This window comes from Miniopterus natalensis, chromosome 9, assembly GCF_054644295.1.
Source record: "Miniopterus natalensis isolate mMinNat1 chromosome 9, mMinNat1.hap1, whole genome shotgun sequence".
Lineage (NCBI taxonomy): Eukaryota > Metazoa > Chordata > Mammalia > Chiroptera > Miniopteridae > Miniopterus > Miniopterus natalensis.
Genome location: NC_142089.1, coordinates 73202176 through 73346354, shown reverse-complemented (window position 1 = coordinate 73346354; position 144179 = coordinate 73202176). Strand labels below are relative to the sequence as shown.

At 40.1% G+C, this 144179-nt stretch overlaps 2 protein-coding genes and 1 pseudogene across 5 annotated transcripts; 1 reads left to right on the top strand and 2 right to left on the bottom strand.

Moving 5' to 3' along the window:
• Nucleotides 1-741, top strand: part of LOC107529114 (non-histone chromosomal protein HMG-17-like) — a 2459-nt pseudogene extending 1718 nt beyond the window's left edge.
• Nucleotides 742-67153: 66412 nt separating this feature from the next.
• On the bottom strand, nt 67154-106606 carry BLOC1S5 (biogenesis of lysosomal organelles complex 1 subunit 5). Its single transcript, XM_016202432.2, has 5 exons — nt 106492-106606; nt 100453-100535; nt 87564-87693; nt 78214-78272; nt 67154-69883 (listed from the first exon to the last, which is right to left on the bottom strand). Exons 1-5 carry the CDS (start codon nt 106604-106606, stop codon nt 69704-69706), a joined length of 567 nt encoding a protein of 188 aa, XP_016057918.1. The 3' UTR covers nt 67154-69703.
• A 4058-nt stretch (nt 106607-110664) lies between these two features.
• EEF1E1 (eukaryotic translation elongation factor 1 epsilon 1) lies at nt 110665-135823 on the bottom strand. 4 transcript variants are annotated; one of them, XM_087820652.1, is made up of 4 exons: nt 134958-135198; nt 134160-134360; nt 128416-128511; nt 110665-110878 (listed from the first exon to the last, which is right to left on the bottom strand). In XM_087820652.1, the coding sequence occupies exons 1-4, from the start codon at nt 135111-135113 to the stop codon at nt 110756-110758; spliced, it is 576 nt and encodes a 191-aa protein (XP_087676778.1). In that variant the 5' UTR covers nt 135114-135198; the 3' UTR covers nt 110665-110755. The 4 variants fall into 4 exon arrangements, with proteins under 4 accessions (XP_087676778.1, XP_016057920.1, XP_087676779.1 ...); XM_016202434.2 differs by lacking the exons at nt 110665-110878; nt 134958-135198 and adding exons at nt 118975-120340; nt 135737-135823; XM_087820653.1 differs by lacking the exon at nt 110665-110878 and adding an exon at nt 118975-120274.
• Between the last annotated feature and the right edge of the window lie 8356 nt (nt 135824-144179).

Genomic DNA, 144179 nt, shown 5'->3' with positions numbered 1-144179 from the left:
AAAGGCAGCAAGAGAAAAGCAATTTGTTACCTACAAAGGAGCTCCCATAAGGCTGTCAAGTGATTTCTCATCAGAAACTCTACAGGCCAGTAGGGAATGGCATGAAGTATTCAAGGTAATGCAAAACAAGGATCTGAATCCGAGACTACTCTATCCAGCAAGGCTATCATTCAAAATAGGTGGTGAAATAAAGAGCTTGCCAGACCAAAAAAAAAAAGGCTAAAAGAGTTTATCACCACCAAACCAGCATTGCAAGAAAGGTTAAAGGGACTGCTGTAATCAGAAGTTGAAATAGAGAGAATGACAAACATAGGCATAAAGAAATAAAAGGGAGCAGTGTGAAGAGGCAAGAACGACCCATGGACCGACCAAAGGCCACGGACTGTTGCATCCCTGCATCCTGCCTGGACATCCCACCACCATCACCATCATGCCCAAGAGAATTAGGCTGAAGGGGATGCTAAAGGAGATAAAGCCAAGGTGAAGGACAAACCACAGAGAAGATCCACCAGGTTATCGGCTAAACCTGCTCCTCCAAAGCCAGAGCTCAAGCCTAAAAAGGCCCCTGCAAACAAGGAATAGAAGGTACCCAGAGAGAAAAAGGGGAATACTGATGCTGGCAAGGATGGGAATAACCCTGCAGAAAATGGAGATGCCAAAACAAACCAGGCACAGAAAGCTGAAGGTGCTGGAGATGCTAAGTGAAATATGTGCATTTTTGATAACTGTGTATTTCTGGTGACTGTATAATATACTATTTTTTTTTATCAAGTTTTATAAAAATGCAGAATTTTGTTTTAATTTTTTTTTAAAGCTATGCTGTTAGCACAGAAAACACTTCATTGTTGTTTTTTGGGGGAAGGACATATAGTACTAATAGAATGTCTCCAAAGCTGGACCAAAGTGGAGGAAAAATAACACCTTTCCCTTCTAGTTTTGAGAGACTTCCTCTTGGCTCCTGGGAGGAGGGATCCCTTGATGTTGACACGCATTAGCCACCTTGGCACAAGCACCTTGTGTTGTGCGAAAACTAAAATTCATTTATATGTCCTTTCCTCCCTTTCCACTTTAAGCATAGACTTTGGCTCCCTAAGCCCAGAGACCTATTGGGACCTGACCCAAAAGAATTGGTTATGTTGGGCAATCTGTACTTTCCAGTGTCACCATTGAGATGGCATCCCTCAAAAGAGCAGCAGTTCCTTTTTTAGATTGTGGACCTACAGGTTGATAATTCTGCCATTTTCATTTCATTTCCTGAAAGTCAAGGTCGGCTTGTGAAAAGTTGTTACACAACATGCTTAATGTGAAATGTCTACCCTCACTCTAAACTTTCTCTGTTCAGAGCATCAGATGAAGACTTCATTGAGTTTTATCGTGGCTTTCTGATTTTGGTAGCTCATTGAAGAAGGGAGTTTGAAAGTTGTTGTATACTGTTAACGATTGTCTGGCCATGCCCTGCCTGAAATACCATGATTGTTTATGAAAAGTATCTTTAATAAAGCTGTATATGGTAAGAAAGAAAAGAAAGGAAGGAGGGAGGGAGGGAAGAAAAGAGGAAAGGAAAGGAAAGGAAAGGAAAGGAAAGGAAAGGAAAGGAAAGGAAAGGAAAGGAAAGGAAAGGAAAGGAAAGGAAAGGAAAGGAAAGGAAAGGAAAGGAAAGGAAAGGAAAGGAAAGGAAAGGAAAGGAAAGGAAAGGAAAGGAAAGGAAAGGAAAGGAAAGGAAAGGAAAGGAAAGGAAAGGAAAGGAAAGGAAAGGAAAGGAAAGGAAAGGAAGAAAGGAAAGGAAAATAAGAAAGAAAGAAAATGGCAATAGATAAGTACCTATCAATAATAACCTTAAATATAAATGGATTAAATGTCCTAGTCAAAAGACATAGGGTAGCTGAATGGATAAGAAAACAAGACTCAAATATATGCTGTCTACAAGAGACCCACCTCAGAACAAAAGACTCGCACAGGCTGGAAAAAAACAAAAAACTTCTGGAGAAGATTTAAAGGAGAGATCAACAGCAGTACAGTCATAGTAGGGGGCTCTAACACCCCACTGACTTTACTGGAGAGGTCTTTCAGACAAAAAATCAACAAGGAAACAATGACTCAATGATACACTAGAACAGATGGATTTAACTGACATTTACAGAATATTTCACCCCAAAGCTGCAGAATAGGCATTCTCCTCAAGTGCACATGGGACATTCTCAAAGAGAGACCACATATTAGGACACAAAAGAAGTCTCTACAAGTTCAAAAATATTGAAATCATATCAAGCATCTTTTTGGACATTTACACAATGGAATATTATGCAGCTATAAAAACAAAGGATCCCTTACCCTTTGAGGCAGCATGGTGGGACCTGGAGAGTATTATGCTAAGCAAAATAAGCCAGTCAGAGAAAGGCAAGTGTCACATAATCTTACTCATATGTGGAATCTAATGAACAAAATAAACCAATGAACAAAATAGATTCAGAGACATAGAAGCATGGAACAGACTGACAAATCTCAGAGGGAAGGTGGGAGTGGGTGAGTAGGTGGGGAGAAATTAACATAAGAATTTATATGCATAACCCATGGACACAGACAATAGTGTGGTGAAGGCCTGGGGGAAAGGTTGCAGGGTGGAGGGGATCAATGGGGAAAAAGGGGACATATGTAATACTTTCAACAATAAAGATAAATTTTAAAAAATGAAACAAATAATAAATAGAATATCTAAGAGTAGAAAGTAGTAAAAAAAAAAAACACAACTAAATTCAAGGCAAGCAGAAGAAATGGAATAATAAAAATGAGAGCAGATATTAATGAAATAGAGAAACAGTAGAAAAAACTTCTAAAACCAAAAATTGGTTCACTATAAAGAACAACTAAACTGAGAAATCTTTAGAAAGACTGTATGGGAGAACATATTTGTTAGTGACATATCTGATGAAGAGTTAATTTCCAAAATATATAAGGAACTCATACAACTTAACAAAAAGACAAACAATCCAATTAAAAAAATGGGCAAAGGACCTCAATAGACACTTCTCCAAAGTGGAAATACAGATGGCGAACAGACATATGAAAAATGCTCAAAGTCACTAATCATCAGAGAGATGGAAATTAAAAACAACAATGAGACATTACCTCACACCTGTCAGAATGGCTACCATCAACAAATCATCAAATGATAAGTGATGGCAAGGATGTGGAGAAAGGGGAACCCTAGTATACTGCTGGTGGGAATGCAGACTGGTGCAGCCACTATGGAATATATATGGAGTTTCCTTAAAAAATTAAAAATGGAACTGCCATTTGACCCAGTGATCCCACTTCTAGGAATATATCCTAAGAAACCCAAAACAAAAAAGGGGACATTTGTAATACTTTCAACAATAAAAATAAATAAATACCCCACAAAACCCAAAACACCAATTAGAAAGAATCTATGCACCCCTATGTTTATAGCAGCACAATTTACAATAGCTAAGATGTGGAAACAGCCCAAGTGCCCATCAGTAGATGAGTGGATAAAAAAGCTGTGGGACATCTGCACACATGGAATATTATGCAGCTGTAAAAAAGAAGGAAGGATCTCTTATCATTTGGGACAGCATGGAGAGACTTGGAGAGTATTATGCTAAGTGAAATAAGTGAGTCAGAGAAAGACAAGTACCACATGATCTCACTTATATCCAGAATCTAAAGAACAAAATAAACTGATCAACAAAATAGATGCAGAGATAGAACCAGGAAGCAGTTGGATGAATTTCAGAGGGAAGGCAGGGGTGGGAAGTGGGGGTGGAGAGATTAATCAAAGAACTTACATGCATATATGTGTGACCTATGGACACAGACTATAGTGTGAAGGCCTGTGGGGGGAGCAGAGTGTGTGTGTGGGGGTATGGGGTGGAAGGAATCATTGGGGGGGAAGGGGACATCCATAATACTTTCAACAATAAAGATAAATTTTTAAAAAAAGACTGATCAAGAAAAACAAGAAGATTCTAATTATTAAATCAGGAATGAAAGAGGAGACATTACTACTGACCTTACAGAAATAAAATGATTATAACAGAATGCTATCAACAATTGTACGCCAAGGTGAAATGTAAAAATTCCTAGGACACAAACTATTGAAACTGACTCAAGAATAAGTTAAAAATCTGAACAGACCTATAACAAGTAAAGATGTTAAATTAGTAATCAAAAACTACCCACAAAGAAAAGCTCAGGATGAGATGCCTTCACCAGTAAATTCTGCAAATCTTTAAAGAAGAATTAACACCAATTCTTTATAAACACTTTCAAAAAACAGAAGATGAGAGAGCACTTCTCAATTCATTCTAAGAGACCAGTATTATCCTGATTTTAAAACCAGAAAAACATACCACAAGAAAACTGCAGACTAATATCTCAAGAAGATACTAGCATACCAAATACAGCAACATAAAGGTCAGATTATATATCATGATAAAGTGAGATTTACTCCAGCAATGAAAGATTATGCAATGTATCAACAGAATAATGAATTAAACCACATGATCACCTCAATAAATCCAGAAAAATCATGTGACAAATTCCAACACCTTTTCATGATAATAACACTGAACAAACTAGGAATAGATTGAAACTTGTTTAAGTCAATAAATGGCATCTATGAAAAACCCACAGCAAACATCACACTTACTAGTGAAAGACTAACCCCCCCCCCCCCCCCAAAGATCAGGAATATGACAAGAATATCTGTTCTCACCACTTGCATTCAATATTGAACTGGAGGTTCTAGTTAGGCCAATTAGGCAAGAACAAGAAATGACAGGAATCCAGGTAGAAAGGTACAAGTATAACTAACTCTATTTGCAGATTACATGATCTTGCATATAGAAAATTCTAAGGAGTTTTTTAAAAAAAACCATTACAACTAATAAACTAGTTTAGCAAGTTTGCAGAATACATGATCAATATACAAAAATCAATCATATTTCAATACACTGGAAAGAACAATCTGAAACTAAAGAAAATGATTATATTTACAATAGGATAAAAATAATAAAATACTTAGGAATACATTTAACAAAAGAGGTACAAGACTTGTACACTAAAAACTACAAAACATTGCTGAAAGAAATTAAAAAAGACAAATGCATGGAAAAACATCTGTGTTCATGGATTGGAAAATGTAATATTAGTAAAATGTAAATACTCCTCAAATTATGTACAGGTTGAATGCAATCCTATTAAAATTGCAGCTGTTTTTTTTGCAAAAATAGACAAACTGGTCCTAAAGTTCATATGCAATTTTGAGGGACCCCAAAGATTCAGGCAACCTTTAAAAAGAAGAAGAAAGTTGAAAGACTAATAGTTCCTGATTATTATAATTTTAAAACTATCACAAAACTGCAGAAATCAAAACTGTGTGGTACTGGCATAAGATCATACATATGGATCAATTGAACAAAATAGAGTCCAAAAATAACCCCTTATATTTAAAGTCAATTGATTTTTGACAAGGGTTCCAAGACAATTCAATACAAAAAGAATAGTTTTTTCAACAAATGGTACCAGGACAGCTGGATTTCCACATACAAAAGAATGAGGTTGGGCCCTTACCTCTCCCTACATAAAAATACGAACTCAAAATGGATCAAATACCTAAATGCATGAACTAAAACAATAAAACCCTTAGAGGAAAGCATAGGCATTAATCTTCGTGACCTTGAATTAGGCAATGGTTCTTAGGTAGGACACCAAGAGCACAAGCAACAAAAGAAAATACAGGTAAATAGGACTTCATCAAAATCACAAACTTCAAAAGACAAGGTCAAGAAGGTGGAAATCTGACACACAGAATGGGAGAAAATATTTTCAAATCACATATTTAATAAGGGATTAGTATCTGGAATATATAAAGAACTCTTACAACTCAATAATAAAAAGACAATCCAATCTAAAAATGGACAAGGTATATGAATAGACGTTTCTCCAAAGAAAATATACAAATGGCCAATAAACACATGTGAAGATGCTGAACATCAGTGGTCATCAGGGAAATTAAATCAAAACCACAAAGAGATACTACTTCACACCCACAAGAATCTCCATAAACAAAAATCAGATAAAATGTGAAGAAATCAGAAACCTCCTAACCTGTTCGTGCAAGTACAAAATGGTGCATCTACTTTGGAAAACCATGTGGGAGTTCCTCAAATGGTTAAACATAGGTTTAGAACATAACTCAGAAATCCTACTCATTGGTGTCTATCCAAGAGAAATGAAAACATATGTCTATAAAAACTTTTACACAAATGCTTATATCAGCATTATTCATAATAGCCAAAAAGGTGGAAATAACCCAAATGTCTATCAGCTAAAGAACAGATAAACAAAATGTGGAAATATTCATACAATGGAATGTTATTTGGCCAAAAAAGGAACGAAGTACTGATACATGCTACAACATGAATGACCCTTGAAAACATTACGCTAAAGAAAAAAGTCAGTAACAAAAGGCTGCATGTTACATGATATAATTTATATAAAATTCCAAAATAGGAAAATCTATAGATACAGAAAGTAGATTAATGGTTGCTTAGAGATGGGGGACATGAACGGATAGGGGGTGACAGCTAAGGGGTGTGGGGTTTCTTTCTGAGGTGATGAAAATGTTCTAAGATTATTGTGGTGATGGTTGCACATATCCGTAAATATACCAAAAAACCTTAATGGAGTTGAGTCATTATGGTATGTGAATTATATTCAATAAAACTGTTACTTCAGAAAATAGTCTGGCTGACCTTGCCACAAATTATAAGCCTTGAGGAAATGGACTGAGAAAAATAACCCATGCTTCTCATAAATGATGGCAGCTCTACCATATTTGGAAGAAGATAGGCCAAAATATCACCCCTACCCCACTGGCTGAAACCTGGAATAGAAATGTAGCCTCTAAAAACTGGCAGAAACTCTATGGTTATCTGACTTCAGACACTCAGAAAGGAGTCTCCCATTCTCAACCCACTGCTGTCTTTTTACAATCCTTCAGAGACAATAACAGCTGGAAGAAAACACCCAGAGCTGGAATTGGTGGTGGGTGGGGGTGACACAGTGTAGCAAAATTTTTGAATTACAAGAATAAAAAAAAAAAAATCTCACATGAATTCCAGATAGGAAAAATATATTTCCCAGAAAGATTTTGAAATGTGATTTTTTATTTTTATTTTTTTTTTAAGCTCTGTAAGTCTTTCCCATGTGAAAGCGACAGATGAATATACTCAGAGAATAATGACTGAGAATCAGATCCAGGCTTTGTAGAGTCTAAAATTAAAACAATTGGGGGAACTCCTTTAAAATGTGTAGTGTTAGGAATTCAACTTTAGGAACGCGGTATTGGGAGGGCACTACAAGTGAGAAGACTTGAAGCTTAAACTTATAAGTGTCATGGTAAAGCTACCTCTGATTTAATCAGGCACTGGACTCACTCTCTCTTGAAAAAATTACTTAGGAGGTATAGTCTATTTAGTTGACTAAGAGATGAAACAATCAAGAAAAGATAAAAACTAGAACCAAATGCATTAGCTGTAAGCACCAAGGCAGGGTTAAGGACAGAGTTGTAGAAAACACTGTCACAAATATGGTTGCTAAACTCAAGGCAAATGTGAAACATAGCACTTGAAAATTAACATATACATACCTATAAAAACTATAAAGTAACAATCTCAATTTCAAACTCTTGATTATATGAAGGAAGGTTTGGATTGAGGTGAAGGTACGTAGAGTAATAATAAAGTGAAAATATCTTAAATTTCAGAGCTTACATGGAAGCTGTAGGCAGGAGGGTAGGTCAAAAAGCATCTTTAAAAATCTCAAACTATAGCGTCAGAAAATAGAGACTGGAGGATGATTTTTTGAACATTAAAGGCAAGCCCTAATTTAAAAAAGATTATATACATGCAAACTACTGGCATAGTTAAGATAAAAGAAAGTGGGGGTGAAAAGGAAAAGCCAGGTACACACTACTTATAAGAGATACAACTAAAAAAGATCCACGCATAACTGGGAAAAATAAAAGAATGGAGTAGCTGCTGTGGAGAGTTGGGTAGTTTCTCAAAAAGTTAAACATAGAACTTTATATGTTCCATATGATCCAGCAATTCCTCTTCTAGGCAGACACCCCAAAAACTGAAAGCAGGGACTCAGGCAGATACTCGTGCACTAGTGTTCACAGGAACATCATTCACAATGGCCAGAAGGCGGAGACGGCGCACGTGCACACTGACAGATGAACGGATAAACAAAGCACAAGCACACACACAAGGGAGCATTATTCCTCTATAAAAAGAAATGAAATTTTGATGTATGCTACATCATGGATGACCCCTAAAAGCATTATGCTAAGTGAAATAGGCATAAAAAGACAAGTATTGTATGTTCCACCTGTAAGAGATACCTAGAAGAGGCAAACTCCTGGATGCGGAGAGCAGAAGAAAGGTCCCCGGGCTGGCTGGAGAGAAAGAGCGGCGAGTTGGTGCTTAATGGAGACGGAGGTTCTGTTTGGGAACATGGAAAGCTCTGGACATGGTCGGTGCTGACTGATAGCTGCACACAATGTGAATGTGCTTAATACCAATGACTTACACATTTAAAAAAGGTTAAACTGGTGCATTTTATGTTTTGCATATCTTAACCACAATAGAAAAATAAAACAAAACAATAGGGAATGATATTCCAGGTGTACTAAGACCAAAAGGAAACAGGGTCAATGACAGTAATTTGACACCCGGTAAAATTCAAAATGCACCAAACAACAAAAAGTGCCATTGACAAAACGCATAATACACAAAGAAGATGTAATCACTACTATTAAATGTGCACTTTCCCCTTTACATAAATTATTTTGTTTAATTCTCCAACAAATACTACAGAAAAGTGAACTTTACCACCCTAGGTTACAAAAGAGGGAACTGAAGCTCAGGAAATTCAAGCAATTTGCCACATGGTCACATAGGTAGAAGACAGTGGAATGAATTTTTATACATGACTAACACAGTTTCAAAACATACATAGAAAATTTTGTTTTAAAAAATACACAGAAACCCTGGCCAGTGTGGCTCAGTTGGTTGCTGGTTTGTTTCCGGGTCAGGGCATGTATCCGGGTTGCCTGCTCAATCCCCGGTGGGGAGCACACAGGAGACAGCCAATCCATATTCTGCTCTCACATTGATGTTTCTCCTTCTCACTCCCTCTCCCTTTCTCTCTCTCTTTCTAAAAATCAATAGCCTGGCCAGGTGTGGCTCAGCAGTTGAGCGTCGACCTAGGATCCAGAAGATTGAGGTTCGATTCCCGGTCAGGGCACAAGCCTGGCCTGTGGCTCGATGCCCAGTCGAGGGCGTGCAAGAGGCAGCCGATCAATGACTCTCATCATTGATGTTTCTCTCCCTCTCTCTTCTTCTCCCTTCCTCTTCTGAAATCAATAAAGATATATTTTAAAAAATAATTAAATTAAATAAAAATCAATAAAAATTTTTTTTAACTAAAGAATTTATAATGCGAATGATCAATGACCATGTGACCCAAATCTGTAATTAGCATGACATCATTTTACAATGAGACATGCCAGTCCAATTTATTGTTAATATTTGAATACTCACTTAATGAAACTTAGATAAAACTTTTTATATACTTTCTGGGTTGAAATTCTATCAGTCAGTTAAAATATAAATGTTTATTTGCTTTGCAAGAGTAAAATACTGTAATTAATAATGTGTGAAAACTATTAATTTATGTACAATGATTTAAAAACTCTCAAGTAGTTAAATACATAGAGAACAAGCCTGGCAGTTGAAACAATTGTATAAGAGAGTGTATTATGTATGTAACTTGAAGAAAAACATGAATTCATTTTTGTCCAACTCGTTTTATAAAAATTTTAAATAAGGCAGAATAATTTAGATTAGATCATAAGCCTTTTATATGTAGAATTCTTTGTTGCAATAGTATTTATATATTTAAATTTTATTTATTTTATTTATTTATCATTCATTCATTCATTCATTCATTTTCAATTCTATTTAGACCATAAATCAAGAGAAAATCTTACTTAGCCACTCTTTTCATTTTATGAAGATGAATTAAAAGAATGCTCACTGTGTTGCCTCAGGATTTCACAAGAAGGAAAGACACCTAGTTAGATGTAGTAAAGAATATAAAAAATGAAGAAACAAAGACAGAGTTAGGGCAAAATGATGCATCCCCTGAAATCTCTATCCCTTTTCTGGAATCATTTGAAAGTGAGTGTCCATTCTGTTTCACGATTGTGTGTGACAGTGACTGGTGGGCAAACCAGCAGCTGACAGGGCTGAGAAATGATTGTGCTTCCTCTATAATGTCATCATTAAACACTCAAAGGTATAAAAAAGTTTTACTACTTGAAAATATTAAAATAAAATATACAATTCAGTAATTCTTATTTTTTCCAATTTATTACTTATACACTCCTTCGATGACTCCCTGCCCCACTCCCAGTATGCCCGTCATGTTCTGTGGCTGTGTCAGGATGCACTGGTCATCTTTTTTTCTCCTTTATCTTTTCTCCAGTGTGGCAGTTGGGCAGGAAACAACTAGCCTATAAGAAAAATCCCAGAGCAGACAGCCTAGGCCAGCTCAGTGCTAGTCACTGGTGCAAACACACTCTGTCTCCCATCTCCTTTTCTTCTGGATCACTCGAGTGGGCCAATGAGACACTTGCTCAGTTCTACTCATTCTCAATTATCTAGAAGACAACCATGCAATCCAGACCCAGCCCAGCCTACTGCATTCTACCCTGCAGTGCCAAGGTGAAGTCCCAAATGAAATTAAAGTTTGCTTTCCATTGTCTCACATTGCTATTGTTCCCTGCTGTTAAATTTCCCTTGGAATTCCTTTAGAAAAGAGGGTTGGCTGAGCCAAGGCCGGATTTGGAGATTTCTGGGTTTCCTGGACAAATAACATATTAAAACAATCATAAAAACCAACTCCCTGGTCTTTCTTGATTCTAAAAATAATCAGAAAAATTCACTAAAGTGGTAAGAAGAGCCTCTATATAACTGCGTGCTTACATGTTCAATAAACTTGAAATAGAAAGCACTGGGCAGGGGGAGGGTGATCCAAACTGATGAAATTTTGAACAAACTAAATATCAAATCAGAAATTTAGAGAGTCATCAAAGAATCCTCCCAATAGGCTCTGATATTTCTACTGGTGAATTTTATACAACTCATAAAGAAAAAAATTCTTTAGTATAGAAAGTGTTCCCAAATATAGAAGAAAGCTATTTATTCATGTCTATAAAGCAAATATAAAATTGTTATTATTGTAAAACAGATAGTAAAAAAACAGACTGAACTGTCTATTGCTAATAAAATTAACTTCAATTTCTATGAAGTTTAGCATTGAGTATTAGTTTAGGTTGTGGGTTCTTTCCCAGATGGTTGTGTTCACCCATATAAATGCTGGTGGTTTTAAGGTACAAAATAAGGCATTGTGGTCCTTAGAAGAACAGCAGCCAGTTGGTTACAGTTGCTTATAAGTAATAGGACCCAACTTTGGGGCCCTAGAGAATCAAAATCTCTCAGCAAGCAGAGGTTTTGACCAACAAGTCATTCTTTCCAGGAAGAAGTTACAATCCTAAGAAAGGTTTATTCTTGGTATCAAAGTCTCTATTTCAGAACGTCATACGAAAGTCTTTTGTAGAAGGCTCATGCAAATGAGAAAGTAAATCACCCAAGAAAGAAGTCATCTCCTCTCAGATGGAAGGACAGAGATAAATTATGGACACTAAAATAGAGTGCAAACAGGAGTCCCCGAACTATAAAAACCTAATGTTCAGCTGTCAGCTGTCTGTTCTCTAGCAAGGGAAACCAGCCACTGCAAAAGGCTTAGAGCAATGGGAGAGGCACTGGTAGTACTGCAGAAGTATCTCTGTGGCCAGAGTCTCAGGTGACTTGTCAGAGCAAGGAGAAACCAGCCTCAAGATCATGATCAAAATATCAAACGCACCAAGAACATAAGAGTAAAAAGTCATGAAATGTCTCCCTCCAGGCTGCTACGGAGTCTGGCCTATGGCACAACTCCTGTTCTCCCTCTCCCTCAAGATGCTGCCTCCCTGAGGTTGAAGGGCAGGAGCCGGGCTTGAAGGACTCTAGTTTATTTCTATAGTCTGGCACTCTAAGATAGTTTATAAAGCCAATTATCTTAAACGGTGAAACACTAAAAAATGTGCCTTAAGTTAAAGTACCTTTTAAGGGCATTACATTAGTCATTCTGCAAGTATTTATTAAGGTATTTGTACATGTTTATTTGTTTAGAGACAAATAAGTAATAGTTGCTATCTGCAGGTGGAAGAGGCAAAATAAGAATGAGCAGACAAGTCTAATTTGCTGTGCTCAGTGCTATGAGAAGAGGAAGAATAGTGGAGAAGAAAAGAGGGCCACGTGATAGGCGTTCCCATAAGTTCTGAAGGAAAACCATGAGTCAGCTAGAAGTGGGTAAGGGAATGTTTGAGGTACAAAATGACAGAATTCACCAAATACCCAAGAACCCAGAGGAGCAAGTACCAGCCTCATTTGCAGTGTGTGTGGCAAAGAAGGTAACACTAAGTGGTATAGTTTGTCTAAAGCACAAAGTGCTTGGCAGTGTGGCAAGAGAAAAGATTGGAGGAACTGACAGAATCAACAAGCCAGGTTATGAGAGGCCACATGTTCTGTGAATGGAAGTTTGAACATCCTCACTAATTATTTTTGTTTTTATAAACACAAAAAGTGATTTCTACCTGTGGCCATAACAGAGTACCTGCTATCAGACTAGCCTTCCCACTATAAACAATTATAAGACTGGGACAAAATCAATGAAGCAAGTGTTTTCTGGCATTGGACACAAGGTAGTACAAGAACGTAGTCCCTGAAAGAAGGGTAATACATGAGAGGTGTCCTTTGATTGCTCTGGCTGTTTTCCAGAGATAATTTCCTGATCATGGTGCAGAGAGCTGGAGCCCAAACAGTGCATGGCAGTTTCCCTGAGCTGAGGAGGCAGAGACCAGAGTTTAGTGCTGTTAAAGTTGCTGGAATCTATGGGGGGAAGGGCACAAAGAAGACTGTTGGGTTGGGTGACATATGTGGGTAATAACCTCTGTGAGAGTTCCCTGCAGGCCCTTTCCCAAAGGCTAGGCTGTATATGTACTGGGTCACACTACATTAAGACTTTCAAGAGAATAACTGTTATATGGTTGAACAACAAAAACTTACTAAAACTGAGTCAAGGAGATGGATTCCAAGGTAACTGTGAAGTAGGTGGAAGCTACACTCACCTCCTCCCAACGACAAACCAGATTTATAGCTAAATTATAGAGCAATCAACCTGAATAACCAACTGAAGTCTCACTGAACAGATTAGAACCAAGGATTTACAAAAGAAGCCACACAGAGACTGGTAGGAAGGGCAGAGACACTGAAAGGGCTGGATCCCACACCCATGTGCAGCTGCTGAGAATTGGAGGAATATCTCACCTACAAGAGTCCCCCTTGAGCAGCATGGGGTCTCAACCTCATACCAGGATCCACAACCCAGAGCACCAGAACCAGGAAGAAGAGCCCACACAGCATCTTGTGGTGAAAGTCAGCAGGGATCCACTATGCCTGGGAAAGAAGGGAGTCTTCTAGGAACCCAGATGCATCTTCCCAGAGTCGAGCACTCCAATTCTTACAGCACCAGCCTGGGGAGTGCACTAGCCTGGTCTTCCAACTACTGGTAGAGGATCAACTTCTGCAGAAAGGCCAGCTGACTGTACCCAACAGGGACGATTGGTGCACTATTTATCTAGAGAAACTCTTGGTGGAAACTCAGACAGTAATTGAGATCTGTAGCTTTGGAACAGGGACCATTCTTTCCCACCTTGTGTGCACAGCCAGCATCTGTTGATTCACTTGGCCTGTCCTTTGACTCGGTGGCCCCACCCTGCTGAGCTCAGTCCCGAAAGGGAATAGGAGTGCCACACCAAGCTGGGATATTAGGAGAGCATCTTCCTGGGAGGCTCTTGTCTGGGACCCTGATCAGCACAGAGTTGTGTGACTAAGGCTGCGGGGTGGGTGTATGTGTGTGTGTGTGTATGTGTGTGTGTGTGTGTGTGTGCAGGGACAGTATTCTTACCCTCTGTGAGCTCAGCCTGAGCCACCCTCCAACAGGAGAATCATTTGACCTGTTGCTGCAACTCTCTGAGGTTGTGCCTGCTGAGCTCCCTCCTGTAGAGGGGACTACTAGCTGCATCCAACATAAATATGTGGTGCGCTCCTTCTGCTGGAGCTGGGAGCAGAAACTTGGGCAGAGACAGAGTGGTATGGTTCTGGAGTAGGGGCCACTTGCCCCCATTGAGTGCCTAACCATGCTGCCCCAAAGCAGGAGACCCACTAGCCCTGTCCTACCAACTCTGGTCACCCCACCTTATGAAGCTCATGCCTTGTGAAAGGTTTGTGGGATGCAGCCAGTCTGAGCCCACTCTATAGTCTTCCTACAGAAGGCTCTTGAGAAGGACCAGGAGACCTCAGGGAATGGCGGAGCAGCTGACAGGTGGAGGGGGACCTCAGGGTGCCTTGGACCTTTTACTGACCTTTCCCCAGCTCAGAGCTGGAGGAAGCTGACCCTGTATACAGCTTTGTCCCTCCCCCACACATCCAGGCCCAGTAGAGGCAGCTACAAACAGTGAATTGCATGGTAGTGCCAGACAGGTAGCTTAAGACTGGTTACAGGCAGCATCTGACATCAACCTGCACCAGAACCCCACTCAAGTGGACCCAGAACCAACACAACCAGTGGTGGGCTTCAGACCACACCAGAGCTTGGCTCAACTAAGCACACAAGTGGCACAACCAAAAGGAGATCCTAGCAGGCACCAGACCCTGATGGGAACAACTCTGCTTTAGGGGGCAGCCCCTGCACAGCAGCTCATATACTGTGATCAAGGTCTATCCTTATAGTCATATAGCCTGAGGGTTAACCCTACCCACGGGCAGACTAACAGCACTCAAGACTCAACTACAACAGGAAGGTGCATAAAACCCACACAAGAGACATTCCTGGAGCTCCTAGCTCAGGTGATCTGACACATTGTGCCAATGAGGCCCACAAGACACCTACAACACAAAACCACCATAACAAGTTAGGGAGTCAGATAAGATCTGCCTAATACACAGAGATAAACACAAAAAGTCAGACAAAATGAGGATACAGAGAAATGTGCCCCAAATGAAAGAACAAGAGAAATCACCAGAAAAAGAATTAAATGAAATGGAAGCAACCAAGATATCAGATGCAGAGTTCAAAACAATGGTTGTAAGGATGCTCAAGTATCTTAGGGGAAGAATGGCTGATCTCAGTGAGAACTTAAACAAAGAGACAGTGAGCATAGAAAAACACACACAGAGAAACTATAAAAAAACAGTCATAAATGAAGCACACAAGATCTGAAATGAAGAATATAGCAGAAAGAATCAACAACAGGTTAGATGAAACAGAAGATCAAATCAGTGATTTAAAGGACAAGGTACAGAACACACCCAAACAGAGCAGGAAAAGAAAGATTTTTTTTTTAAATATATCTTTATTGATTTCAGAGAGAGAAAAGGAGAGGGAGAGAGACAGACAGAAACATCAATGATGAGAGAGTCATTGATCAAGCCCACAACTGGGCATGTGCCCTGACCGGGAACTGAACCCTGATCGCCTGGATCCCAGGTCAATGCTCAACCGCTGAGCCACGCCCGGCTGGGCGAAAAGAAAGATTTTTAAAAAATGAGGGAAGTCTAAGAGAACTCTGAGACAACATCAAGCGTAACAACATCTGCATCATAGGGATGCCAGAAAAAGAAGAGACAGAGCAGAAATTGAGAACCTGTATGAAGAAATAATGGCTGAAAACTTCCCTAATCTGGTGAAGGAAAAATACACACAAGTCCAGTAAGCACTAAGTCCAAAACAAGATGAACCCCCAAAGACCCACATCAAGGCATATCATAATTAAAATGACAAGGTTTAAAGATAAAGGAAGAATCAAGAGTAGCAAGAGAAAGACAGTTACTTACCTACAAGGCAGTTACTATAAGGTTGTCAGCTGATTTCTCAAACAGAAGGGATTGGAATAAAATATTCAAAGTGATGCAAAGCAAGGACCTACAACCAAGACTACTCTACCCAGCAAGGCTATCATTTAAAATTAAAGGAGAAATAAAGAGCTTCCTAGACAACAAAAACAACAACAAAACCTAATGGAGTTAATTACCACCAAACCAGTTTTACAAGAAATGCTAGAGTCTCCATTAAGAAGAAAGAAAAGAGAGAGAGAGCAAAACATAGGTATAAAAAATAAAACGGGCCATTTCTGGTGTGGCTCAGTTGGTTGGAGCATCATCCCATGCACTGGAAGATCATGGGTTCTATCCCTGGTGAGGGCACGAATGGGAGGCAACTGATCAATGTATCTCTCACATCAATGTTTCTCTTTCACTCCCCCCACCCTTCCTCCCTCTCTAAAATCAACTTTAAAAAAATCAAAAAAATCAAAAAATAAAGTGGCAATAAATAAGTACCTATCAATAATTACTTTAAATGTAAGTAGAGCAAATGCACCAATCAAAAGACAGAGAGTAGCTAAATGGATAAGAAAAGAAGATCCATATATATGACAGACAAACCTCTAATCAGACTTGTCAAAAGAAAAAAGAAAAGATAGACGACCCAAATAAATAAAATCAGAAATGAAAGAGGAGAAATAAGAACTGACTCTACAGAAATACAAGGGATTGTAAGAAAATGTTATAAACATCTATATGCCAACAAATAGGACAATTTGGAGGAAATGGATAAATTCCTAGAAACAAACAAAATTCCAAAACTGAATCAGGAAGAATCAGAAAATCAGAATAGACTGATTATAACTAATAAAATCAAAGTAGTAATAAAAAAAAAACAAAAAACAAAAAACAAAAAAAACCCAGCAAATAAAAGTCCTGTACCAGATGGCTTCACAGGCAAATTTTACTAAACTTTCAAAGAAGAACTAACACCTCTCCTTTTCAAACTATTCCAAAAAAATTCAAGAGGAGGGAAGGCTCCCAAGCTGATTTTATGAGAGCAGTATTATCCTAATTCCAAACCAGATAAAGACACTACAAAGAAAGAAAATTATAGGCCAATATCCCTAATGAATATAGATGCTGAAATCCTCAACAAAATATTAGCAAACTGGATCCAGCAATACATTAAAAAGATCATAAAGTCCTGACCAGTTTTGCTAAGTGGTTAGAGCACCAGCCCAGGCACCAAAGGGTCACGGGTTCAATTCCTGGTCAAGGACATGTACCTGGGTTGCAGGTTCAATCTCCAGTCCTGGTCTGGGCATATGTGGGAGGCAACCAACCCATGTGTCTTTCTCACATCAATGTTTCTCTGTCTCTCTCCTCCCTCCCTTCCACTCTCTCTAAAAAAAATCAATGGAAAAAATATCCTTGGTTGAGGAATAACAAAAAAAATAGATCATACACCATTATCAAGTGGGCTTTTTTCCTGGGATGCAAGGTTGGTATGATATCTGCAATTCAATAAATGTAATACACCACATAAACAAAATGAAAGCTAAAAATCACATGATCATATCAATAGGAGCAGAAAAACATTTGATAAAATCCAGCATCATTTATGATAAAAACTCTCAGCAAAATGGGAATGAGGGATCATACCTCGACATAATAAAGGCCATATATGAAAAACGCACAGCCAAATACTCAACTGGCCTTTCCCTTAAGGTCAGGAACAAGACAGGGATCTCTGCTTTCATCACTCTTATTCAACATAGTACTGGAAGTTCTAGACACAACAATCAGACAAGAAACTGAAATAAAAGGCATCCAAATTGGAAAGGAAGAAGTAAAATTCATTATTTGCAGATGACACGATACTATATAAAGAAAACCCTAAAGACTACCAAAAAACTACTAGAACTGATAAATGTATTCAGTAAAGTGGCAGAATACAAAATAAATATCCAGAAAACAGTTGAATTTTTATACACCAATAATGAATACTCAAAAAGGGAAACTAAAAAGAAATCCCATTTACAATTGCGTCAAAAAACAATAAAATATTTTCAAATAAATATAACCAAGGATGTAAAAGACCTGTCCTTGGAAAATTATAAGACACTGAAGAAAGAAATTGAAGAAAATACAAATAAGTGGAAGCATATACCATGTTCATGGATAGGGAGAATTAACATTAAAATGTCCATACTACCCAAAACAATCTATAGATTCAATGCAATTCCTATAAGATACCAATGGTGCATTTCACAGAACTAGAACAAATATTTCAAAAACTTACATGGAACTACAAAAGACCCTGAATATCTTCAGCAATCATGAGAAAGGAGAATAAAGTTGGAGTGATAATGCTAATAGCAAACTATACTACAAGGCCACAGTAATCCAAAAAGCATGATACTGGCATAAAAACAGACATATAGATCAATCGAGCAGAATAGAGAGCCCAGGAGGAAATCCATGCCTATATGATCAATTAATCTATGAAAAAGGAGGCAAGGATATACAATGGGATAAAGACAGTCTGTTCAATAAATGGTGCTGGGGAAATTGGACAGATACATGCAAAAAGAATGAAACTAGACTATCTTCTTACACCATATATACGAATAAATTCAAAATGAATTAAAGACTTAAAAGTAACACATGAAACCATAAAACTCCTGGAAGAAAACATAGGCAGTAAACTTTCCACACATTACGCTCAGTTAAATTTTTTCTGATAGATCTCCTTAAGCAAGGGAAATAGAGAAAAAAATAAACAAATGGGAGTACATCAAACTAAAAAATTTTTCACAGAAAAGGAAACCATCAACAAAACAAAAAGAAAATCTACCAATTGGGAGAAGGTATTTACCAATGATACATCTGATGATGGGTCAATATCCAAAACTTATAAAAATGTCATACAACTTACCACTAAAAAAACAAACAGTCGAATTAAAAAGTGGGCAAAGGACCTCAATAGACACCTCTCCAAAGAGGATAGACAGGTGGCCAATAGACACATGAAAAGATGCTCACTAATGTCACTAATCATCAGAGAGATGCAGATTAAAACCACAGTGATATATCATCTCACACCCATCAGAATGGGTATCATCAATAAATCAATGAACAAGTGTTGGCAAGGATGTGGAGAAAATGGAACCTTGTGTATTTTGAGAGGATTGCAAATTGTAGCAAATAGTATGGAGGTTTCTCAAAAAATTAAAAACAGAATTACCTTATGACCCAGCAATTCCACTTCTGGGTATTTATCCGAAGGAATCCAAAACACTATTTTGAAAAGATATATGCACCCCTATGTTCACTGCAGCATCATTTGTAATATCTAAGAAATGGAAGCAACCTAAGTGCCCATCAATAGATGATCGGGAAAAAGAAGACATGGTACTTACATACAACAGAATATTACTCTGCCATAAAAGAGAATGAAATCTCACCATTTGCAATAACATAAATGGACGTAGAGGGTATTATGCTCAGTGAAATAAGTCAGACAGAGAAAGACAAATACTGTATGATTTCACTTACATGTGGAATCTAAAGAACAAAACAAACAAACAAAATTAAAATGGACTCCTAGACACAGAGAATAAACTGATAGTTGCCAGATGTGAGGGAGGTTGGGTGGTGGGGTGCTGGGTGAAAAAGATGAAGGGATTAAGAAATATAAATTGGTAGTTACAAAATAGTCACAGGATGTAAAAGCACAGCACAGGGAATATAGTTAATAATATTGTAGTAACTGTGTATGGTGCCAGGTAGGTACTAGAATTATAGGAGGATGACTTCATAAATTATGTGAATGTCTAACCACTGTGCTGTATACCTGAAACTAATAAAAAATAATGCTGAATGTCAACTGTAATTGAAAAAAAAATTTTAAAGAAAAAAATAAATCCAGCTTTATCTACAAAATATTAAATAAAAATCAAGTAAAATAGCATAAAAAAACATAGAAATAGGAATAAATTTAACAAAAAATATACAAGACCTCTGCACTAAAATTCACAAAACACTACTAGGAAAAATAAAAGAATTTAAATGAATAAATGAGGTTTGAGTAGAAGAGATATACCATGCTCATGCAATAGTGTTAAGAAATCAATCTTTCCCAAATTCATCTATAGAGTTAACACAATCCCAAACAAAATTTCAGCTGAGTTTCTTTTGAGAAACTAAAGAGCTAATTCTAAAATTTACATAGAAATGAAAGAACAAAGAAGAACTAAGATAATTTTGAAAAAGTTGGCGACCTTAGACTATCTGATTTGAAGACTTAATATGATGCTACAGTAATTAAGACTGCGTGGTATTGCTGTAAGGGTAGACAGGTAGATCAGTGGAATAAAATAGAGTCCAGAAACGAATTCACATATATATGGTCAATTTTTTACAAAGTCACAAAGGTAGTTCAATGGAGAAAAGACAGCATTTTCAACAAATGGTGTCTGAACAACTAGATATCCTTGTAGGGTAAAACAACAATTAATTTAAGTAATTCTGTGACCTAAGCATATAGGCTAAAAATACAAAGTTTCTAAGTGAAACTTTGTATTTAATGTAAGTGAAAAGTTTTGCTCTCTTAGGCAAAAATTTTCACATATTTCTAAAAGGAACATAAAAGTCACTTATAAAAGAAAAATTTGATAAATTAAACTTCAAAATTAAAAAATTTTGCAAATATCTTCTCCCATTTGGTTGGTTGCCTTTTTGTTCTGTTGGTGGTTTCTTTTGCTGTGCAGAAGCTTTTAAATTTGATATAGTTCCATTCATTTATTTTTGCCTTTACTTCCCTCACCTTTGGGGATCAAATTCATAAAATTCTCTGTAAGATCAAGGTCCATAAGTTTAGTACCTATGTTTTCTTCAATATAACTTATTGTTTCAGGTCTTATATTTAGGCCTCTGCTCCATTTTCAGTTCATTTTTATATATGGGAAAAAATAGTAGTCTAGTTTCACTTTTCTGCATGTGGCCTTCCAATTTTCCCAGCACCATTTATAAAACTGAAAGCAACGAATGAACAAACGAAAATTCATAGATAGACACAGACGACAGTATGGTGGTTCCCAGAGGGAAGGGGGTGGGGGAGTAGTAAAGGGTAAAATATATGGTGACAGGGGATTTGACTTTGGGGGGTGGGCACACAAGGGAATATACAGATGATGTAACATAGAACTGTACACTTGAAACCCATATAATTTTATTAACCAATGTCACCACAATAAATTTAATTTAAATAATTTGTTTTTCAAAAGTAACTGTTCTTTTGGGGCTGATGGAAATGTTTACTTTCTTGATTGTGATTATGGTTTCAAAAGTGTATATATGTCAAAACTTATCAGATTGTTCACTTTAAACATATGCAGTTTATTTAATATCAATTATACTTCAGCCCCTATCTTACATCCCACACAAAAATGAACTCAAAATGGACTAGACTTAAATTTAAGATCTGAAACCATAAAACTCCTAGAAGAAAACAGAGAAAAAGCTTCTTGACATTAGCCTTGGCAGCAATTCCTGGAAATGACAGCAAAAGCACAAGCAACAAAAATAAGTGGGACTACGTGAAACTAAAATACTTCTGCACAGCAAAGGAAACAATCAACATAATGAAAAGGCAACCTACTGAATGGGAAAAAATAATGGCAAATCATATTTGATAAGAGGTGAATATCCAAAATATATATAAAGAACTCATACAGCTCAACAGTAAAAATCTAATAACTCAAATACACAATAGGCAGAGGAACTGAATAGAGTTTTCCACAGAAGACATACAAATGTCAACCAGTATATGAAAAGGTGCTTAGCTTCACTGCTCATCAGGGAGACGCAAATCAAGACCACAGGGGTCTGTCTTCCTACACCTATTAGCACGGCTATCCTCAAAAGCCACGAGGCAGCAAGTGCTGGCGAGGGTGTGAGAAGGAAACCCTAGTGCACGGTTGGTGGGGATGCCGGTTGGCACAGCCACTACGGAACACAGGAAGAAGGTTCCTCCAAAAATTAAAAATAGATTGAGACAACAACATGGCGGCGCAGGTAATCACGGTACCCGCCGCCCACAGGAGCATCAAACTACAGCTGAACCACAGAGCCACCATCACTCAGAGCCTCCTGGGATCCGGCTGCACAGAAGCCCCACAACCAGAAAACTGAAGCAGCAAGGAGACTGGGAGGAGGGGCGGGGCTGGATCCCAGAGACCCGGCCGCGCCCACACCCGGTGCCGCGGGGAAACCCGGGAGGGAATCTCAGTGGTGGAGGTTTCCCAGAGGAGTGAGGGGTCCCAGCCCCACAGCAGGCCCCCAGCCCAGGGCTCCAGGGCCAAGAAGAGACGTCCCACAACTCCAGGCTGTGAAACCAGCAGGGGCTGTCGCTGAGGGTCGCGGAGGCCGCGGGAGCCCCAGCAGCTCCTCTTAAGGGCCCGGCACCGACTCACTCGGACGCTCCCTCTGAGCCCAGCGCCCGGAGCAGCCTGAGAGGACCCGGGACACTCGGGGAGGAACTGACCTGCCTGAGATCCCGATGAGAGGTGGGGGGGCGGCTTCCTCCCAGGCAGAAGGGCTGGCGGAGGCCATGGCTCCTTTACCGAGTCCTCCCCGCACAGCCGGCAGGCAGGCGCCATGTTTGAGTCGCCAGCACCTGACCCTCACCCTTGGCCCCGCCCCGTGATTCCCAGAGGCCCCGCCCCCCCCACCTGCAGCTCATCCGGGCCATTTCCAGGGGCTTTTCTGTGCAAGTGGCCTCTCGAGCCTCATGCTTAGGACTTTCCTAAAATCTCTCAAACAAGCAGCAGCTGCCCCATACGGCTTGATAAGTGGCCCAGGCCTGGCACTAGCGGCAGCTGCATTGGCTCATAGCTTGGCCTCTCCTGGGCACCGCCAAGCCCAGCACAAGGAACAGCCAACTACGGTTTGCTGTGTAGCTCATGCTGGGTGGCCCTGGGCAAGGCACTGGCAGAGGCTGACTGTGCACCTCCCCGGAGGCCCCAGAGACAGTGCACCTGGTGGTCAGACTCGACCACACTGGATTACAACCCTGCCACATCCACGAGTGACACACTCAAGGGGCGCACCTGGTGAACACCAAAGCTCCACTGAAGTAAATCCTGCTCCATAGGGGTGTCTCCAGCACAGCAGCTCTTTGGCCGTAGTTGAAACTGGTCCTCACAGCCGATTGTCCTGAGGGTCAATTCCTTCCAGTGACACCACAGCAACCAAGGCTCAACTATAACAGGAGAGTGCACACAGCCCACACAGGGCAGCACCTAGAAGGCCCAGCTCAGGTGACTGGGGAGGCTGAGCCACTGGACCCTACAGGACACCTACTACACAAAGCCACTCTACAAATTCCAGGAGACATAGCAGCTCTGCCTAATACATAGAAACAAACACCTGGAAGCAGCCAAAATGTGGAGGCAAAGAAACATGTGACAAAGGAAAGAAAAGAAGACATCTCCAGAAAAGGAACTAAATGAAATAGAGCCAAGCAAGCTACTAGATACAGAGTTCAGAATAATGGTTATAAGAATGCTCAAGGATCTTAATAAGATTATTAAGCAAACTAGTGAGATCGTCAATGACATAATAAAGTACCAATTTGAAATGAAGGCTACATGAACTGAAATAAATAATTGACAAGGAATCAACAGTAGAGTAGAGGACGCTGAGAATCAAGTCAGCAATTTGGAATATGAGGAAACAAAAAACACAACCAGAAGGGCAAAAAGAAAAAAGAATCCAGAAATGTGAAAATAGTGTAAGGAGCCTCTGGGACAACTTCAAGAGGCCCAACATTTGCATTATGGGGGTATCAGAAAGAGAAGAAAGAAAGCAAGACATTGAAAGCCTATTTGGAAAAATAATGACAGGAAACTTCCCCTACCTGGTGAAAGAAATAGACTTACAAGTCCAGGAAGCACAGAGAGTCCCAAACAAGAGGAACCCAAAGAGGCCCACACCAAGACACATCATAATTAAAATGCCAAAGGTTAAAGACAAAGAGAGAATCTTAAAAGCAGCAAGAGAAAAGCAATTAGTTACCTACAAGGGGGCACCCATACGACTGTCAGCTGATTTCTCAACAGAAACTTTGCAGGCCAGAAGGGAGTGGCAAGAAATATTCAAAGTGATGAAAAGCAAGAACCTACAACCAACATTACTCTACCCAGCAAAGCTATCATTTAGAACTGAAGGTCAGATAAAGAGCTTCACAGATAAGAAAAAGCTAAAGGAGTTCATCACCACCAGACCAGCACTACAGGAAATGTTGAAGGGTCTTCTTTAAGAAGAAGCTAATGAACAAAAGAATCTGACAAACTAAATAGATCCAGAGACATTGACACATGCAACAGACAGTCATATCTCAGAGGGAGAGGGTAGGAGGGTGGGGGTGGGAAAAGATTAACCAAAGAAGTCAAACGCATATATGCATAACCCATGGACACAGACAATAATGAGTTGAAGGCCTGGGGAGGGGGTGGGAATGAGTGAAGGGGGTTAATGGGGGGGGGGTATGGGATATCTGTAATACTTTCAATAAAGATTTAAAAAATTAAAAATAGAACTACAATATGATACAGTAATCCCACTTCTGGGTATATATCCAAAGGAATTGAAATCAGGATCTCATAAGATATCTGCACTCCCGTGTTCAGCGCACCACAGCTCACAATAGCCAGGGTATGGATGACGGGATGTACAATGGAATGTTATTTAGCCACAACAAAGAAGAAAACCCTGCCACTTGCAACTACTCGGATGGACCTTGAGGGCATTATGCTAATTGAAATAAGTCAGACAGAGAAAGACAAACAGTGCATGGTATCAGTTATATAGGGAATCTAAAAAAGACAGACTCAGACAAACAGACTAGAGTGGTGATTAACAAGTGTTGTGGGGTAGGGGCAGTGGAGAGATATTGGGTTAAAGGGTACACATTTCTAGTGTTAAGTTTGGGGTCTAATGTACAGCATAGTGATAGGAGCTAATAATACTGTATCATATACCTGAATGTTGCTAAGAGAGTAGATCTCAAATATTCTCATCACAAAAAAGAAAATGGTTACTGGGTGACGGGATGGAGATGGTAGCTAATACTCCCGTGATAATCATTTCACAATTTATAAATGTATCAAATCAACACGTTTTCTACACTTTAAACGTATGTGTCAATTATATCTCAATAAAGCCTGGGAGGGGGGAACTTTTGAGCTGTTGATTTAGATTTAGGCAGTTTACAGAAAATGCCCATCACATAATCTAACTGGCAGAGTCAATCCTATTCATCAAAAAATAAAATAAATGTCAAATGAGAAAAGATATGACTGCTTTTAAATTCAAATAAAACATGTCAATGCAAAAAAAATGAAATAAAAATACATTGCTGAGAAAATAAAAAGGCAAACCACAAACCAGAAGAAAATATTTGTAACAAATTAATCTGACAAAGGACGTCTAGAATATAAAGAAATCTTACTACTCACTAACGAGGCAAACACCCCACGGAGAGATACTTCCTCCCCGAAAATGACCAAAAATAACATGAAAAGATACTCAACATCATTAGTCATCCGGAAAATGCAACTTAAAACCACAAAGAGATACATTATCCACCCCCTAGAAGGACTGAAAATAAAACATCTACCAATATCAAGTGTTGCCAAAGATGTGGAGCAACTGAAACTCTCATATACTGCTGGTGGGATTATGAAATGATACAGACACTTTGGAAACCAGTTTGGCAGTTAAGCCTACACTTCAAACTTGACCTAGGTTTTTAGAAAAAGGAAATGAAATTAAATGGCCACAAAAGACTTGTCTATGAATATTTTTACAACTTTATTCACACTAGCCAAAAAATAGAAACAACTCAAATGTCTATCTATAATGACTGGATAAACAGTGTGGCACATTCATACAATAAAATGCTACTCAACAATAAAAAGAAATGAACAGGACGACATAAATTGTTCTCAAATCAGTAGGCTGAGTGAAAAAGCCAGTTACAAAAGATCCCATTTATGTATATATGATTCTATTTATGTGATGTTCTCGGGATAGAAATCAGATCTAATGATAAAATTAGATTACTGGTTGCCTTTGGGCGGGGGACCAATTGTAAAAAGCGGCACAAGGCAACTTTAGGATTTAACGGAAATATTCTGTACCTCGATCGGGGTGAGGTTAACATGGATTTATATATTTGTCACGGTCATCAAGTGGTTACATGTACACATTTATTGTATGTAAATTATACCTCAATGAACTTTATTTAAAAAACAAAACACAAAAAGCAGTCACTCTGTTACAGTTCATCTAGGAGGAAAGACATTTATACAATTTTGATGTGTTTGTGATAATTACCCTGCAAACCTTGTTAGGAGAAATAGATCATGGCCTGATGGGGCCAGATCCTCAGGTCTTTACCCAGGGAAACTGACTTCAAAAACTCTTGGAGGGTTTGCTTAAAACTATTCAGGTGGCGTTGGCCAGTTTGCTCAGTGCTTAGAGCATCAGGCTGAGGACTGAGGGGGCCTGGGTCAATTCCAGCCACGGGCGCGTACCTGGGTTGCAGGCTTGATCCCCGGCCCTGGGAGGGCGAGTGCTAGAGGCAACCAAACGATGTCTGTCTGTCTGTCTGTCTCTCTCCCTCCTCTCTCCCTTCCACTCTATCTGAAAATCAATGGAAAAAGTATCCTTGGGTGAAGATTAAAAAAAAAATTAAAACTATTCAGATGATCACTCAAAATGAGCAAAGTTGTTAGGTTAGGTTTTGACTAATTTGATTACTAGTAAATTAATAAGCATTTAGATTAGACACCGTGTCAAAGGGCACGGAGGTGGCCTCAGGATATCGCCGTGGCTATGGAGGGATTCTAGCCTGGCTCTCCCGTAACCGCTGCGGAGCCTCGGGCAAGCTAGTGTCGTGCCTAAGCCTTAGCTCCATCTGCCTTGTATATTTGTGAGGGTTGAGTTACACAAGAATATCCATGTACAGCTTTCAGAGCAGTGACTGCTACCAAAGAGCACTGCATATGAACACATTACGCTATTATTGCAGCACAGGACATGGGTGAGTTCTGCCTGGACGGACACTGTCCCATAGACTGCCATTCCTGGGTATGAAAACACAGGAATTACCGATTACACCAAGAATACGTATTCCAATTTGCACATACGTACGCGTCATCAGTGCTTTTAGGAATACAAGTGGTTGTTTTTATAAAAGGAGTGCGGTCATAATATCACACTTAAAAGGTGGAGGTAACACCTAGTGGATACCATCCCAGTGTTTCATCAGAAGAAAAGGGGCCAGAAGAGTTCACGATGGAAGGGAAGAGGGAGAGTAAAGCCAGAAGCGAGGGGCACTGAAGGAAGAGCTTTAGATCTCCACAGCACAAGAGACAGACAGAAATTAGAAAAAAAATCAGAAGGGGGAAAGGAAAGATTGGTGAGAGGACCGAAAAACACACACCTTCATATGAAAATTATTCTCTTAAATCAATGTGTTTAACCTAAAGATAAACGGAATGGTGTTTTCAACAGAAAGAAAAAAATGGTCCTATTCTGTATGCCCCCCCAACGGACACAGAGCCCTTCCCAGGGGATAGAGAGAAATTTCAGCTCAGTAAAAGAAAGAAGTGTCTAATAGTCAGAGCTGTTCAACACTGGGACAGAGCTTCAGGAGCTAATGAATCCCAGGGGCCTCTGGGTTCTCAGAGGCTGGAGGCCCTGCTGACAGATAGGCCTTGGGAATTACTGGCTTGTTTGTTTGCACTTCTTGCACTGATATTAGCTATTCCTTGAATGTAGTGTGCTCTCTATGGGCCACTTTTAATTTAATTATCCACGAGCAGGCTATTCCTGATAGTTAAGGAAGTCTTTACAAAATCGGCTGTGGTACAGCCAGGGCAGGGTTCTGCTGACTTTCTGTCGTTCTCTGTGATTCACACTGGGGAGAGCCTTCTGCTTAGCAGCAGCTAGCAGGTAAAAGACCTGTAAAGAACCCCAGTTCATCCCTGGGAAACACCAGTGAGAATGCTCTTTTAATTTCTGTTTCTTTCCACTTCTGTTTCTCAGAGAACAGGAGGAGACAGGGAGGAAAGGAGGGACATTCTTACCAGGCCACACAAGGTGATGGCCCAGTGTGGGTCACAACACGGTGAGCGTGAGCTAGGTGGAGGAAAACAAATGGGAAGCCAAACTGAGTTTCCAGACCTTCCAGACACAAGTATGTACAAAAAGTATTTTATAATCTATTACGGTAATTTGGATTAAACATATCATTGTCCTGATGAATCAAAGCAGATGACTGGAAATTGATGTACCTGTATTTCAAATCAGTTACAATTAAGAATTAGAACGAAAGGGTAACTTTTTTTTTTTTTTTAGTATGTCTTTATTGATTTCAGAGAGAGGAAGGGAGAGGGAGAGAGAGGGAGAAACATCAATAATGAAAGTCATTGATTGGCTGCCTCCTGCACGCCCCCTGCTGGGGATCGAGCCCCCAACCTGGGCACGTGCCCTGACCAGGAATGAAACCAAGATCCCCTGGATCCTAGGTTGATGCTCAACTGCTGAGCCACACTGGCTGGGCCAAAAGTGTATCTTTAATCAGGATACGATATTGACTTGAATCTTAAAACAGAGCTACTTATAAAATATTCTGAGAAAGTTGCCTTTGGTGTTGGAAGTTCCCATATTTGGTTTCAGTCCAAAAGTGACTTTTTTCTCCCTGCATGACTTCATAATAAGGCACTCAGTCATCTAGGGCTTGCTGCCTATGAAAAGGCGACATACGCCTGCTGAGCGCTCCCCACCCCAAACATTCTACACATCTCACTGTCACCGCCGAGCCTGTTGGTATTAATCCCAGCGGTGCACTCCCCGCCACGATTCCTGAGCGCAGGCTACCTCAAGGAGGGCCCTTGGGCTGACTGTGAAAACAGAGGCTCGCTCACTACCCTAAATAAACAGAAGGGAGGTTTATTTATGGAGCGAGCGGAGGGAGGAGAGGGAGAGGGAGGGAGCCAGGGAATCTGAAAGAGCAGAAGCAGAGAGGTTCATTCTGAGCTCTCACTTTAGCAGGAAACCAATATGGACCCCTGGAGGCTCTTTAGGGGACACTAAGGGAAGCAATGCAGGAGGACCCAGCAACTCGATCACGTGGTTTTCTCACACTGAACTTCCAGAAAAGGATGCTAGGGCTTTCTCAGAGCAGAGGGTTTCCCTGGCGTGAACTAAGAGCAATCTCAAGCTGAACAAACTTTGGTCCAATTTCTCCGATTTCAGAGTTAAGATCAAATAGTCCTTTGTGGTCGTATTTGTCTCCAAATCCCACGTTCTCAAGGACCACAGACCCCTAGCTTCCATGCAGGGTGACCCTAGAATTCTCTCGTCTCCCTCCCCTTTATATGGGAATAAAGGTGAAACCTCTGGCTGCCTCTGGGCAACAGGAGAGAGACGAAACTTCAATCATTCAGGGTTTGGTTTAAACGCTACTTCCTCAGAGAGGCCTTCTCTGAACACCCAGCCTAAGCTCTACACCCATCACTATCACCTTAGCCTGTGTTAACATTATTTCCCCAGCACTTACACAACCTGAAGTTATCGAGTGTATGTTTACTTACCTGTTGCCCAGGGGCAGGGACTGTGCGGCGCTGAGCACTGCTCCGTCCTGGTGCTGCAACAGGGCCTGGCCCACAGGAGGCGCTCAAGAGGCTGTTGAATGAATGAATTGCATGAAAGGTCAAATGAGCGAATGAATGTGCTAAAGAAGTGGGTCAGGAAATTTTGATTTGCGGGATGTGTAGAATAGGATAGGAAGGGAAAGGAAAGAAAGGGAAAGGGAGATTAGCTTGTTCGCAACCTGCAATCGCCTATCGCCTACCAGCTCTCCCTGCCACACCCAGGCTGCCGGATCCTACCTCAGGTTTAAGTCCCAAAACCTGCTTTGCAAGATATCTGGTGACAGTGTCTTCAAGGGCACAGGGAGCGGGCTCTCTTGAAATACTGATGATCTTGATGCAGAAAAGCTAAGGATGACCAAAATCATATTTGTGATTCGACTAGAAATTCTCCACCACAGGGAACATAGGAGACTCTCTGGGAACAAGAACAAAGTAAAGACGTGTGTGGAGTTTAACCTGGGCTAGAGTTTAACTGCCTTGTTTGCTTTTGATTTTTCAACACTTATTATCAGGAGGCCTGAGTTGAAAAAGGCTGGGAAGGGATCTAAATTATGTGGTCAGACAAGATTTACAGGAAATCTTGGGAACAGGGGAAAGTCAAGGATGGATGTGAAATTTGGAGTTTTAAGTCCAGGAAGAGAGAGACTCGTTTCCCTTAACCATTACGGAGGAGACTTCAGAGCAAGCTAATTTGGGTGAATGAAGCCAAGCATAATTGTGAATTTTCTGAACTGCAGATGGCAGCAAGACATCCCACAGAGACTGCAGCAGCCTGCGAGTAAGCCGGCGGAAAGGCAAGGGTTACACGCACATAAAAAGCTATGTGAGATCTGGATCATCACCCATGGTGTAATGGACAGTGTATATCTGCTCCGTCCCCAGCTCCTGGCACAGAGCTTCAAAAACCATTGGAATTTCCAGAGTGCCGGGTGTCTTTGTTATGCTAATAAGATGACTCAAGGCCTACGCTTACATAGCTTAAGGAGGGGTGCCGCCACCCAAAAGACCAACCACCTGATTAGATGGTTGGAATTTTGGATCAGCCCAAGCTCCAGGGAGGGGCACTGGAGATTGAGTCCAATCATGGGGCCAACGAATTAATCAATCATATGTAGCAATGAAACCTCAGTGAAAACTCTGGACACTGAGGCCCAGTGGAGCTTCCTGGTGGGTGAGCACATTGATGTGCCAGGAGGGGGCTCCCCCAGATTCCACAAAGAAAGGCATGAAGCTCTGTGTCCGCAACCCTCTCAGACCTTGCCCTGTGTGTCTCTTCTATTTGGCTGGTCATGACTTGTATCCATCGTAATAAAATTGTAATCATCAGTATAGCGCTTCCCTGAGTTTTATGAGTTATTCTTGCAAGTTATCAAACCTGAGAAGTCATGGGAACCCTCACACTTATAATTAGTCATCAGAGACGTGGGTGGCCCGAGGCTTTCGGCTGGAGTCTGAGCACCAGCACTCTTGTGAGACTGAGCCCTGAAACCGTGCACTGTGACCCTAGCTCCGGGTGGCTGGTGTCAGAACCAGGTGGCTGGTGTCAGAACTGTGCTGCAGACACCCGCTCGGGGTGGGAATGGGGCGTTTACACATTGTCTGCAGTATGAACACATATTACACTGATTTTATATTTTATTTCAAGTTTTATATTTAATTTCTTACCATTCTGAGTCATTATTGGTAATAATTAAGGAATTCTAAATATCACAATGGGTAATAATATGCTTACATTTTACCCAAGAAACAGAGTAGGAGGAGCACCCTCTAATAGGACACTGCTTTCAGGACAACCACTTAATCAAAGGGAAAAACACTTGATCTTTAAACTTTAATATGGAAAATTACAGGCTGTGGAAATGTGGGAAAATTTATCTCTGCTAATTCTGACCTCTTCGTTTCTGTGGTTCTAAGGTGCCCCTGATTTTTATGATGATGAATTAATATTTTTAGGGGAAGGTGAGGAAGGAAAATAACACTACCACAGTAAATATAGATACACATTATAAGATACTATGCAGTTCAGAAATGGTTACATGTAAGACAATAATTAAGTGCATCTTAATTATTAGGTCAGATTTGAAAAAATATGGTAATATTGTAGTAATTAAGATTGTCTTTGCTTCTCTTTAACTTTCAGATGATTTTCCCTAAATGTGTTCAATAAAATCACTATTTCTTTAACCAGCTTTCTGTTCTAGAATATTACTGTCTCAAGACATAACTGTTTATAATAAAATGTTTAAAATAAATAAATGGGGGTAAAGTGGTTGAGAGAAGAAAAAGACCTATATTATTCCACAGTAAGCATTCTGAAAATCAAAAAATTACTTAATTTCCCCCATTAACTGAATTTTAGAAAATAACACCTCACTATTCCTACACTAATATAGTCTATGTTGACAGCAACCAGCTTTGTCTCATATGTACACATATAAACTGCAGGTTCCCCCCGAGCAAGTAGGGATTGTCCCCACCAGGTCCTGTGCTGCTCCACGGAGCAGACGCAGAAGACAACCCTCGGCTCCTGGGTCACTGTGGCTGCCCACCTGCCTTCCAGATGGCCAGCCCCTGGGAGGCAGAGCCAAGGCTGCAGATTCTATGTTTAGGGCTCAGGGCATTAAAATCCCCTCATAACGAGTAAGTCAATTTTATCCCATTCTGACCTTGACCTTTTTGAGTTCTCTGTATTAAATTAGTGAACTGCTCAGTGCAAGGAACTGGTTACTGTTGAGATCAGATGGCTCATCACCAAAGACTAATGATGAGGGTTGTGGCCCTTACCCAAGCGGAAGCAACCCAGAGCTAAATTTCACCTTCACTTGCCAAAATCTTACTGAGAATATGTTGTATGATAGGTAGTAAAACTGGCTTTTATTGAAGTAAGATTCTCTGATGAGATCCCTCTCTTCAGGGTATTGAAATGACCAACATATAAAAACAAACCTATCCACATAGTAAGAAAAAGAAGTACTGTAAAATCTAGAGGGAGTGGGTTTTTTGTTTGTTTGTTGTGGGTATTTTTAGGCGACCTAGCACAATACCATGATAGATGCCTGGTAAACGCTTCTGGAGATGACACTGATTAGTTCATAATAACTCAGAATGGGAGTAGGCATAGGTGAGGGGGGAAATATACGATATTTACACTGTCATTAAGTCACTTAGCATTGATATGGGAGCATTCATGTCGGCATCTTAAATCACTACGTAAATATCTACTATGTATCAAAATTCCAGTGACTCAGCAAACTGTTACATTTGCTTGGAGTGGCTGTTGATTAAGAACAAGTTCTGTGACTTTGAAAACCGAGGAAACAGCTCGGATCCTGGCCCTCCACCGCCTCAAGCTGACAAAGCTGGCTGACACTAACGTGCTGTGCAGGACCGTGTAACATTCCGTAGTTTAAGTGACTTATAGTGTAGTACTGACTGAACTTGTTACAAAACAATCATTCCTTTGTCATCGTTTTAGTCATTGTTCTAGAAAGTTCTATGAGACAATGAAGGACATTTTCATCACGCATTCACAACGCAAACTGTCGAGATGAGGCCTACCCCGTGCGCCGAATGCCTCAAGCAGTGTGTAGCATCCATGCATCTAAAGGCTCTTCGAGGACCTTTTAATACGAGTTAATGCCGGTGTCAGAGGCTCTTTAGGTGGCTCAGAATAAGCAGGTCAAATCTCTGACATATCTTCACTGTCTCTCTAGGTTACAAAGCCATCCTTTGAGAACGAAGGAGGTGTCGACCATTGAGAAGATAATTTATAAGACTATCGAGCCCTTTCTGGTCGCCACACAGTCATGTGGTTTTTAACTAGAGCAACTGAGAATGAACAGATTCTCTCTTCAAGGTAAGTTGCTTATATAATTATTATCATTATTATTTTTAATCAGACCTTGCCCTGGCCAAGTAGCTCACTTGGTTGGAGCGTGGGCCGGATATGCCACCGTTGTAGGTTCGATCCCCGGTCAGGGCACATACAAGAATCGACCAGTGACTGGGTAATTAAGTGGAGCAACAAGTTGATGTTTCTCTCTCTCTCTCTCTCGCTCTCTCGTTCTCACTTTCTCTCTCCCCCCACCCTTCTTCTCTTTCTCTAAAATTGATAAAAATAAATTAAAAAATAAAAATCACACCTATGAGAGTTCTAAATATAGAACTACCATATGACCCAGCAACCCCACTTCTAGGTATTTATCCAAAGACTTTGAAAACATTAATTCAAAAGATATATGGACATCCATATCCATTGCAGTGTTATTTACAATAATTATTTACAATAATCAAGATATGGAAACAACCTAAGCATCTGCCAATATACAAATGGATAAAGAAGACATGGTACATGTAAAAAAAATGAAATCTTACCATTTGCTACAACATGGATGGACCAAGAAGGTATTAGGCTAAATGAAATAAGTCAGACAGAGAAAGACAAATACCATACGATTTCACTTATAAAGTGGAATCTAAGAAACAAAATAAATGAACAAATGAAATAAAACAGAAACAAACTCATAGATACAGAGAACAAACTAATGGTGACCAGATGGGAGGGGGCAGAGTGGGAGATGGGCAAAAAAGTGAAGGAATTAGGACGCAGGAACTGGCAGCTGTAAATATAGTCACAGGGATGTACGGTACAGCATCGGGAATAGTCAGTGGTATTGTGATAACTGTGTGGTGCCAGGGGGTGCAAGACATACTGGGGTGATCACTTTGTAAGGGATACAAATGTCTAATCACTGTGACATACACCTGAAACTAATATAATATTGTGTGTCAACTATAATTTAAAACATTTTTAAAAAATCACAGCTATGGGTCCTGGCCAGGTGGCTCACCAAAAGGTTGCGGGTTTGATCCCTAGTCAGGGGGCATATGGGGGGCAACTGATGGATGTTCCTCTCTCACACGGATAGTCCTCTCTCTCTCAAAATTAAGAAAAACATATCCTTGGATGAAGATTTAAAAAAATCACAGCTATGGGAACACTTGCCTGGGGTACAGGCCATTAAGTATTCTTTTCACGACCCAGGAATAAAGTGGGTCCTCTGGCTGCCTGAAGAACATTCGGTGTGTTGACAGCGAGGCCTGGCCACCAGGAAACCATGTGCTAATTGGCCGCTTCGTCCCGTTTTCCTCTGCAGCGTCTGCCAGGTAGAGCCCCAACTTCCAGAGTGCGTCTGGCTCTCGGTCGCATCCTGCCTGTTATCTCTGTCTGGCAAACAACCACTCTGCGCTTCCAGAACTTCAGATCCCTCGGGGCGGCGACGATAAGTCACTCGCAGCCCACCCTGCCAAGAGCTGCTGGCCGGCAGGCTGAGGAAGGCCATTGTTGTCGCTGGCCGTTATCTGCGCCTCCGACCGCACTTGGCAGGTGTGCAAGTCCATCTCTCTGGTGTGGAAACGGGCGCTGGACTCCGGATGAGTCAACGCGCTAATAAACAAGAGTCACGGAGGAAATAGCAACCGGTCTTGAAAACAAAAAAAAAAAAGAAACAATTTGAGGTTTATTGGATGCCGAGATGTTTGTCCTGCACAGCGCGCCCCTGCTTTATCTCCCCGCACAGCCTTCCTATCAGCGAGGCGGGGAAGTGGGCAGTTTATCACTGGGAATCAGCCCTAATGTTTACGTATCGCTTACCCAGCATGGAAAGTATTTCTTGGTGCTCGGGGGTACTGTTTTCTTTCATTGCAAATTTATATCTTTGTCATTCATCTCCCCTTTTGTCAGGCTCCCTATTCCAGGAAGTCCCCAGGCTACCAAGACATGTGTCTCCTGAACTTATGCCCATGCCACCAGGGAAACCCTCCTGAGGTGGCCTGGCGGAGCCTGCGGTGACGGACAGACGGACAGACGGCGGGCTTTCCCGCAGACGGGGCGGCAGGATGGAAGCCCTGCGCTGGGAGGTCGTGCGTCTGAAGCAGAAGCGCAGGGAGAGGGGGAGAGCGCGTGGTGCCCCGCACCCCTGTGTCCCCTGCAGACGACAGGGTGCTGCAAACTACATGCTGGCGCAGGGACCCAGTAACTCTCAGCGTCCGCGTGGGTCACCCACGGGCAGGCGCCAGGCTTGGGTGATGCCGGAGGAGCCCGGAGGGCCCAGGCGAGAACTCAGCCTTGAACACGGGGAGGAAGCTGCTCTAGCCCCAGGCCCACCTTCCTCTCAGGGACCTAGCATGCAGGAGTGGGCTGTGTATGCCAGACCCGGCAAGGTCACCCCGGATTGGGATCCCAGGAGAGATGGGACTTCTTAGGGTGACTCAGGACGCCTTGTAATAATACTGTGGTGACCGAGTTATAAGAGAGTGACCGTACCTCCGAGTTTCCTCCAGAAGGCCCTGGGTTTGCCCCGGCACGTGTGTTAATAACACCTTTTCTCATGCTCCAAGCGTCTTCACTTGGATGATGAATGGCCCCCTTGTCAGTCCAAAGATAAGCTCTCCTGAGGCCACAGCTGCACTATGGGGGCCACTCGCCACCTGGGCTTTTACTGAATGTGGTTTCAACAAACATTTGTTCAGCACTCGCGGGGTGTCAGCAATGTGCTCGGCAGAGGGGCCAGCGGGTGCCTGGGAGAGGGACTCATCAGCAGGCACAGGCCTGTGCAGCGCGCCCAGGGGCGCACGCAGGGACCTCGGCTCCCCTGATTTGCGGGTGTCGGGAGCGAGGCTCCCCGCGTGGAGGCTCGTGCAGGGTACGTGCCGCCTGCAAGTGGGTGAGCAGCGGTGGCGTGAGCAGGGCGAGCGGACCGAAAGCCCTGCAGCGGGTGAGCGTCGGAACAGCAGGCCCGAGCAGCAGCTCAGAAGCGCTCACATTTCCCCCTGAAGAGAGGCACCATTTTTAATTCCAGTATTTACTTTTTTATTTTTTATTTTCCTCTTTTTGTTCAAAATATTACAGATGTCCCTTTTTCTCCCCAGTGACCCATTCCACCCCGTCCCGCCCCCATCCCCAGTCCCTGAGAATTTACTTTTATTAGTGCTTGGCTACTACCAAAGATATCATCTGGGGGTGCTCTAAAGAATATCTAAGATCTGAGCATGGAGTTTAAGATTAACAAGTAAAAATTTCTCCCTCGAGTCTATTTTCACTCACACCTCCGGCAGCTTTATCATCAGTTCCAGCACTAATGCAAAATTGAATGAGGATTGGTTTTTCTCACGACGTTTTCAGGGGCTGAGTGAACACGCCTGCCCTTCCAGACTACACTCAGGCTTGCGCACTTTCCACCTAGAACACCCCCAGCCGGCTTCATCGTTTGTTGAAGGGCAAGCATACTTTAAGACCTAATTTTTCAAAACATGTTGACTCCTTAAGGGGAACCAATCCTGACCCTATGAGGCAGGCCTGGTCCTAATCTTGTTCCCTACGCTGACCCGTGATGGCACTTAGCACATTACGATGCCACAGCAACTTGTCTCTAAGTCATTGCCAACTGCTAGACTCCGAATTCTTGGAAGCCAGACACTGTCTCCGATTCACCTTTCCTGTTTCTAGCATTTAGCCTAGAGTTCAGTAAATGATAAGTCCTCATGTGAATACACATAATCGTAGGTTTTTTTTAACCTTTTAAAAAAATGTACAACCCAATGAATCATGTAGAGAGAATGCTCCTATATAACTACCAGAGGTCAAGAATTAGAAAATAACACCCCAGAAGCCCCACCTTGAGACCCTCCCAGTCACTTCAAGGACAACCACTATTTTGACTTTTTATCACCACCAGGTATTAGTTTTACTATTTTGAGCATTGTATAAATGGAATAATATAGAATATATCATTTTTTATCTAGCTTGTTTCACTCAACATTATGTCTGTGAGATTCATCCATTTATTGTATGTAGTTGAGCTAGTTCATTGGAGGAGGGGGCTGCAAAATATTCCATTATATGGACACACCACAATTTATTTATACATTTTGCTGCTGGTGGATATATGTGTTGTTTCCAGTTTGGGGCTCTTATAAATCATGCTCTTATAAATAGTCTTGTATGTGTCTCACGGTACATGTGGGCGCACATTTCTGTTGGGAGTAGCCTCGCTAGGTCTTGGAAAAGTCATGTTCGGCTGTCGTAGATAAGGCCCAACTTTTTCCAAAATGTGTCAGTTTATGTTCCCACCTGCATTATATAAATTTCCATTGCTTCACATCTGACCAACACTTAGTATTGTCAGTCTTTAAAATTGTAGCCATTCTGGTATGTGCGTAATAGTATTGCATTGTGGCTTAATCTGCATTTCCTCATGACTAATGTGATTGGGCACCTTTTCACATGTTGACTGGACAAATGTATATTCTTTTATGAGCTGACTATTCACATTGGTTGCCATCTTTTCTATTGGGCTTTATGACTTTTTCTTATTAATTTGTTTGGCTACAAATCTTTTGTTATAAATGTTATAAATACATTCCCCCGTTCTGTGGCTTACCTTTGCATTTTCTTAATTTTATTGTTTGATAACAAACAGTTACAAATTTTAAAGAAGATCAAAATATTAGTCTTGTTATTTGTGGTCAAAGTTTTGAGTCACCTGTGTAAGAAATCTTTTCCTTTCCAAAGATATGGTCCTAAATTATTTTCTAGAGGCTTTATAATTTTACCTTTCACATTTGAATCTGCAGTCCCCCTAGAATTAATTTTCTGCACGGTATCAAGGAAGGGGCCAACTTTATATTTATCTTGCTGGAGGTTTATAATGATTTTGCAATCTTTGGCTTTATGTCTTTTATCAATTTTGAAAAATTCTCAGCCATTATCTCTTCAAATCGTGCCTCTGTCTCCTTTTCTCTCTCCTTTCCTTCCAGGACTCCAAATGCACGTTATATTTTTCATGACATCCCTGGCTCTCTTCTTGGTTTACTTTTACTTCACTAGTTCTTGCTTCAGCTGTATCTAAGCTGCTACCTTATTTCTTTAAATACTATATTAATCAGTTATTTTAAAGTCCGTGTAAGATAATGCTATTATCTAGATCCCCTGTGAGTCCTTTCTATTATATAGTGTTTCTCTTGGGAATTAATCACATTGTCTTACCTCCCACGGGCAGGATTATATTTGATTGAGTTATGGACATTGTATATGAAAACTTGTAGAGAGAATGTAAGGCCTAGGATGATGTTATATTCCTCCAAAGTGGAATGTAAGTTTGCTCTGTACAGTCATCTAGGGACACTAACAATCTCAATTACCTTAATCCAAGCAGAGACTGAGGTAATTCACAGATGAGTTACAGTGTCTGTGAGAGACGGTCTATTTCTGTCCACACTTACTATGTGGTAGCCTTTCAACTCCAGGTTGTGGGGTACCCCCGCCTGCTGCCCAGGCACACCCCAAACTCAGTTTTTGGCTCCCTCGTCCTATCAACTTGTCAAGAACTGCTCAGCTTTTCAGTCCCTCAGCTACCACTTTCTAAGGAAAAAGTGGGCTCAGATGCTCCCTTCTCGCTAATTCTTCATTTTCCCAGGTCTTGGCACCATAATTATTCATTAACATGTTAGCACTTCACGTATTCAACCAATTAAAAAATTGTTCTCTGAGGAGGGTTGATCTGAATTGACTAGTCTGCCATTAACAGAAGCAAATCTGCACCATAAATGTTTTATTACCATCATATATTAAATATGCATACATTCATGGTAGTGTGCTGAGGGCACAGCAGTGGAGATAGTACATTTTATATAAACTAAGTGTACAATTATTTCTAATTCATCACAGAATGTACCTGCATTATTAATTGACAGCCAGAGAGGATATCATTGTGGGTTTTGACAGGGTAGCAGGAGGCAAATGGTGCGCCTTAATCCCATAGATTTTAGGGTATGGAGGGATCACTTGGGTCACCTCTTTATTTTACAGAGGTCGTAATAACCCCAGGCAGGATGAGTAACTTACTCAAGGTCACAACAACCAGCTAGTGGCACAAGTAAATTTTTAAATGTTATCACACTCCCTAGAGCTCTGAGTTTTCTTCCTTAACACGCTGGTTTTGTTGATTGAGAAAGCTTCTGCATGAGCTGGGATTTCAAGTATGTTTTGATCCTAAGACAGAAATGAGGCTGGGCCTGGCTAGTGTGGCTCAGCTGGAAGAGTGTCCTCCCTTGCACCAAAAGGTCGCTGGTTCAATTCCTGATCAGGGCACATACCTGGGTTTTGGGCCTGACCCCAAGTAAGGGGGTGTGCGGGAGGCAGCCCATCGATGTTTCTCTCTCTCTCCCTCTCCCTTTCCCTCTCTCTAAAATCAATAAAAAAAAATTTTTTTTAATTATTTAAAAAAATAAAATAAAGAAAACAAGGCTGGAGTATTTGAGGTGATAGGATATTAGGTACAACTTGAAAGCAAAGGCTTTGAGGCAGAGATGGGCTGATTAGGTGAAGAAACTGGTGAGCTGTTTGGATGAAAACAGGGGAGAAAGCAGACAGGGGACTGGAAAAGTCAAGGTTATCCTGCGAAAGAGTCTTAAAGCAGAGAGGCTCTTGTTCTTTTATGTGCAAAAGGAATGACCCTGTGATTTGGGTGACAAAGTAATTTCATACACCTGACCGTAGTAATGGTAAAATCAGGCAGGAGTGATGGGACGGAAGCAGCTGACTATGCCATGTCGTCGGTGCAGTGGTGCAAAGCAGGCCAAGGTGAAAGGGAGTGGCCAGGAAGAGACGAAGGCCATTGTAAAAAATAAAGTTAAGTAGAAGTAAAAATTTTGTGGAAAATTGAATTTTTTCCCCCTGGACTCACAGATTTTATAAATGTAGGATACCATTTATTCTTTAGAGTTCTCAAACTAGTCATAGATGAGTTTGCAGTGTCTTTATATTAGTTATTCCATAAGTTCAAAACATTATTACTTGTATTGTATGTTTCTATAACATATCTGCTAATAAAGTACCTGCTCAGGTGCTAGGACCTTTAATGGGAGACTTCTTCCATATGTTATTAGCATCACTCCTGAGCCATACTAATTTGTCCATTCACACACTAATTCACTCACTTGAGAAGCACTTATCAACATTTATGCCAGGAACTAAGAAAACAGACAAAAGATATGGTCCCTGCTGCCAAGAAGTTGCTTGGCATGCTGATGGAATTTCCCAGTACCCCATGTTGCTCTTGGCTATGCAAACATTAGATTTTTAGATTTTTACTCAAGGTTATTCCATTTACAAAAGAGGCTAAATGTTTTCATTGAGGTTGCCATTAGGGTATTAGGTCTGAGCACAGGCCTCATGTCAGGATCCGAGTAAACACCAGGTCCAGATCCTTTGCATGGCGACAAGACTGTATCACTTTTTCTAAAACTATGTGAAAACAGCAAAGTGATATCTTATTGCTTTTACGTCTTTAAATTTATTGATTTTTGAGAGAGAGAAAGAGAGAGAGAGAGAGAAACATCGAGTTGTTGTTCCACTTACTGATGCATTCATTGATTGATTGTTGTGTGTGCACTGACCAGGATTGAACACACGACCTTGGCCAGGGCCTTGCTTTTAAATCTTAATGACAAAACTGAGAGCTAGTGCTCTGCTGAGGAAGGAAGAAAATGGCTCTGTCACTCCTGTATGTTTGCTGGGATGCTAATGTCAAATGGGCTGGGGACATAAGAAATGCTAAAGCTTAGATGACACTGTTTACAGTGAATTAATACCAAATCATATTGAACATTCAGATCCTCAGTCACACCGGCTGCATTCTAGGTGCTCAATGGTCACACGTGGCTAGTGTCTACCCTATCGGACACCACAGATACAGAACCTTCCCATCGCCACAGAAAGTTCTACTGAACAGCACTGGAAAAGGAATGTGTCTCCTAAAAATGTTGGAAGTTGAGATTGCACACGGTGCCAATGGCTTTAGATAGCAATGAAAAGAACTACATTCATGTGCCACATAATATTTCGATCAACAAGGACTGCATATGAGCTGGTGATCCCGTTACGATTATAATGGAGCTAAAATATTCCTATTGCCTAGCGATGTCATAGCCCTCATGACATCGCAGCGCAACGCATCACACAGGTACCCCCGTGTTGCGATCGGCTACAGTATTCAGTACAGTACATGCCCTACAGGGCTGTAGTCTCAGAGCCGTAGAGGAACAAAGTTTGTCGCCACAAAACATGTCTATTTGGCATAAGGATTATTTTAGGCAGGTTAATTTTAAGAAACAGCAGACATCGGGAGAAGCTCTGAAAACCAAGAAGTTGCCCTTTGTAAAAGACACATACTTGTAAGGAAAATCTCCTTTGTAAGGGTGTGTCTCTCACTATACCAGGGAGAGGGGGATGACCTTATCTCTAGAAACTCATCAAAGCAGAAGGCCAGGATCTCTACCTGCATAACAAACTTAGGTCTGTTCACTGTGGTTTTTCTGGTAACCTCTCATAACTGACTGTCCCCATCCCCAGCATCTTGTTCTGCTTTTCAGCTGAAGTTGGTATTCAAGGTGGTGGCTTCTGTCATTTTGGCAAGTTACTCTGTTTTCCTGGGTACTTAGGAGGTCTACATGCTATTCAACTTTTGTTTGTTTCTCTGCTGTTAATCTGTCATTTATTACAAGGATGTTACAGCCAACAACCCAGAAGGGCAGAAGGAAACTTATTTTTCCCCTCCTACAGAGCAGTCGGCTTTACCACACAGCCTCGGTGTGCAGCAGGACATAGCATCTAGGTGTGTGTACGCGCACTCCGCGATGTTCACACAATAAGAGATCACCTGATGATGAATTTCTCAGAACGCGTCTTGGTCGTTAAGTGGTACATGGCTGTGTATTAAAAGTCATGAGAGATGTTTTCCAAAAGTTCAGCTGGATCTTTCTAGCATGTAGTTCAGCCAAATAATAATGATGGAAATAAACTTTCTGCTGCCTTTGGGTGTTTGGATGACTTACTGTTCTGAATCCTGTCTGTGGGACATGCAAGTTGCATGTCCCCGCGTCCAGCACCAGATGGGCCTGGGATTACTTAATTGTGTTTTCTATGTGTCACCCAGCTGCTGGCTGACAGAAAAGGCTCTGCAAAGCAAAACACTGAAAAAGGGAAGCACATTTGTCCTGCACACTTAACACACTGCCGCCAGCTACTGGGTTCCATACTATGGGGGGGATCCCTTTTAAAAGCGGGTACTCTCGTTCCCGTGGTTGGCCAGTAAGGTTTGCCCTGGCCCTGGTCACGTGGGAAGGACAGGATGGAGCCATTTCTCAGTGGATTTTTAGTGTGACTTACCTTGCTCATATGGACATTGTACACTATTCTACGCTCATTTACTTGCTCAAATCCGAGCCAGTTTGATACACTCTACTCTTGATCTTTAAACATAAGCAGTGCACGCGTGCAGTATTTCCCATGTGGGTAAACAAGATTGGTAACAGTGTCAAGCCTGTAACTGGGGCTCAAGGAGATCGGCAAGCACTGGTTTGTGTCTTCAGTCTACCCCCTGGTGGAGGGATTCATTACTAGTTGGAGCCAAAGGAGGAATGAGAAAAAGAGCATGAATTATTTCCTGAATGTCTATTCAGTCCCTCCCTCAATAATCTAGGTTTGTTGCTTATACAAGGTTGCAGGCTCCACGGGGGAAGACCTGAAACCCATTATTTCCCTTTGAACGTGTCCTTTCCTGGGAATGGCAGGAGTGGTGCCTGGCAGGGGGGCCGACCTGCCAAATGCTTAACTGGGAACTGAAGGGGCCATCACTCTGGGGGCAAAAAGAGACTTATGAGCTCTGCGGCCCTGTCAGCTCTGGAATTCTTCCCCGGGCCATGAATAATACCTAGTGATTCAGAGGAAGGACCGTCCATGCTTCAAAGCAGGCCCAGTTCATTGTGTAATGTTATTCTGAGGCACTGGAAGAAGCCAAAAAAGAAGGGAGTTGGGCAGGAATTCCTTCCTTTGCAATGATCAGCTTCCATCCCGCGCCATCAGATTTGATTCCCCATATCTTTTCTTGCATAACTACAAGTGTTATGACTGGACACAAGTGACCAGACTTCCAAAAAAAAAAAAATCCAGCCACAATATTTGGCTCTCTGGCTGCCTGTGGCGGTAAATTCCTTAGGCTGGCCACATACTGTGTGAAAAGCTATTTCCTTTGATTTAATCATGTCCCGGTTCTTAACTCCATCGGGTGCTGCTTGTGTTCACTTCAGAGAGCAGGCAAAAAGAAAAGTCTGCCCATTTTGCATCCCCCCTTTCACCAGGCAGTTTAATCTAACTATCCTCTAACCTTTTTCTTTCATATTGCACAGTAATTTTTAAAATCAATTCCTTTTTAAAACTAGCTTTAAAACAATTGAATATGTAATACAAGGACTGATTAAAACGATTTCGGCATCCTAACAAATATAAAAAGTAAGCATCTCTCCTACCGCACACCCGTGTCCCCCCCGTCCCCACCTCCAGGCCAGCCGTTATGGCCAGCTGCTGGTGTGCTCCAGAAATACCCAAACCACGCACCTGTGCGTTCCCTCCTTTACAAATGCATTTCCACAGAGTAAGATATCTTGGCAGTCATTCCATTTGGCCATCCTTTTTCCTGGCTTCATAGTATTCCATCTTGGCTATACCATAATTTATTTCAACCACTTCCATGTTGGTGGATATTTATGTGTTTCTAGTAGTTTGCCCATATATGAAAAGCTCCAACAAAGATATTTGCATACATATCTCAACATGCGAATACAAGTGCGTGTATTTTAAATGTTGATAGATATTTCCAGATCATCCTCTGAAGAGGTTACATCAACTTATGCTCTCACCACCAGCTGTATGTGAATCCTCACTCCCCACTTCCCTGCCAACACAATATATTCTAATCATATTTTACCTTCCATCAAACACCAGTTTTAGCTGAAAAACCAAAGTAGGTGTAGGAACCTCCAAATAAGCTTTGGGTTCTGACACTGGGCCATCCACACAGTCTCTTGTAAAACCAATCTCCCCTGTATACGCCTTAACTAATATCTAACAGAGCAAAACAAACGAGATAGAAACAAACAAGCAGTCAAAATGGGTTACAGGAACGAACCAACTAGAACTGTGTCGGCAGTTAGACAGACATGAGCACAGCATGGATGACGGGCCTGGCACAGATCACCGGGGGAGAAGCCCCAGACGCCTAGCAATGGACAATTGTAGGGTGGCCTTTCCTCCCCTAGCACATCTCTGGTCGTATGGTTTGGACCCCTGACCTTTCCATCCTAGAGATAACATCTAGGCCTCAGTTGTAGTTCAGCTCCAGGCCCAGAAAAGCAGCACCACCAGACCAGCAGCCCCACAGCTGACCTCAGGACCAGCTGCACTGGAGAATGACCCCCGCCCTGGCGCCCACCAATCAATCAGTGGAGACCTAGACCCTGAAAGGACACACCTGGAAAGCTGCTGAATATTCTATTGAGATCCTTCCCTGGGACCTCTGCTCAGCTCTCTACCCTTAAAACCCTCACGATGAGGACTCTCGCTTGCCCTCGTTGGCAGGCGTGTCACCTTAACCTTCCTCACCTTGTGGGCTCCAAGGGCACTCCCTTTGCCTCTATAACTCGTTTCCTCAGCCCATTTCTTCTATGAATTACTTCTACCTTTGTGATTTTCTAAATAAATGTTCTCTTATAGTTTGGGTCTTGGCTCTGAATTCTTTCTTGGCCAGACCTCAAGTACCGAGGCTTCTGAACCCAGGTCCAGCCTGACTCCACTGGTCAGACACCTGGTGCCATTCTCGCCGCTGCCAACAGACCACCTGAGGTTTCTGGGAACCACCAGGTCTGTGAACTTCTCAGTGTGTACCAATCATTGTTTGTGTATGTGCCTTCTGGGGGTTGGAGGTAGTGAGAGGAATCCATAGTTATCAGGTTCTCAAAATGGCTATGACTTCTGCCGAAAGAGCTAAGAATCAGTTACCTGGATAATAATAGAGATAAGCCAGAATTGCATAAAAATCCAAGTGCTTGATTTTATGGCTTAATGGAGATAAACTAAATAACATTGTAAACTTAAACTATTAATACATAAAATAATGAAATCACACTAGAGCAGTGATTTGTTAAAGTTCTATTACATCAACTAGAGGTGTTAACAAGAAATAACTGTTCTGTCATCATTTCATGAGAGTATTTTAACAGCAAAGAGTAAGAAAGCTATAACCTTAGAGTAAACGGCAGTCCTTTACGTCGAATACATTTAACTCTATTAAAACTCACTAAACTGACCCTCATTTCTCATTTCATCACCTAGCCTGACAATCTGAGTGACACAGACAGGAAAACTCTGTCACGTATGGTCATGTCTGGACTGGCACTGGGAAACGGCTATCGAGGACCTGCTCTCAATTCACAAGAGCCAGAGCTCCCTGCCACCGTCTTGTTTTTGATACGTGCAGCTGGAAAATCTCGAGGAAAGAGCACCAGATTCTGAGTCCTGGATTTGCCATTAATTAACATGGGTTAAACTACTTATCACCTCTTTGAACCTCAGTTCTTAATGTCAGATGAGAATAACACCTTCCCTACGTACTTCACAGGACTGACAGGTTCAAATAAAATAAATATGTGAGCAAGTTTTTTTCCATAAACTATAAGGTACTAACATTTCCTGGGCATTTTACAAGTACCAGATACTGTCTGATACAAATATTATCCAATCTAGCTCTTGCAGCAACCAAGGGAGGGAGCTGAGTGGGGGTCCAAGAGGGTAAAGTAATATGCTAAGTGTACTTAGTGAGTGAGGGTGCGGTCAGGACTCAACCCCAACACCCAACAGAGCAAAACAAACTCGGTGGAAAAACAGAGTGGGGCACATGAACAAGCCAACTAGAGGTTTCGGGTCCCAACAAGTTTGTGACTATCTAGTTCCAATCGCATATTCTTAATCGTCCCGATACACTCGTCCCTAACTTGCTAGAACTCTTACTATTATTATTACAATTCCTTTATTCCAGCGGCTGGTTGAATATACAATAACTGTTAATAATTTGCCAGACTCAGGCTCCTTTGATGAGTTAGCAATACCTATAGATGATAGCTTTTAGTTTAATAACCAAAGGATTAGCTCAGGGGCCATCCAGCCAGTACAGGCCACTTTTTTATCTCCAGACATTAACCTTTGTAGGTAACTAGAGGGCCCGTGAGGTATAACCACCCGTCTGTATTGCAAAGAAAGAAGGGTGGGTATGACTGTATTCAAACCGGACATATGTTATCAGGTGAAGATGTAAAAAAATGAGGGGAAATGGCATATAAAACCAGAAACGTCAAGTCTTCTGAGTAGTCAGTTTACTAAATCTTCAGCAAATTGTAGGTAGGCATTAAAACAGTAGGTAAGGCTTGCTTAAGCCAAAATATTATGTCATAAGGGACTCTCTGGTACACTGTATTTTCTCACTCATTTTATTTAGTGACTTATCTAGAATAAAATATTATTGAGATCTTCTTTTCATGAAGACAATCATTTCTTAGTTAACTTAAAGTTGAGTGTAAAAAGAGAAGAAACTCACGGATCCGGACAAGTGTGGCGATGGCCGGAGACCTGACTTGGGGTGGCGAGCACACAGTACAGTGTACAGATGCTCTGTTGAAGGACTGTGCGCCTGAAACCTGTACAATTTTGCTAACTAGTGTCGCCCCAATAAATTCAATGAAAAGGAAAAAAATAAAATAAACGTAAAAATAAAGTTGACTGAAGCTTTGGTAGTTTAAGGTCTACGGTGGAGAAAGCGGGGAGCTGAGGCATCAGTGATGGGCAGGGTCTGCCGGCGGCGAGGGCAGCACCAGCTCCAGCTCCAGCACCAGCACCAGCACCAGCTCCAGCACCAGCTCCAGCTCCAGCTCCAGCACCAGCTCCAGCTCCAGCACCAGCACCAGCTCCAGCTCCAGCACCAGCACCAGCACCAGCTCCAGCTCCAGCACCAGCTCCAGCACCAGCTCCAGCTCCAGCACCAGCACCAGCACCAGCACCAGCTCCAGCTCCAGCACCAGCACCAGCACCAGCTCCAGCTCCAGCACCAGCACCAGCTCCAGCTCCAGCTCCAGCTCCAGCACCAGCTCCAGCTCCAGCTCCAGCACCAGCTCCAGCTCCAGCACCAGCTCCAGCACCAGCTCCAGCTCCAGCACCAGCTCCAGCACCAGCACCAGCTCCAGCTCCAGCACCAGCTCCAGCACCAGCTCCAGCACCAGCACCAGCACCAGCTCCAGCTCCAGCACCAGCACCAGCTCCAGCTCCAGCTCCAGCACCAGCTCCAGCTCCAGCACCAGCTCCAGCACCAGCACCAGCACCAGCACCAGCTCCAGCTCCAGCTCCAGCACCAGCTCCAGCTCCAGCACCAGCTCCAGCACCAGCACCAGCACCAGCTCCAGCTCCAGCACCAGCTCCAGCACCAGCTCCAGCTCCAGCACCAGCACCAGCTCCAGCACCAGCACCAGCTCCAGCTCCAGCTCCAGCACCAGCTCCAGCTCCAGCACCACCTCCAGCTCCAGCACCAGCACCAGCTCCAGCACCAGCTCCAGCACCAGCATCCCCCTTGCGTCCTTTCTTTGGCCTTTCGTTTCTCCCCCCAGCGCAGGACCACAGCAGTCACCCTTCGCGGGTGGCCTCCAGGTTGACTTCTGTACCCACCCTCACCCCATGCGTGCTTAGAGCAACACTCCGGTCGTCCCTTTCCCACCCACGAGCTAGCTGGCTTGCAGGTCCCTGGGCCATCTACCCTCAGGCCCTCTGTCTAGCTTCTAAGGCCGGGATAATTAACTTCCCCGATTTATCAAATCACTTTTTCATTATGTCACCAACCCACCCCTCCTTTAGGCATGAAGACTACACCTTCCTTTAGCAGACAAAACGTCTGTTCTTACTGTGTCTGGAATTTTCTACCTGCACTCTCCACAGGGTAACACACTATAAAGGAGCAAGACTTTGGAGTCAGACAAAATTTAGGTGTGAATCTCAGTCGAATTCTCGTTTTCTGTACATAAATATAAGACACTTATTGAGTTGCTACAATATCTCAGAAAGTATGTTAAGTTCTATGTCTCATTAAGTAGTTTCTTCATCACACTAAACCTGTGAGGTAGCTATTATGATTTCCCCCAGTTTCCATGTGAAAACACTGAATCACAAAAAAAATGAATCACAGCTAGTGAGTAGAAGAGGTAGGATTCAAATTCAAAACTGCCTGGAACTCAGAGCCAGGAGTCCTAACTACCCAATGGCAACTTGCTAGTTGTAAAAACCTGAGCAAGCGACTTAGTCTCTCCAATCCTTAATAGTCTCATATTCACAGAGGGATATAAACGTCTACTCTGCAGGATCAATGAGCTTATGCAGGTGGAGCTACTGTCAAAGAGTGGGGCATGCAAGAGGCTCCAGAAATGTTTCTTTTTTCTGTCCAGTTCCATTACGCTCATCTCTTACATCTGCCTCCTCCATGAAGCCTCCTGGAAGATGGAATAAACTAGTTTGGCCTACAATCCAAGAGTTCTGAACTTTAGTTTTAGACTGTTTTCTAACTATGTCACCTAAGTTGGCCTTTGCTTCTCCACCTGACGTGTCTTACAGGCAGTATCCACACATTATGCTTCCTTTACATCCCCTGTGCTTTGCAAAGTCCATCATAAGAACCAGTTACATGCTGACTGGGTTTGCACTGTAGCCCCTTGGGTGCAGCCTAAGACAGATCTTGCTTTAGAAAAAAAATTTCATTCTACATTTTAAAATGCTTATAAAAAGGTATTAAGGTAAATACAGATTCACGAGGTATCATGGATCCAACATGGGTAACAATGAATTGAAAATGAGAAGCAAACTTTAATGTAGCCCAGCTGGTATGGCCCAGAGGTTGACCATCAACCTAGGGTCCAGGAGATGTGGTTTGATTCCCGGTGAGGACACAGGCAAGCCCGGGTTGCCGGCTTGATCCTCAGTAAGCGGCGTGCAGGAGGCAGCCGATCAATGACTCTCTCATCATTGATGTTTTTCTCCCTCTCCCTCTCCCTTCCTCTCTCTGAAAGCAAACAAAACAGAACAAAACAAAAAAATTTATGTGCTTACTTTATGTGCTTAGTATGTTTAGGTACCTAGTGGTTGAAGGCTAACAAACTCTTGGTGCTTAAAAGGTATTATATGTGTGTCTCACTGAACTGCTATATTACCAAGGAAGTGCTGTTGAGACTAGGAAACTTGAAAAGTACCCATCCTTAAATATAAACGGCAGTCATTAGGACTTAAGTGCTTCACAGATGTGTCGATTACTCGGAGCCCGTGATTTCCCCCTGAGGGAGTTGTGAAGACTATTAAGGTAACTGGAATTTATAGAGCTGGCTAACTATTGTGTTAAGCCAGTCCTGGGAGCGAGCCAAGGTAAGAAGCCAAAAATGATTCCACTGATACAAACTGGAGCCAAACAGCCATGACAGTTGATTTAAGGTTCCAGACATAGTTCATTCTCTTTAAGTTCTTAAACTAGGCCTAAGAACCACCGACCCGTGGCCCTGGCATACTCCACAGAAGGAATAAGTGCCAGGGCCTTGGGTGTGGCCCCCTCCATCCCAAAAGACTACTTTCACCACCACCCCAGAACCAGGCTGGCCTGCTTCCTGTCCGTTCCTCCAGGGGCACAAGCCCTACTTCTGCTTTTAGCTTTTGGCATGGACTCTTCTTTAAATGTTCTTAAATCACCCCCATCTATACATTCTCAACTTGAGCGCAGTGACTTGAAAAGTCAGTGGGAGTAAGAAATTCTCTCGTGTGGACATGTGGTCATTAGGAGCCCGATGAAGGGGGCCAACCACATTCTTCAGCTAGGTAAGGGCCAGGCTAAATGGAAAGGTGACTTAAGGGAAGAAAACCTCAATATAGCTATTCCCGCTATTCCCAAAGAATTGGTCAATTTCTGATACAAGCAGAAATGAAAATTTTTAAATGCAAATTTCAACTACACTCCTAAAAGTTATCTCTTTCGTTAGAGAAAGTGTCAAGCAATTGGATTGTGATGTTAAGGATGAAGAGACACTGAACCAATACATAAGCTTCTGGACAGAAGATAAATGAAACCCAACCCAGCCGGACTGGAAATAGTATTTGGGTGAAAACGTCCCCAGACAGCTGATACGCCCTCCCTGAGCAATGCCACAGGGTCTCAGGTTTCTCTTCATTCTGCTAAACGTCACTCCCTGCGGCACTTACACGCCATGTGCTATACCTCCTACTTCATAGAGGGGATGTCAACACAAAGTCCAATATTGAGATGAAATTCGAGACAGGCGATCTTCTGGAAGTTTCCAAATAGCTTTTTAATTGGCATTGTACAGGCTCAGCATTTAGATGACTGTCCCCAATTTTTTCTCAGCACATAAGAAAGAAAACCCATATGTGCATCCCTGGTGGAAGGATATATTGTGCCAGTTCTCTTCCAGATGAGAACCCCAGAAGGCAGTGTCTGTGAGAAATCTCCCTAATTTCTATTTTTTGCCATTACATTATTAAGCCACCTTGGCAATGTCCAGATCACAGAGAAGACAGCTCTTATTATGAATCCCTCCCAACCCACATTCCAGATAAAGAAGCCACGGGTTCGAATAGCTCGCTCTCTCATGCTACTTGAAAACACGTTTTGATGAAATAGATGCTCATTCTTTCTAGAAAGTGCACATTTCTTATCTGGAAAGTCTGTAAGAGAAGTCCCAAATTCTCTCCAGGAGCACAAGGAGAGCAATTTCATAAATAAGTACAGTTCCAGAAGCTGCAGGTAAGCTCTGGAATGGTTCCCCAAAGTGAACACAAAGGAACTCAAGGTCATCATGTCACCAGAGGCTAGAAGGCAGGACGGTGCTCCCGAGGCAGGGACAAACAACTCCCCCGGCCAGAGCCCCTCTCAGGAACGCGAGTGGGAGCAATTAATTCACTGCTGCTGGTTACTGGACTCCAGTGACGGAAACTGAAATGACATACCTTCATTCACAGCACTGTCTCATGGAATTATTTTTTCCGGATTCCTTGGGAAGTTAAAGTATTTGAGAGGAATATCAGGAACTGTTGTTTCAGCCTGTTTCGTGAGTAGATAATTGCCTTCCAACTCCATTATTTCAGGAAATGACATGCGTGGCATTGTTCCTAGATGGGGGTAGCACTGTGTTTTAGCGAGGCCCGTACACGCTTATTAAACAAAACAAAACAGAAGCACGCAGTCCAAGTCACTTCGCTGAACTCAGACTTTTTGAATCTGGTCTCCAGATAAGAGGCTGGCTCCAGACAACCTACCCACATACCAACAACATTCTTTTGAAAGGGTGTAAGCAAAACTTGTTTTGAGAAATGAGAAATTTCACCAAAATTACTAAATGTGGTAATAAATAACTTCAGTAAATTTTTAAATTGGGTTCAGCAGAGACCTGTTTGAGAAGCTAGATTTTCCTCTACTTTGGGTCTGAATCAAAGACCAGCCTGGGAACTAGAAGTAAGACACATTTTATCCTGAGAAGTCCCTTTGGTTCCATGGAATATATTAGCTGATCTTCCTGAAACGTGACATCATTTGTGGTACCAGCTGGATGGGTGTGCCATCTAAGGATTTACAAAACTAGTCTTTCCTTGGCTTTAATATGTATTTTAAGATCATAGAAAGCAGTTTAATCCAGCTAAGTGCTCCAAGGGGAACTGCCGTGGACTTCATTTCAAGAAGTTTAAATTACTTATGGTCATGACCTGTCAACCTTTTTATGGATGGCTTATAAAGAGTCAATTCCTAAATGGACACATAGAATCAATGGTGATGGTGATAAAATTGTCCTAAAAGCAAACATTAAATATAGCACTTATATATCAGGCTATGTTTTAATATATTACATAAGTTAACTCATTTAATCCTCAAAACAAACTTATAAGGTAAAGTTTGGCACTTTTACCACCCCCACTTTACAGATGAGGAAACCGAGGCACAGAAAGGTTAAGTAACTTGCCCATGGTCATCTAGTTTATAGGCAGAAGAGGCAGAATTTGAACTCCCCACGGACACTCTTACCCCCCGAGCTACCCCATTTTTCACGGTTCTCAGATATTTCTGATTCAGTGAGGATACAACGGTCACATCTCCTCCTATTAGAGCTTATTTTTGGATAGTTTATCAAGAAAATGAAATGTTCCAAGAATTTTCTAGTTAGAGTCTCTATTATGATTTAACATTAGTTTCCTACAGTTGCTTTAGAGAGGTTTTATCGTTCCCTGAAGAGTATGCTCTGTTACTATATGATACTTCAACAAAGTGGAAACCATTTCTATGGGCTATCTATGCCTAGCATTGTCATTCAAAAATTTAACGATGTATTACCTTTAAATAATTTTTATTTTATTTAAAAAATTTTTGTTGTTTTTAATCTTCACTGAGGATATTTTTTCCATTGATTTTTAGAGCGAGTGGAAGGGAGGGAGGAGCGGGGGGAGAGAGAGAGAAACGTCTATGTGAAAGAGACACACTGATTGGTGCCTCCCCCACTCACCCCGACCAGGGCCAGGATTGAACCTGCAACCCAGGTATGACCAGGAATCAAACCTGTGACCCTTTGGTGCAAGGGCTGGCACTCTAACCACTGAGAAACACCAGCCAGGGCTTTAAATGCTTTTAAAATCCACCACCAAATGTAGAATTAAGCTATTTAGAAATACCTCCATTTTTCACATTACAATTTTTAAAAATCATGTGTGACAAAATCCAGGTGAAGAGTGCTAGACTACAGTATATCACCCATCCATCCGTCCATCCATCCATCCATCCATCCATCCATCCATCCATCCATCCATCCAATCAATAACTCTCACACACCAGGCATCAGGAATACAGAATGGGTAAGACAGACAAGGCTCCTTCCCTCAGGGAGTTTACATTCTAGCTGGGGAGACATCAGATACCAACGTGAGGGTGCTATTTAGCCTGAGTGGTCAGGGAAGGCCTCCCGGAGGTGACATTTGAATAGAGAGTAAAGAAAGTGCCGGAGGAGTCTTGGTAAGAGCTGGGGGAAGAGCAGGTCAGGCAGAGGCTCCGGGCGGGAAGGGGCCTGGGTATGTTGGAGGACCAGCCATGCCAAGGAGTACGGGTTTTACTGAGTGGGAGAGGAAGGCATTAGAGGGCTTTAAGCAGGTGAATGACACGTTCTGGGCCGTGCTTCCTGAAAGACACACGGCTGCTGCATGGAAAATGGATCAGGGGCACGTCAAGAATGAAAGCAAGGAGGCCGGTTAAGCAGTAACGCAGGTAACGGAATGATAGTGGCTTCAGCTGGAGTCGCAGCAGTAGTTAGGCTGGGGACGGAGCACAGAGGCAGAGCCAGCCTGGCTAACGGGCGGCCGCGTGGCTGTGCGTGTCGCGCAGGGTGCCTCGGTCCTGACCCAGGCCGCTGGAGAAGCAGTGGCTCCGCACACTGAGCGGGGGACTGAGGCAGGGAGAGAAGAGGTGAGGTCTGACCCTGAAGCACATCAAATTAGAGGCCGGAAAGAAGAGGAGTCCCCAGGGAGCCAGAAGGCAAACCAGGACTGTGCGGCAATCAGAACGTCCTATGGAGAAAGTATTTCTAGAAGGAGGGAGTCGCCTGCTGAGACAGACTAATATGAACTCGGGACCCGTCAGTGGATTGGGCCCTGTGGAGGGTGCGGGTGCCTCTGACCGGGGGTCTCAGCGGAGCGGCGCTGAAAGGCGGCGGGACAGGGCTCGGGAGATGCGGGGAAGGTGAGTGGAGACAACAGGAATAGCCGTAGCTCTCCCAGGCACTGGGCTATAAACAGAACAGCAGCTAAAGGGTAAATGTGGAGCCCAGGGAGGGTGTCTTGGGTTTCGCTGGCAGTTCTAACACATTTGTCCTGTAAGTTAATGGTTTTGCATAATCTCTACATTTTTATCTTTTCATCCTTCTGAAAAAATGGAAACACATGGATGGCTCCTTCCTTCATTCCTGCCGCATGGCTGAGATGATGTCGGAGCATTTGAACAAAGGTTTCACTGAGGACCGGGGGGTTACATTGTAGAAACAGCCACAAAATAAAGCACAACTAGATGATCTGGTTTATAAAGCGTAACTCACTCACCTTTGGTTCAGGATCTCCTGCCAAGACGACTCCCTGACTCCCTCCATGTGGCAGAGGTTATCTGTGACCCCGGCCCACTGGGGATGCTATCAAGTGTTCCTGGACTCCCAAAAGTCCCCATGAGAAAGGGAGGGGGGGAGGAGAGAGGAGAGAGGTTCTCACATCACACCCCCTTGGTCCTCTCTGAGAATCACCACTTTCTCAGGTGATTAATACAGAGCAATGTCCACACGTTCCAGGCCTCACATACGGCCTACTCTGTGCCTTTAATAAAATACCTACATGAGATTATAAGACAATAAACTCAAGACCGGTAACAAGAAATACACATATGCACATACAGCAGATTCATGGGGAAGGTGGTTTGCTACGCTCATCGCTGCAGACACCACTGCAGCCTGGCATCTCCAGGGCTCACTTCATGGGGGCCCAGGGCTGCGATGGCAGGACTAGCCTGAGCAAGAGGGAAGGGGGAAAGAAATGAAATAAACCCTCGGAGGCTGCTTTCCACTCCCGCCTGCCATTCCTCCAGGCCCAGGGTAAGCCTGTAGGCAGCAACCTCACAGCCAGCCATTCCCCTCACAGAATATCCCCCACTTGGAGAACCAAGGACAACGTCAGGGAAGCCCAGTGATTCTGTGAAGTGGGGTACCTTCACCCAGTGATGGGTTTCAAGAACTATCATTATCACCTAAGTACATTTAAAAACATGTCTCTGGAGGGGGGGGAGGTGCTTTTCTTCTCTCACCTTTTTATTCTCAACAAATCATATTAAAAACTTGAAAATCTCTTCAGCACCAGAAAAGAGAGAAACTGTGAGATTTCATTTGCAAGTAAGATGAACTTTGCTTTGAGACAGTCAACGTAACAGCAGAGAGGGAAAGAGCCTGGGGACCGAGGATTCGGCCTAAACTGTAGAAGCCCCCCTTCAGAGCTAAGCGGTTCTGCTTCCCCTGTTCCTACCTGGCAATGTGACTGCAGAGGGTACAGACCAGGTCCCACAAGTTGAACCTCTGGGTACACATCTCAAAAAGAGATCATTACGCACAGTGGCTGATGACAGCTCAGAGCGTCACACGCTCCTGGCCTCTCCCTCCCGGCGCCGTGACAGCCGAGGCGCCACGGTCCTGTCGGGTAAGAGCCTGATCCTACGGCCAGCACTGTTTCCATCTGGGGGTTGCTTGCAAGTTCTAAACAGATAACCTAAATTTTTTAAGGAAAAAGAAAGTGTTAATTGGGAATAATTGTATTTTTCAAAAAGATGACTTCAAGTTTCTACTTTCACCATATACAGTTTACCTTAAAAGCTTTCCCGAGACAACTAGCAAATATCACAGATCAGGTGATGATCTGTGACGAGAAACCTGCTGGTGTCGACTAAGAATGAAACACATCCGTCTAGCACGTACCTTCACATTCGCTCACTGCAACACAAACACAGAGGGGCAATTCAAACCTTCCCTATTCAAGCCCAGGACTGGCCCTACCATAGGGAGAGGACTTTCCCTTTTAGAGACAGAGCACACGTTCTAAGCATGGGATATAAAATGGCATAAAGCACATTCTTTGTGCTTGGACAATTTCGTCTTCTGGGAAAGGAAATGGGAACTCCTTAAACAGGGGCAGCTGCTTAATAAAAGCCCATAGAATTTTCTAATTATATAAAAACAGAATATTTATCTAGACAAGGATATCTTTTTGGTATCTTAATATCTTTTTAATTTGCCTAATTTACAGAGCTTGGTGTTCTCAAAGAAAAAATTCAGTCTCTTGGGGTAACAGTTATGAATATATATATGTATAAAAAGGCAATAGAGCGATTACCTAAATCTGCAGCTGTGCTAGTAATTGTCGTAAGTAAACAGTACATAGACATATCTATATATGGATGTTAAAAATTGCCACTATCTTAAATTCCAAACTAAGAGCTTCATCTCTATCCCTGCTCTGTCTAGACTAGGAATTGCTATTTTCAGCTACATTCTCAAAAATCCATGCGCAGAGCAGTAATTTCCTCTATCAATCATACATCTGAATCTATGGAGTAACCTTCCTGTAACATTTCCATCATGCCACTTACTCTAATAGTCTCATTACCTTCAGAAAATCACAGATTATTAAAGTTGGAAATGGTGTGAAAATTGTCTGAGTGATGTGTTCAAGTTCCCGTATAAATTTAGTGACAGAGGCATGACTAAAACACAGGTCTTTTGACTCTCAAACCAGCGCATGTTACAATGTCCAGTCTTATCTACCACTGTCTTCAACATCAAAGAAGCCTATTAATTATCACTTGAGTTTGCCAGTATTTCCATCTGTATTTTTGATAAACAAGGGCAGAGAGAAAGCTTTATTTACTTTTTTGGTATTCGTAGTATCTGTCCAGGAATATAGAGTGGGGGGAACACAGGTGCTCCATAAATGCTTACTGAACTAAACTGAAGCCCTTGCTGGGTGGCTCAGTTGGTCAGAGGGTCGCCCCAATGCACCAAGGTTTTGGGTTGGATCCCCAGTCAAGGCACATACAAAAATCAACCAAGGAATGCACGGATGGGTGGAACAACAAAAATCAATGTTTCCTCCCTCCTCTAAAATCAATAAAGAAAACATTAAAAAAATGCTTATTGTACTAAACTGAATTGGGTATTCTGCCACCTGAATAATTCTTTTATAATAAAGACAGTTCCTCCTGGAAGTCACATCATCATAATCTGCTTTCTTTGTATATCATGGCTTTTAATATCTTATTTAATATCATGGTCTTGGGTTTATTATAACATGTGCACAAGTCGATTATAAGTTCCTTTAAGATGGAGTGCTATCATTGACTATGTTTCTCTCAGAACAGAATCCAGACACAGCACAATGTTCCAATGAATTAAGTTCTACTTTGGCTTCCAGACTAGGTGGGGGAAAAATACCCTGACAACTAGCTCTTTAATTCCTATTATTATATTCTACCAAGTACCATATTTTTGTCTCTAAAGATTAATTTATCAATTCTAACTCTAAATTTGGAGGAAAGAACTGAAAGTTTTTCAAAATCCATTTTAAAACGTTACTGGGAATATTGTTTCTTAGTTTAATTTTGGTTACATGAGCTGTAACCTAGTGAGCCCACTACTCTCTACTTCAACATAAAGTTCAGAGCATCACCGGGGGATCCTACTATACTTTTACTGTTAATAAAACCTTGAAATGTGAAGGAAGTTAGGAAAGAATACAGTCCTCAAAAGTACTCCTAACCCTCCAGGACACTATATATGTTTTTCTACATTTTGGTATTTTTGTTCAGTGATGCAACTTAAATTCACTGTCTCTTATACACCTTTGTTCATGGATTAAATTATGTAGCCATCCACATGGAACTGCTTAAAGGGGAAAAAATCACATCTGTTATCACAGTGACACCTGCTGGTTTTTAACTACAGATTTTTAGATTCCATGTGAAGAACAGATTCTTTAGGGTCAAATTTTTCTTAGTAAAATTAAATATTGATGCTTTCCATTTTAGTAATTTATTTGATGCATAATTAATCTGAAAACAAATTTAATACACAACTGACCACATAAAATTTTGGGGGGTGACAATGATCTCATTGTAATTTTATGATTTTTTTTCTTTAAAACAATACATTTCCTAAAAAGCTGCTTACACATTTCAGAGTACATGAAGTTTTTTTTCTAACTGGTTTACCTTGTGGCTTTCTTTTCAAATTCTTTACAAATCATATTTTAAGGGAATGCACTACATTAAATTTTAAACATATTTCAGAGAAAAGAGTTGTAATTTTAGCAATATGGGCAATTCCATATAAGTCAAGAATTACACCTATGTAATAATAGAGAAACTTTTAAACATAATCTACTGATCTTATACATTGAATTTTTTCTCCCAATTTTATTAAGATAGAATTGACATAAACATTGTATTAGCTTAAGATGTACAACATGATGGTTGGATACATGTATATATTGTGAAATGATCACACAATAAGTTAACATCCATCACCTCACTGTTACAATGTTTTTGTTGTGAGGAGGACTTTTAAGATCTACTGTCTTAACAACATTCAAATATACAGTACAGTACTGTTAACTATAATCACCACGATGGAATCACAGTCCCAGAATTTATTAATCTTTAAACCTGAAGTTTGTATCTTTCGACCCCCTTCACTCATCCCACCCACTCCCCACCTCTAGCGACCACCAATCTGTTTACTGTTTCTGTGAGCTTGGTGGTAGCCGTGTTTTTAAGATTCTACGTATGAGATGGTGCAGTGTGTCTTTCTCTGGCTTATTTCACTTAGCACAATGCCGTCAGTGTCCATCCATGTTGTCACAATTGTATTTCCTTCTTATTTATAGTTGACTAATATTCCATGGTATATATACCACATTTTTTAAAAAATTAAATGTATTGGGTGACATTGGTTAAGAACATTACGTTTCGAGTGTGCAATCCTCTATCGTCTATATACCGCACTGTGTGCTCGCTACCCGGCGTCTACTTGCCCTCCGTCACTGTACATTTGACCTCCTTCCTTTACCCCCCCCACCTCCCTTCCCCTCTGGTTACTACTCTTCTGTTGTCTGTGTCTGTAAGTGCTTTTGTTTATTTGTTTTATATCCCACCTGTGGGTGAAATCATGTGGTTCTTGCCCCTTTCCATCTGACTTACTTTGCTTAGCGTGGTGCTCTCACGTGTACCACGGCTGAGCAGTACCCACTGTATATATGTACCACATCTGTATCGAATCACCCATTGAAGGACACCTAGGTTGTTCTGGCCAGCGTGTGTAATGCTGCAATGAACACAGGGGTGTGTACGTGTGTGTGAATATATATATATATATATATATATGTAATCTTTACAAATAAATATTTTCAAAGTTTTGGGGCAGATACCCAGAAGAGGGCTTGCTGGGTCATATGGTAGCTCTATTCCTAATGTTTTTGAGGCGCCTCCATACTCTTTTCCATAGTGGCTGTACCAATTTATATTCCCACCAACAGTGCATGATGGTTTTTCTCCACAGCCTTTTCAACACTTGTTTGTCTCGCTAAAAGTGGCTATTCAAACGGGTGTGAGGTCGTATCTCACTGTGGTTTTGATGTGCATTTCCCTTACAGCTGGTTGAGTTGAGCATCTTTTCATATATCTGTTGGCCATTTGTATGTCTTCTTGGGAACAGTGTCTGTCAGGTCCTCTATTTTTTAATCGAATGATTTTGTTGTTGAGTTGTATGAGTTCTTCGTATGTTTTGGATATGAGCCCCTTACCGTAGGTATTGTTTGCAAATATCTTCTCCCATTCGGTTGGTTGAGTTTTTGTGTTGGTTTCTTTTGCTGTGCAGAAGCTTTTTAGTTTGATATAGTCCCATTCATTTATTTTTACTTTGACTTCCCTTGCCTTTGGGGTTGATATTCATAAAATTCTCTGAGACCAAGGTCCATTAGCTTAGTGTTTTCTTCTAGGTATTTTATTGTTTCAGATCTTTTAGTTAAGTCTTTACTCCATTTTGAGTTAATTTTTGTGTACATACGGTGTCAAATAGCACTTTAGTTTCATTCTTCTGCATGTGGACTTCCAATTTTCCCAGCACCATTTATTGAAGAGGCTCTCATTTCTCCATTGTGTATTTTTGGCTCCTTTGTTGCCCATATACATGTGGGTTTATTTCTGGGCTCTCAATCCTGTTCCATTAATCTGTGCATCTGTTTTTCTGCCAGTGCCACACTGTTTTGATTATTGTAGCTTTGTAGTATAATTCGAAGTCAGGGCATGTGATACCTCTGCCTGTTTTTTTTTCCTCAGGACTGCTTTGGCTATTTGACGTTTTTTGTGGTTCTATACAAATTTGATGATTTTTTTTCTATTTCTTTGAAAAATGCCATTTTGATTTTTATGAGAATTGCATTAAATCTTTATATGGCTCTAGGTAATATGGCCATTTTAACTATGACGATTCTTTCCATCGATGAGCACAGAATATCTTCACACTTCTCTGTGTCTTCAGTTTCTTTCAAGCATGCCTTGCAGTTTTCAGTGTATACATCCTTTACATCCTTTGTTAAGTTTATTCCTATATACCAGTAGCACACCACTTTTTCTTTATGCGCTCATCCATCCATGGTCACTTAGATTGTTTCCGTGTCTTGGCTACTGTAAATAATGCTGCAATGAACATGGTATGGATAACGCTTCCGGATAGTGATTGTTTCCTTTGAATATATACTCAAATAAAATTGCTGGATCATATGGTTATATTTCAATTTTTTGAAAAATCACCATATTGTTTTCCATAGTAGTTGCACAAATTTACATTCCCACCAACAGCGCACAAGGGTTCCCTTTTCTCCACATCCTTGCCAACATTTCTTTTTTGGTACAGCCATTCTAACAGGTGTAAAGAGGTATCTCATGGTGGTGTTGATTTGCATTTCTCTGATGATCAGTAATGTTGAGCCCCTGCTGCCCATTTTGCATGCCTTCTTTGGAAAAATGTCTAGTCAGTTCCTCTGCCCACTTTTTAATCACATTGGTTTTGGAGTGGGGTTTTTTTTGCTATTGAGTGACACAAGTTCTTTATATTTTTGGTTACTAACACCTTCTTAGATATATGATTTGCAAGTAATTTCTCTCATTCCATAGGTAGCCTTTTCAATTTTGTTGGTTTCCTTTGCTGCGCCACTTTTTAGTTTGATGTAGTCCCATTAGTTTATTTTTCACTTTGTGGCCTTTGCAACAACAAAATCATTATCAAGACCAATGTCAAGGAGTTTTCCCCCTAAGTTTTCTTCTAGTTGTTTTATGGGTTCAAGTCTTACATTAAGTCGTTAATCCATTTTGAGCTGGTTTTGTGTATGGTGTAAGATAGGGGTCCAGTTTCAATCTTTTCTGTTTCCCCAACACCACTTATTGAAGATACTGTCCTTTCTCCATTGTATATTCTTGGTTCCCTTGTTGTAAATTAATTGATCATATATGGGTGATTTCTGGACTCTGTTCAATTGGTCTATGTGTTGATTTTTATGCCAAAATCAGTTTTGATTACTAGAACTTTGTAATATTGAAATCAGGAAGTGTGATGCTTCTAGCTTTGTTCTTCTTTCTCAAGAATGCTTTAGCTATTTGGGGTCTTTTGTGGCTCTACAAATTTTAGGACTGTTCTAAAATGCCACTGGAATCCTGATCGGATTGCATTGAATCTGTAGATTGCTTTGGGTAGTACGGATATTTTAACAGAATTAATTCTCCTGATCCATGAGCACGGAATATCTATTTATTTGTTTCTTCTTCAATTTCTTTAATCAGTGTCTTGTAGTTCCCAGTGTACAAGTCTTCCACCTCTTGGGTTAAATTTATTCCTAGGTATTTTACTTTTTGATACAATTGTAAGTGGAATTGTTAAGTTCTCTTTCTCATGGTTTATTGTTAGTGTATTGAAACACAACAGATTTTTGTATATTGATTTTCTATTCTGTAGCTTTACTGAATTTATGATTTCTAAGTCTTTTGGCAAAGTCTTTAGGGTCTTCTATACATAATATAAATAAAACTGCCTATGTGAAGATGACATCAATTTCTCTCATAATCAAAATTTTCACTCATAAATGGTGATGTTTCTATAGAGGATGATTTTTCTATGCCCACCTGGTATCAACCGAATTTTATTTTCTTTTTTAAGTTTAAGGGGGGAAAACAGTTACCCCAAAGAATGATGGAAACCAGATATTCTGCATCCAATTCAATTTTTTAAAAGTATAGTACTGCCTGGGTTGGCTGTGGAGTAGTCATAGTCACAGGGGCTGATGCATTGCAAGGGGCTGGATCTTCATTCTCTCTCCCCTTCTGCTTTAAGGAAATGCTGTACCACTTGAACCTGGTGTGTGTTGACTGTTCTCAGTGACCTTGAACCACACACTGGTCTCTCCCTAGGTGGCACTCATGTTATATTCTATCCTGTGGCACAGCCTGAGCACCCAGTAAATTGTGAAACAGTAGTAAATACCTTTAATAATTCAGAATATTTAAGACTGAAATTTCACATATTATTATATTAATGTTTGTAGTAAAGAAAAATTTGGGGATACATCTGTACTATGGGTTTTCATGCTATCATTGGTGGAATTTTTTTAAATCATAAAAGTATCATTTATTCTATTTATCTGATGTGTTGTTGTTGGCCCAATGTTAAGTAAGCAAAACACCAAAATCCCTGTATTTCTACCATTGTACTCTTTCTCTAAAAGAAAGTGAGTACATCTTGGTTTTAAGGTAAAGTAAGATTAAATTACATATAAGGTTCTTAAAAGTATACTGTAAACTGCAAGCTGTAATCTGTGTTTTACAAATGGAAGTATTATGTTTACTTAAATTGATTTTGACTATTTCTTCAGAGATAATTTCAATCTTAAATTTTTTGAGGATCAAATGTTAGTGTATTTATTAATTTATTGCTGTGTCGAGTGCATCACATTTGAAAACCTAAGTTACTTTTCTCTTGTTTATGGAACATAAACAGAAAAAGTATCAGAGGAAATAATGCTTTGCTAATACTGGCAGACAAGTCACAAAAAAGCACTGTTTAGCCTGGCTGGCGTGGCTCAGCAGTTGAGCATCGACCTACGAACCAGGTGGGCACTGTTTTATTCCTGGTCAGGGCATACGCCCGGGTTGTGGGCTCGATCCCCAGTTGGGGGCATGCAGGAGGCAGCCGATCAATGACTCTCTCATCATTGATGTTTCTATCTCTCTCTCCCTTCCTCTCTTAAAATCATAAAGATATATTTTAAAAAAGAAAAAAAAAAAAGGTTTACAGCAGTTAAAATTAAAAGATGAGAATAACAAAAGCAAGCAGGGTGTACGTGATATAGCTGATTACAATCCTCCTTTCGTGTGTGGCCACCATGAGTTGCACTAAATCAATATAATATTAAGATTCATATTTTATTGGAAGTAAAAATTAAATAAATAATTATAAAACCTTTCAGAAGAATTAATAATCTACTAGAAAATATATTTTCTATAATGGTAGCTTCAAATATTTTGACTGAATTAATGTTTAAAATATTTTTCTGGAATATTTTATTCTGACATAAAGACTTACAGTTCCAAATGGTAAAAAAGAACCCCTAGGGTACAATGTTAGGAAAAGCAGTCATTATGCTAAATTCCAAAGCAATAAAACCCTCTGCCTTTTAATTTGCAATGGCAACCAGAGTCCAATATATTAAAACACATGTGTAGGGTGTGGCAAAAGTAGGTTTACAGTTCTTCATATGGAAAATAAAATAATACAAAAACAAACTCTGTGTTGCGTGTACTCACAACTGCATACCTGCTTTTGCCCCACCCTGTATATTACAAAACAGTTCAGAAAGTAAATGGAAGTTTTCAGATAGAAAGCCTATGTGTTATAGGAGCAAAGATTTAAAGAAACTATCCAGAGTATTCCTGATTAGGCTGGGAGGCATTTGTGACTTCTACAGATTTTCAAGTATACTTTGGGTTTAATACCACAGATCTAGTACTTCTACCTACACATCCATAATAAAAAACCTGGGCATTTTCAATACCACAATAATGTCCTAAAAAGAAAAAAAAGGAAACCTAAATAAAGTATTCAGGCAAGAGTTATGCAGGTTTAGAACAAGACCACAGTAATCTTATTTGCTTTCATTAGTTCACAAGTAGTAAAAAGAAAGAATCCGTAGAATAGAAACAAATTAGTTCACAGGTAGTAATGAGAAACAAATAGAAAATAGCAGAATATTTGAAAGAAAAGTTATCATCTTTTATACTAGAATGTGGTCATATTCTTTGGGGGAAATTTTAATATAAAAAATCAACATATACTTGTCTAACATGCCATTTCTATACAGAGAATTCTCACTAGCTACTGAATGCCAAAAGGATAGATTAAAATTTAAAACCAAATAAAGATCAGGAAAAAGTAAAATTCTATAGGGTAATTTAGCTCTGGAACGTGTAATTGTCCTAAAGGCATCGCTCCCTCCCTGCAGCCAGAAGTATCCCAGTTTTAAGGAGCCATGCCCATATGTGGGACAAGAATCATGGTCTGGGGCTTTAACAGTCTGCTCTGGCTGCCACAGTGAAATATCACAGATGGCATAGCATAAACAAAAAATATTTATTTTCTCACAGTTCTGGAGGGAAGAAATCCAAAGATCAAGGTCAGAAAATTCCATTTCTGGTGAGGTCTCTCTTCCTGGTTTGCAGGTGGCCACCTTTTTGCTGTGTCATGTGACCATTTCTCTGCATGCCTGCAGAATGTGTTCTGTTGTCTCTTCCTCTTCTTAAAAGGGCACCAGTGCTATCAGATTAGGGACCCACCCTTATGACTTTATTTAACCTTAATTACCTCCTTAAAGGCCCTATCTCCAAACATAGTCACTTTGGAGGTTAGGGCTTCAGCATATAAATTTTGAGGGACACAATTCAGTTCACAACAGGGACCTGAGCTGGATGAGCAAGAGAAATGGTGAACCCCTACAGGGCACCACTTTCAGTGAGCGAACTAGGAAAAGACCTCAAGTTTCTCTTCTTTACTTGAAGTAGAGCTGTGAAGGGGGAAACAGTCTCCCCTAGAAATACCTATCACAGCCCAACACTCACGTATGTTTAAGGATGAAATTCACACTGCTTGTAAGTGTGTGTGAGTGTGCATGTGCTACAGAACAGGGGAGGGAGAGGCAGAAAACCCAAGGCGAACACTGACTTAGAAGCCATCTAGGGTTAGCAATGCCACAAGAAACAAACCGGTGGTGCTAGAAAAAGAAATCTTCTCTGTTGAAACATACTTTAAACAAAAAATTCCCCAATATCAAGGTAAGAGGAATATGAACTCACAATCAAAGTCACTGATCACATTACAAAACAAATCACCATAAACTTGTTTCAGAAAAATCAGCAAACGACCAACTGTGAGTCAGATCCACAAAAAAAGTACATTTAATATATTTAAAGAAAAGAAAGAGGGAATACTGGAACTATCCCAAATCACCAGGAAAGTGTGAGAAAGAACCAAACACCACTCTGGAAATGAAAAAAATATATAACCATAATTTAAAATTTGATAGATAGGTTAAATAGGTTAGAGACAGTGAGAAGACAGAATTAGTGAACTGAAAAGGCTTAAAGAAACTATCCAGAATTTACATGGATGGCCAGAATTCCACATAGAGAGAAAAAGAGATAGAAAATATAAATCAGAGATACGCAGAACAGGGGCGAGGCAATACATATGAGTCTAATTTGATTCCCTAAAGGAGAGAGTAGATAGAATGAGGGAAGTGCAATATTCAAGGAGATAAAAGTTGAGAATTTTTAGAATTTATGAAAAACACTAAGTCTCAGATTCAAGTAGCTCAGTCAATCAGAACAGGATAATTAAAAGAAATCCATAGCTGGATACACTGCAGTATAATAACATTTGATTGTAGACAACCAAAGATAAAAACCGTAAACATAACCTTTGTAGCACTGACAACTGTTATTTCAGAAGCAACAATGGCAGCAAGACAACAGTGGGATAATATTAAATACTGAGAAAAAATATCTGTCAATCCACCCAGCCAACTTCCAAGGATAATGAAATGATAAACTTTTAGGTAAATCTAATAAATATTGACTGCATAATTATTTTTGGAGTTAAACTGACATAAAAGAAATTCTAGACACTAATTTATAAGTTGAAGGAGGAAAATCAAGACTGTTCAAAAGTCTCTTATGTTTTGAAAGAGAGTAAAGATTTTATGCTAACTCTGCAAATTAAATTTACTGGTAAGCACTAAAACATAAAAATTGAGTTTTTTGCTTTCTAAACTAGTAGAGAGAAAGTAAATGGAAAAAATATACACAACTTACTCAGTCTGAAAGAAGGCAAAAAACCCTACAAGGGCAGTAACAGAAAATGTGTGATGAAAATCACAATAAGATGGTATAAGTAAACCCCAATATATTAGTAAGTTCAATAAATGTAGATCGGTTAAACTCTGCCAGTAAAAGAAAATCAGAAAGAAAAATTACACTTTTTATGAGGCACATCTAAAACGTAACAGAAAGGTCCAACAGAAGGATAAAAAACCACATACATACAAATACTAACCAGCTGGTGTGGCCTAAATATTTTCTAAAGCATAGATTTTAAAGCAATGTAGGATGAAATAAAAACCTTAGGTGATGACTATAAATATAAGACTTGATTCTAAACTTGGAAGATAATTCTAAACTTGTATGTACCTAATAACAAAACTGCAAAATATACAAAACAAATATTGACAGATTTATAGGGAGAAATAAAAAATAAAAAATTTCAACACATAGAATCTGAGAGATCAAATAGAAGGAAAAACAACAGTCAAATGGAGACAATTTGAATAACACAATGAACAAATTTGGTTTAACAGACACCCAACAACTGGAACATATGCAGGCTTTCAAGCACTAACAAAACATTTACAAAAACTGACCATATTTTAGGTCATAAGGAAAATCTCAACAAATTTCACCATATCAACTTTATATGGACCGATTCTCTGGCCACAATCCAATTAAAGAAGAAATCAATAATGAGAACAGAATTTAAAAATCTACATGTTAAGAAACGAAACAAAAACCGCACATACGTGAGTAAAAAAAAAGTCATTATAAAAAATAGAAAATATTCAGAACTTAAAAATAAATATTTCCATAACACTTAAACATTATTCAAACAAAATAATCTTGTGAACTACACAGAACCCATATTATCTCTGCTCAATAGCATAAACAGCAAAAATGTTGTAAATTATGTAATTGTTACATAAAAAGCTAATTTATAGGTATAAAATACATATCAAAAGGGATTTGGAAAATGGGAAATATAAGTGAAAGTGTTCACTACTGAAGTGTTAAAAGGATGGCAACCCAGCCACCTTTTTTAGAAGTTATACTGAATAGCTAAAGAAAGAAGTTAGTATCTTAAATGTTTAAAGGTAAAAAAGCTCATCAATTCTTTTTGGTTTAAGAAATCCCTTCGGTCCTTATATAATAAATACAAATTCATATGGCAAAGTGTTTATTATTCCTATGCGATGGACAAATACTATCAGAAATCCCTGTTGCACCAGTTGAATAACCACAGTTAAGAGTACATTCCTGCTCACATGCAGTCCTGATTTCTTGGTTATGGCATCTGTTCAATGATGCACTGGCAATTAACAGCATTTCAAAAACTGCCCACAGTACAAAGGGAATTTTCATTTAAGGCTCCCCTCACTTTTCATGTGTGGGATATTTTTGGAAGTATGTGTTTTTTTTTCCATCCACTGAAAGGGAATTAAGAAAATTCCAACATGCCTTAGTGTCAGCAAGTGCTCTTTTTAGTCCAGGTACCAGAGGATGATTGATGAACCTGTCAAGCCTACAGTAGCGGACAGAGAAAGTTGGCAGAAGTTCAGTGTTATTGAAAGAAATCTCAAATACTTATTTCATCTCCTCTATTAACTTTAATCACATTTTCAACATGCAGCCAAGAATGCAGCTTTGACAGTGAGCCATAAATTTACACAAGCAAGCATTGTCACTTTCTGCACTAGCAAGACTGAGATACATGAGAGAGTTGGGTATTTTCTTTCTTGTACCTTTCTTTACTGAAGAGCAATAAAAATATCTGAAAGATTTATCCATACCTCAAATTCATTTGCCATAAATCTCTTGAAATACTGCATTTAATTTTGCTTTATTTATGGCAAATAAAAAATCAACTTAGTTCCTCAATTAGACTGTTAAATGCAAATTTTTAAGGATCACAGTGATGACAGAGTTGGTACATGTTTCACCATAATACACCTGCTTATGAGAACGACATTAAACACTAAAAAGGATTTACATTTAACATGGATTACTTGCCATGTGGGCAAATACTTCTGGCATATTCAGAGCCAGAAGCTGTATATGGTTCCAGAGGGACTCCTTGCAGATTTGGCTGATTACATCAAACAGCTGAAACATGTACAGACATTATTTGTCTTACAAAGCTCACCCATAGCAAAACAGACACAAAAATGAGGTAAATACTATGGGCAAGATTATGGTTCTTGGAAATGCTAACAGTCAACTATATTTTTGGTATGCTTTTAAAGCATGTTTTAAAAGCTGAAAATATTAAGTGCTGGAAGGCCACAAAACTTAACAAGTGTGTCCTGTCATCAGTGAAACACGTGGCATTATGCTGCACTGCAGAATCTGTGAACCTTCCCCAGTAGGCAGCTCAGAGACCAACATGGCCACCTTGGCCACAGCAGAGACTGTTTTACTCTCACCTCTCTTAAATGTGATCTCTGTTCCAAGGACCACTGTTTTTGTCTACATTACTCATGGACTAGCACTTCACACATTCTCCCAATAGCCAAAGAGGCTAAAATGGGCAGCTATTATATCTGCTTTCTAAGCCACAATAACAAACTAATATTACCTCTGTGTAAGGATGAATTCAATTACTTTTCTAAGAAGTCTATACTTACAGTTCTCTGAGATAATCAATAAAAAATAAGCCAATTCTGACTAACAAAAAGTAAATTTATCCCATTTTTCTTCCTACCCTTGCCCATTCAAATAATCATATGTAGGCACTTAAACTGGAAAGATGTAGCACTCCTCTTCTACTAAACATTTAATTAAGACTCCAGGAGAGGTTTCTTTCTTCTGCTACGAGTGCCACTGAATATATTGCTAAGCTTGAAGCAGAGGCTAAACGGTTTGGTGGGAATAGTTCATCTCTGGGAGCGGCCAGTGTTTTCTCATTAGTCTGTCACTGCTATGGTTCAAGTTCCTAAAAGGCTGAGAATTTTGCCAGGTCCTTCTCCATCTCAGCGTATTGCTCTTTAAGCCTCTCCGTAGCTTTTCTGTGTTCTTCATCCACTTCAGCCTGTTTGTTGTGTTGATCTTTCATGAAATCTTCCCACTGGATTATGTGCTGGTTTTCACTAGCTATTAAATGGTCATTATAAATCTGAGAAAAGAAAATTTGAAAGTCAGGTAACATTTTCTAGGCAATTATTTTTCTATGCAGAAGAGACAAACATAACTTTAACTCTTGATATTTGTATATTATAGCAATCAGCTTGAAAATCACAATGATAAAACTGCATTATAGTTTTAATGTCCAACAAGAACATGACATTAGAAACATTTAAGGCTAAGGCTTTGCTTACTCTGACTAAACATGGGTATTCACATTTCTGAAATTTCAAAAATGTCTAGAATCATTAAATGAAAAAATCAAACACAACTCAAGTAAATTTCATATCTCTATTTCTCCTCAAATTCCACTTAACTGCATATAGCTTCTAAATCAAGTTTAAAGAATATATGCCAAAAGAATGATTATTATAAGAAACGAAAGTGCATGTCTTACACTTAATATTTTTTAGCTGCATTAAAAAGAATCATACATTATTAGTCACTGGAAGAGAACTCGAGAACCCTCTTCTGTTTCAGTTCCATTCTTTAAAGCAAGCAAACACCAAAAGCACCTTTTGTCAAATATCTAAGTTGTTCTGGAGATGCTCCTTAGTATTTCTATATAAGGATGAAAAATTTTTTCTTTTGAGTAACACAACAACAAAGATGAAACAATGTAGAAGTTAAAATGGCATACATTTATTATTTATAATAATAAATTAATTTCTTTTGATTATCTTTGAATATGCACAACAATGAGCTAAAGAGAAAAAGAGAGTATAAAAAATAACTTTTTAATTCTGCCTCAAATAATCTACACGTCTTTATAAGTTAAAGTTTTGACATAAGCTAAGGTCTATTCAACAAACAAGCAAAATGCAATAGATGCAAACCACAAAAACCTGCAAAGCTTGAAGTCATTACTAATTCCAGCATTCTAATGTAAACAGGACACCTGCAGTGCACGCTGTAACTCAGCTGCTGGAAGGTAGCTACTAGGAGAAAGAGAAACCGGGTTTTCACGTGGCTCAGAATGTCCTTGCTGCTCTACTTTCTCTCTTATCTGAGACATGAGAAGCAGGAGGAAGTGCTGGATAAGCCATCACACTCTATTTGTGAAACGCATACTTACTTCTGCTAGTTGTTCTGAGTATTGTATCTACTTCTAAAAGCCCCTTGTATAATTACCTTAGTCTCATTTTACAGATGAAGAAATAAAGACTCAAGGACACTACATTTACTTCTCCACGGTCACTCAGCTATGAAGTTGTAGAGTCAAACTGAAGTCTAACACCTATGCCTTTTCTATCACAAAGTGCAAATCAGATCTTTCCAGAGGAAGTGCTAGATAGGCAGCTAAAGTCTTTCACTAGACCAAATGAAAAAGGCTATTGCAAGAGCTTTTTCTGCTAATGCTATGTGAAGTTCCTCAGCACAGAGGCTTTTCAAGTGAAAAGAGGTTGAGGGCCTGACATTTGAGTTACAGTAAAACATTCGCCTAAAATATGTCCCACAGACCTTTGGGATCTAAATCGGCATTACAGGAGTGAGGAAAAAGGGATAAGGAGTGTTTTTGCAGATCCAGTAAATTTGGGAAGCAGGTTAAACAAAATTCAAAACATTACTTTTAAACATTTTAGCCTCATGCATTGTAATTCTCCAAAAGATGAATAAAACATGAAGAGCTCATTAAACTCTTTCATTGGAACTTTTGCACAAACTATTCTATTCTGAGAGAAAAGCCGTCAGACTAAAAAAAAAAAAGCAAATAAACTTCCTCAAAATGGTATCTTGCTTTTGCTGTAAATTAATTTTTAATAAATACAGAGAATGTTAGCATCCAAGCTCAGATGTTGTTTAAAAGATTATTTCCTTTTTAATTGAAACATTGTAATTGGTTCAGCTGACCCTGTGATTCGGACCACAAGGCAACAGCCCTGGTTCCACTCTCTACCAGGCAGCACATTATCCAGGGCAGCTCAATGAAGAAAAATGAAGATTTGGGAGGCAGATAAACTTTGCTTCAAATTCTGGTTCACTTATTACCAGTTGTACGATACTGAGCAAGTTAGTTTCTTTAACTTTAAAATGAGGAAAACAATACTATCCAAAGTGACCTACAGATTTGATGAAATCCATATTAAAATCCCAATGATGTTTTTTGCAGAAACAAAAGAATCCACCCTAAAATTTATATGAAATTTCAAGTGACACCAATAGTCAAAACAAAAACAATTAGTGATTTGGATGTCTCATACTGTGTTAATGATGTACTCATGACGCTTTCACATCTGGGCCTTGCTGACCCTGGAGAGACTGTCCGTCCCGGAGCTAGTCTATTCCTAGAGACAATAAACAACTCTCCTGTGAGCATATCTTTTATATGCAAGCCAACCAATACAAAGCTCATACCTTAATTACCTTCTTTATTGGACTCGAGAATTCTGGGCCACTATCTACCTGCCCTAATGACCCAGGGCCAGGTACCAGACAACAATGGCCAGACCCTATGCACCAGAGCTTGATGAAATTATTCAAACTAGACAATCCTAAGCCTCATTACCGTTTCACATGTTACTTTCTGTGGAAACCACAATAAAAGCTCTTGCCCATGTTTTCCCCTCTTTCACTTTGCCTGACAAACCCTAGTGCATTCTTACATGGTCCTGTGTGCATAACATGCCCCTCCTTTTGGGAACTATGAGTAACAAACTGTGTTTCCATGGCAATCATCCCCAGTCTGTTGGCCTCACCATATCAAAATAATAATAAAACCCACATTTAAAAAAACACATTGCCTAATTTCAAAACATACTGCAAAGCTACTATAATCAAAACAGTGTGTGATACTGGCATAAAGATAGACATTTAGACCAATGGAAAAGAACAGAGTTCAGAAATAAACCCTTGTATATACAGTAAAGTGGTTTTTGATAAGGTGCCAAAACCATTCAATAGGGAAAGGACAATCTTTTCAACAAGTGCTGGAAAATCTAGATATCCACATGCAAAAAAATGAAACTGGACCTTACCTTGTATCATATACAAAAATTATCTCAAAATGGATCAAAGACCTAAATGTAAGACCTAAAACTTTAAAATGCTTAGAAGAAAACAGGGAAACTTCATGACACTAGATTTGGCAATGATTTCTTGGCTATGACACCAAAAGCACAGGCAACAAAAGTAAAAATAAATTTTTTTGACTTTCTCAAAATTAAGAACTTTTGTGCATCAAACAACATTATCAACAGAGTGAAAAGGCAATCTACAGAATAAGAGAAAATATTTGCAAATCATATATCTGATAAGAGGTTAATATTCAAAATATGTAAAGAACTCCTACAGCTTGATTAAACAATAAAACAACCTGATTAAAAATTGGGCAAAGGGCTTGAATGGACATTTCTGCAAAGAAGATATACAAATGTCCAAAAAACACAAGAAAAATGCCCAACATCACTAACCATTAGGGAAATGCAAATCCAACCACAATGAGATATCCATTAGAGCGGCTACTACAATAAACAAACAAACAAACAAGCAAGCAAATAAATAAATGACAGGAAATAACAAGTGTTAGCAAGGATGTGCAGAAAATGGAACTCTTGCTCCCTGCTGGTAGGGAAATAAAACTGTCCAATTGCTGTGGTTCCTCAAAAAATTAAAAATAGAATTACCATCTGATCTAGTATGTCCACTTCTGGGTACACACCCAGAAGAATGGAAAGGAGGACTTTGAACAGATATCTGTCACCCAAGTTAATAGCAGTATTATTCACAATAGTCAAAAGGTGGAAGTAACCCGGCCAGGCATGGCTCAGTGGTTAAGCATTGACCTAGGATTAAGGAGATCACAGTTCGATTCCTGGTCAGGGCACATGCCCGGGTTGTGGGCTCGATCCCCAGGCCAGAAGCCCCAGGCCAGGAGCGTGCAGGAGGCAGCTGATCAATGACTCTCTCATCATTGATGTTTCTCTCTCTCTTTCTCCCTCTCCCTTCCTCAGTCTGAAGTCAATAAAGATATATTAAAAAAAAAAAAGGTGGAAGTAACCCAAGGATCCATGGCGAGATGAATGGATACACAAATATATCCATTCCACTTAGAAGGAGACTTAGAATAGTCAACTTTTAGAGATAGAAAGTGGAATGGTGGTTACCAGCAGTAAGGGGAAGGGAGAATGGGGGGTTGGTGTTAAAGGGGTATGGAGTCTCTGCTGGGAGAGATGGCAAAGTTCTGGAGATGGATGGATGGTGGTGATGGTTGCAGGACAATGTGAATGTACTTAATGCCATATAACTCTGTACTTAAAAAATGCTAAAAACTGGTAAATTTTATGTTAGGTATATTTCACCACAATAAAAAAAAAAAATTCAAATCAGGTTTCAGAGGGTTCTTCATAAATGAAATCAATTGCATTCTTCATAAAGTGGATACAACTGATTTTCTAAAGATAAATTTAGAAAATTCCAACTTTAAAAAAAAATGAAGAGAAAGTGTGTTATGAGCTATAATTGTGGAGTAACTAGCTGTAATCCTTTTGTCTTTCTACAAAGGAGAAAAAAATAGTAATAACAAACTGGCTTACATATATCCCATTAGACATAAATTTAAAGAGAAGCCAATCTTGAAGCCAAACCATTCTAGGACCAGGTCTATAAATGAACTCTGGGAAATGTAATGAAAACACATTTCTAGATGCTTTAGTCTAAGTCAATGATTCCCAACTGGGGAGTAAATTTTGATGCTCTGTCTCCCTGATTTTTCGTTGTCACAGCACAGGTTAGGGGGAGGTGCTCCTGACATATAATGGGTAGAGGCCAAGGATGCTGCAAACATCCTACAAAGCCCAGTCCCCACAACAAAGAATTATCCAATCCAAAATGTCAACAGTGCAGGGACTGAGAAACCCCGGTCTGAGGGAAAACTCTGAATAAGTCAACTAAGGTCTAAAAGGCCCCTTGGAACATCTGTCAGTAATACACATGCCATTAATTTCACATATGCCTTACACAGGTAAATAAGAAAGTATTTCCTTTGGTAAGAAGTGTCAGAATGACAACTGTCAGCAATTATTTAATTAGAATTTACCTACCGATCTATTACTCTGTATTTTCACACTCTATCAAGAAGAATGTATAATCTATGCTATTCACTGACCTCATAAAAAATCATACAGGGGTATAATTAAATCTAATAAGTATTAGTGGACAAGATGAATCAAAGGATTCATGTTTACTTTATTACTATCTCTAATTTGGTTGAATATAGCTTCAACCAGAAGTTGAGGCTTGTATATGGAACCTAAGTTTAAACTATTCACGCATATTAACATATTAATGGCATATTTTTAAGAGTCAGTGAATTTTGTAAGCTAAATGTATTTTCAATGCACCACTCTTTTTTCTTTTCTTAATATACCTTTATTGATTTCAGAGAGAGGAAGGGAGAGGGAGAGAGACAGAAACATCAATGATGAGAGAGTCACTGATCTGCTGCAGCCCGCAACCCGGGCATGTGCCCTGACCGGGAATCAAACCCTGATCTCCTGGATCCTAGGTCGATGCTCAACTGCTGAGCCACACCCGGCTGGGCTGCACCACTCTTATTGCTAGCACCCAAAATGCGACTTTGTATTTAGTGTGTCGTTTTCAAGACATATGTCAAATAAATGGGGAATGTGCATTTATTGTTCTTCTGAATGTACTTTTAGATATCAATTGTGGGAAATGTGATTTGGATGAATGACGTTTATCATAATTTACTTCCCACAGAATTCCACAAATTGTCTTGACATAAAAGAATTAATGATTAATGGCAACAGTCTATTTTATTCCATTACTACTCCCATCTTTCTTTGTTCTGAGAGCCATTCAAATACACAAAATGTAGCCAACAGCATAACTAAGGGCAACAATTAACATTAGAGTGCAAAATATAGCTAGAGGTCAATTTTGCTTTGTACATATTTGCTAGATGAGAAATTAAACTTTATCTCTGTGTCCTTTATATATTTGTAGTCTGAAAACTCTGCCACGTCAAAGTTTTGGCAAAAGCAAGATATGACAGAAAAAAAAGGCCTTAAAGGTCCATATTTCAAATGTTTTGCTAACTACATAAACACTGAAAAATAATGACTAAATGTTCAATTGCCTTGGAAGAATATAAAGAATTTTTACTTTTCTCTGAGCTCTGTCTGAAAAACACATCTTAGTGTGACTTTCACCTGGTTAATTTTATTAAATTATCTTGAGAAAAGAAAATACTCAGGGTGGCTGATTATGCATGTAGGTTTCACAGGCTTCATACCAGTCCTTAGTGAAACACCGTGTTTTAGTATATTCTAAAATAGTAACTTTAATGTGTACTCAATAAAGAGGTAGTTGAGTAATTTTCTCTGATATAATACCTGTAAGAAATATATTTAACACTAAAATATTCTATGGGCTTTATTATTTGAGGCCACTTTTTTTTTTTCTTTTTTTTTTTTTTAAACCATGGGACAGTATATTTTAATTCAGAAAATAATGAATGGACAGGATTTTCAAGGGCTTCACCAACTCTAATAGACCATAGCAGGGCTCTTACCCACAAAGTGATTGCGTGCATCTTAAACAAATGATCGTGCAGGCAGGGGAAAAGTGCCACCTTACATGTGGAGAGTGAGATACAATCTGCAAAACCATGTCATAAATTATATAATACAATATGTCACGTAAGTAGAATATCAATCCATCAAGTTGAATAGAACAGGTATTTATTTTGCAGATGAGGAACTTGAAGCTCAAGTCATTGTCCGAAAACATACAGCTAGCTAATAAAGGAAACAGCCAGAAATAGAAGACACCAGTATTTTTAACCTAATCTGGTCATTTTCCTACTTATATATGTAAATACAGCAAATGTAAAAAAAAAATTTTAAGTGCTAAGAGGAACCATTCAAATTATAATTTAATTTCAGGTGAGCTCTACTCGATGATGAAAAGAATCACCATTTTATCAGAATCATAACTACTTTTGACGATGTCTTTAGAAAGACCAATAACATGTGAGAGCATATCCACGTGAATCTGCTTAAATCACGCAGCAACACGTTAGAGAGGCAACATCCTGGAAAGGACACCATTTTAAAATTTTCATTTTGAAAGCCAAGAGAATTGCATATGTTATAGCTAGTAACAACAGCCAGTACAGCCAGTGTTCTTACAGAGAAAGTCTTCCTGCTCCTCAAGCACAGAAATGCTCCTGTTGCCTTCAGCAACAAATTGTTTAATACAGCAATCAAGGTTCTCCACAATCATCTTCTTTATAGTTCTCCACATCTTTACAGTGCTTTCTAGACTGTGCAAACACTCCGCCCAACACAGATTTTCCTGCTCATGGCTTTGCCTTGCCCTTTTATGAAGGTGCTCAGCAATGGTCCTGCTTCCAGACCTGGCCTGCTAGAAACAATCCTATTCTTCTTGGGCAGCTTTCCCAATTGGCTAAAATGTTAAGTCCTTTCAGTAGGCTTGATTCATCAAATTGTTCAATGTTTAAGCTTTATATCAATATTTAAACTTGAGCAGAGGGTGCAGAAATTTAAACTGTAGCAAGGTTCATTCCATTGTATTTTTATACAGTGCCAAATGTGAAACATTATTGTGGATTAACCACAACACATTCCAGAGAAATGGGGACAGTAATACTCATTGATATATGTACATACACAGTGTATTTCAGAATGACTTAGTATTTTCAACATTTCTTAGTAAGTGTATCTTTATTAGTTTAAAGCAATAAATAAGTACTATAACTACTTTATGAAAATTATATGTGAAAATACCAAATTATCACAGGAACTTAAATTCTTTTGCTATTTTTCCACATCTGAATTTAGTTAAGATATAATTCAAATAAGCAAAACACGATCCAGCAAGTGAGTCACACGCTCTTGCGACTATTCATTAAATAACCCATCCACAGGCATGAATGCTTCCTTTTCTAGAAGAAATATACATACTATACTCAATGCTTCAGGCGCGAAGGAAAGATTTATATTTCCAATCTGGTGGGTATTTTTTTGTTCCATGTTAAAGTCCTATTCTCTCTCTTCCATGGGACAAATACCACTTTCAAGGAAAAGATGGACACGTTGAAAAGGTAAAAAAAGAAAAGAAAAAAAAAGGTCTATAATAAAAATATGGATGGTGCAATCATGTGCCCATACCTCTTCAAAACACCTTGAATGAATTAGCCATTTTAAAATCTTTTAAAATTACTGCATAAAAAAAAAAAAATTCAGATAATTTCTTTTTATCAAAAGCAAATGCTGATAATATGATGATAATTAAAGCCCTGGAGTTACAGGCTCCAATATGCAAACGATCTGCTTTTACCTTTTTTCGTTCCTGCTCCCTCTGTTGTAGTCTACAGACTGAGTCAGTAGCTGCTTGCACTGAAATAAAAGAGAATGGGTTTTCAATCAGCAACCCTTGCTCAAGGAAAGAATTACCTGAAAAAAAAAACACACAAACTTGGATTGTCTTAGATCTCAAAAAACGATGCAAAAAACAACCTGGTATGATTTTGGTTGTGGTGGGGTGGCAAGAAAAAAAAGAGAAGTTCTACCAATATATTCAGTATGTCATAATCAGAACTACCATCATTCTTGAGTTTTGAGTTGGAAGCCAAAGGAATTTAAGTACTAATTCCAATGACAAACTGTCAACAATAACCTCAGAATTCTCTAAAAAGATGTAACACCTAATAATCTTACCATTACGTTTTTTAAAAAATTTATCTTTATCGTTGAAAGTATTACAGATGTCCTCCTTTTCCCCCTATTGACCCGCCCCCCCCTCCCGGGCCTTCACTGCACTATCGTCTGTGTCCATGGGTTATACATATGTGCATATAAGTTCCTTGGGTCATCTCTTCCCAAATGCTCCCTCTTCCCTCTGAGATTCATCAGTCTGTTCCACACCTCTCTGTTTCTGCATCTATTTTGTTAATCAGTTTATTTTGTTCATTGGATTCCACATATGAGTGAGATCACGTGATACTTGTCTTTCTATGACTGGCTTATTTTGCTTGCATAATACTCTCTAGGTTCCTCCATGCTGTCTCAAAGAGTAAGAGATTCTTTTTTTTACAGCTGCATAGTATTCCATAGTGTAAATGTACCACTTTAGAAAAAATCTTTATTGATTTCAGATAGAAGAAGGGGGAGGGGGAGGGGGAGAGGGAGATAGAAACATCAATGATGACAGAGTCATCAATTGACTGCCTCCTGCACACACTCCCACTGGGGATTGAGCCTGCAACCCAGGCATGTGCCCTGATCGGGACTCGAACCTTGATCTCCTGGATCATAGGCCGATGCTCAACTGCTGAGCTATGCAAACATCTTTTTTATCCACTCATTTACTGACGGGCACTTGGGCTGTTTCGAGATCTTAGCTATTGTAAATACCACTGCTATGACATCAACAGAATCAAAAGGGAGCCCACTGTTTGGGAAAACATATTTGTTAATGATACATCTGATAAAGGGTTAATATCTAAAATATATAAAGAACTCATACAACTTAACAAAAGGAAGACAAACAATCCAATTAAAAAATGGGCAATGGACCTAAATAGACACTTCTCCAAAGAGGACATGCAGATGGCCAAGAAACATGAAAAAATGCTCAAAGTCACTAATCATCGGAGAGATGCAAATTAAAATCACAAAGAGGTATAACCTCACACCTGTCAGAATGGCTCCATCAACAAATCAACAAATGACAAGTGCTGGTGAGGGTGTGGAGAAAATGCACCCTAGTACACTGCTGGTGGGAATGCAGGCTGGTGCAGCCACCATGGAAAACAGTATGGAGGTTCCTCAAAAAATTAAAAATAGAACTGCCGTTTGACCCAGTGATCCCACTTCTGGGGATATATCCTAAGAAACACCAGTTAGGAAGAATACGTGATCCCCTATGGTTACCATTACATTTTGATTGACTGTGCCTTTACAGTCTTTCCCAATCACCAGGCCCCTTTCCTTCTGTCTCATTCATACTACTGCTCTCCTGTAGGTAGTACTTGATATCTAGAATGCTTAACAACTTTCTACTATTCTTCTTGCCCCTGCTCTCTTGTCTTCTAATTCATCCTGCCTGCCACTGCCAGATTCAAATTTCTTTGGATTGTTTTCATTGAGTCATTTCCCTTTCTAATGGACCAAAACTGTAATAATTATTATAGTTATTTATTATTAGTATGTGCCAAGACCTGTGCTAAGTATACTTTCCATGTATGACTCCTCTCAATCCCACTTTCCTATTTAGAAGAGGATCACTATCACATTTTACAGAGTTTCAGCATCTGTAAAAAACAGGTGTAAAGAGGCGAGTGTCACTCAAGAAGGTAATATGACTAATAAGTACAAAAAGAAGGATTTAAAATCAGATCTGTGACTCCAAAGACTTGATTCTTATTAAACTCGATTCCTCTTATGATTCATTAATGAAGCTCATTTTTAAAAAAATGTTTTTACTGATTTTATAGAGGAAGGGAGAGGGAAAGAGAGATAGAAACATCGATGAGAGAAACATCAACATGTGTCAGCTGCCTCCTGCACGCCGGACTGGGAATCCAACCAGCAACCTCCTGGTGATGCTCAACCACTAAGCCACAATGGCTGGATAGAGCATTAATCCATCAGTTATTCAAACCTCTTAATTTACTTTATTTATGTAGACAAATGTTTTCACTCACTTCACTGTTCAGTGTGCTGGCTAAAGTGAGACTTAGCTAAATCTAGAGCTGAGCACTTACTAGTCGTATCACTGATCTTGGGCATGTTGTTTGCTTACTCTTTCATTCATTTCCTAAATATTTATTGAGAATTTGCTATATGCCAGGTGCTGTTATTATTACTGCTGCTGATTTTGCAGCACCTTAGTTCCCCATTTGTAAGATAAACATAACAACTAATAAGAGGACTTCAAAATTGACACAAGAATTAAATAACACAGTAGGTATTATGCTTAAAAATATTTAGATATTAATAGAAGTCACTTCAAGCCGTTTTCACACATAGTAAGCAGAGTGAAAGATGAGTACATAATATTCTATTTAAAATTTCTACTGACAGGTGGCATCCTGACACTTCTTACCAAAGTAAATACTTTATTTGTCTGTATAAGGCATGTGTAGAATTAATGGTATGTGTAATACTGACAGATATAAGCAGTCAAGAAATGTTACTTTCTATTATTAGAACTATTATGCTACTTACTGTATTATCCCTACTGAAAGTGCTTTCCTTATTTCTTTCCTCTAACATGTTTTACTTGTTTCAAAAGCTCGGTTCAAGGCTTACTGCCTTCATAAAATCCTCCCAGATTAACCCTTTCACTATAAGAACTTGCCCTTGTTTGGGATGTAGTGCTCTAACCACTTTAGCTTGCCTTTGCTTCAACAGAGGTTCCCCTAGCTATTTTACAATTAAGCCTTCCTATCTCACCTCAGTCTGGCCCCAAATAAGTCACAAGGCCCATAGGTCACAGGGCAGGACTGGGCTTCTCTTTCAGAAGTATGCTAGGGCCCACCCTGTGAAAATACAGTCAGGAGGAGGATTCTGCTTTTAAAAGTCAGGTTTTTATCAGTAACCACTCGCTTTAGTTATATCAAAGATAGTATTTTAGTACTGAAAGTTAGGTTCCCTATCCTTGTTTGTTCTAACAGAAAAGATGAAAACAAAACAAAATAGCTGATTAGAGCTGCCTTCTTTCTGTGGCATATTAATATTACATCATCTTTCCTGAGCAGTGGTTTTTACCATTTCCTGGTTGTTGTTGTTGTTGTTTTAATGGTGTGGGGAGGGGAAGAGGCTCTGAACATAACAAAAAATATCCATTTTGTGGTGTTTCATTATTTTCAGGTCTTTCTTGGCTTAATCTGACAAGAGCTACAGGACTATGACATTTATTTTGTCATTTGTTATATTCTTTAAAAATTTAATTAGAACACATCTGACAAAGTCACACTTTTGTTCCTTATTGGACTGTGTTGGTGCTTAGACAAAATATCCATTTTTAGAAAATTCAGTTTCTTTGAAGTAATTTACTTTTTAATTCTTTAGCCACACAATAAAAAAGGGTTTAGTTTCTGAATTTAATAAAATCTGCTTTTCTAAAGTACAGGAAAATCACCTCACTACAGCAAACATTCCCCTTCTGTACAATTAGACTGGAAGAGGAGAGGGTCCCTTTACCCAAACCTTCCTCTCACGTCCACAGGACTTACTGGTCAACAGGAAGCCGTTTCCCTGTTGTCTGTGTGCTAAGACACTATACTGACTTTAAAAAGTCAAGAATTTATCAAATTATTTTCTCTCAACCAAAAGATTATTCAAGGAGATTAGTATCACATACAGTAATTGTGCCACATGACTTCACATAAAAGAAACAGTTATCCTGTCATGGTGTGGATGTGCAAACCTCAAATACATACACAAGAAAATAATTCTGGTTTGGTATTAGGAGCAGATGCTGGCAATTCTTATTCATTCATTTCAATAAACAAATAATTCGCGGATACAATGTGCCAGCCACTACTGTTCTAGGTGCCAGGGATACTGCAGAGAACCAAGTCCCTGAGCTAGCTCATGAAATTTATTTTAGCTGGGGAGACAAACAGCATATAGATAAATATTTAGCATGTCAGGAGGTGATAGGAAAAAACAAAGCAAGGTGGGGAGGCCAGAGAATGGCAGAGGGAACATGAAAGAGTAGCTCAGTTAGGTCTCACTGTTGACATGTGAGCAGAGACAAACAGAAAATGAGAATATACAGAAATCTGAGAAAAGAGGATTCCAGAGAGCGTAGCACGTGCAAAGGCCCTGAGGTGAAAGTGTTCTTGGCATATTAGAGGACCGCCAGAATAAGGAGGCCAGAGTAGCTAGAACAAAGTGAAGGGAAATGTAGAAAATAAAAGTCACTAAGCTGGAAGGATTTGTTATTAAACTACATGGAGGGGAGGAAGGAAGGAAGGAATGAAAAAGGGGAAGGAGTAAAGAATGGAGGGGGGAAAGGAGAGGGGATGGAGAGGGAAAAAGGAAGAGGAGAGAGATGGAGGAGAAGGAGGGGAGGGAGGGAAGAGTAGAGGAGGGAAGGAGGGAGGTGGAGATGCAGTGGGGGAGGGAGCACTCCGGGGAAGGGGGAGGGCAGGGGAAGAGAGAGGGATAGGAGCTCAGGTTTTTCAGCCTGAGCAGCTAGGGAATGGTGATGCCATTCACGAAATGGGATAAAATGAGGTAAAAGCAGAACTGAGGAAAGAACTCAAGTTTGGTTCTGGACATGTTATACTGAGATGCTTATTAGACATCTAAGTAGACTAGGCAGTTGGATGTGAAAGCCGAGCATTCCAGAGAGGGGTCTAGAGGTGAAAACATAAATGTGGAATTAATGACTGGCACACAGATAACACTGAAAGCTGTGATTCTATGAGAGATCGCCAAGCAAGGTAGCACAGACAGAAAAGATCCCAGAACCAAGCCTAAGGGCACCTGGTGTTAAAGGTAAAGAAAGATGTGGGAACCAACAAAGTAGAATGAGAGGAGGAGCCTGTGTTGCAGGAGGAAATCCAAGAGAAAGTGATGTCTCAGAAAGGGTGGACTTTGCTTACCGCCTTCTCAGACACACACAGAAGCAATATTTTGAAGCTGAAAGAACTTGAGCTTTGGAGCAGAAGAACTAGATTTGCATGATAGTTCCTCCAATTATTACTGGAAAGCCACAGATGCTAACCCACTATAAATTTCAGTTTCTAGAAAACAAGAAGGTAATAAGTATTTACCTTCAGGAAGGTAATAAGTATTTATTTTACAGAGTTATGATAGTCAATGAAGAAAATACAGGTAAAAATTCTAATAAAGTGCTATAAAAATAGTATTGTAAAATCATGCATTCTTAAAGATTTCTGGGTAAAGAGGCAGAGCGTAGCAAAAACAGACACACTTAGTCCCTTAAATACTTCACAAGATGCACAGACCATGAAAGAACAGTTCAAGGTGCAGGGAAACATGCCCACCCCACTGAGCAGAGTTAACTGCATGCTATAGACCTGGCAAGGTGGCAGCCAAGATTAGGAACACACATGCTAACAAAGAACTGACACTCCTAATTCCACCGTAACTGCTCCACGCCCAAAAGTTAGAGAAAGAGAGTGAGCGGATGAAACTCTTAGCACTCTAATATGCTTTCATTCATAGACAAACAGATATGGGTGAGGGAGGGGGAAGGAAGGAATACAATATGTGAGAGGCAGGTAAGACACACAAAGCATCCATTCTGAAAGAAAACCTAATAAAGTCCTCCACTGGTACTCTGTAATAAAACAAAACAAACACCTCAATTGAATTTAATAAAAGAGATCAAATATACAGCATGAAATGAAAATGTTGACTGTAAAGCTAAGGAAACAACTGAGAACCATAACAACATCATTACAGATCTAATAAATACACCAGAAACAGAAAGGAATTGAATAGTGTACAACTATTAACCATTGGCAGCATTATAACTGCAGAACAGAAAGCAAATACTATAAACCCTGCCAAAGCTAAAATTCATAAGTGAGAGGCTGGGGAAGATGCAAGAGAAAAGGTATAAAAGTCCTAACCCCTCCACCTCTCATGGCAGTAATTAATGCAGAAACAACGGCATGATGCTAACTTCAGAATGTCTTTTATTACTTTACTTTGAATGATTTTTTAGTAACTACTAGCTTTTATAGTAAAGAAACAGTATTTTAAAGTATTTCAGCTTTACTTAAGTTTTTATGTGTTAAATTCAAATAAAATCTAAAATTAATACTTTAACTTAAAAAGACAATAGTGTGGTGAGGGCCAAGTGAGGAGGGGTGGGGGCTGGGTGAAGGTGGGCAAAGGGGGTGAAAATGGGGGACATCGGCAATAATGCCAATAAAAAATTTAAATTAAAAAAATTATATAATCTCATTCCTATCAGAAGTTCTCTCCCCCTTCACACTTTCCCTTCGGTTCATTCAGCACTCATCCTGCTATCCATCCTTCCATCTGGATATCTGGAATGATGTCCTCTAAAGTTAAAAAGCAATGGTTATCTTTAGGTAGGTAGTTATTAAGGTGACTTAGTGTTTCTCCTTTTTCTTTCTATTTTCTTCTTTTTCTTAGTGCTAAACATTTATCTTTTGTTTAAGTAATACAAAAATAGTCACTGCTCTTAAAAAGAGAGAGGGAGGCAGGAAGGGAGGGAAAATTTATTTTACTATGGCTGTATTAGTTAAATTGAATCAGGATTAACCTAGAGGCTGTCTATCCTTCTTACTCTCTATAATCAAGGACAAGATCTCTAGATAACAAACTTGGTGAAGTATACTAAATAATTAATGGGAAGAACACAGACACTACTAGTGTGTTCAGGATGAGAGAAAAGAAAAGGCCACATCTTGATGAGTTACTTTATGGGTTGCTTTTACATATCTTCTTAGAGTAGCAATTCTCAACCTGTGTGCCGTGGCAGGCACCAGTGTGCTGCAAGAATTTTAAAACATGCACTACCTGATTACTTAGGGGCACTGACCTCTTTTCCCTTAGACTGTCAAATAAAAAAATGACAACAGCCAACACAATGGTTGGCTGGTGTGAATGAATCAAACTTATGCCTATTTCTTTTGTTAAATATATTTTTTGGCATGCCACAAAATTTCAGTGATTAGTTAATGCGTGCCATGAGATGAAAAAGGTTGAAAATTGCTGTCCTAGAGCTTTTTGTGGTGTTAAGGAGAGTTTCAGTTGTAAAGGCTCTGCTCACACACAGACACTTGGCAAGGTAGGTGGCACTACACAGCCAAAAGCAGAAACAGTCCTGAGCTGCAAATTCTATAATAGGTCTCCATTCAAATAATTCCAGATGTCCCCACTTTACTGCTGCACAGTTAATTGGTTTTGTACACCATGTTAGACAAGGATCCATACCAGTTAGAGTTCTAAGAAGCAGCTGACTGCACCTCAAACATGCATAGAAGAGATAAACGCACAGCTGTCAGACATGCATAGAAGAGATAAATGTGGCCGTACTAACAGGCACAGAACAAAACTCAACTCATCACTAGTCTTGTAAAGTATTACTCAGATCAGAATACATTCCATATATAAATTCGCTTGCATGATCTTGCACAGCTCCCTGATCAGTTAGTAGTGAAAATAAGCCAGCACTATGACTTAAAATGACAAGTTTTTAAACGGGAAATTCCCCAGGAACAACAGCTGAATTTTTAAACTACATCAGCTTTAAAAGCAGGCAATTATCTCCATCATACCTGTGCTGCTCAGGATAACTGCTACAAGAAAACACTTATATTGGAGCCTACTGAGGAAACCTTTCCTGCTTATAGCAGGAAAGCACCTCCAAAAGCCATTGCTTTGTTTCTAAAGCTAAAAATAGGACCCAAAGCAGTCCACATATGTTAAATCTTAATTATCAACCTTGTGTTTTATATGTTTTAATTCTTCCTTTCAGGAGAACACATTTAAATTCTGGATTCCATATTAGCAGTTTTACTTTTCTAACGCATTGTGAAGACTCTACTTTTAAGAGGCTAGTCCTCACATCAGAAATAACTTTAGCCCAAGAATGAAGCCAGTCAAAATAACCGTTTATAGATTTTTACCAAGTTTTACCCAATTTATTTTGATATACTCAAAGTGTGGAAAAGGAAAGTTATAGGCACAGCTCAAATGCATACATAAGCATTCTTATTAAAAAATAATTTAAGTTTTATTTTTAGCATAAATCCAGAATGTTTGTCAAGGTTAAGGAAGTGACAGTGTAAACAAACAAGGGCAAATCCATAGTAAATGCAAAAGCCTAAGGTTAATTTTAGACTCTTTGCTGCTCTACTCAAAGAAACCAAATGTGATCTTAGGGGATTTATTCTCTCCAATCTTCTTTTAGCACTAGCCTACACAAGGCTAACTTGAACTTGCACAAAAAGACTTAACTCAATTATTAGCCAAGGTCTCTCAGCTGCTTTCCTTCACTGGCCAGTTTTTTCTTTTCTCCCCTGAGGAAGATATTTTTTTATTTTGCACTTCAGTAATCCGTCATTATTGACCAGCTGACCCTTGGACAAGCTGAAGAGTGTCAATATAGATACAAGGAGAAGTGCCTTGCAGTTCTGGTACACTTTTAATTTTAAAATCAGTTACTAGTAAAATGCCTTTTATGTTATGATTTGACATGTTTAATAAATATTCTTTTTGATCAACTATGTCTTCATATGAAAATATTTTGCTTAACGAAGATAAGCGATAAAATACTAATATGATGACAGGATTATCTTTGAAAAAAGTTAAAAAAACACTCTAGTATCCTATTTGAAAAATTTTATTTCAGATCCTAATTCTTGGTTATCAAACTTTTCCTAATGGATAAATTTTTTTAAGGTAAAAAACTGTTTCAATTTTCTTATATCCTAAAAGGATAACCTTGTGCACCGCAGATGCACACTTCTCACTTTGGAGATTAAGGCTCGCAACATCAATGGCAATACACATTAATCACTAGATAACCACTTTCTCTGTGACAGGGCATCAGTCTTCTGTGTTCTGGTTAAGAATTCTCTCTCTACCTCCCACCAACATACTCAAGGAGACACATTTTGGCATGGCACTCATTTGCAATAAAGCAATATAAAAAAAGAGCTGGCTTACATCTCTGCAGAACCTGGTTTAAGTTGTCTTGCATTGTTTCTCTGCATTTGGGAAGCGTATGCTCATTGGTTTCATGGATCATATTCTTCAAATTCTCAAGAACTCGCATTTCTCGAAGACCACGTTTTTCCTATTAAAAGAAAATAAGTGACTAGCACATATTGTGTCTTAAATCTTAGTAATTACTTTCTGGGATTTCCACCCAGGTTTTGGTTGTTGTTATTACTTAGTACTGAAACTAAGTACTAATTCTAATTAAGCCTTCTTCTAATTATGTGGCCATAAATGAGGTCACAAACTGGAGGCATTTTTTTAAATTATGAAATGTTTCAAAAGTTGAAAAGTTGCAATATGAGTAATAGTTTTACAGCAATATTTTAAAATGGGCATGAAAAATACTAAAAGAACAAAAAAGAGGCCTACATTATCACATATTTCATTCTGTACAGCAAAGAAAGATATTAGATGCCCTTAATTTGATTTTAAATTGCATTTTTTTCATTCTTACCATATTATTTATACTCTATATTTTTTATCACGTAAAAACATAAAGTAAAGGTAATATGAAGATACTTCCCTGTGCAGAAGAGTTAACACTGAAGACCCAAGATTACTTATCCTTAGAAAGGCCTGCCTGCAAGACTGGCCTTTGGCTGTGGGCTGGGACCCTTGATCAGTAAACAGTTCCTTACACTGGTATAAAACTTTCTATAAGTGATGAGACATCTCTTTCTTCCCAGGAGTCAGGAATTTGGATACAGGCTAGGCAGACACTGCCTGCCTGACCAGTCCCCAATAAAAATCCTGGACTCCTGGGCTGAGACAAGCTTTTCTGGTGGGTAACATTCCACACGTGTTGTCACAGCTCACTGCTGCGGGAAAGCAGCACATGCTGTGTGACCACTGGGAGGGGATTCTTGGAAGCTTCTGCCTAGTTTCACCCGGACTCCCCTGCACTTGTTCCCTTTGATGATGTCGCTCTGTATTATTTCGCCATAACAACACTTGGCAGAGCAACCACATGCTAAGTTCTTATGTTCTTCTAGAGAATCACTGCACCTGGGGTGGTCTTAATACCTGCCCCACTCCCACTTGAGGGTAGGCTAGACTTAGTGAGTTGCTTCCAAACAACAGAGCAGGGAAAAGGGAAAACATGTACTCCATACTGGAAACAATGAAGGCTGACATCATCAGTGATGTCAAGGTGACAGCATCCCCTGATGTAATGTGATGAGAAGGGCAATTTACCTCTGTGGTACTCTTCCCAAACTCACAACCCCAGTCTAATCTTAAAAAAAAATCAGACAAACCCAGATTAGGGGACATTTCACAGGATACTGACCAGTACTCAAGACTGTCAAGATTATGAGAAACAAGGAAAGACTAAGAACTGTCATAGACCAAAACTAGAGAGACATGACAAATGCTAATGTGGTACCCTGGATTAGATCCTGGACAGAAAGAGGACTACAATGGAAAAACTGGTGAAATCCAAATAATGTCTGGTGTTTCGTTAGTAGAAACGTACCAAGGCCGGTTTCTTAGTTTTCACCAGTGTAGCATGGTAACATGAGACATTAATGATGAAAGGGGGGAAGAGGATACAAGGATTCTCTACATTGTCTTAGCAACTTTACTGAAACTCTAAAATCAACACAAAACAAAACATTTATTTTAAAAAGGTGGTAAGCTTGATCATAACGAAACAGAAGGTAGTTGTTACCTGGGGTTTGTTTTGCTGAGCCATTCTCATGGAGCAGCTATGCCAGATTTTTACTATTCCTAATTCTTCCATAATAAAAAATTTAAGACTTATACAAAAGTTGGGAAAATGAAACAATGAATTCTCATATACCTATCAACAAGCTTCAAAAATTCAGCTCGTGGCTGATTTTGTTCCTTCTATAACACTCCACACATCTCCCTACACCATCCTCTATTCTTTTGAAGCAAATCCCAGACAATGTATCATTTCAACTATAAATATTTCAATGTCTACCTTTAAAAGACAAGAACTCCTCTTAAAGAGATACAGTAAGACCACCTCTCTCACTCAACCCCGGTACATCACTGGAGTCAGGGCAGCCATCCCCCAAGCGCTGTCAGTGCTTTTACCCTCCAGTTTGTTTCAAAACAAACTCCAAACTAGTCCCTCACACTGCATGTGGTTACTATGTTTCTTAAGTCCTTTCTAATCTATAGATCTGTCCTCCATCACTTTTTTCCCCCCTTGCAATTTGCTGGAAAAAAGGGAGTCAGTTTCCCACACTTGGTTTTTTTTGCTGAATGAACCCCTATGGTGTAATTTAACATGTTCCTTTGTCTCTTCTCTTTCCTGTAAATTAGTAGCTAGAACTAGAGGCTTGATCAGAGTCAGGGTTTTATTTTGTTGTTTATGAAGAGCACTTCAGAGGTGGGTTGTGTACTTTCGACAGGATGCTACTAGCATTCTGTCCTTGTGGATCAGCAGGGATACCTCTAGAACGAGAAATTTCCCCTCATTGACTATCTGGTTACCCTGAGGGTTGTGTGCATATTAAAGGCAAAATAAAACACTTATCATTCCCCTAAAACAATGATTTGGTTTCCTAGTACTCTCTAAAGGTTTCTGTGTTTTTACATATTCCTGTAACTCACAGATATAAAACCATTTGAAGTTTTTCATCCATTACAGTATTTCTCCTTATTGGTGCTTAAATTGTCCTGTCTCTGTCCAGCGGGAGCCTATTCAAGCTGGCTCTGGAAGCCTTTAGACAGAGCTCCTGTGTTCTTTAGTAGCTTCTTTGCTTCTGCTATGACCCGATGCTCCACGCTCATTTTGGACATTTCCTGGCCCAGACTTGGCGTTAAATACCACTAGTATTTAAAAATAGTACTCAGACACTGAGCACTAGGGGTGTTCACTGCTACTGGGTTGGTCATTATTTCTAGGCCTTTCAGTGAACAAGGCTAGGAAATAGACATTTTTAAAAAAAGAAAAGATATATTTTAAGTTCACAGTCAAACTTAAATTCAGAACTATAGGGTTTTTAATTACCCTCCTGTCTCATCTCTTTCCAGTTCTCAAAGCACCAACATAATTACTCATTTGCTTTATCACTAATTCAATCAAATAACAATACTAATACTAGCATCAACAAAATGATTACCGAAAAGAGTCTGGTTTTTTGTTTTTTGGGGGTTTTTTTGTCCTGAAGGGATATTCCACTAGGAATGTTGTCAAATTATTGTGTTTTAAAGTTACTTGGAATAACTTCTCTCTGCATCACAATGCCAGCATCTACAAACATAGGTTTGCTTTTTTATATTTTTACTTGACTTGAGGGCAATTGCTCATTAAAATTTAATTTTCTTTTAATTATGTAAAATATTTACATGGCTCCAAAATTATACCTCTAAAAATATGTATTCAAAAAAGTCTCGCTTTTATCCCTATCATTTATATCCTATTCCCTCTATCACTCTCTCCTGAGGCAATTATTTAAATGTTTGCTTTTTTAAATGTTTTCATTAATTTTACAGAGAGAGGGAAAGGGAGAGAGAGAAACATCGATGAGAGGGAAACATCATTCGGCTGCCTCCTGCACGCCCCCTACTGGGGATGGAGCCTGAACCTGGGCATGTGCCCTCACCGGGAATGGAACTGTTGACCTCTTGGTTCATGGGTGGACGCTCAACCACTGAGCAACCCTGGCTGGGCAGTAATTATTTAAACTTCTTTATTCCACCATTGTTATAAGTATGTACATCCACTTGCATCTATAAAATGTATATAAACATATGTATGTGTACCTATATGTATTTTTTTCAATTCTCTCCTTCTTAAACAGAAACATGATGTACAGACTTATCTTACTTTATGAGTCATAAACACACATAATACATATAATCTTTATGTGGTCATGTGGTCCACTGGTTCCAGTGTTTAGAAAAGTTGGCACTTTTGCTCTATGTTTGTATTAATACTTTACGGTCTCCACTTTTTTGGCTACTGTCTACTAGTTGCCTACAATAAGCAATATTAATAGGTGATTATCTGTTCTTTCTCTAGCCTTCCTTTCTCTCTCAGGACCCAATTTGAAATAGTATCCTTTTACTCCCAGTTAATATTTATAAGGCAACAAGTGAGGATATTATGCTTTTCATCTACCCTCCCTTCTCCCTCCATTTTCTGATATTTGACTATATCTACACTGTCAGAACACAGAGCTGACATGTTATACTGTCTCCCCTATAACCATAGTTTAGTCTAAGTTCCGTAAGTAAATATATATTTAATATTTACCAATTGTGATTAGGTAAAAGTCTCTCCAATCGTTTTGGTTGTTTAAAACTAATTGTTGATTATAAAACAGATTCCTCAGGAAAGGCTCATGTGAGCATCAGTCCCAGAGTCTTTCATGAGCTTAATCCGTGCTCCCTATACCTGGGGGTCAATTTGGCTAGATATAAAACCCCTAGCTGTTACTCCACTGTCTTCTGGCATAAGACAAGTAAATCTGTTAATAATTATATTTTCTTTCACTAATAAAGGACTTAGCCATTTTGTTGGGTTGCCCAAAGAATTTTTTTCTATAAAGTCCAACAGATTTATTTAAAAATGTTTCAGAGTTGGCTGTTCTGGGCAAATTTTCCCTGAATGCAGTGCACCTTTTAATAAAATTTCATTAATATTTTTATTTCAGGAAAGTTTTCTTGAATTCTAGTTTTTACATTTGTTTTATTACATTGCTTTGACTTTCTCCTCTAGGGGCTCATTATCACGCACATACTGGATCTTCTGTATTTATCATCATAACTACTCTTTTCTCTTGAATTCTTTTTATATCTTTAGTCATGTCTTTTAAATTTTAAGCCTTTCTATTATCGGTTTCACTTAATCCATTGTGTGTATTCACCTTTGTGTTCCTTCTAGGTTAGTTTTCATTTCTAAATCACTTTTTAAAATTTCTTTTTCCTGATATTTTTCACTTTACCTTTCATTTTATTTCTACTTTATCCAATCATTTATGAGTTCTGATTCTGACTTACACCATTCTTTCCTTCCTTCTATAATTTTCTTACAATCCCTAAGCTCATTTAAAAACATTAGGTTATAGCCCTAGTGGTTTGGCTCAGCAGTTAGAGCGTTGGCCCATGGACTGAAGGGTCCCGGGTTCGATTCTGGTTAAGGGCACCTACCTCAGTTGCAGGCTCCATCCCCAGCCCCAGTCAGGGGGCATGTCAGAGGCAACGAATTAATGTGTCTCTCACAACAATGTTTTTTTCTCTCTCTCTCCTCCTCCTACTCTCTCTGAAAAAAGCAATGAAAAAAATATTCTAGGGTGAGGACTGAAAATACAGTAACATTAAGTTACAGTTTTTATCTTTTTTTGAGGTCAGATCTTTCTTACATTCATTGCCTTAAAGAACATTATTCTGTTCATCCTCTAATAAATGTGTATGGGATTTGTTTTCCTCCATCGTTAGAAGGGAGGAGTGGTCAGGACAGCCTTTATAACTTCCAAGTTCTAAGACTCCCATTTTGCTCTTTCACGAAGTGTTCCATTTCTATAGCTTCTCCAGGGTATAGGGCCTTGTTCTGGAGGGCGGACTCTTACCTCAGCTCCCTGAGACTTTCCTGCAGTTTGTGAGCACTCGCTCATCAGCTGGAGCCTATGGAGTCCGTGCCAGTTTCCGTTGCTGTTCTCAGGCTGGCCCACCAAGCTGTTCACAGATACCTGTGGTAATCTGAGGTTTCCTAGCCCTCGAGGCTTCACAGGAACCTCTGCCTCCTCCCTTCTTCCTCCTGCAGTTTCTTATACCACAAAAGCCTTTCAGCTGTTGGTGATTTGGTCATTTTGTACTTTGAAGATAATTTTCCCCCCGATTTTACAGGTGTGGCTTTGTTTTGCTATCGTACTTGTTCTGTTTTTACAGACAGATTCGAGGAGGGAAAGTTAAAACTATACCCCAGCTGCTGCCATCTTCTCCAGATGGCATTGGAATTGGGAAGAATCAAGACAAGAGACTATTGCACCCTTTAGAGCAAATTAATTTCTTAATTTCTTTTGAGATGCAAAAGGATGGCATCTCAATTCAGATAGAAAGACAACGAAGAACAGAGAGGGGAGCTCTACAGCTCCATTCAGAGTACAGGTCTTACTCTTGGGTCCATGGATGGGCTTTGGGGTTCCAGAATCCTCTTGAAATTACACTCAACTTGGATATATGTGTCCTCTATATATTTTTTCTGAGGGGGAAAGAATTCTCCAAGCAGTCCATGACCTCCTAAAGTTAAGAACCACTTTATTTAAAGAGCTATTTCTTGTAGCAGGCAAATTTATAGCCTTACCTCTCTAATAGCCTATTAATGACAATTAATTCATTTATACAACAAATAGGCCCAATGATAGTGTTACACGAAACAGGATGTCAGAAAGTCTCTGCCCTTAAATTTTCCAACTGTTATGTGCTTGTTTTTATACTGATATTTTTGACTAAGGCATACTACTGACAGCTATTACAAAAGGAACATTATAGCATCTTTTTATTTGTATATTCATGTTATTTCTAGGGTGAAAAGTCTCAGAGCAAAGCTTAGCACTAATGAAACTTGGTTTCCAAAGTGAAACACCCCCCAAAATTTCATATACGGTTAATTTTTCTTAGGTTGAAATTAATAACAAGTGCTTGTGTAAATGTGCTTCAAACAATGCCCAGCAGCTAAAGCACTTAAAAATGTTAGCAACTGCCGGCCACTGTGGCTCAGCGGCTGAGCCTGGACCCATGCACCAAGAGGTCACTGGTTCCATTCCTGGTCAGGGCACATGCCTGAGTTTCAAGCTCGTGCCCCAGCAGGGGGCATGCAGAAGGCAGCCAATCGATGTTGATGTTTCTCTCTCTCTTCCCCCCCTTCCTCTCTCTCTAAAAATCAATAAAAACATATTTTAAAACCATGTAAGCAATTATTAATACTATTAGTACAGTTACTATAATATTTACATTAAAATTTAATTTGATAATATTAGAGAGGAAATGAGAAATCAATAATTTAAAATTTTCTTTCAATTACAAAACTGATTAGTCCTCAAGATTTAAATTTATTCTGTACACATACATTTCTTACATGCTATATGGGACAGGTTTCATACTGATATTTCATAATCTGACAGTTACTCTAATAATCTAACTAAAAATGAGGTCAGGATGTCAAGTGAAATTCTAGTTTGTCCTGCCTTTCAAGGAATTTTCTCTTGATCAATTCAACCCACATTCAAACTCGTCAACACAATCCCTGCCAGCTCCTATAATTACTGTATTTATTTGAACACTTTTCCCCTCTAATTTTAATCCTCCATTTTTTTCCTATCTGGATAACATCTGTTTTCCTTTCTCAGCTCTAACATCACCCCCTTTATGAAAATTTTCCTCCAAGCTCTCTTGGGAGTTGTTTCCTCCTGGGTGATCTCAAGTACTTTGTGCTTATTTTATCATAATAATTCCACCATTAAAACTCTTTATATGTCTTTCTCTCCCTAGATTGTAAAGAGGTAGAGACTGTTTCATATTTATTTTTATATATCTAGTGTGAGAGATACTTCTGGATCCATTCTCCTCTTTCTTCCTAGCAACACCCGAATATTATTTGGAGTGGTAAATGTGCCTATAACAGAGACTGCTAGATGATTCTCACCTGCCTTCCTTTTTGCTACATGAAATGCAGATGTCAAGGCTGGAGCTCCAAAGCCACCTTGTAAACATAAGAATAAGAACAACACCCCAGGGAGGTAGAAGGAAAGAAATCAGAAAAAAAGCTGACATCATAGAGCCACCATACCAGCCCTGGGCTCTGGGGACTGAGAGAGAAAAATCAGCACTTGTTATAGCTACTATTTCTCAGGTCTTGTTACTAGTAATTAAACACATCCCTTACTGACATACCTAGGTACTCAATAACTAATCAATAAAGCATTCAAAGAATCAAGTTTGCTAAAAATAAAATGAGGAACTTGTACAGGACCCTATACCTCATAGCAAGCACTACACGAATGCTGACTGACATGGGCCCCTCCCCTGTTCTACATGAGAGGCCATGAATCTCCTGTGGCTACAAAGACAGTGGTGCAGAAGAGAAGGCCTCTACCTGCGGACACTACCAAACTAATGCTCACTTGCATGGGCCCCACTGGCATCTCTGTTCACATGTTCACTGGAATCAAGGGAACAAAGATTTGTATAAAACAGAGAAAGACAATCAACAGTCCAGAAATACTAGCAAACAGAAAAAGAAAGCTTAAAATATTTTAACAGAACTTTAATAATTTAAGCAATGCTGCCACCATGTGGCACTTAGTTCCTTCTTTTAGAAATAAAATTTTATAAAGAAAAAGACTGTTGCCATGAACATTAACTTTTAAAAATACATAAACTATAAACAATTTTAGTTTTAAGTACTAGTCAGTTTTCTTAAAGTGAACTACATTTAAATGGTGTGAAGCAGATGAAACTTCCAGGAGTACGGATGACTCTGCTTCACCATCCTCTCTGTCCAACCATGCAGTTCTGGGTGACGACCACGCGGACGAGTTAGAGGACGTTATGGTTTGGACCAAGATAGAAAAGAACTGTAAACAATGCAGATATCCTTGTAACTCTAAAGTCCTTAAAATGCTTTCAGCCTTTCTCTTCTAATTTGAGGGAAAATATTAGAATATAATATACAGAAAAGGCAGCTGAGCCTGATATGTAGAAAAGTTTCCGTGTTACACTAAACCCTCAGGAAGACCAACTGTGTGAAAAGACTGGATTGGGTACGTTTCAAGAAAATGTTATATTTAGTTGCAGATAAGGGCTCAAACTTAGCTGACAAAATACTGTTGAGCCCTTCAGAGACTATTCCTCAAGGACAATATAAGACTGCTTTGTGCACCTAAAGGTCGCCAGTTCAATTCTGAGTCAGGGCACATGCCCAGTTTCGGGCTCAATCCCGTGGGGGGGGGGGTGCAGGAGGCAGCCAATCGATGTTTTGCTCTCATGTCGATGTTTTTCTCTCTCTCTTCCTCTCCCTTCCTCTCTCTCTAGAAATCAATAACAATATTAAAAAAAAAAAAAAAAAAGAATGCCTTGCTTTGTGAAGGGTGGGTCTGTGTCTGTCTTATTCACCAATAGAGCATTAATTTCTGACATTCTGTCTCAACAAAGTAAGTGCTTAAGAAATTTACATAGCCTTGTATCTACCATACCCAGGGTGAGAATTTTATTCCTTAGTAAACATATTCCTCAGGTAACGCTTATGCCACTTGCTTAGCAAGTCCCTACTTTCCCTAAGACATTAAAAATTAAACCCAAATTCATAAAATTTATTGCAAATTCTGAATTAATATTTTTATTTGATTGTACCTGCTACCATTTTCTCTTAATAAGGTACCAACATTTGTCTAATATCTCTACACAAGGGATTTTTTAAAATGTTTCACTTAATCCTCTCAAAACTTCTACAGTATATATTATTGCTCCCATTTTTAAAATAAGGAAACTAGCCTCAGTAAAGAAAGTAATCATAACTAGTAAGAAGAGTGCCAGGATTTGAACTCAGATATATCAAACTCCAAGGCCCATGTTTTTTCTACTCTTCAACACAGCCTCCTCTCCAAAAAGTCTTAGAGGGCTTAACAATGCAGAATGCAGATACAGCTGTTCCTTGGTATAGTGGAGGGACCCCTTGACCCCAGATACCAAAATCCAAGGATACTCAAGTCCCCTACATGAAATGGCATACTATCTGCATATAACCAAAGCACATCCTCCTGTATCTGTATGTGTGTGTGTATGTATATATATGTATATATACATATATATATTTAAATATGTTTTTACTGATCTGAGAGAGAGGAAGGGAGAAGGAGAGAGATAAAAACAATGAGAGTCATTGATTGGCTGCCTCCTGTATACCCTCTACTGGGGATCAAGCCCACACCTGGGCATGTGCCCTGACAAGGGAACCTCGACCTCCTGGTTCCTAGGTCGAAGCTCAATCACTGAGCCATGCCAGCTGGGCCCTCCTATATACTTTATATCATTTCTAGATTATTTATAATAAATACCTAAACAATGTAAGTGCTTTATAAACAGTTGCTATACTGTATTATTTAGGAATAATGACAAGAAAAGAAGTCTTTACATGTTCAATACAGACACAATCATAGTAGGCCTAACTATATAATATACACTAACAACAATGTAACTTTTTTCCTGGATATTTTCAATTCCCAGATGCGGAACCCATGGCTACAGAGGGCCAACTGTAATTCCTCTCCTTTCGGACATGCTCCTGGCAACTATCTTCCATCCTAGTTAAAAGAGGTATTGGCTTCAACAGGAAGTGAGCTCTTGACTATAGCATATTCAGCAGCATAAATGTAACACTTCTTTCGAGACTCAGTTTCACAGAAAACTCCTACATTATTTAAAGAACACTGATATAAGTATAATGACACCTGTATTCTAGGGATAACTTAGCCACTAATTAGCTGCATGACTTTTCACACACAGTTTTCCATCTCTGGGCTCAATGTCTATGAAGTGAGGGAACTGAATTAGAGAATCCACCACTATTCCAAAATTCTATGCTTCTTTTAAAATAAAGTAGATCACCCTAGCCAGGTAGCTCAGTTGGTTAGAGTATCATCCCAATATGCCAAGGTTGCAGGTTCAATCTCGAGTCAGGGCATATACAAGAAGCAACCAATGACACATAAATAAGTAGAACAACAAATAGATGTCGCTCTCTCTCTTACTCCCTCCCTCCTTCCCTCTCACAAATCAATAAATAATATTAAAAGTAGATCTTTAAAGGTATATTTAAGAAAATTTTAATAATAATTATTCAGTATTTCAAATTAACCATACTGGAAAATTGATGACCTTATGACAAAGATGATTTACGACATCACCAAATGTCAGAAACCCAAGTTTTAGTCAAGCTCTGCTACTTGTTTTTCTGAATGATATTAAGCACCTACAATGCAGCAAACACTGTTTTAGGCATTTTGAATATAACAGAAAATAAAAAAGATAAGTACCTATTTTTGTGGTGCCTATATTCTAATGAAGCAAGACAGGTAATAAGTAGGTAACTAGAAAACTATCAGGCATTTATAAGAGCCTGTGGTAGGCAGGATTCTAAGATGGCCCCTGAGACCCCACTCCTAGTGTACACATACTTCCTCTGTTATTCAGTCATACCCTAATCTAGGTGCTGCTGTGAAGATACTCTGTAGATATACTTTAGGTCCCAAATCAGTTGACTTTAAAAAAGGAAGATGGGCCTGACTTAATCAGGTAAGTCCTTATTAGGGACTGGGCTCCCCCTGGCAAGCACAAGAGGGATTCCATGTGATGGAGATTCCACTGATGGCTTTGAAGATGGAGGGGGCCATGTGGCAAGGTATGTGAGTGGCCTCTAGGAGCTGAGAGGGGGCCCTGGCTGATAGCAAGCAAGGAAACTTCGTTCTACCATAGCAGAGAAGTGAGTCCTGCCACTATCACATGAATTAGGAAGAGAACACAGAGCCTCAAATAAGAATAAAGTCTGGCCAACACCTGGATCTTAGCTCTGAGAGCCTGAGCAGAGAACACAGACAGCTTTATTCTCACTATTCTAATTTAACCTCACTAAGGAATCAGTAATAATCTTTATCTAGTATGATAAGGGAATAGTCTCTGGGTCATTTTCTGTGTCCCACATTATTGTTCTCCCACAACAATAATATGATGAAGATAGCCAACAGCTATTCCCAGGTACCAGACAGTGTTCCAAATTACACACATACAGACGTGTGCGTGGTGCACATACACACCTTTAATCTTCACAACCACCCTTTGACATAGATATTATGCAGATTTTGAACAACAGAATCTACTGAACTAAAAAATGGTATCTAATGCTGCAGCTCTGTCTCTCAATCTTCACTGCTCTGTACCAAAGGCTTTTTGTAGTTTTAAATGCTTTATGAAAAGATTCTCTCCTTTTGGCAGGTTTAGACTTCCTGCTTGGTTAGAGTCTCATTTGAAAATAGAAAATCAACTTACACAGAATCACAAAATTGTTTGTGTAACACCATTTACCATCTATCCAAAAGTAGCTCGAGATGTTACTGTTTAATGCACAATGAACCAATTATGTTTGTGCAAAAGAACAGTAATGAGACAGGATGGCAGGTTGGTGCATCAGTATTGCTGCAACATAGCATACAAGGTAGGGAGGCAGATGGTTAAGCCAGAAAGGTGGGGAACAGGTCACAGAATGATGGTTAGACTTCATCCTGTAGATGGCGAATATTATCAAAGGGTTTTAAAAAGTGAAATAATGCCAGAGCACTCTGGCAGCGGAGTAAAGATCGGATTTGACTGGGTTGATAAAGGAGGCACACAAACCAGAAGGGTTATAGGGAATAGAGGTAACATTCAGAAGACTTAAGTCACCAAATATGGGCCCTAAAGGTGAGAGAATAGCTAAGGATAATTCTCATGTTTTAACTTGAGTGCTCTGGGTGGGTGCTGATGTCCCAACTGAGAAAAAATATATAGAAAATGGGTCTGGAAAACCTAGACCAATCATTCTTTAAAATCCTTTTTTCACTGTAACTCATAGTATAGATGAAAAAACTGAGATTGACAGACATTAAATATGCCAGAGTAGGCCACAGAACTTCACCCCAAGTCACCTGCTGCCTAGTCTTATGCTCCTTCCATTAATAGTAAAACTCTTAACAGAGTTTTACTTATGTAGGTTTTATGAACACATGAACAGAAATCAGAAATTTTAAAACTAGAGAATGTCCCATCCGTACCCGAACACACTAACAATTAGGGCAGTATTTTTACAAAATAAGTTTTAAATACTCACTTCAAATTCTTTCACAAAATAACGGGTTTCACCTTGAATAACTGGTCTGTGATCTAACAGCCTTGAGTGAATTTCTCCAAGATCTGTAAGACAAAATAAAATTCAGGATTAATCCACATTAAGTGGCACAATCTCTAGCTTGTTCTACTCTTTCTGTTTCCCATAAATGTATGAAGGTTAAAATCTAGTTTAGACAATGTGTCGAGTGGAAATCTAGTCCACTCCCAGTAAATTGAGACAAGTACTTTTGAGAGCAATTTGGCAATATCTAAGACAGCTGAAGACATGTATACCTAGCAATTTCATGCCTACCTATGTGCTCTAGAAAAACTCTTACCCAAATGAAAGAGACACTTACAAATGGTGTAATGTCAAAAGAAAAAAGGGACAACCTAAACATATTCATACAATGAAATACTATAAATCAGCAAGTAAAATGAATATACTAGTTACATTTTTTAATATGGATACAGTCCACAAATATAATGTTAATACACAAAAAAGGTTTCAGTAAAATAAAGCTATTTACATAAACTTTAAAAATATGCAAAATGATACTTCCTTTTTGGGATACAGACAGAAACAATAAAACTATAAAGAAATGTATGAGAATAATAAATAGCAAATTCAAGACAGTGGTTACCTTTAGAGGAGGGAGCACAATGCAATTAGAAGAAGATACACAGTGGTCTTTTAATGTTTATCTTTTAAGATGGGTGGTGAATGTTCATTATAAGTCTCTGTACTTTTTGATAGATTTGAAAGTCATAATTAAAGAAAAAAGTTCTGAATTTTAACTGTTTGGGATGAGTCATTATACTCATTCTACTTAGTAATAACTATATAGTTTAAGAGGTAAAGGTCAAAATTCCTGGAGGAGTTAAATTTCCATATAAGAACATGGACCATTTCACTCACTGGAATAATCTGTTCCTCAAATTTCTTACTTTTGCAGACATGCAATGGGACAAATTTCAGTTCTCTAATGAGTTTTACTGGGATACATTGTGAGAAGTATGCTAAGTAAAAATATATAAATAGAAGTACTACTTTTGCTTAAATCCTTCAATGGTTCATTACTTAGAACAGTTCTCTGAGGAGATACAAGGAATTCATTTTTTAAAAAATTCTACTTAAGTTTGGAAAACAGATAGATTCCTTTACCTCTGATCTTCTGGGAGTCAATAGCATACTGACACGAATTATGAATGCCCAAGTGAGGACTATGCTATGCAGAAATTTACAGGCCTTATTTGACAAGAGAACTTATTTGCAAAGAATATCTCAATAAACACCAGTGTCTGGCAAAAGGCTAAATTCCAAGCCTCCTCAGAAGCCACATAAGGGCCTCCACGGTCTGGCTCCAGCCTCATCTCCCCACCTGTCAGCAATTCTGAACTCCTTGCAGTTTTCTAAACACATCATGCTGCCCATGCATCCTTCCACAGTTCATACTGCTGCCACCACCTGGCATCACTCCTCACCTCCCCAATCCCTGCGCTCTTCCTTCGAAACTGCTCAGACATCGTGCTTCCTTGAAATTTTCATTAATTCTATCTAGCTTCCTCCTAGGTTTCCAGGAGTATTTCTACCGTATGTTCCCAAAGTACCCAGGGCATATATTTCCATCATACCACTTCCTGTACTGTCCTAAAATTATCTCTCCTCCAGCAAGTATCTCAGAGACCAAGTTATTTACATGTCCACAGTGCATATCTGAGCTAACATGTATTTTCCTATGTGACTAAGAAGTCATGAAGCTTTGTTGATTTTGTGAGATCTGTTTCTGTGGTCTGATATAATGGGAATTTAGTTAAGCTTTGGAGAAAGAATTCAATTCTGTTTAGACATGGACAATGATCACTTCTAAAACCATGACTGTGCTCCAGAATTTAAGATCGTAAAGATGGAGGGGGAAGGGGGATTCTGAAATACACATTACTATAGAAATTAAGCCACTAGTTTTGTTCTAACATTGTAACAACAAAACAAGAACATGATAATAATTCAGAGTTTGTAGGAGTTCCCAAGGATTATAAATAAACTCTCTGTAAATAAATGTAAGCTACAGATTTCCACACAGCTACACGGGAAGCATTCTTTTGTTGTCTGATATACAAGACAAAAGATACCATCTTTTGTTCTCTGAAGTTCATACTCTATTGTGGGAGTTAGACAAATATCCCTTCACACAAAAGACAGGATAATCACTTTAATGGAAGATCAATATGCTCTGTGACTATGGAACAAGGAGGAACACAGTGAATTGCAGCTCTCTCATTATCTAATAAAAGAAATTTTTTTCTCTGGTCCTAAATTTGGAGACCTTTGATGTAATATGTGGAGCTTTCTCTATCTTAAACAATTTACTGCATAGCAATTTTCCCTAATAAAACCCTTTGTCACCATCTAAATGTTATTCTTCTTCACAACGTATAAAATCGTGCTTTTCCATCCCTGCCTGTCTCACTAGGACTACATCAACAGTTGGTCACAGGTCTCTATAACCCACTCCATATAGTCAATTCTCATTATTTGCAGTAGTTATGTTTACAAAGTGGCCGTGAACACCGAACTAGAGAATACTGAGCCATTGCTCCTAAAATACAGGATTAGGTTCCTGCAAGCCTCTTGTGACATTTCTGTCAACCGAAACGCAATCTGTGTCATATAGGTTGTTTACCAAGATGCTTGTAAAACACACCAGCCTCAGTGTTGAAGATCTGCTCTTCCAGTAACACTTTTCCTGTATAACACTTAGCAGGTATTTTTAAAGTTCTTCTACAGCCTCCTGATCTGCAGAACCTGCTTCACAGGCAAGCCTAACATTTTTCACCCTGTACCACCTTTGAAAGTGCCAGCCAGCACTAGCCCAGAAGGGTTTCACATTTCTGTGACCCTTGGTAGCTGAACTATAAATTTTTTTGGCTTTCAGCTTTACACAGTGCTGTCCACTGCACTTGCTCTATCGGTCATCATCTCATAAATCCACAAATTTAGCTGCTTTTCCATTGCTTCACTACACACCATAAATGTTACCTTGGCACTTTCTGAAGTGGTCTTACATACAGATTGGTGAATTTTCCTCTTTTTTCTGGATTGCTGATTAACACTGAACTCACAGCAAACAGCACTGTATGTAACTCATACTTCACAGAAACTTCTCTAATACAGGTATTTTCTAAGGCACATCACACAGCTTGCTTGTTCTTGCAGCCACTTCAGCACTATACCTGGAAACCACTTTAAACAGCAAAATCGCCAACAAAAATTACAAAAATGTGAAAAACATGGCACTAAATAGAGAGCAAAAAGGACACCTGTTTATGGTATGAGGGCTGAAACAAAAAGCAGAGTGTTGCGAAAGAGCACACACAGGGCAACTAAAATTTTTCTCTATGTGGGAATGACTGAAAGCACCACCAATATTGATTTTGGAGTTATGAATTTATCTCAGCAAACAGGCAAATTCACAAATATGAAATCCACAAGATGAGGACCACTACTCTCTGAGCGCTCTACTTAAAATACAAATCTAATCACATGATTCTCATACTTATTATTGGATAGTTTACAACACTGAAGAAAAAGTCTTCTATGGTCTGATTTCCACCAAACTCCACCTCTCTCAGACTCACTGTAGCAATATGTAAAGTTACCCAGACACACTGGGCAGTTTCAGGCCTCCATGCCTTTGCTCATGCTGTTCCAAACTAAGTTCAAAACACTCTGGCCCTCTTTTAACTGCTAATACTTTATTTCTCAAGACTCAGATCAGATACTCCATCCTCAGGAACCCCTCCTGTCTCTCAGTACCCACCTCTAACACCCGCCCCCGGGCTAGAAACCCTCAAAGGTCCAGGCATAAGTACTGAAATAATTTATTTATATGTTTCCGTTTCACTAGACTCTGGCAACAGAATTAAACAAATATCTGTTCACAACTGACAGTCTTCAAATAAGATGAACTAAAAATAGATTTCTTCAGAATGAAAAGAACAAATGGTTCCATTGAAAAAGCCAAGGAAGTTCAGACATATTTTCAATTACACCTCAATTTTGGATTGACTTGAAAAAACTTCCTTTGAATTATCTTTTTTTTAAAGTAAATTAAAATTAAAGACTTCTGTACATGAAAGGATACAATCAACAGTGTGAAAAGGCAACCCATGGAGTGGGAGAAAATATATGCAAATCATGTATCTGAAAAGGGGTTAATATCCAGAATATATAAAAAACTCCTACAACTCGAAACAAAACAAGACCCCCAAATTATTTGACTTAAAAATGGGCAAAGGACTCAAACAGACATTTCTTCAAAGCAGCTTTACAAATAGCTAATAAGCACATAAAAATATGATGAACATCACTATTCATTAGGGAAATGAAAACCAAAGCTACAAGATACGACGTCATACCCATTAGGAGGAACTAGCAAGGAAACAGAAAATAAGTCTTAGTGAGGGTGTGGAGAAATTGGAACACTAGTGTACTATTAGTGAGAATGTAAAATCACAGAGCTCCTATGGAAAACAATATGGTGATTGCTCAAAAAATTAAAAAACAGAATTGTCTTTAATCCAGCAATTCCAGTTTTGGGCATATATTCAAAAAAACTGAAAGCAGGGACTCAAACATAATTTGCATACCCACTGTTCACAGCAGCATCATTCACAATAACCAAAAAGGAGAAGCAATAGGCGTGTTCATCCACAGATAAATGGATACACAAAATGTGGTATATGTACAATAAATATATCATATACATATATCATATATATAAAATATATATACATATACAATAGAATATTACTTAGTTTTAAAAAAGAAATTCTGACATATGCTACAACATGGATGAACCTTGAGGACATTGGGTCAAATAAGCCAATCACAAAACGATAAATGCTATGATTACACTTACATAAAGTACCTAGAGTAGTCCCATTCAGAAACGGAACAGAATGGCGGTTGCCTGGGGATTTGGGGAGCTAGTATTTAACGGGTACACGCTTTCAGTTTGTGAAGATGGAAAAGTTACGTGGGTGGATGGTGCTGACAGTTGCACAGTGTGGGTGTAGTAATGCCACTGACTGTACACTTAAAATGATTTATAAGATAAATTCTGTTACATGTATTTTACTACAACTAAAAAAATTAAGTAGTTCACTAAGATTACACATATTAACAATGGATAAGGGCACCCACACACCACTCCCGCGCTCCTCATGAGATTTGAGAGAGAACCTGAAGTCTGGAAACAGCCGCGGCCAGCTGCGCTGCGGCCGCGCACGGCCGCGAACAGATGCGGTCACCGTGACCCAGGCGGCGTGGAGGGGCGCCGCTCCAGGGCTTCCGCAGCGTGGCGGGCGGCGGGGCACACAGCGCAGGGACCGGGCAAAGACCGACCGGCGACGAGAAACTGGCAGACACGCTGCTGCAGGAAACAGGGTGCCGTGAGCTTTGGGTTCTGTGAGAATCCAGGCTGCAAGCCTCTTGCTCAAAGCACACAGGAAAAATGGAGGACCGTGCAGGTGCATGGAGCTTAGTGCTGGAAGACGCTTTCGTCCGTCATCCCACCCACGCCTCGGCCCGGCCCGGGGGCAGACGGGGCTGGAGAGCGGGGAAAGCGACGGGACCAGAGTCACAGGGCTCCCGAGCCGCCCGCCCGGAGGCGCAGCCCCGCCCACTCCCAGTCCCGGGTTCTCCGCATTACCGGGGCGTCGCGAGGCCGCGTCCAGAGGCCCCGCGCCCAGGGGTCCCGGGCCTGGGGAGGGGGCGAGGCGGCGGCCCGGAGGCTCACGGCCCAGGTACATTTTTTCCCTCGAGGAAGGACGAGAGATCGGGTTTGTAGTTACTGGGGGCACCCGGCGCAGAGAACTGGGGGAGTGAGGGGGGACGGGCCACAACCCCGCTCCCCGAGCCTCCCCCCTAACCCCCAACCGGGGGCCGGTCTGCGGCACCGCCGCGGGTCCGAGGGCGCCGCCTGGGAGGTGAGGCCGCCCTGGCGCCCGCCAGCGCCGGGTCCCTACCACTCCGTACCCTTGATAATGAGGTGCGCTGGCGAGCCCGCCGTCCCTAGCGAGTCCCTCTTCCTGTGGCCGCCGCCCGCGGCGGCCTCACTAGCAGCAGCAGTCTCCGTTCCTCCGCCACTCATCCCGACCAGCTCCGCCCACCGCGGCCGCGCTGCGCCTGCGCGAACTGGCTCCGTCCCCTTCGCGGGCTCGCGCTTTGTCGTCATCAAAGGGCGTCGGGGCCGAGTCTACCCACGGTGAGGCCCCCAAGGCCCCCGTAGCGGCGCTGGGGTGTGGGCGGGAAGAAGCCGACGCCGCCATGCTGGGTCCGGGCGGTGCTGCGCCAAGGGCCTGGAAGGTCCGCTGAGCTCTACTCTTGCTCCCCGAGCCCGCTGGCATTTATTGTGATTTAGAGAGTTGGGGGAGAGGGGATACAGTCGCCCAATAATATTAATAATAGTCCTATACATATATTATGTGTATTAGGACCTTCCGCCAGTATTTTGTAAAGCATGTTGAGTTACATGCATGGCCACGTTTGGTCACCATAGCAATTTGGAGACACAGTTTTATCATTTCTTGCTAACAAATGAAAAAACAGGATTAGAGGTTAAGTAATTTGCCCAAATCACTTATCACGCCCATTCGTGCCCAGGTGAAGAAAAAAAAAATCTGTTTTTTTGTATTTACAAAATTTCAACCAGTTGTTCGATGGGCTGAGATAAAGTGCTTGTCATTACCGACGGCCGGTTCGCTAGGCTGCGTTTCCTGGCTCTGGGCCTGAAGAGACGCCTGCGGCTGCCGTCCGTCCAGCCGCTCGCTGCGCGCTCCCTGAGGCGGGCGCCGGCCCTCAGCGCGGACCCCGCCTGTCCCCACGAGTCCTCCTGTCTGTCCTCAGCACGTCCTCCCGCCTGTCCCCGGCCGCCTCCCGCCCGTCCCCGCGCGTCCTCCCGCCTGTCCCCGCCCGTCCTCCCGCCTGTCCCCGCCCGTCCTCCCGCCTGTCCCCGCACGTCCTCCCGCCTGTCCCCAGCACGCCCTCCCGCCCGTCCCCGCCCGTCCTCCCGCCCGTCCCCGCCCGTCCTCCCGCCCGTCCCCGCACGTCCTCCCGCCCGTCCCCGCACGTCCTCCCGCCCGTCCCCAGCACGTCCTCCCGCCCGTCCCCGCGCGTCCTCCCGCCCGTCCCCAGCACGTCCTCCCGCCCGTCCCCGCCCGTCCTCCCGCCCGTCCCCAGCACGTCCTCCCGCCCGTCCCCGCACGTCCTCCCGCCCGTCCCCAGCACGTCCTCCCGCCCGTCCCCGCCCGTCCTCCCGCCCGTCCCCAGCACGTCCTCCCGCCCGTCCCCAGCACGTCCTCCCGCCCGTCCCCGCGCGTCCTCCCGCCCGTCCCCAGCACGTCCTCCCGCCTGTCCCCGCCCGTCCTCCCGCCCGTCCCCAGCACGTCCTCCCGCCTGTCCCCGCACGTCCTCCCGCCTGTCCCCAGCACGTCCTCCCGCCCGTCCCCGCCCGTCCTCCCGCCCGTCCCCAGCACGGCCTCCCGCCCGTCCCCGCCCGTCCTCCCGCCTGTCCCCGGCACGTCCTCCCATCTGTCCCCGGTATGTCCTCCCGCCCGTCCCCGCCCGTCCTCCCACCCGTCCCCGGCACGTCCTCCCATCTGTCCCCGGTATGTCCTCCCGCCCGTCCCCGCCCGTCCTCCCGCCCGTCCCCGGCACGTCCTCCCATCTGTCCCCGGTATGTCCTCCCGCCCGTCCCCGCCCGTCCCCGGCACGTCCTCCCATCTGTCCCCGGTATGTCCTCCCGCCCGTCCCCGCCCGGCCTCCCGCCCGTCCCCGCCCGTCCTCCCGCCCGTCCCCAGCACGGACCCGCCGTGGCCCGCTCGGTCCAGGGGGTTTGCTAAGCGCCCCTCTTCCTGTACCCCCTCCCCTCCTCTCCCTGCACAGCCCTTACCCTCGGGTCCTCCCGTTCGGCGCCGAGGAAGGAACACGAAGGCGCGGTTACCGCGCGGGGCCTATAAAGGACGCGGGGAGGGGCCGCCCGCGGGACAGTGCGGTGGGGTGGCCAGGACGCCGGGGAGGCCGCGCGTGCCGAGGCCGGAGATGAGATGTCGGCCCCGTGGGGGGGGGGGGGACTCGGGGGTTTCTGGCAGAGGAAATAGGGCGGAAAGCAAAAAGGCAGAAGGCGAATTAATAAATACATGTCAGTGTGGTTACCGGCAGGCTGCCGGGCCCGGCTGCTAGCCTCCCCAGCCGTCCTTTCACTTCCCGGCGTGAGCTCCACCCCCTGGAACGCACCCCGATTTCTGAAAGCCCCCGTCCTCCCGTCGCTGGGCCTGTTCTTGCCCTTCCTCCTCCTCCCGGCGGGGCTTCGTGGTGCCTTCGAACCCGAGAACCTCCGGAGGCTTCCTATGCACAGCGAGGCTCAGTGCTCCAATTCCCGCGGCTGTAAACGGGCAGGTGCTGGGTCCCGCCTCCCCAGCTCTGCTTCGGCAGTCCTGGGGCTGCCGCCTGCCCCGGCCAGCGGCTGATGCCTAGAGACAGGTGAGAGAAGAGCTCTGGGTGCAGAGGCTGAGGCTCCAGCGGGACTGGGCCCCGATTCCGGCCCTGCCACTCGCCCGCAGCTCCTTTTCTGTAAAATGGCGATGAAATTTGCATCTTTGAAGGTGGTTGTGGTGACTTAAAGAAGAGGATACCTGTAAAGCACTTAGTACAATGCCTGGCACATAGTAAATGCTCAATAAATGTTATCATGACAGACCCTTCCTCTGTTTCCTTTTATAGTCCTGTATAGTCTGCCCTCATTCTTCCAATCTGCCTTTACCACCCGCCACTGTAACATATTGTACTTGTTTAGCACTTCACAATTTATAAAATGCTGCCACATATTGTATGTCATATGTCTCTGAAGCTCATGAATCTAGTTGAAGTAGATCATAAAATATCCATTTTTCAGATGAGTAAACTGGGAGCCAGAGAATAAGGGAGAGTCTCTGAAGATGGCTGCAATGATCCCTTCCCTCCCTGTACACACAGGCAGAATGCGGCTCCTCCCATCAAAATATGGGCTTTGTTTCCCCTCCCCTTGAATTTGGATGGGCCTTGTGACTTGCTGTCACCAATAGAACACGGTGGGAAAAGTGCTGTGCCTTCACACCACCGGCAGTTTCTGCTTCTCTCTCGTCAGGAAGTCTAGGCTACCCTGCTGCAGTGAGAACATCGTGTAGAGAAGGACTAGGCGATGAGACGTCGCCTGTAGCAAGACGCTTTGTAGGTGAGAGCTGGGGCACCCTAGCTGTCAGCACCAAGGTCCCCCATGTGTAAAGGGGGCCTTCTTGGAGCTTTCAGCTCAGCCATCAGCCAGCTGAATGCGGACACATGAATTGCAGGGAAGCCAGAAAACTGCCCAATCAATCCACAGTATTGGAGAGAAAAAATATTTTTGTTTTAATCCACTAAGTTGTGTGTGTACCTATTTAAATTATCGCCCCCTCTCATAGAAAGGATTTAAATGGACTGACAATGATCCGTGTACTCCCACAAGATGGCACCATAGTTTTTGACTGTTAGAACCATGGTCAAAGCCCTGGTCTTTCAACTTCAAGGCTGGTACATTCCAATATAGCGAAGCTCAATCAGAGAAGGGGTCTTTCTACTGTGCCAGGCTTATTTCTGCCTCTTTATTTTTAGACAATCCCCATTCCTGATATGTTTTCTTGCCCCCTTTCTGCCTATTCAATTTACTAAATTTCTTTATGTTGTATAATAAAGAATTTGGCTGATCTTTGTCCCTGGTTCCTGGGAGATAACCTCTAAATCCTTGAAATTTCCCAAGTGGGAAGGAGAGCGGGGCTGGAGACTGAGTTTAATCATGTAGCCAATGATTCAGTCATCATGTCTGTATACTGAAACCCCAATAAAAACCTCCTGGACGCTGATCTCCAGTGAGCTTCCTGGATGGTAATCATGCACTGATATGCTGCCAGGTAAGGAGTACTGAGGACAAAGAAGCTTCGTGTTTGGGGCCCTCCCAGAGACAACTAGTGACATATGGAACCCTAGGGGGAGTGGGAACTCCCAGAATTTGTAGGCAGTATGTCAGTAGCATAGGTGGCCTGGGAACCCTGGAGCTCGTGGCTAGTGTCTAAAGTAAGGGCCGTCTTGTGGAGGCTGGCGCCCTTCACCTGCGAGGTCTGAGCTAACTCTGATAATCAGTGTCAGAATTATGTGGCAGCTGAGCAAACGCTGACATGGCACTTACGACATGCCGGATCCTGTTGTAAGGGCTGTGCACACAGTTCATTCAAGTCTCACGGCGGTCCTCTGAGCGAGGTGGTGGTGTCCTCGCATCACAGGCGAGCAGGGCTGAGGCACAGACAGGTTCGATGGCTGCCCAGCCTGGATGTGGCAGAAACAGCCTTGGGCGCTGTGTGTGTGTTTAAGTGTAGGTGGCGGGTAAGGAGAAAGTAAGAGACATTTGTAGGGAAGGAAAAGAGAAGCATATTATAATAGGCCATGTGGGCTTTTCATTTTCTCATCCAAACGCAGTGAACAAATATGTGTTGAGCACTTTCTGTGTGTCCAGCTCAGTGCTAGGAGCTGAGATTCCTTGGTGAGCACGGCTGCCCACCCTCTCCTTCCCGTGTGGAGTGGACAGTGCACCATCGGGGACCGTATGAAATCACTCACTATACAATCTCTTTTCTGCAATTCCATTGCTGATAGCCTGTACACGTTTTAGCCGCTTGATTGCATTGCTCTATACACTATTGAACTGTGTTGTTTTCTGGGATGGTCAGGTCCAGAGTATGCCTCTATTTCTTTCCCTCCCTTTCCAGAAATCTTTAAATTGCAGCTCACACAGCGAGGAGGGAGTCGGAGAAGCGCCGCATTGGCAGTGCTGTTCTGCCTGCACCTTCAGCTGGGGTTGGGGCAGCTCCTTCGTTTCTGACCCATAGACCCTCAGAGTTCTGAGGCTAAAAAGGTCTTGTATTATCTCTTGTTTCTGGGTTGACAAGACTTTTTTGTATTTTCTAAATAAAACTTTAATTGAGATGACTGTAGATTCTCACACAGTCATATACAGAGACATTCCTTGTGTACTGTGCCTAGTTTCCCTCCAATGGGGACATTTTGCAAATGTCAGTGTCACAACCAGGATACTGATATTGATATAATCCACCAGTCTTATTCAGGTTTCCCCAGTTTTACTTGTGTCCATTGTGTGTGTGTTTAGTTCTGTACAATGTAATCACATGTGTAGGTTTATGTGTTCATCACCACATTCAAGATATTGAACAATTTCAAAACCATACGGATCCCCCATGGTGCCTTTTTAACCACACCTACCCTCCTCTCTCCTCCTCTCCCAGCCCCTGGCAACCTATATTGTATCATTTCCAAAATTTTTTCATTACAGAAATATTACATAAATGGAATCACACACTAAGTATACTTTTCCTATGGTTTTAAGATTAGCTGTTCTCATTTTCATAGCACTCTATACATGATCATTTTTCAGAGATTCTCAATACCAGACACTTTAAAACCATGAAATTGTAAAGGGATTTTTTCAGTTATTGTACTTGTAAGAATTGACACTTAAATCATGAAAATAATGTGAATTTAGTAGAAGTTCTGACTTCAGGATAAGTTATTTGCTAATTCTCTGTTGAATCTTATGAAAATTAGAAAATAAAATGAGTATTCAATTACATGCATATTGAGAACAAACTTTGAAATTCATTATAGTATAAGCCTATCAAGGATAAGCATAATTGAGGGAGGAGACTCCTAAATTGTTTTTTTATCAAATGCATTTCATGAGATTTCCTCTAGAACATTTTCTATATTATTGTTTATCCCTTTTTGTCTAACCTATTTTTGAAGTGAGTTAAAAAATTAAAAGTGGAAGAAACTGATGAAAGCAAAGGAGGGGAAAAGATTAGAGGGTCTTTTGGGGTAAGACAGTCAATATTACGCATGTTAGTCCCATGAGGTTTTGGAAATGCATCCGGCAGTCTAGCCTGAGAGACCATTTGGTGTGAAGGGGGAGGCTGTGCATCGGCATCCTCTAGGTGGCAGTCACTTTAAAGTCCTGTACTGAGCCTTCCTGTCTGAATTCTCTGGTTCCCCTAGAGATGCTCCTGGCGTAGCTACATCACTTGGAGAGCACGTGGTGTCTTACTGAGAGAGCCGCTGTGGAGGGAAACTGCTCTGTGATAGGGCCGACCACTGAGAAGGCAGAGTGCACCACCTCGCTGGTCATTCCTTCAGGAAACTTCACTCAGCTGTGCAAAAAGACAAACCCACGAGCTCTTGGATGAGCGCAGCTGCCTGTCGCCCAAGATTCGGACAGATGTAGTGCAGTGGTTCTCACGCTGTGGTCTCTGCACCAGACCTCTTGAATCCAAATCAGAAACTGAAACTGGGCCCAGCGATCTGTTTTGAGAAGCCCCAGGTGATGACCATGCATGCTCAAGTCTGAGCAGCGCTGCTTTGGTTTGTACAAACCCCGTTACCTCTTTCTCCAACTCCTGACAATGATAGTTAACTCTAGAATTCTTTCACCCAAGCAACAGGGCTTGAGGCAAATGCTGAAAACAGGCTGGAACTGCAAGGCTGGTGAGGCCAATCAGAGGGTTAAAAACCTTTAAGACCTTTTAAAATAAGGAGCTGAGGGTGTGTGTGTATTTGTGTGTGTTGTAGGTCAGGAAAAAGGGGCAGTGGAGGAAGGATAACCTATATTACATGAAGAGACTAGTTCATGGACTGCACCAAAGACACTTTAGAATTTGTAATCAAATGGCTGAAAGTTTGTGGTATTGGTCAAAGAACGCCTATGGCCTTATTGTTTAGAGCTATGTCTTGTCTAATTAGTTGTGTGGCTACTTTATTTCAAGTTTAACTTGGACAGACAGGCCTGCCAGGCACGAATTTCTCAAACAGATGATGTTAGAGAGGACAGAAATTATCCACTGCAAGACTGTGAGGACAGATGACACCCAGCAGGAATGGCAAGCCAAATCTGCAGAATCCATAATACAATTGGCCAGCCCTAGGGGCCCAGCCTCTTTGAAGTGGAAGAGACAGCACGAATGAGCCATCACATCAACTCACCAGGCTGGAAGAGATGCAAAGCTTTCATTTTCCCCACAAAGAAATGAAAGTTTAAAAGATTAAAATATTCCTAAAGGAATTGTGCTAATAGGAGCAGAAATCCTTGAGACATAATAACAAAAATTACCAACATCTCAAAATCTCCTGACTTCCTGTCTACCTTTTTTTTGGCCTCCTAAGTGAAAGATGAGTTTTGCTAGATTAGGTAGCAGTTGGAATTAGTTTTATTCACCAGCAGTATGGGGAATAAAGGCAGAGCCTGCGGGAATGTGGGCTCCAGCAACAAGTAATCATTATTGCAAAATCAAATTCCCCATCTCATCTCTGATATGCCTGTATGTAACCCTAGAGCTGGGCTTCACAGTATTATAAATCCAGCATACAAGGCACGGAGCAGTGGGATATAGAGCCCCTCGTGTATCTAAAAGCTCTGCCCGGCAAGAGAGATATATGATGGCAACTTTCTCCCCATTGCTTTTGCAATAAAATGCACCTAGAGCTCCAGGAAGAGTTAGATCAGCTTCAATAAATCAAGACTAAAATTAAGATGGCCAGATATGTAGCAGCCTGCTCAGGTGTATGGAGAATTTGAAATTTAGTGCCCTGGTAATGGGTAGGAGCAGATTATCTAATTATGGAGAGAAAGAAGAAATATTGCTCTCTGGGGTAAAAAGCTAAATGCTCTAATCCATTAAACCACCACATCTCTGCCAAAGCTAGATTAATATTAAAGGTCATGTAACATCTAATTTTTTTCAAAGGAATAAAGTCAAATGTTAGCAAAAATACATAAATGGAAAAGCTATACTTAACAATTCTAATTTGGCTACTTACCACTTACGCAATTATAATTTTAACACAATTTACAATTCTAAATTGACTACTTGTCAATAAATAAATTACTTGTGTATTTAACCTTTTGGTGTGGTGTACATATGTACCTGATTATAATACAGTTTTATTCTTTCCTAATAATACCTGCTTAAATTTTTATCACCACATCTTGAAGCTATTCTGGAAAGACTTTCAGCAAGGCTGTGAAATGATGCACTGGCCATGGGTGATCTTCCCATTTATTCCATTACTACCTCCCTTTTTCACCCCTGCAGGAAACCTAACAGGCCTATTTACTGGCTTCAGGTACGATGGGGTGGAGCAATGGAAGACCTGTTTAACAGGAAGTAAAAATGAGAATGCTCACGTCTGTTAAAAATCTCAGTGCAATAACCTTATGACTGAATCTGCAGGGAGATGGGGTAGAGTTTAATTGGGAAGTCTGGACATGGATGGATGATTATGTCATTCTTGAAGTTATGTCACTTTTTTTTACTGTATTGTGACAGCGGCTACTTGAGATTTACAATCAGAGAATTCCACAAAATATGTCATGACATCTTGGATGCTTTGGGTGTAACTGTGCCTAAAGACAAATGGCCTTTTGATATTGTCTGCAGTTCTATTATTTCTATTTGCTTTAAAAGCAGTATTTATTTTAAGTAAGGAAAAATTCATAGATCTTTTCTTATTTGGAATTTTTTGTCTGTTCATGGGGACAGACTATGTTCTCTAACTCAACTGTACAATTCTCATTCTCTCCAGCCATGGTCTAATTGAGATGTTGGTTAGCATGTGGGTTAGTCCCTGCTTCTGCCCTAGCTCCTAAATTAACATGAGATAACCTGATTGTTGTCAAGTGTCTGGTAGAGCCCAGAACATAGTAGACACTCAGTAAATGGCATCTGATTATATATATTTACTTTAAAAAAATGTTGAGCCCTGGCCGGTTTGGCGCTGTGGTGTCGGCCTACAGGCTGAAGGGTCCCAGGTTCGATTCCAGCCAAGGGCACGTACCTTGGTTGCAGGCTTGGCCCCTGTTGGGGCACGTGCGAGAGGCAACCAGTTGATGTGTCTCTTTCATATCAATGTTCTCTCTTTCTCTCCCCCTTCCACTCTGAAAAGCAATGGAAAAAATACCCTCAGGTGAGGGTTAAAAAAAAAAAGTTGAGTGGGGGGCAATCTCCCAAAGAATGCTTTATATGCCATTTCAGAAATTTGTTCACAGACCACTGGATTGTAAACTCTACAAGGGCAAAGATGTAATTGTGTTATTCCCAGGGCCTGGCACAGTGTCTGATACAGAGCAGGTGCTAAATAAATATTTGAAGTATTACTGAATGATCAGCACTGCCGACTTCTGGGAATGCTTGGAAAAGGGCATCCACTTTGCAGGAGTAACATGGACAAAGATGGACCCATTTTGTTTTAGTCTCATTGATATTTTAGAAAAAAGAAAGAAAAATAGTATAGTCCATTTTCAACAGCTTGCAAGATGTGAGGACCAGAAATTTTTTTTTTTTAAATCCTCACCTGAGGATATTTTCTCCATTGCTTTTCAGAGAGTAGAAGGGGGGAGGGGGAGGGAGGCAGAGAGGGGAACACTGATGTGAGAGAGACACATCAATTGGTTGCCTCCCGACCAGGGCCAGGGATCGAGCCTGCAACCGAGGTACGTGCCCTTGGCCGAAATCAAACCCGGTACCCTCAGTCTGCAGGCCGATGCTCTAGCCACTGAGCCAAAATGGCTAGAGCAGGACCAGATGTTTTTTTAAACCGGTAATCAAATTGGTAAACTCATGCTTTACCAAAAATCGCAAGATGCTCTGCCAACTTGTCTTATCTGATAGGCTTACACGGAGCAGGTGCCTGGGAAAAAACTAAAGAATTAGTTTAAAAATATGACCTTAAAAACTTGATCCTTCGTTGATCACTTACTGTGTGCTAGGCACTGTGCTAGGTAATGTTTATCCACTGGCACTGCAAATTAAAACACCGTGAGATCAGTAACCTTTACCTCTATTTCATAAGAGGAATTTCACATGCAGTGACTTATCCAAGGTCTCATAATTAATACAGGGTGAGGTTGAGGTATTTGACTCTACTCCCGCCCCCACACATTCCTGTTTACAAACACTGCTTTTTGCTATAATACACATAAAATTTACCCATTTAGTGTACAAGTCAGTGGGTTTTAGTAGAGTTGTGTAACTTATTCTTTTTCCCCCAAATATTTTTTTACTGATTTCAGAGAAAGGGAGAGAGAGAGGAGCATCAATGATGAGAGTATTGATCAGCTGCCTCCTGCACGCCCCCTCCTGGGGACTGAGCCCACAACCCGGGCATGTACCATGACTGTGAATCAAACCAGTGATGCCCAACCAAGCAACACCAGCCAGGGCCATCTCATTTATTCTTGACGATACACACACACACATTTTATCCAATGTCTAGGGCAGCTTTTTTCCTCAGGTTGGTTAAAAACTAACTTTACAACTGACTAAGCAGAACTTGACTGGCACACCAATCAAGTGGTTTACAGGTTAAGTTTGAGCCAGACACTTGTCTGAATCCCAGCCCCTTGATACTGGTTGTGTGACCTTAGGCAAGTTTCATTATCTGCAAAAAGGGGATACAAATTAAAGTGAATTCAGTTAAAACGCTGCCTGATACATACTAAATGCCAGTAAATGTTAGCTATTATTGTTGTTATTATTAAAAATGCACATTAACAGATCTTCCTGGTAGCTGAATATTGGGGGATCCTGAAATAGCTTTTGAATCATGAAAATTGTCGTCAGCGAAAAGCATTTATTGTATTCTAATTCTTTGAAAATTGATAACCCATGGAATGTCAATAATTTATAGTAAAAATTATTTTACAAGTTGACTATTTGGCATTCAGAAGGCATTTTCCCATTTAAATACTAATTACCGCACCAGAGCCAGCTAGCTGCCTCCCCAGTGTCCCTTTTCCCCTTCTTCCTTATTGGCAGAGCAGACTTGATTCTGGCTGGTGTGCGGGGTAAAGGACACTTCTGGACTCTGTTCCGGCTGGGACGCTAGAAATGTAGACAGATATTGCTGAACAGGACTTCCAGGACTCCGTTGGAAGGGGATTCTTTTTGCCCTTCCTCTCTTCCTCTCTCTGGACCTTAATCATGGATTTGATGTCTGTGGCTCTGATAGCCATCTTGGACCATAAATTGAACTTGAGGAAGAAAACTACTTGTTCACTATGAGGAAGAAAGGTGGGAGCTGGGTGCGCACCAACTGTGGACTGTATTACCTTCTTTTACGTGAGAGAACCCAACTGCTTTAACGTGCTTTGTGCTCTATTCAGCTGTACCTAATTTCAATTCAGTTACTTCTCTTGGTCAGCACAAGTGGACTTGAAAGAATACTCCATTTTTTCCACAAGCATATATTGAGCATCTGCTGCTGTGCGCCAGTCATTGTTTTGAGGGCTGGATATGCAAGGGAAAAAGGAATCTCTGCTTTCAGGGATTTAAGAGTTTGGTGGAAGAGACATGTAATCATAAATAGTGCAATGCCATCAGTACCAGGAACAAGGGTAGGGAGTGATGGGCTGGTCGGAATAGACTTGATTAGCAGGATGAGAAAGTGCAAAGGGCACTTCAGGCAGAAAAGTACCGACAGAAATGACTGTGATGCACAGCAGCATTTCTATGACAAAATGAGTTGTTTCGATTTACATTCTGAGAACAGTACCTAACCTTTGCCAGGAGTCAGGCCTGTATATTTATGCCATCCCCTCATCCAGTATGATCTAAGCAGGTAGAGGGAGTCTTGGCACATGGTAACACAAGGGAACATCTGTTGAAGCAATGCTGTGCACTTCAATAAAGAGCTGGCTACTGGATATAAGGAATCAGAGGGTTAAGGCTCACAAGGCAGAAGTGCAAAGAGGGGACATTTGACAAAGAAGTAGAGGTGTCCTCCTACCCTTTCCCCACAGCAGACCTAAACTGAGGGGGAAAAAATGAAAAGGTTGGACTGGAAAGGCTACGTAGCCCCTCTCATCTACCCTGTCTGTCCTGCTGACCTGCAGTCCAAGGGGAGAAGAGAAGCGTGAGGACAGGAATGATTTGGAGCAGTGAGGCATCATGTGGAGTGTTTAGAGCAGACTTAGCAGGAGCATGAGAAGTCATAGACTGGGCTGCTTCTAGGGCACACACACACTAACTCCCAAGAATAGTCTCTGAAAATGCAAACACAAGTTTAGTTTCTAATTTAAAGGCCATTTTATAAAATTAAAAATGCTTCCAAGGGCAATGAATTGTGAAATCCAATCCTATAAAAGTCTTGATCTATTACAATGTACTTACTCACTGGCCTAGTAAATCTCTTGACTCAGTAACATGAAGGACAAAAATGGAGGTCTTGCCTGGCAGTGTTGCTCAGTGGTTGAGCATTGATCCACGAACCAGGAGGTCAGTTTGATTCCGGGTTGGGGCACATGCCCAGGTTGTGGGCTTGATCCCCAGTAGGGGGTGTGTAGGAGGCAGCCGATCAATGACTCTCTCATCATTGATGTTTCTCTCTCCCTTTTCCGTCCTCTCTCTGAAATCAATAAAAACATATTGAAAAAAAAAAAGAGGAACTTTACTGACAGCCATGGGATACATGTTAGGCTTTTTCACATACATTCTGTCCTTTAATTCTCATAACTTAGAGCTACCTTTAATTTTGTATTTTATTTTTACAGACTAATAAGATTAATTGATTTGCTTAAGGTCACACAGCTAGTAAATAATGAAAGCAGGACTCAACCAAAGGGCTGTCCTATTTCCTGTCTATGCTCTTTCCAGTTGATCTTTGAATCGTATACTAGTATTAAGGTTCAGCATCGAAACTAAAGTATTAAGTAGCATTAAACAGTAAAGTGCTAGAAGGCTCTATTTTTCTTATTATTTGGAAATATAAGCTCTTTAGCTCTCAATAATTGATTACTTATTTACTCAGCCAGTAAGTTACACATTGTATAGATTTGTTAAAGTGTCTCTTTGTTCTTTACATATAGGGCTTCAACAGCAGCCTTTCTGTGACAGTTGGCTTTTAATTTAGAAACATCTAGTAGTTATCAAGTCCACAATTAGTGGGATGGCAGGAATTTCCCATCTTTTTTTATCCACTGCATTTTCCACTAAACCCAACAGCAAAAAAAAAAGAACCATTAACTGAAGAGAATGTATCTTATTCTAGTTTCCTCTAGGGCAGTCAGTAGTTAGTTTCACTCCAATGAATACTGACTACAGAAAAGAAAGAAACAAACAAAAAAGATTTTTTCAATCACATTTACTGATTCACATAAATATTTGAAAACACATCTGTCTTTCCGTTCTCTATCCTTGGCACAATGTTTTGTAGATCTTAATAAACAAACTACAGTAAATATTTGTAAGGGAAAATGAATTTTAAAATATGAAAAGATATGTCAATAAATAGCCAAATAGGTCAATCATTAGAAGGACTATTTTAAAAAAAATTAAGCCACTGATTTGCAACTTTCATTAAAATAAATTTCATCTATAAAAACAAAGTAATTTATAACTTCATCTTAACTCAAGTTTTGACAGCAGTTGAATTTTTACATAAAAAAATGCAAGTTTTCAACTGTAAAACATTCAGACACACGTTTATACTTTAAAAATTCTATCAACTTCAGCAAACACAGAACGACTGTGTATCCATTTACATTAGTCCTCTGGTCCAGAGTACACCTTCCATTTAAAATATTTTTAACCTCGCTTCTGTACGGCATGGGCAGCTTCTAGTGGGAATTGGCATATAGTCTGTTCTTGATGAAGACAACACTAGACAGATGTTGCCTGATGCCTGGATAATGCTGAATGTGACAAAACCAGCGAGACACATTAAGATATTTCTCCTTTTCTTGAACTGTCAGGTCAACCTAAACAGATTAAAAACACACACACAACACAGACATTACATAAACACAACTATTAATATCATCTGAGTACGAGATAGAAATTGGGAAGAAAAAAAAATAGTCCTAAAACCACCATATTCAGATAGGAGTAAAAAATTTCAGTCACTTGGAAAAGCCATTTGTTTAGTGCTTTTATGTTCAGTACAATACCACATGCGCTTTCTAGGGAAATCTCAAGTTTTCAACAAATGCCAATGTTACATTAACTCAGGATCTGGAAGCCCAGAGTTTTTTTTACTTTATCGGAAAGGAAAATAGAGAGAGAGAGAGAGAGAGAGAGGGAGAGAGAGAAAGAAAAGAAAGAGGGAGGGAGGGAGGGAAAGAAAGAAAGAGAATAGCTCCCAAAAGACTAAGATATGGCTCTTTCTCTAATATTTCCAGCAAACCTAACAAAGAGAAAGGTTTATTGGCATCTAACATACTTAACAAGGGAATACTATGTAAATTCATGTATATATAGCTATTTATAGATGGCTGGTGCATGTATATGTAGACTACTGCTTCCTTTCTATTGATCTTTAGGGGAAAACTTAAGAAGACAACGACCCATTTAATTTTAAGTGATTATTGCTTACTACAAAGAAGGAAGGGCTATTTCCAGTGGCAAAAATGCCTCAGATGAACAATACACCTTCTAAATTTCCAATGAAGCTTAACACTCTCTTCAGTGGATGTAACAGTTCACAGAATTTACTATCAAGCTACAAGACTGTGCAGAGATTTGTTTGGAGAAAGATACAATAAAAATAGTTGGTGCCAATCATTTCACTGGGCTCAAAATCCAAAGTAGTAGACTTACAGACTTTTCTCTAAGACAAATCTTAGATTGGAATCATGAAGAGTTGTCAGGTAAAGAGAAAGCCAATAGGACAGTAACTCACAGCCATGACCCATGTAAAAGAAGTGCAGTTACATCTGTTGTTGTTAAGTCAGCATTTAACAGATATTTTAAGTCTATAAATCTGACAGGAATGCTTAAACAAAGAAAACACTTCAGTCACCCTTGTGTGGTTCAAACCCATTAGCAGTCTGCTTGTTGGAAGGCACTTCTATTGAGATGGCTGTGTATGTCTGCTCAGAATTTAGCATATATATATTTGTACTTTTAGGCAAATATTCTAAGTTACTGGGTCAAAACTGAAGGATAAATCACTCTTGTATGCAATTATTATTACAGAATACAAAATAATATTAGCAATAAAAAGGTAGACAAATAGTATTTTCTCAATAAATGTTTAAGTGAACTCCAATTTCCATTTTATATTTACTGCAAGGCTAAAAATATAAAAAGAGAAATTGACGCAAGTTATCCTGTCTTCCTGTTGCCTTTATGACATCAGGATACTACTGGAACATTATCTTTGGTGGTCTCAACTATCTCTGTTGACCCAGTTTAGTTAAATTATTAGCAGTGAGAGGCTCACTGCTTCTGTTACATAAAAATTTAAGTTTGGGTTTAAGTCCCACATATAAGCTGCTCTAGCAAATTATACTCATCTTGTTTAGGGGGCTTAAGGTTGCATCTAGTTATCAGACATATGCTCCTATAACTGTTTCACCTACAATATAGTTAATCCATGGCATGGAGATAAAAAAATTTACACATTTGTCAAAAAAAACTGGTCAAGAATGTCTTTTTTTAAGCAAAAGGTACTTTTATTAAACAAGAAGTCATGGTTTCACATGTAGAGAATTACGTTATTCCTGTCCGGTGTGCTGTCCACAGGAGGCACTTAAACAACCATCGTGGAATAAACTAAATATATAATTCAAAACGTAAAACGGTTTACAAAAGAGATTTTTTGGTTCTTTTTATTTACCATATGTGAACTTCACCACTGATTTAGAAAGAAAATAAAAGATTTTTTTAAAAGCTCAACCACTAGTAAGCATAGCTGCAAACTGAATAGGAAATGGGGGTGATGTCACCTAAATAAATAAATAAATAAAATTTAAAATCAACTCCAGCAAACCTCTTTACTGATAGTTAAAGCAAACAGAAAAACAAGTTTTACCCCAACTTGATTTTATGTTCATTCAAATCTGACCACTCTCTTGCAATTTAATCTCTCCAGAACGTTTTCTTTTAAAAAGTCTCCCCTCAGCCATTTTGTTGAGATGTTATTTTTCAGAATGAATCCAAATGCCCGGAGAAGAAAGCATTTCCAAACAATAAAGCACTAATGCTGCCTGATCTACGTTCGAGTTGCTACGCAAATTTAGAAACGGTAAAAAGGGGAATATATAGTCACTACTTACATTTAGAACAGCATCTGCTATCAAGAGGACCAGCATATGCTGCTACAGGGCTCATTATTTAAATTTACAACAACATGTAACACATAGCAAAATCAATATTCTTCAACTTAAACTTTCACACTTAGCGTCTCTAGGTAAGGATTATAACAGACACACAGTATAGAATAATTTTTATTCCAAGACCTCCTTAAACTTTGTCTAACATTTCCCAATTTCTTCTAATAACTTTTCACTAGATGTTCTATTTTAGAGAATGTAAATGTGTTCATTTTTCCTCAGGAAACTTTGCTAGAAATACACAGAGCTTTTCCAAAACGATCAAGTTACCACTTAACCTCCTTTTAATTTAAAGTTTGGAGCTAGTCCCTGAGTCTGAGAAAACTGATTGCCCTCAATGTGTTACCTCTGCTACTTTTTTGGTGGACTCTACTTCTGAACTTACTGTAAATAAACAATGGATTTTCTCTGCACCAAAATTAAGTTTTCTTAAAATCTTTGGATGGGATCCCCATCAACTATTTCACTTACAACACTGGTTTTCCCTCATCCCTTTCTAGTGGACTAGTTTGCCCCCCAACCCCTCCACTTTATACAACAGGAAACAATGCAATTGTTCTAGTTACCACTTCCTGCTTCTTATTGGTCTACATGCCAGTGTATCTACAGTGATGCTTGGCTCTACTTAACCATTCCTTTTTTATTGCTATTGGCACTCTATAACTAGTTTGAACTTTAAAGCCAAACAGATAATATTCTTAGTCACTGATTTTCCATGAAGACATGTGAGAAACACTTGAAGGGACTCATTCCAGATCAGGCAGAAACGCTGGTTTGCTACCTTTCCAACTGGCACCATGCTGCCTTTGAGACATGCTTTATGGCCAGCAGGCCTGGACTGCTCTGCAGCTATTTCTTTTTCCTTTCTTTCTAAAGGAACGACATATCTCCATCAGTGTACTGAACTTCAAAACAGACGGATTTTAGTTGATAACAATCTTATACTCAAGCAGCACATAACGTTACAAAGGATTGTAATAATCTTGAGTAACAGTCTGTTCAAGGGGACTGCAATCTACTAGTGAGATCAGTTTAAGAAAGCAATGAGTCACTGGTGTGATCATAAGCAGCCACACTAACTGGCAGTTTAACAAAGGAGGAACAAGGTATTATTCCTCAAAGGGAATTCAGATAGATCAGATCTTAGAATTAGAGTGAGTCGGCAACAACTAAAACTGGGCTCACAGTGAAACAAAATATAGGACTATTTGATAACTTGAAGGTTCCCTGACTGCTGTTTTGTACACTGCACTGATTACATTTTAAGTATTTAATAACATGAACAAATAAATGAAAGAATGAGGGCAAAAATAAATATACCGCCAAAGCACAGAGCACGGGAAACTGTCTGATGAATGTGAGCAGGCAGCCAATCTGAACTTTACATCTACTCTGCCAGAATTTAATACCTAGTAATCATTTTTTTCTCATCTGGGTATATTTACACCTAACTCAACAGGATGTCATTTAACACCACAGTGTAATTCTCACAGTACAGGTGTTAATCTGCAAGGCCTGTTCCTTGAGAAAGTATTTATTTCTCCCATGTACTCTGCCTGTATTTGGGCCAGGGTGGGAGAGATGCTTTGGTTATGAACCCAAAAGGATGGTTAACTTACGTATTATTCCACTCAATTATGTTTTTAAAAAGATAAGCACAATATCTTTAATCATAATATACTAGTCACTACAAATAAAGAGGATACACATTTCAAAATAGAACTATAAATAGGTACCGATCATTAAATATTTTGACTGTAACCCTAGTTTATCATGTAGCACTGAATGAAACACCTCTCATCTGAGTGAAAACCAAACACCCTAGAAGGCACACAGACCCATGATTAAATAACTCTGCAGCTGGGCTGTAAATATCTTGCACTATGGAATTATGACCTTGTTTGCTCTGCTGGCAAAGAAATCCCACACAAGTGCCCTCCTTCTCAGGGTGCTTCCTTTCCCTACTGCATGACCTGCATAAGCCAGAAGAGAGAAACACGTAAATATATACTTGGTTCGCAAGAGTTACATGTCACTAGCATCTTTTTTTTTTTTTTTTAATTAGATGGAGAAATGCTCTCCGTCTTAATGACAGCTTGATGCTAACCAAAGCTAGACCTCGAGGGGGTCCTGACAGGCCTTCATTAGTCTGCTAAGAGGCATCACATAGGATTAGAGATGACATTTCTCTAATATTAACTTTAAAATTCAGTAATGGCACATTTAAATATGTTTTTAAAATGTCAGGAAGTGTGTTGTTTTTAGATATAAACCATCCTTGTTGCCCTCTACAAGGTAGCTTTGCTCACAGCAGCAGAGTCTCACTCAAATCAAGTTGTGGACTTCCCCAGGCTGAGAGACTCCTGGGTTTACACCAGGAGAAAGGCAGGTACTTGAGAAGCAAGTCCTCTTTGCCTGAAGGCTTTCTGCACTTCGAAATGAGGTCAAAAACAAAACAAAAAACTACAAAAATATTTTTAATCAGAATGGGATGGAAAGGAAAGAGGCTGGTGCATTCAAACTATTTCACCTCTACTTAAACTGTCCTCATATTTAAATACTTTAGATTTAATTCTATTGAAGTATATAATTAAAGACTATACTTTCACTATAAAGTTAAAATAGGAAATATTACTTAAAATAGGAAATATAAAGAGGAAGAGGTTGCTAAATACTGCTAATCTCAACTAGCTTTTAGCTGCACAAGGCACTGTGTCAAGAGCTGGGAGAGATACAGAGGGAAGGAAATAGGACATGATTCTCTTCGATCTCCTTATTTCGCTTAAAATCGAGTCTTATTCCTTTTAAGTATGGGGAACACTCATCCCACTTTACTCCTGTTGTACAAGCGTAATTATTAATAGCCCCACTATCACTGACAAAAGCGTTGCTTAGGATAAGAAACCATATGGTCATCCTACTTATACGCAATATTTAGTCAAACTTATCATAAGCTTTCTAAAACAATAAAAAGTCCCTTGGAGAGCCAAAGCCATCCAAATTCAACAGATACTTTCCTGATAATTTCACGATTCTACATTCCACTTTTCTCTATATCTCTCTTTAACTGATCACATAATATTCTGGTCAGAAATTAGCACTAGATTCCATTTTCTCTTATTCACTAACTGCTTTCTTATAAAACAGTTTTACCTCTTCGATGAGATCAAAAGTTGCTTGAAAATAGTTTTACACTTTTATGTCCCTCCAGTACCATATAATGGGAACACACAGTAAGCTCTTATTAAGTAAACTTGCAATAATTGGGAGTACTATGCTGAATTAAGGGTAATACTAGGCCATTACAATAATAATGTTATAGGACCTAACATAATCATTTAGGATCTTAGAGAAATAATACTTAATAAGGTATATAAATCCAAATGGAGGAATTATAGCTTGAGTGGGGACAAAGAACATATATCATATGTTACTATGGCACTGTCATTTCTGAAGGGCTTCCCCACACATTGACACTTGAGTCAGAACATGGAGTTTGTCTTGGCCCTTCCAAAACCTGAGCTCTGTGTCTCTGTATAAAGCACATGATGTTCCTAAGCTTTGGTTTCCTTCTCTGTAACAGGAAGACAATTCAGCTAGTCTTATCTCTCTCGGTACTGTGAAGTACAGTAAGAAAAAATATATAAAACTCTAAAAAACATAAGAGATATGTGAATTATGTTCTTCAGTGTTTATGGAGGAGAGGACGGACTATATATGTGTACAAGGAATTACGTTAGACAAATATGAATTGCTGCAATCTCTAACTCAAGCAGTTTCTAATTTAAAGACAGAAATTTTCCAAGAAGACTTACAGTAAAAAATGAAACAAGCCAGGACTGAGGTAGTTTGCGAAGTACAGAAAGAAAAGGAGGAAGAGCACCTGAATATGCTTTAGGAGCCCGAAAGGACTTCACCAGGAAATTAGTGCCAGAACTGAGTGTCGCTTGATGAAATACAAATGATCTGGGTGAAGGGCTGGGCCAAGCAGCAAGAGAGGAGCAGCACAAGGACACTGCGCAGAAAGAGCAAGGACTGAAGAGCCTCCGGGGAGCACGTTCTGGCTGAGAAGTGCGTGGGGGGAGGAGACCAGCAAGGGAGGCAGGGCCCCAGGCAGAAGGGCCTCCTACCCCAGGGAGAGAGGAGCTACCTATTTGGAGGAAGAAAAAGACACATTTGTGAGAAAAAGTGCCCCAGTAACAATCAAGATGGATTGCAAGAGATGAGATTGGTGGCAGGAGGCCATTTCAATAGCCCTAACAGAAGACAATGAATTCTGGAACTAGGGCAATGTCACCTAGGATCACAGCAAGAGACACACGGGACAGGCATCCATGAGGTGGAAACGGGACCTTACTGACTGAATGCGTGAGGTGAAGGGTACAGAGGAATGCACAAGTTCTTTTTTTCCGCAGGGAAGATGGATGTTGGGAGGAGGTTTTAGGTAGAGAAATATAAGAAAGTACAAACTCTGAACCAAACTGCCTGATTTCCAGACCTGGTTTTGCCACTTACTTGGATGACCTCAAAGAAGACATTGGACCTCTCTATGCCTCAGTCACTTCATCTGTAAAATGGGAATAATAGTACCTATCTCACAGGGCTGCTATAGGATTAATGAGTTAACATTTATAAAGCACACAGAACAGTGCCTATATAGTTAGTGCCACATAACTATTTGTAAATAAATTTAAGATGGGAAACAATTTAAAGAGATTGACCAGATAGAGTGAAAAATTGAAGATATGAGAAAGAAAAGAAATGAAATTTGGGGCAAGGTCCAGAAAGGGAGAAGGTAGAGGGGGAATTGAGGTAAGAGGCCAAATGAATGGATTAGCCTAAGAAAACATCGAGATGATTCTTTCTGAGTCCAGAAAAAGGAGACAAGTTGAGTGAGGATGTGCACTTAGGCAGGGCTAGAAGGTGAGTATATTCAAAGACAAGCCTCTATTTTCTAGCTGAATAAGGGAGGCAGGCTCTGTGATAATAACCTAAGATAAAGGGGGAGGCGGAAGGGTGGGGCTTGAGCAAAGGGCTAACAGTCTAAAATTGCGCCCGGGAGGAATAAAAGAGCTGATCAGTATGACAGCCCAGTTGAAATTGAACAGTATAAATTTATAGCGGTACCAATCTTAGTGTTGTAATTTCTATACCAGAAGTCAGCCTGGATATAGTATTGAAGGCATTTATTTAGACTAACCAAGAGTTGAAGATTTACAGGGAAAGGGTGGTGAGTGTACAGTGGAACAAAGAAGTTGAAGATGCTGTAATAAAAGAATGTAGTCGAAGTTACACAAAAGGGGATCTAGGTTCGGTGGGGAAGAAAGTATATAGATTAGAAAAAGGGAAGGGGTTACTTCAGATAATGATGGGATTTAGGGAGTAAGAGATTAAGAGCTAAGGATAAGAAGTCACACAGAAGATGGGGTATTGGAATTAAGACAGAGAGGTGGGGTCCAGGTGATGATGACAATCAAGTCCAAAGTGTGGCAAGAGAAGTAGTTGCAAAGAGCAGGAGCAACAGGAATCAGGCAGGTCCAGGAACAGGAGACAACTATCTGATGGACACATAGAAGGAATATTTGCATAACGGTCCTTGTATAAAAATTATTCCTCTCATTTTTATTTGATAAGCTGAAAACTGAAATTTGATTAAATTCAAGACAAAAATAATAATCTGAACATTATAGAAAAATGCCAATAATTATTCAAATACTCACTATGAAGCGATGGAGACCGTAGTATAATAGGATATCTGCTAACGTGAAGTTATATCCTGTAAGATAGACTTTATCTTCAAGATATGAATTAAGATCCTAGGAAAAAAAACAAATAAAATGTTTATTTAAAAAACAGTAATACTAAAGTTAACTAACTACTGTATCATTTGACTTGAAAACATTCAGAAGACTATTAGAAAACAAAGTACTGACATTTAGTTTAATAAATTACCTTTGACATTAATAGATTCAGATTTATTCAAAATTACATATCATATACTAATCACCTCATTTAAAAAAAATAGGGCAAACGTTAGTCTTATTTTAAAGAAGTAAGAAAATATTAAAAAAGATATTAAAACTGATCATTTCAGACTCCCAATATTTTTTGGGGGGTGGAGGGGAGCATTTAAAAAACTCCTCAATGATTTCTAACTCTTAAGAGAATTATAATTTATTGGTTTGTTGCATATTTATATAATTGCGGTAGAATACATGTAACGTAAGCTTTACCATCTTAACCATTTTTAACTATGTAATTCAGTGTTAAGGGTATTTACACTGTTGTGCAACCAATATTCAGAACTTTTTCATCTTGCAAAACAAAAACTCTATTAAACAAACTCACTATTTCACCCTCACTCCAGGCCCTGGCAACTACCATTATGCTGTTTCTACGAATTTGATTACTTTGGATACTGCATGTAAGTGGAATCACAGAGTATCTGTCATATGCAACTAGCTTATCTCACTTACCATAAGTTCTTCGAGGTTCATCCATGTGAAGGATGCATCAGAATTTCCTCCTTTTTAAGGCTGAATAATATTCTGTTGTATGTATATACCACACTTTGCTTATCCATTCGTCTGTCCATGGGGACAGGTTCTTCCCACTGGTTGGCTATTGTGAGTAATATTGCTATGAACATGGGTGTACATATACCTGTTTGAGACCATTTGAGTATATATCTATAAGTGGAATTACTGGATCATATGGCAATTCTATTTTTAATCTTTTGAGGAATTACTGCACTTGTTTCATAGCAGCTGTACCACTTTACATGCCCAACAATGTACAAGATTCTAATTTCTGCACCCTCTCATCAACATTGTTATTTTCTGTTTCTTTGGTAGTAGCCAACCTAATGGCGGTGAGGTGGTATCTCCTTGTGGTTTTGATTTACATTTCCCTAATGATTATTAATGTTGAGCATCTTTTCATATGCTTATCAGGTTTGTATGTCTTCTCTGAAGAAATGTCTCTCAGGTCCTTTTGTTCATATTTTAATTGGGTTCTTAGTTTTTTCTTGGTTGGGTTATAGTTCTTTATATATTCTGGATATTAACCCTTTATCAGATAATTTGTAAATATTTTCTCCTATTCTATGGGCTGCCTGTTGATTGTGTCTGTTGATGAACAAAATTTTCATTTTCGTTGCCTGTGCTTTTGGTATGATACCCAAGAAATCATCATCAAACCAAATGATATGATATTTTTCCCTATGTTTCCTTATAATTTTATAAGTTTTATAATTTTAGGTCTACATTTTAGGAATTTCCACTTTGAGTTAATTTTTATATATTGTAAGGTAAGGGTCCAACTTCATTCTTTTGCAATTGGATACCTAGTTTTTCTAATACCTTAAAGACTCCAGTTTTAAACAACATTTAAAGCTACAAAAAGTCCTGTTTCATTTGTTCTCCAGACAATTACCATCAATTTTTAAAATGTTAAGTATATGCAAAAATAATAGTTCATTTAAAATCATTATAAAAAAACTAATAAGCACTTAGCTCCCTAAATAGCCAATCACACTTTTGAAGGAAAAAATATTTAAAGTAACATGTTAAACAAATGATTTTTAAAAATCTTAAAAGGTCCAATCTAAATTTGAAATATTTCTGACAGACCAGAGTAAATAAATCAATTTCCTGAGCAAAGAAAAAATCTAGATAAAAAATATTATATGAATACTTTTGGTCCCTTTCAAATTTAATGGCACAGAAATTCACATTAAATTACCTTTAAGTTAAATAAGACAAAATATTCATACAACCTTTAGAGACAGGTTTATAAATAAATAGATTATATGAAGTATTATCAAATATTCCCATAGGCTCCTCTGTACTCAACAGCATTTATTCTGGAAAAATTCCTTAAATTGTAGAGAGCATTTTGTTTTCTTAAATCACATTCCAAATGCATGGCGCATTATATGGTGCAGTAATCAGTAAATGTTTGCTGAATTTAATTTAATCTCTTTAAATCTGCCCACACCTTCATTTAGAGACAGTAATTTCAAAATGGTATAAGAATATGAACTGCCAGGGGTGATACAGATGAGGGCATAAAGGAATGTGAACATGAATGCTGAAGAATCAAAGTAAAATTTGGGAAGGAAGGGTAAAACATGAGAACTACCACTTAAATTCTATAGTAATCTGTTGAATGGAGATAGTTTTTCTCCAAACATCTTCAAATGAAACATTGATAAAGTATTAAAATAAAATAAATATATCTTCATTTAAATATATCTTCATTTTAAACTAAGGTCTGAAACAATAATTTAACACTCCTTAATATAGTATATATATTCTTAAAATACAATCTTTATCTGTTTTAGTTATACAGACTCTCAAGGTTATAATCTTATAACTAAGGACAAAAAAACTACAATTAGGTAGTATTTTTCTGGTTAGTGGCACTAATGTCTAGTTTATTTCCTTTTTTTAAGATCTTTTTTAAAACTATGTTTTTATTGATATTTTTAGAGAGAAAGGAAGGGAGAGGGAGAGAGAAACATCAATCAGTTGCTTCCTGCACACACCCTGACTGGGGATCAAACCTGCAACCTGGGCATGAGCTCTGACCAAGAATCCAACTGGTGACCTTTTGGGACACAGGACAACACTCAAACAACTGAGCCACACTGGCCAGGGCTGTTTATTTCCTTTTTTAACAAGTCTTTCCAATGCTATAATTAAACTTTAAAAAATATGTTCCCCCACAGAGTTCCACCTGATTTTTTTTTCTTCCTAACCATCTAATAATATTGAAAAAGTTTATAATAAACAACTATATATCCTCCATCTAGATTCAACAAATGTTAGTGTTCTGCAATGCTTGCTTTTTGAAATTACATATTTACCTTAATTATGAGCCACTTAAACTCAGAATCGTGGTTTTTAGCAAAGAAATTTAACTTTGGCGAGTAAGAATTAGACCCCTTCATAATACCCTAATAGCAAGAATTTTTAAAATTAAAATAAAGATAAATATCCAGTCCATACGGGCAAAGAATACATATAGGCAAATTTTTAAAAATAATGAAATGCTCATAAGCATTATGAAAAAAATGTCATAGCATTAATAATTTTAAGAAGAAAAACACAAAGTAAACAAATCACTTTTTGGTTTACTTGTTCTGGTAATGAAATTGTGGTGGTGATGGAAAAAAAGGGTAACGTTCATGTCAGCAAGGGCTTGTGGAAGAAGTTACTCTCATATACTACCAAACTATAATAATATACTTTTCTGGAGGCCAAATGAGCTACATAGCCTTAAAAGTGTGCATAGTTTTAGCTCAGCAATTTCCCCTATAGGAATTAGCTTAAGGAAACAAATGGAAATGTGTTAAGATATTTAGCAATAATCTAGTAACTACACGGGGAAAGACTATTTAAATTTTGGTACAAATATATGACGGAATACTAACAGGTTATCAAAAAGATAGTGTAAGTGAATATTTATAGACATGTAAAGATGCTCACAGCACAGTCAGTAAAGAAAATAAAACAAATTAGTGTGTTTTGGTTGTTGCTAACCTCACCCAAGGATATTTTCCCCATTGATTTTAGAGAGACTGGAAGGGAGGGGGGAAGGGAAAGAAACATGGATGTGAGAGAGCCACATCAACTGGTTGCCTCCCACGCATAGCCCGGATCAGGGCGGGGGAACCTGCATCCCAAGTACGTTCCCTTGACTGAGAATCAAACCAATGACCCTTTGGTGCTCTGGCCAATGCTCAAACAACTGAGCCACGCCAGCCAGGCCAATAATAACTAATTTTAAAAATAAAACACACACATATATATGAAAAGAAAAAGCTTGGAAGGAACACAAATATTTGATGACCGAACATAAATGTTACCAAACAGTTCTCTCGTGGATAGACCTACAAATGTTTGAAATTTTTTATTGCTTATTTATATTTCCTAATTTCTATAATAGATATCTATTGCCTTTAAAATGAAAACACTACCTATCATAAAACAGCAAAAAGCAAAGCAAAACAGAACACAACCCTTTCTCACCTGTGCTCATATGGCCAAAAATCACACTGCAGCCCATTATCCATTTATTTGTCCCCTGCGGTCCAAGTTCTGTGAGGGGAGGGACTGTGTCTAATGGGTCACTGTACCACTAGTTCCTAGAACCGTATCTGACACGTCACGGTAAGTACAGAAACTGTGGCAGAGCAAGGACAATACCCCAAATCGCCCAGCTCCTCATACATTTCAAAAATGGTAACAGTTCCAGTCACATTGTCCTGATTGAAATTTCAGATAATATTTACATATCCCAGACACAACATTTTGGTGGAATTACTCCAATTCAATGAAATCCTGTTCCTACCTTTCAGAATTAAATACTTTATTACTATCCCTTTTCTGGAAAATAGTAAGAGATAGTTATATTTATTTTTTATTTGCCTGAAATCTCACATTCACTTAGAGGAAAGACATGCTTGCTCCTGTCTGGAAATGCAGCCGAGCATGGCAGGGGGCAGAGGAAAGTGTCAGTGTGGATATTTAGAACGGTCACCACGACAGGCCTATAAAGGAACAAGGCCTAAAATTTATTTTCTACCAGTTCTATTGACAGTATCTATCAGGAACATAGTTTAAACCATTTCCTCAGAGTGATAAATGAAAAACTTTCAGTACTATAAGACCTCCTTGCACAACTTACATGATCAATTTGTGTGATAATGGAAATAAAATTAGGAAACAGAGGGGTTCCTGCAATGCTACGTGGTTGTCTGGATGACCTCTGAGGCTCCTTTAAGTTTTAAGCTTTCAAAAAATTTTTTAAAATTTGCTTTATTTGTATAAAAATAATTAACAAAAATAATTTCAGTTGGAATGTTTTTTATTCTCGGTGACTCTGAAGCCATATTCAGTTTATATTTTATATCAATAGATTATTTTATTTTAATATGATTTCTTTAAAACGAAAATATAAATCCTAATGCATTAAGTCTCAAGGGTGGGAAATTGTCATATCAATCTGACATTTTTTTTCAAACTACAATCCCCAAAGATTCTGATTCCCCTTGTCTTTGAAAAAGTACTTTATTGATTAAGGAATCAAGATTGCCTAGTGGGAAAGTAAACATTAAGCCATCACATTAAAAAAAAAATCTTACAAAGTTTTAATTCTTGACTATGATAGTGGCATGAAGGAAAAGTACAGGGTGTGGTATTATGAAGGAAAAGCATATTGAACAAGGAATGGCATCTGTCTGAGAGAGAAGTAATCAAGGACCTTTCTGAGGAAGGGGTGTCAAAGCTGAGACCTGAAGGGGGAAGCTGGCAGTCTGTTCAGGCAAAGGTAACAACAGGTAAAACTACCCTGAGAAGGAAACAGGAAGGTCAATAGCTTCCCCTACAGATAACTCAGGGAAGAGATTCCTGCTGGTAACAGTTCATTCGTTTCAGCCTATAAAGAGAAGTCACAGTACCTTCAACAGAATGCGGATATCGTCTTTACTGGAGTTCCCATCTACTCGAGTTACTCTGTATTCTAACCATTGTTGAACTATTGCTTTTTCTTCCGCAGTGCTCCCGAGCAAATAGTCTTTGTTGGCTTCCTTGACTAGATGAGCTGCTATAGTAGCCAATCCTGTTAGACATGGACCGCTGTTGGTTTGAAGAACTGGAATCTTAAAAAGAAAAAAAGTTCAGGTAAATTTTTAAAACAAATACCATCACGACTGAAATTCTAAGTGGTCTTTAAATCCCTCAACTGCTTTTCAAATACTCTTAAGATTTTAGTTTAAGGAGTTTTTCCAGATGGCAGCGGAGTAGGTGGATCCTTCTTGTACCTCCTCCCAGAACCAAACTGTAAATAAAACTAAAATGGGGAACAGTCACCCTGAATTACCAAATGAAGACTAGCTGAAGAGACTTTTAACAAGGAAGGGCAGAAACCACCTCCAGATTGGTAAGAAGAGTGGGGTGGCGAGAAGGGCTGGCCCAGCTCCCATGGGCAGCAGGCGCAGGGTTTGGAGAGAGATCTCGGCTGCCAGTGGGTTTTCCCTGAGAGGAGTGAGGCCCAGACGTCAAGCGAGGCTCCCTAGTCCCCAGCCCAGGGCACCAGAGCAGAAAACAGCAGCTCAAGTAACATCCAGCAGTGTAAGGGGGGACAGGGGGCCCTATCAGCCAGGGAGAGACGCTGCCTGTCGGAGATAATCCACTTAAAAAGAACAAACGCAACTTAAAAAACAAGAGCACAGGATTTTCATTCGCCAGCCACTCACCTTGAGGCTTTGGTGGAGGGAGGGCAGTGGGCCTGGGGGTGCCTGCGAAGAGGCTGGGGTGGGAGGAACTGGGAGGAAGACGTGCGCTGGGAAGTCTGGGTCCCGACACCCCAGCAACCAGCCTCCTAGTTTAACCACCCCCCTCCTTCTCTGCATGTTGCACACTGACACGGAAACCCAAGGCCTCAGAAAAGCCTTTCCTCAGTCTTCCAGATTGGGCCAAGACCCATTGTGTCCCCTAAACGCGCTACGCTCCAGCGTCGCTCTATTCAGTATTGCAATGAAAAGAGATGCAATGTTTGCCACTCGGCTAAAAAGGGCGAGCTTCCCGAGGGCAGGCGGCGTGCCACCGTAACCGCCGCGCCGCACCCCAGGCCCAGCGCGGTGCTCAGCGCGAGGCGCCCAGCTCGCTCCGCGGGGTAGCTGCGCAGCGATGAATGAAAGGCGCTCTGTCACCGCCGTCGCTGAACGCAAGCGCGGGGCCTCCGGGTTGGTTTATCTACGGCCTCCTGGAGGACTCTCTCCGCTTTCCCGGAACAGGGTTACAACATTTACCAAAAGAAAAGGTTCGGGCCGAGCCCGACCGGAGGCCATCCCCTCGCCCGCTTCCGGCAGCCGGGGCTGCAGGCAGAGCCAGCCCCGCGGCGCCGACACGTGGGGAGGTGAGGGGCCGCGTCCTCGCTCCGTCCGCCTCGGCCGGCCAGCGCTCCTCCCAGCTGAGGCTCAGCGGGCCCCGCTCCCGTCCACCTCCGCCCCTCCGCGCCGCCTCCGCTTCTCACCTGGCGCTCGCCCTGCGCGCTGTACTTGTTCCCTTTACTCAGCCCCAGGGACTTCTCCAGCAGTGTCAACTCAGCGGCCGCCGCCATCTTTCTGCCACAGCTCCCGGCAGGGGCGGGACCAGGACAGCAAGAACCTCCCTCATTGGCGGGGAGGGAAGGCCCTCTCCCACAAAGCTCTTCGGCTATTGGCTGGACAGAGGGGGCGGGAGGCACGCTGCGCGCAGGGGGTGGGGCCAAGGGGAGGGAGGGGCGTGGCGTGAGACCCGGGGCCGTGGGGGGCGGTGTCCTGAGGTCCCGGAGCTCCTGGGGTGCACTGCCGAGCCCGGCTTTGCTTTCCGCGGTGCTCTGCGTCTTCTAGGCAGCAGGCTGTTGCTTTGACTGCCCGAGTTAACTGGCTAACCGATTTGGCATGCTGACGCTTTCTATATAGAATTGAAACCGAAATTTACCTTAGTTTGGCTCACGAATCTGAATCTGAACAATCAAGTGGAATAGCAAAGAGTTCACTCTCTGTTAGGGGTTTCCAACGTACAGCGTGATTTATGGGGATTTAAATTGTGTTTTAATTAAATTATTTTAATTTTTCTTCTGTAAATCTACAGCTCAATAGTAGCAGAATATAAATTTAAAGATTATTTATAGAGCACTGGTTATATTAGCATCAAGTGACTTCTATAGCTCCCCCCCCCCCAATCAACCATTAGTAGTTTTAAGGATCTTTATTAGCAATACCAGAGCAATAGTGAGATGACTTATGTAGCTTTTGTTATGTAGGTAAGCAATACACATGACGTTTTCCCTTCATGTATATTTCAACTTTGTATATTTCAAAGTTGAAAATGGGGGATTTATGTTGAAGGCTTGAATAGTTACGAAATATTTCTAAAAAAAAAATTTCTGCGTCACAGAATGCCTATTAGTCTGAGAGAAATGGAAACGAAACACTACAAGGTTTCATCACTAAGTGAGAAATATAGAAGCTAAGCGGGGAATGTTGCACTGTGTGACATCTTTCCTACCCCAGAATACTGGCAGCAGAAGAAATGTAAGAAAAAGAGAATTTGACCAAATCAGCCTAAAAAAATACAAAGAAAATGGCAGTTCCATTTTTAATTTTTTGATGAAATTCCGTAGTATTTTCCGTCGTGGCTGCACCAGTCTGCGTTCCCGCCAGCAGTGCACTAGGGTTCCCTTTACCCCATATTCTCGCCAGCACTTGTCCTTTGTTGATTTGTTGGTGGATCCATTCTGGCAGGTGTGAGGTGATTCCTCATTGTCGTTTTAATTTGCATCTCTGATGATTAGTGACTTTGCGCATTTTTTTCATATCTTGCTTGGCCACCTGTATGTTCTCTTTGGAGAAGTGTCTATTTAGGTCTTTTGACTGTTTTTTTAATTGGATTGTTTGTCTTCCTTTTGTTAAGTCGTATGAGTCCTTTATATATTTTGGATATTAACCCCTTATCAGATACCTCCTTTGAAGCAGCATGGAGGGACCTGGAGGGTATTACGCTAAGGGAAATGAGGCAGTCAGAGAAAGGCAAGTATGACATGCTCTCACTCATATGGGGACTATAATGAGCAAAATAAACTGATGAACAAAATAGATCCAGAGACATAGGAGCATGTTACAGGCTGAAATATCTCAGAGGGAAAGGGGCGGGGGAGAGAAGGTTAACCAAAGAATTTATATGCGTATTTGAATAACCCGGGGACACAGACAATAGTTTGGTGAAGGCCTGGAGGTGGTGGGGGGAGGTGCAGGGTGGAGGGGGTCAATGGGAATCAAAGGGAACATCTGTGATACTTTCAATAATAAAGATACATTTTTAAAATACAAAGGAAATTTTAGTGTAATTAGATTGTGCATTAATTATCTGTTTATTTTCCATTTACAGAAAATTGAATAACCACCTTACCACTTCCAAATAGGCCAGTCCTCTGAGAAAAATCACATATCTATTTTCAGCATTTAGGTACAGTTTTTGATTGTAGTAAGACATTTAAATTTTTTTCAGTTATTTTATTCCAGTGGGACATATGTTTAAAATAAGGCTAAATGACCTAAACTGAAATTTGAGTTCCAGCATAAAATCTCTAAATGGATATTCACCTAAAGGATAAAAGAGATAACTTTTGGGGTAATATTGGATAAATGGGTGGGATAACACTTCTTTTTTAAATTCTCAGCCAAGGATATTTTTCCAGTGATTTTTAGAGAGCATGGAAGGGGATAAGGGGAGAGAAACATGAATATGAGAGACACACATTGATTGGTTCCCTTCCACTTGGGACCCAGTGGGGATTGAGCCCAGCAACCAAGGTACTTGCCCTTGATTGGGAATCAAACCCGTGACCCTTCCGTCTGCGACCCACTGCTGTAACCACTGAGACAAACTGGCCAGGGAGGAATATTGCTTTTTAATTTATGATTTGGATTTGAATTATTGCAAATAGATTTTTTAATTAAAAAGAAACTTTGCTTTAATGTAGTTTCAAGCTTCTTTTCCCCCTTCAAGTCCTGAAGGTTTTTAACCCTGAATTTCCTTTTCTTCACTGCTATTCTTACTTTTGTTGTAGGTGTTTATGACTAGGAAAAAAAATTGGTGACAACTGCAGCACTTCTGAGATGAAAAGGAAAGGAGGTGATACCACATAAAAAGAGGCAAATTTAAACTAAGTATTTGTATAACTGTCAAATATTGGGGCCATAAGATGAAGAGCATATAGAAATGAAAACAGCTTGCTGATGGCCCTATTGGTTTTAATTAGGAGAAAAGCTATTATTTTGAATTAGATGCTGAAGGAGCAGGAGGGAAGGAGAAAAAAGCATACTAGCTAATTCCAATATTGTTTATAATAGGTAAGTGATAAGCACTATCCAAAAGAAGAGGGGATTAAGTTTATAAAACCTTAAAATATAAAAGCATAATTTTAAAGGTAACCTTAGAACAAAAATATGAACTTCCCTAAATGTCAAAAGAGAGAATGCAAACAAATAAAACAGACTACATAAGTGGATGACTATATGTTTGTCTGTATGAGTATATATAATTTACATAGCATGAATCAATATGAAAGAACTGAGGCCAAGAATATAGACTATGTGAATACATATGCATAGGAGAATTTTTGAATTGGCTAACAAAACAAAATTCACATTATGTTGTTCATAAGAGCACACACCAAAGAATACAAAGGGCACTTTGGGGTGAAGATAAAATAGTGATTAATATTTGCCAATAACATTACAAAATTTACACTAAAGCGGATACAACAGGGGGATGCTAGGAGAAATAGAAATCCAGTAATAATAGAAGCCTTTAATATATCTCTTTCAATCTAAGACAGAGCCAATGGACAAAAAACACAAAAAATACAAGAGGAATATAGAAAATCTAGACAGGAAAATCAATAATATAGAACATATATTTATGAATGTCTGAAACCTAATAAATAGAGAAAGAACCTTCTGTGTTAGTTTCCCAGGATTGCTGTGACAAATTCCCGCAATCTTGGTGCTTTAAACAAAAGAAATTTATTCTCTCGTTTTCCAGAGGCTAGAAGTGCAAAATCAGTTTCACTGGGCCCAAATCAAGGAGCAGCAGGGCCGCCTCCCTCCAGCGCTCAAGGCCAGCATCTTCAGATCCCTCTGTTCCTTGTTTGCACAGACTTCTTTGTGTGTCAAGTGTCCCTCAGCCTCTCTCTTACAAAGACACTGTGATCGCGCTTAGGGCCCAACTGAGTAATCTCCCCAACTACAAATCCTAACTTACTCATATCTGAGAGACCCTTTTTCATTATGAAGTAATATTTCCAGGTTCTAGAAATTAGCACCCAATGTATTTGGGGGCCGTTGTCAGCCTACAATACCTTCATTTCGAGTGCACATGGCTTCATGAAAATTGATTGTAACTTAGATTACAAAGAAAATACATTTTAAAAGTAAATAAATTCTAAAGAATTTGAAATAAAATCAGAAACTAATAATAAAGTAAAAATTTGAAAAGGCCCTTTTAAAAACGTAAAAATGTTCTAATAAACGACTCTTGGTTTAAAGAGGAAACACAGGCTGAAACTGCAGGATAACTTAAACCTGAGAGACAGTTATCAGAGGAAAATTTATACTGTGAAATACTTATCGTATTCACAAACATGAAAAATAACTTAAAACTAAAATCTAGATAAAGAATTTTAAAATAAGTAAAAAGAAAGCAGCAGGTAAGAAGTAATAAAGAGAAAAGAAATGTGTAAGAAAACAATAACAACAAAAGAGTAGAACTACAAATGCATTCAAATGACAAAAGTTGAAAAATTTGCAAAATAAACCACAAGCTACTATATGTAGTGAGAAAATGAAAAAGGGAGAAAGCATAAGTACACAAAATTAGAAGAGGCAAGGGGAAAATCTACTTAACACACAGAATTTAAAAAATCATGAGAATTATTTTGTACAAATTTCTGCAAGTAAATGTGTAAACTTAGATGAAACTTTCCAGGAAAAAATTTCTGAATTTTTCTTCTTTTAAAAAATGCAACTTAATGTGAAAATGAATGAATGAAGCCTCTTTTGAAATGGAGTGGGGAAGGCCTGAGGGGGGCTCCCATGCACAGGCCTCTGCAGGAGGGAGCTTGCTTTATTGCCCCGGCAGGAGGAGGGAGGTTTTCTCCTGGCCCAGCAACAGCGCAGTCAATGAGAAGCCACAATGACCCCCAACTCTCTCTCCTCTACTGGACTCTCATTAGACGCCCCCACCCCTCCTTCCTTCCTCTATGAAAGCAAGCCCCTCTCCTTTGTTCTCCAGACTTGGGCATGGTTTCGCAGTACTTTGCAATTCCCAAGTTCCAAGCCCTCTGCTCTTCCCAAATAAACTAATTTTGCTGGTAAACAACTGGCTATTTCATTTTTAAGGAAGACAGTAAAATTGATGCCAGTGGGACAGAAATTCTCAAGTAGACTAGTAATTGCTATGGAAGAAATGGAGTAGTAAAAGAGCTTTCCCACAAAAAGTACCAACTCCAGATGCATTCACAAGGAGAGTCTATCAAACTTGGAGATCAGTTCATCTCAAAGCTGGTAAAGCTATTCCAGAGCATAGAGGAGCAAGAAAATCTTGGAAATTTGTTTTACAAAGAGAATAAAACATCGATCCCTAACCCTGTCAAAGATTTCTCCAAACAAGGAAACTACAGAACTTCAGTTCTAAACATAAATGCAAAGACCCTAAATAAATTATTAGCAAATAGAATCCAATAGCACATTAAAAAAATAATACATCATGAATAAGTGGAATTTATTTTAAGAATGCTAGGGTGGCTCAGCATTAGGCAATCTATTAGTATAATCCATCATATTAATTCAGCTAAGGAGAAAAAATTATATAATCATCTCTACAGGCTCAGAAAAGTCATTTGACATTATTTAATACTCACACTAAGAACACAATAAAATAGCCGTGTGTGTGTGTGTGTGTCCCAAAGTCTGAAAGGTAGTGTTTGTTTTTTTATTATAACGAGAGAACATTAGAGGCTTTCCTGTGAAGGTGAGGCACAGGGTGAGAGTGCGCACCAGCGTACCGTTTCGTAACATTTCCTCAGGACGTTTAGCCAATGCCCTTAGAGGAGAGAAAGTGGCTCGGGGCACACAAATGGAAATGAGAGGTCAGTTATCTCTGTTTGTACATAACATGACTTTATATCTTGAAAACCCAAAAGAACCAATGGAAAAACTACAAACAATAAGAGAGTTTATCAAAGTAGCAGATTATAATATCAACATTCAAAAATCAATAAAAGTTATAATTAGACAGAAGATCCCATTAATATTAAATATTTCAAAATCTATGTGTAGACATAAGAAGTGTTCGTTATATGCATAAATATTACAAAAGGATGAAAGTTTATTTGAACAAATGGGGAGACATGCCACATGGATTCAATCCTCTCTAAGTTAATTTATAAATTAGCAAATTTTAATAAAAAGCCACATGTTGTGTGTGTGTGTGTGTGAGTGAATCTAGAGCTGAAGACAATAAACGGTTCATTTGGAAGAAAAGACAAGCAAGAAAAGCCATAAAAATCCAGTGGGTTAAAAAAGAACAATAGAAGGTGTAGGTTGGGAGAACCCTTCGAGATATTAAAAAATTATTATAAATCCCCTATAATCAAAACAGAGTGGTACTGACATATGAACAGACACATCAATGGAACAGAATGGAAAATTCAGATATAGACCCAGTTGCATTTGTTAATATGCAACAAAGGCACATCTCAAATTAATGGGGAGAAAGATGGACTTTTAAATAAATGATGTTCAATAGCCTCCATCATACACATTGAAAAATTCCAAATACATTAGAGATTAAGTAAAAAATAAAAGCTTACAAGTACCAGAAGAAAACATGGGTAAATTCCTCTATACCTTGGCAATGGGGGAAATATTCCTAATTATTGTTCCGAATCCAAATGCAATAAGGGAGAAGATCCATACATTTGACTGTATAACAATAAAGAAACTTTTAAAGACAGTTTTTATTGATTTCAGAGAGAGGAGCGGAGAGGGAGAGAGAGAGACATCAATGATGAGAGTCACTGATCGGCTGCCTCCTGCACGCCCCCTGTTGGGGTTCGAGCCTGAGACCAGGGCCTGAGCCCTGACCGGGATCTAACCTCGATCTCCCGGATCCTAGGTCGATGCTCAGCCTCTGAGCCACACCGGCCAGGCAATAAAGAAACTTTTGCATGGAAAAAAAGTCACACACAAAGTAAAAAGAACATATGAAAAACTGAGAAACACTTGCAACTTATATCATAAACTTTTAATATCCTTAAAGTATAAAAGAACTAAGAAGAGAGAACAAAAAAAAGACTATATAGTAAAATGGGTAGAAATATGAATAGACATTTTACAAAAAATTATACAAATGGCCATTAATGCTATAAAAATATGCTAAAATTTACTTATTATAAGAGGAGTGCAAATTATAATCATATGGATACCATTTGCCATCGAACGGACTGGCAGGCTACTGTGAAGCAATAAGCACTCTCAGACATTTCAGGTGACAGCAGAATGCTACAATCCCTAATCCATATCAGAGGATCTGGGTGATGCCTGGCACAATTACACACGCATTTATCATTTGGCCCGGAAATCCTACTTCCAGGAGTCTCCTTCATGAAATACTGCTGAAAAAAAATGTATGTATAAGGCTATTAAATACTATCCTGTTTATGACAGCAAAAATTGCAACCACCCAAATGTTCTTAAATAAAGGCCTGGTTGAATAAATTGTGGTACATTCGCATGGAGTACTATGCAGCTCTAAAGAGGAATGAGGAACACACCTAGTTAGTGGCATAGAATGACCTCCAGGACATATCGTTAAGTGAAAAAAGCATGGTGGAGAAAGTGTTTATGGCATGCAATCATTTACTGGTAAAGTTGGGGTGGTACAAATATATATCAATTTTTGCTTTTATTTAAAAAATTGAAATATAAACCAAAACGTTTAAAAAATGATTACCGGTGAGGGAGGAGATAGTATGAATGGGACAGAAATAGAAACCAGAATTTTGTGACTCTACCTTTTCATATAGATTTGACTTTGGAACCAGGTATATAGTTTTACATAATTATAAGCATATTAAATTAAACAAGAAATCCCTAAAGAACTGAAAGCAAAATAAAACCAAATGTACATCAAGTTGATGACATGATCACATAGTGCAGAATTCTTTTCAGAGACTTTATAACACAATAATTTAGTTACACCATCTTTGTGAGATATACTCTAAGGACAAACGTGTATGAAAAACGTGCATTTTTGGTTTGGTTGCCATATTAGCGGTGTTAGCGTTGGCATTGTTTCTCTGGCTCCAGGAAAGGCAGAAAACTTGTGCCGTGTAGTGAGGCATTCGTGCTGTGGCACAAAGCAAGGGGGAAAAGAGGTGTTGCTGGAAACTAGGGTTTGGGGTATGGCAGAAAAGAGAAGCAGGTGTAAGATAGATGAATTTAAATCAAAACCCCTCAGTTAGTTCTGAATTTGAATGAAAATATCAATGTAAACACATGATGATTTTTATCTGGCAGAAAATAAAAAGTATTTCCTACCTAGTTCTGTTTACTTAAAAATCTTAGAAACAAGGGCAACTCCATGAATGTGTTCTCTGGAGAACTGGCCGATTCCAGATCTGGGACAGGACATGTCCCAAAGATGAGCCTGTCATCCTGTCATAGTAGAAATGAGAGACGTTAACAATGAGTACCGAGGAGTGTCAAAGGATAGGACAGAATCATTTGAGGGTCAATGAGAATTGCAATGGATTAAAATACTTTAAATATGTTTAAACGTATGAGTTCACAATAATACTAAGATACAAAAACAAGAAAAAAATAAAAATGTCCTTTATCAGTTACCTTTGGAGGAGTCTAGAGATCCAA

Bases quoted from the DNA above. Each gene is read 5' to 3' on its own strand.
- EEF1E1 (XM_087820651.1), bottom strand. From the start codon at position 135,113: ATGCAGAGAAGGAGGGGGGTGGTTAAACTAGGAGGCTGGTTGCTGGGG. The intron at 128,512-134,159 runs GTACTGTGACTT...TTTTTTTCCTAG, and splicing joins ATATCCGCATTCTGTTGAAG to GATCTTAATTCATATCTTGA. The intron at 120,341-128,415 runs GTGAGTATTTGA...TAATCTGTTTAG, and splicing joins ACGGTCTCCATCGCTTCATA to GTTGACCTGACAGTTCAAGA.
- BLOC1S5 (XM_016202432.2), bottom strand. From the start codon at position 106,606: ATGAGTGGCGGAGGAACGGAGACTGCTGCTGCTAGTGAGGCCGCCGCG. The intron at 78,273-87,563 runs GTAAGCCAGCTC...CTTTTATTTCAG, and splicing joins AAACCAGGTTCTGCAGAGAT to TGCAAGCAGCTACTGACTCA. The intron at 69,884-78,213 runs GTAAAAGCAGAT...TTCTTTTCTCAG, and splicing joins GGGAGCAGGAACGAAAAAAG to ATTTATAATGACCATTTAAT.